Genomic DNA, 144,179 nt, shown 5'->3' with positions numbered 1-144,179 from the left:
CTACATAATTATATTGGGATAAGTTTAAAAACGCAACATGCTTACCTTGAATATCTGCTAACAAAACCGGACAGCATACACTCTTGCTCCCAACCGGAGTTCCCAACAGGACTCTCTCACATCACCAGTTTTGCCCAACTTTTGTCTTATCAGGTATTTGCTGCACGCATTTTTCCCTGAAGATCATCTTGTGAACGACCGACAGTGCTGTCCTGCTCTTCACTTTTCAGATCTGGTTCAAATAGGAAGGGTAGAACTGACGACATGTTGGGAAAGCAAACGATTAACACGCTGGAATTTCGGCAACGGGACCAGTGACGCACTTGTTACGCACTGCGACGTAACAAGAATGGCGACCTATCACTTAAAATAATTTTACAAACTTTATTAAAACAAAAACATTTAAGAGGAGTTTTAATATCAAATTATTATAACTCATACTAACATTTATCTTTTAATAATTACTTGTCTTAAAAATAGAGGATCCCTTTAAAGATTTGCAGGTGGAATTAGTATGTGGTCTGAACTACAGGCAAACCAGTCGTTTATCCACACTCTTTGACTACGAAGCCACACTGTTGTAACATACATCTTTTGCTACAAGACTACAAGAAACACCTGTACCGTACCCGAGAGGCTGAGGAAAGGTGACAGGAAAAAGAAATACATGGAAACCAAACAAGAGCCAGGAACATAACCAAAATACTGACACCTAACATTGGTGCTGGCAGGCGGCTTTTGTCCTGTCTGAAAGGGAGCTTAACTAATGTTTGCCATATTCCCCTCTGGCTTCAATCTCATACAACTCTTGGCAAGGAAGCAAATATTCCTCCAGCTGTTTCTTTGATGATTCCTTTTTGTGTGCTTTAAAAGACCAGTGACACTTGTTGATGAAGTACAGGAGTCTGTAACCTCAGCTTCTAAGAAATACTACGGCATAAGTCTGTCGTAGAAATCAGGCTGTTCCCACCCTTTTCACCAGTGGACGCATGACCTAGAGCACCACACTGTGCTCTCTTGATCTTTATGAAGAATTCCCGGTGGCCGCCATTACGGCAGCATGCTAATGTACAGCAGAGTCGCCGTGTTGTATTCCATCGTCTTGTAATCCCTGCAGGTGAGAGAATGTGGCTTGAGATGGATTCCTAAGTATCTGATTGAGCAGCACACAAGATGAATAATTGATAGCCAGGTTCACTGTTCTATTGAGCACACAGAATACAGACACACAACACGTGCAAGTCACTCAGGCTCGACTAATCCTCCAGGAAATGTAGTACGTGATGCAATTAGCAGCGGAATAGCTAATGCCGTCTTTGTGTCATCCGATTGGGTGTCTCGATATGTTGGGCTGGGGCGTATGTGTGTGATCGTGTGAAGCACTTTAAGATTAATAAATTAACTTAATTCATAAATGTAAGACTATTGATTCATGTACAGGGAGTTCCCACCTCTCATTGACCGCAACCGATGCGTTTTCAGAGAAAGAGAGCTGGCCAAAGGTATCAGACAACCAATTGCTTTTTTTCCATAGCAGCCTTTATGGTATAACAGGAAACAGGAAGGGGCGAAAAGTTATTTCCATAGAGGTTTAGTGGGTGTTGGTAAATAGATGAAGGAAGGACTCCTAAATTCAGGTGAGAATTTTTGATAAATTTTCAATTTCAATTTTTGGATCTCTATGACAGCCCCATCCACATGCTATTAATGGTATAGGACTAGGCCACACTTTACTTTGTACAGTGCAGGCGGGGATCAGACAGTCCAATAATTGTTCATATATACTGTAGGTGGTGGCACGCAATATGGGCAAATGCGCATTGGAGTTGAAAAATGTTTTCCTTCTCTATGAGTTCTGGTGTGGTCAGCATGTGTAGATTGGGGCTTCATGCAAGCAATACACAGCATATAAACAAAGTCCAAAAGTCATTCATAGTTGAAGCGGCTTCATAAATATCCCATGGAGTTGTAAAAAGGTTGTGTTGCTGCCTCAACAACCAAAAGAGGCTATGTTCTTTTCAATAGCGTACCGCACGAATGCTATTTTTAGACTGCAAGACTGCGTGACGTCACCATCGTAAGCCGGAAGATGGGTCAACGTTGAACCACCCTCGCATACAACCCATGTTAGTAGTGCTTGTTTTCTGCTGGTAATCTTTCAAAAAATAACATGCCGAGTAGACACTGCTGCTATGGAACTTGTCGAAAAGACATTCCGACATATGAAGGATGTTTTCTTCATACGTTTCCTGAAGCCAAATCTCAGCGGAAAAAATGTGAACAATGGGTCAACTCGTGCGGACATCCAAAAGACCAGTTCAGCTCCAGCAAGGTGAAGCCATTTACCTTCATATGCAGTAAACATTTTGACAGGGGCCATGGTCCTACAGATGACAGTGCTGATCCATTGCCTGCCCTGAACAGGTAAGCCATTTTGATATTTTTACTTATTTTTTTGCGTGGCATTTTGTTGTGCTGCTTCTGTCTGACAATGAATGACCTGAAAAAAAATTAAGGGAAGGGTAAATAAATCATAGAATTAAGATTTGTTATTAATGAAAAAGTTAAAATTGTTCGTTGGCTATTACTGAGTAGCATTTGTGATGGCAACACAAAAATAACAATATAAATTGCCCCCAAGAATGGTCAGAGACGTAAGACAACCATATAAGAAAGACAGGGCATATGGTGGTAAAGGATAACTTGTTGAAACAGGAGAATGTCATTGTCAGTGGCATAAGGTGATGCACACAAGAAAAAGGTGTCGATAAAAAAGCTACCTCTGGATCAGGTCGGCTCTTTTTCAGCCCTTGACACTTAAGCCATCTTTTAAGTGAACATTTGTATGTTCTTCCAAATCTTTACCAATGAATTTGGCATCAGGGACATAATTTTCAGACAGAATTGGTAGGTTTAGCGCAGTAAACATCTCGTTCGTACACAATTTACATGCTTTATAGCTTGAGGGACAAACGCAAGCTTGACCCTCCCTAGCAAACAGTTGCTAACGTTATGAATCTTAATGAGCAAAGGTGACGTGTTAGGTGCGGTACGCTATTTTGTCAGAGGCAAAAACAAATGAGTCCTTTGAATGCTACAATGGGAGACAACAAAGAGCACATAGCAACATCAAAATGTTTCCATGAAGTGAAAATATGTGGTGTTCAGAAAAAGCTCCAGCAAATAGCATATTTGTTTGGAATTACGTGGGGTCCTGTTTTGTAGACACCTACTCATTAATATACTGGAAATCAGTAAATCGTAAAATTGGTTCTGCTGATAGTGAGTCCGAGAGGTGCCCCTTTGTTTATTTTAAGCAGACCATAAATGACACGAATGTTCTCCTGTGGATAAAAATATCAACACTAACTTAGCGTTGTGTTTCAACCATAAAATGACTCAATATCAATGTTTATTCTATGTTGTGTAACCATTAATGGCTCAATATCAACGTAAATTCAACGTTGTTTTTTCAACCATCTGATTAGGATGCCTCCTGGACACCCCCATGGTTAGGTGTTTGAGGCACATCCCACTGGGAGGAGGCCTTGGGGTCAACCCAAGACATCCTGATGTGAATCCCGGCTGGCTTGGGAAAGCCTTGGGATTCCCCCGGAAGAGCTGAACAAAGTAGCTGGTATGAGGGAAGTCTAGGCTTCCCTGCTAAAGCCAGACCTGACCTTGGACATTCTGGAGATGGATGGATGGATGGATGGGTTGTTCCTCTTTGGTTTTTAGTTTAGCTGTTCTCACAGGTAGCTGATTAGATCACTTTGATCACTTCACCTGTTGTGTGTTGTTGTGAAATTCCTCCATTTAGAAAACACGTCCTTCTTTGCTTTTGTTGTCACCAAGAGAACTTAACCAAAAAGAGAAACAGGTGCTAAATTTTACTAAGTGGATGGGGCATGCATCCAATTATTGTTTGTCATTGTTTTGAGTTTCTATCCTGAATTCAGGCTGCCTAGACTTGTTGTATAAATTGATGAAGCATGCTTGTGGGAACATGCACCTACAGAAACATCTTGTAAGGATTTGAAATAAAACAATCCATATGGTTGCAGAGTAGACTTAGCAATTAACAAGTGTCAAGAGGTTTCAAAAACATATGGTATTTACCATTTTGGGACTATAGCCCCTTTAATGAGTGTACTGCCTTCAAAGAATCTTAAGTATACACATTCATATGAAAAGTACCACTTGCAAAGGATCCAAAGCATACAATACCATATTTTAAATACAGTATAGTTTAGGCAACTTTTTACCAAACATTCCATGTAAAATAGCTTTATTTTCAACACAGTATAGATGCCATATTTATGATAACTCTGTTAAAGCTGAACTTCTCTCCTTACATATCATTGTAATCATTGAAGTAATATTATACTGTCAGAAATTATACAGATAGCGGAAAACACAGACAAGGCTGAAAAAGCAGTTTCTGCTCTTGATAAGACTAAAAGACCTGTTGTGTTTGACAGAACAATGTGTTTATAGCAGTTTCATGGCGCATTAAGCTCCCAACTATTTTTAATTTGTCCATTTTACCCTAGAGACCCCCATTTACAGACACCGCGCAACCACTTTTGTTTCAACCCAGCCATAAAAAGAAGTTAAGTAATTGTATTTATCATTTGAAATGCCTATCATTTTTAGCTTAGAATCATTAATTGATGTCTAATATTTGTTTAAAACAAACAAACAAACAACTTTATAAAGTTATTCACTCCCATATTTTATTCTTTTAAACAAATTACGTCACAATGAAAAAACAGTGTCTGTAAATTGGCCACGGATATCTACCTCATAACTATCGCTTAATTTAATTTTTTTTTGTTTTTTTTTTTTTTTGTTACTGTCACATTTCCCCCGATATTTAGATGATAATCGATCCAAACAAAGAAAAAAACAAAAAAACTAAAACGTTTAAAAGGGTAAATATTTGAAAAAGAAAATCTCGACCATTCCTTGCTATCTGCGATTTCTGCATTGCGACCCTTGTTATATTACCGTGTTTCACCCATAAAATTCCCAAAAAGTCCAGCTGTGGCCATTCACAGCTGTGTCTTGATACTCGGTGAGACGTGTTACATGGAGTCTTTGGATCGAAACAAGGTAAGTACGCGGTAATATCTCGTTGTCTTGCTCTCTCATGCTCTCACCTTGGTTAGGGTTTGTTTTTGTTTTTTTAAATGTGATCCTGTTCAAAAATGTTGTTCCCCAATAAAATTTGTATCACACACGCATATAGGACAATTATGAAATTTGGCCAAATTGGGCATCTCAGAGCGGAACTTCAAGTCACCTTAGTGTTTTCCACCAAATATATATGTTAAAAGATCATACAGGCGGATTTGGTACAAAATTATTTATTAATGCGGCGACCACTCAAAGAACTGAGTAAATGTTAAATGTTATCTGAATGCATCAAAGGCAGTATACTTTTGTTTGCACTTCTTGTTAGCAGAAAAATCTTTGCCTCTGTATTGACCCGCACTCTGTGCAGTTACTGTCTTATCGACTGGCTCATCATTTGTCAACTGTGGATGTTTCTTGTTTAGTTTCAGGAATTAAATCAGCGGAGCTGACAACGGCTTCGCAACGGAATGTTTGTTTTGCAGCACCAACGACAGCAACACACATTTGCCGCCTGGTTGGAGCCCAGCCTGCTTCCATCATCTCTGCTTCGACTCCCAGCTGCGCTCGACTTTATATCATGTGGTCTAATGATGAAGGCCAAGTCAAGTTTCTTTACATCTCTGCCAGTGAAACGGGCTATACATAAAAATATTCAATGACATTTAAATTGCCTCAGAGTATACAAACTATAAAGACAACTCATTAGCAAATAGGAAATTCCTGTCAACAATTCTTTAGAGCTAATGAACAGTACGCACTCCTATCAGTGGTTACATGTTGTTTTTTTTTTACATTGGTAAAAATATTTTACGATCAAATGACAAGTAAATAAGTAGTGTTGAAATGGCTGGCAATGACTTTTATGTATTCAAACACATTCACAATGATTTAAATGTTTTAAATGTGCATGCAGAAGGGGTTAAAAAAAATTATCATTGTACATTACCCTGCTTTACTATGACTTTAGGCAAGTTAGCGGCTCATTGCTTAAATGGTAAGTCAGCACGTCCACTTCACAATTCTGAGATCAACGGTTTAATCCCGAGCTCTGGCTTTCCTATGTTTAGTTTGTATTTTCTCCGTGTGGTTGTGTGAATTAATGATCATGGTTTTACGAGGGTATCAGTCTGACCTTAGGTGAGATGAAATGTTCATGTAGTCCTCCTGCCATCAGCAGTCATGACTAAGTCATTAATACATCATTTTAGAATGACCAATAATGGGTTTGCATGAAGTGGCAGCATGTCAACCCTAATTGGCTGCCTGTCTGTCAGTCAGCAAAACAGTCTGATTGGCCTCTTATTAGTTCTCTTTTCTGAAAAATTGCTCTCTCGTTGCCAGTACTATATTTTCCCCAAGCTTTGTGCTCATCAAAACACAGTTCTGGTCTATCTCATACACTAGTTTTCATTCATCCATCCAGCCATTCCCTATTTATCTTTTTTCTTTGGATTTAGTTTGATTAATTAGCTTTTGTTGACATTTTAAGAACTCAAGTGCAGAAGAAGGGAATGTACTGGAAGGAACAGGGCCAATCAAGAAAAAATGAATACATGGATAAATTTAAGAATACTGTTCTTTGCTGTGGCAAAACTCCCTGGAATTCTGCATCTCTCTCATCTGGCAAAATGTTGGAGCCCAAATGGATGTCACTTTGAGCTCCACTCTGATCTGTAGTGAGGGAAATACATGCACGCAGCCAACAGAAGTAATGGATGTGAACACTGACAGGAATTTAAGGGAAAAAAATTAGGAAAGCCAGCTGCTACTGAACAACTCATGATGACAGTCGACAATATTTTCTAAGCAGAATTTAAAGAGAAGGCCTAGATTGAACATAGTGTATACAATTTTTCTAAGCAGAATTTAAAGAGAAGGCCTGGATTGAACGTAGTGTATCTTGAAGGGCCTGTCCACGTGTAGCAGGATTTTTGTAAAACTGAATATCCTGCATCATCGGTCTAGAAATAAAAAACATGTACACATTACCTTTGGGAGTAGAAAAAAGAAAATCCACACCTAACCACATACCGTATTTTTCGGACAATAATTCACACCTGAGCATTAAGTCGCACCAGCCATAAAATGCCCAACGAAGAGGAAAAAACATATATTAGTATAACACCATTTACCATAACACCATAAGTTGCACCAGAGTATAATTCGCATTATGGGGGGAAATTTACTTGATAAAATCCAACACATAGAACAGATATGACATCTTGAAAGGCAATCTAATATAAAAATACAATGGAGAACAACATGCTGAATAAGTGTACAGTATGATGTTACATGATGCATGAAAAACGAAATGCGAATATACTGTCTTCATCAGGACGCTATGGCTCGGTCCTGGCTATACAGTGAGCTAAATTCCCAAATGACGATGCTGGACGTCTGTGTAATTTGCTGAATCAATTTCGTCCTCAATACCAAACAGGTTCGCATCAACATAAATAAATGATAATGAGGTGCTATTACAGCAATGACACAACGGTTAGCATGCGTTCGCTAGCATTAGCACATTGTTCAAACAACCACACAAGTCTGATCGCGGGTGGAAAACACACAACAACAAGAGAAAAGATGATGCACACAGGCGTTGCCTCTAGAGATATTTTACAAGCATAAACAATGAACGTAGGTTTGCAGCTAGGTTTCTCTCTCTCTCTCTCTCTCCCTTTCTGTCGCCCACTCGCTCAGAGACGCTGCATAGCTGTCTGTCTTCTTCTGGCGTGTGAGCACTCTTTTTTGCGTAAACAAGTGCGAGTGCGCCCCGACTTGGGCGTGTAAGCGCCCAAACTAAAAGCATGCATTTCAATATAAAAAAGTCAATAATACAATTGAACACACATTGCCAAAGGCAGAATGCCAACGTGGCCATAGCTATTAAGAGTTATTCAGATAACTAAGCATAAAGAACATGCTAACAACTTTACCAAACCATCAGTGTCACTCCAAAACACCAAAGTAACATGTGAAATGATACATTATGTGTTAATAAGTCGCACCCTATCAGGAAACACGGGCAGGCAGGTGGGGTGGACCTAACTGCAGGGAAACAAAAAACGCAGCAAGGCAGGTGGCGGTGAACTCAAAAAAATGTTTTAATAATTACTAACAAAAACACAAAGTACAACCAAAAGGACTGGGGATCAAAAAGGCAATGTTCAAACAAAACTTGGAACTGATACACGAGGGCTTGGACAGGACTTGAAATTGACATTCACAATGATGCAACAAGGAGTGAAAAGAAACTGGGAGCTTATATACACACAGAGACAAGGGGTAACGAGACAACGAGGAACAGATGGATGACACAGAAGGATGCAGATTGGCGGATACACTAGGAGCAGGCACAACAGGTGAAATCAATGGGCAATCACAGGGACACACTAGGAGGGAACCAACACAAAATCTAACAGCACCTCCAAACAAACTATAAAAAAACATGCGACTTAGTCCGAAAAATACGGTAATCATTTTTAATAAGGGGTCCATAGAATTGTCTAACTACTGGTAGTATTATACAATGAGCTGGTTACACCCAGTAGCCTAGTGGTTAAGTGGCTGCACTAAAGTGGCAGTCATGAGACCCTTTCAGGCTTATATCCCGGTATATTCCCGTGTCAGGTGACGCGGTATTCAGTCGTGTCATGGCTTTAACACATGGGGAAATGTCCCAGGAATAAACCAGGTTGTATGTGTGAAAGTGGCTTGATTTATCCCGGGTTGGCGTCTCGACCCTCTCTGTGCGGGGAGGGGGGCTGGCGCGATTTTATACTGTAACCCAGACATTACGTCCTTTTTGGTCAACATAGACTGTCACATTGTGTTTGTCAGATCGTGTTTTGTTAAAGAGCCGGTAGTGGGAGCGTTACCGACGTCGTACCTGCAACCAATTCAAGCTCATTAAGACTGTATTTAAGCCCAGGCGATCCAAGAGAAGGGTGCCGAGATATTAACTTGCTGGGTGGTGCCATTAAACACCTTGTTCTCTCGGATTTCGTGCATTTGCGCGCTTGTTTGTCTGCTGCTCTCGGTTTGAAATCCTCTATGTTGTGCTGGTATTTGAGTTTATTTATTTTTTTGTCATTTCAACTCTCTGCCTACCGCTGAGGTTAGGATTTTTCGACCTATTGTCACGGACCCATTGTGTTATTCACCCTGATCCGCGATCGCGTGTATTTTTGTTTGGATTTAATAAACCCTTGAACTAATCGCTATGTCTTGATGTACAACCTTGGTTCTGCAATTGTGGACCCAAGCATCGGCAACAAAATAAACCACACATTTCCAAAGATGGACGATGGACTCTCTTCCTCGGCTCTACAATCCAGTAGCAATTTAATTTCAATATGTTTTCAGTTTAATTTAGCCATTTCCAGTTTGCCATGTTGATAATTGTGATGTTTGTTTACCGCTTTTTGTCTTACTGCAAAGAAAGAGTAAAGGAAGGTCGGCCCTCCATGATATTTACGTCATCAGCCTTCGTGCTGTGACCCAGGAATCAAAGGCGTGCTTTCACACAAGCCTCGTCCCGAGAAAGTCCCGGACATAATACTAAGAAGCGACCCGTTAAATGTCCGCGTAACCTCCGCTTCAGTCGACCCGGGAAATTGCTTTCACACACAAGGGCTACACGTTTAATACCTGGGATTTTAACGGTTTTCAGTTATATGTGAAAGGGGCTATGTAGTAGCTTTGCGTCATGGGTTTGTGTTGAAAGAAATGGTGGAGGAAATGTTTTGTATTCATAAATGTGTCCTCAGTTGATGTTGAAATATTGTTCATATTGCTTGTTATTATTGACATATTATCTTTTCGCCACAAGATGGCAGGATGGGACTTAATTGTCTAAAGTGCTACATTTATTACTTCTTTGTGTTTGACTTTGATTTGTGGATTGCCTGTGAAGACAGCAATGAGAGAGGATGTATCCGCATGTCAGTAGAAATTAAACACGCCAAGTTCTGGCTTAAAGACAACTTATTCTCCGTCAATTCTTCCTACGAATGCAACGTTGAGCTGCAACCACCTCAACAGGTTATGGGCCCAGGAGTCATTCGAAGGTAAAGTCAGTTTCCACCGTGTAGAAAGTCGCGAAGGACAGCGTGCTCACGGACTGCTGATTAGCCGAAAAAGCTAACAAGCAACATGGATCCACGAGGAACAAGTAGGTTATCTCGACTGGCATTTGACGGAGATGAAGCTAAATATGAACTCTGGGAAACTAAAATGTTGGGACATTTTCATCTTATCGGGCAAAAGAAGACAGCGCTGGTAGGACCAACCACTGAAGCAGAGAGAGAAAATGATGAAATGAAAAATGCGGACGCGTATGCCGAAATGATACAACTGCTTGATGATAAAAGCCTTCCGTTAATAATGAGAGATGTGCCAAATGACGGAAGAAAAGCTCTGAAAATATTAAGAGAATATTATGCTGGGAAGGGAAAACCCACGATTATAAACTTGTACACCATGCTAACATCTCTTCAAAAGGGAAACGAAGAAAGCATAATGGACTACATAATAAGAGCTGAGACCGCCATCACAGCGTTGCGAAATGCAGGTGAAACAATGGCAGATGGTCTACTTATCGCAATGGTCTTGAAGGGGCTGCAAGAAAGTTACAAGCCATTTACAATTCATGTGTTACATACCGATGAGAACATGACATTTGCAGAATTTAAAACCAAACTCCGAAGTTTTGAAGAAACGGAAAAGTTAAATGCAGCAGAAACAAGCGACAGAGTGATGAAGACTCAAGCAAGCGCTTCAAAGCAAACCACAAAAGCAAACGCTCGTGACCGGATCAAAGACGACGCAGAGTTGGTGTGCTTCAAATATTGGATCAAAGGCCACCGTGCAAAATCATGTCGACAAAAGACATGGTCTAGTCGGTGCAAAACGGACACGCACAAAGACACCACTTGCAGACGCAAGGAAAAACCGGACGGAGCGAGAAAAATTGCTGAAGATGGAGATCCTGACTTCACATTCAAGGTGAGAGATGAACAGCCCGACACCAGGCGGCAGGATACACACAGCATCCGGGAACGAGGCCTGATGGTGGACACGGGAGCGACATCTCATATCATCACTGACGTGACCAAGTTCAAAAGCTTCCAGGAGATCTTCAAACCAGAGAACCACAGCGTCGAGTTGGCAGATGGTACCCGGTGCAGTGAAGTCGCACTCAAAAGAGGAGATGCTGAGTGCTACCTGATTGACAACGGATGACATGATAGCTGATATCATGACAAAACCTGTATCAAAGTTAAAATTGAAGAAGTTTGACAATGTTATTTTTAGGGCCCGAGCACTAAGCGTGCGAAGGCCCTATTGTTTTGCAAAGGATTTTTTTTTTTTTTTTTACCAGGGCAAATGAAAACGGCCAATTTGGAGGCCTGAACATGCACGAAAAGTCACCAAAATTTGCACATACGTCCAGAAAATTGTAAATTTCGATAATTTTGCAACGTTGCAAAAAAATATAACAAAATGGCTCAGTGGCGCTCCCTTGAAATTTTAAAATTGGCCTATAACATTAGGGTCTGTCAGCGTAGAGCAATGAAATTTGGGGGGTCTATACCTTGTCCAAAACCGCTCCAAAAAAGCATTTACACCCATATTCCAAACCCAACAGGAAATCGGTTATTTTGGATCAAATATGAAATTTTTATCGATTTACAGGGTGCACATTTGAGACCTTTTCGCCGAGGGAGTTAGTTGGATCATCTTCAAAATTGGTGAGACTGTTCAGGAGACATATGAAATCTTAAGTTTTGAAAATGGTGCGTTTTCATTCACGGGTCTGACCTGGGCGTGGTGCCAAAGTCGGCCATTTTTTCGGCAAAATGACAAATTCAGTAAATGACTAATAGTTCCTTGACACAACGTTCAATCTTTTTCAAATTTGGCATGTATGTGTGGTATCCCACCCTTAACACGAGTGCATTGAAATATTACTAATTAGGTCTAGCGCCCCCTAGTGAGAACAGGAAATGCCTTTTTTTACGAGACAGGTTCCTCCTCCAAGGGAAAAAAATCTGTTGACCTCAAACCTGCATCAGGGGAGCCTTAAGACCTGTGTTCAGGTGCCTGATGAAAAATATTGAGGTTTCGTTGAGGCGGAGGGGTCCAAACAGGAAAGTGAAAATGAACGTCAACAATTATGTCACGCAAAAAACTTTGAACAGTCATAACTCGGCAGATATACAACATATCTGCGCCAAACCTCCCATGTTTGTTGAGAGTCATACCCTGAAGGTTCTTGTAGGGGTCATTTGCATCAACTCTACAGTGCCAACTAGTGGCGACAGAAAGAAGTTTTAAAAAAGGCCTTTCCTATTGGGTTTTTTCAACATAGAGCAAGGAAATTTGGGGAGTAGATACCTTATGCAAAACTGCTCCAAAAAGTCTCTTGCACCCGTATTCCAAATCCAACAGGAAATCGGGTATTTTGGATAGAATGTGAAATTTTCATGGGTTCACAGTAGGAGTTTACATTTGGAGGCTTGAATATGCACAAAAACTCGTAAAAATTTGCACATACATGCGGCTTTGGATAACGTTCGATAATCTTGCAATGTTACGAAAAAATGTAACAAAATGCCTCAGTGGCGCCCCCTTGAATTTTTCAAAAAGGCGTTTCCTATTAGGTTTTTTTAACATAGAGTGATGAAATTTGGGGAGTCGATACCTTGTGCAAAACTGCTCCAAAAAGTCTCTTGCACACACATTCCAAATCCTACAGGAAATCGGGTATTTTGGATTGAATTCAAAATTTTTATCGATTTTCAGTGTGCACATTTGAGACCTTGGCACGGAGGGAATTAGTTTGATCATCCTCAAAATTGGCGAGACTGTTCATGAGACATATGGAATCTTAATTTATCAAAATGGTGTGTTTTCATTCACGGGCCTGACCTAGGGGAGGTGCCAAAGTTGTCCATTTTTTCGGCTAAACGCCAAATTCGGATAAATACTGATAACTCCCTCATACAACGTTCAATCTCTTTTAAATCTGGCATGTGTGTGAGCTATCCCAGCCTGAACAGGACTGGATTGAAATATTACCAATTGTGCCTGGCGCCTTCTAGTGGGAGCAGGAAATGCACTTTTTTACGGGACACAGTCCTCCTCTTAGGGAAAAAAAAAAATCAATCAACCTCAAACCTGCATAAGGGAAGCCTTAAGACGTGTTGAGATGGCTGATGAAAATTATTGCGGTCTGGGTAAAGCAGAAAGGTCCAAAAGGAAAGTGATTATGACTGTCATCATTTTCTCTCTCCACATATTTTGAACAGTCATAACTTGGGAGATGTAGAGGGGGGCTGTCTGCCACCACCTCGACCTGCATGCCGTCCGAGTTTGCATGGTGTCCGAGTTGCGCCAAACTGCGAGGGCCCGTTCAGTCCTGCTTGCAGGCCTAGTTTTTTTTTTTTTTTTTTTTTTTTTTTTCAGGGCAAATGAAAATGGCCAATTTGGAGGCCTGAACATGCGCGAAAAGTTACCAAAATTTGCACATACGTGCGGAAAATTGTAAATTTCAATAATTTAACAACGTTGCAAAAAAATGTAACAAAATGGCTCAGTGGCGCCCCCTTGAAATTTTAAAATTGGCCTATAACATTAGGGTTTGTCAGTGAAATTTGGGGAGTCTATACCTTGTCTAAAACCGCTTCAAAAAAGCATTGGCACCCATATTCCAAACCCAACAGGAAATCGGTTATTTTGGATCGAATATGAAATTTTTATCGATTTACAGGGTGCACATTTGAGACCTTTTCGCCGAGGGAGTTAGTTGGATCATCTTCAAAATTGGTGAGACTGTTCAGGAGACATATGAGATCTTAAGTTTCTAAAATGGTGTGTTTTCATTCACGGGTCTGACCTGGACGTGGTGCCAAAGTCGGCCATTTTTTCGGCAAAACACCGAATTCAGTAAATGACTAATAATTCCTTGACACAACTTTCAATCTTTTTCATATCTGCCATCTATATGCGGTATCCCAGCCTGAACAGGACTGCATTGAAATATTACCCATTAGGCCTAGCGCCCCCTAGTGAGAACAGGAAATGCCTTTTTTTACGAGACAGGTTCCTCCTCCAAGGGAAAAAAATCTGTTGACCTCAAATCTGCATCAGGGGAGCCTTAAGACCTGTGTTCAGGTGCCTGATGAAAAATATTGAGGTTTCGTTGAAGCGGAGGGGTCCAAACATGAAAGTGAAAATGATCGTCAACAATTTGTCTCACAAAATACTTTGAACAGTCATAACTCAGCAGATATACAACATATCTGCGCCAAACTTCCCATGCTTGTTGAGAGTCATACCCTGAAGGGTCCTGTAGGGGTCATTTGCATCAACTCTACAGTGCCAACTAGTGGCGACAGAAAGGAGTTTTAAAAAAGGCCTTTCCTATTGGGTTTTTTCAACGTAGAGCAATGAAATTTGGGGAGTAGATACCTTATGCCTAACTGCTCAAAAAAGCCTCTTGCACCCATATTCCAAATCCAACAGAAAATCGGGTATTTTGGATCGAATGTGAAATTTCTGTCCATTTCTAGTACAGTTTACATTTGGAGGCCTGGACATGCACAAAAACTCACCAAATTTTGCACATACATGCGGCTTTGTGTGGATTTCGATAATCTTGCAACGTTACAAAAAAATGTAACAAAATGGCTCAGTGGCGCCCCCTTGAATTTTTTAAAAAAGTGTTTCCTATTAGGTTTTTTTAATGTAGAGCAATGAAATTTGGGGAGTCGATACCTTGTGCAAAACTGCTCCAAAAAGTCTCTTGCACCCATATTCCAAACCCAACAGGAAATCGGGTATTTTGGATCGAATGTGAAATTTTTATCAATTAACAGGGTGCACATTTGAGACCTTGTCACAGAGGGAATCAGTTGGATCATCTTCAAAATTGGTTAGACAATTCAGGAGACATATGAAATCTAAACTTTTCAAAATGGTGCGTTTTCATTCATGGGTCTGACCTGGGCGTGGTGCCAAAGTCGGCCATTTTTTCGGCAAAATGACAAATTCAGTAAAGGACTCATAGCTCCTTGAAACAACGTTCAATCTTTTTCATATCTGGCATGTATGTGCAGGATCCCACCCTTAATACGAGTGCATTGAAATATTACTCATTAGGCCTAGCGCCCCCTAGTGGGAACAGGAAATGCCTTTTTTACGAAACAGGCTCCTCCTCCAAGGAAGAAAAATCTGTTCACCTCAAACCTGCATCAGGGGAGCCTTAAGACATGTGTTCAGGTGCCTGATGAAAAATACTGAGGTTTGGTTGAAGCAGAAGGGTCCAACAGGAGAAGTAAAAATGACTGAAGCCATTTCGTCTCACCACAAGTTTTGAACAGTCATAACTTCTACAACATATCTGCGCCAAACATATCGTGCTTGTTGAGTCATAGTCTGAAGGGTCCTGTAGGGGTCATTTGCATCAACCCTACAGCGCCAACTAGTGGCAATAGAAAGTCACTCATTTTTTAAAATATATGTCCAGTTCTTTTCAGGTTAGTCATTGTAGTTTCAAGACCTTTTAAAATATTTATTTTACGGCCCATGTCCACATGTCTCTGTCTGTTGCTGTGATGACCCTTTATTCGCTCCTTTTTTGTAGTCCTCTGTCCAATAGGGGTTTTTATCTCTTAGGTGTGTGAATGTAAAGAGGCAACTTTCGCGCATGTTAGGTTCTAATGAGATGATTAGAGAGGACGATCTGCCACCACACTGACCTGCACACTGTCCGAGTTGCATGACGTCCGAGTTGCGCTAGATTGCGAGGGCTCGTTCAGTCCTGCTTGCAGGCCTAGTTGGAATTTGAAATGTAAAATTTCATTTGGTTGGTAAAAAGGCATCAACATGAGAACAAGTGGGGGTGTTGAAAGAAATGGTGGAGGAAATGTTTTGTAAATGTTTGAAAATGCTGATCAACCAGGGCTTTCACTCTACTGTTTTCAAACACACACAAAAAAGAAATGAAAAATAAAAGACTCACAGATGGTAGTTTTTGCCTTATGACATAAAGAGTAATATACAACAATGATGACCAACCTGCCCCACATTACTCATTAAGTTTTAAGTTACCTATAAATTGGCAACCACAAACTGACTAACTCCTAACCCTAACCCCAATGTGTAACTGTTTTATTCAACAAACACTGCTTGTTTGCAGCGTTATGTCTGGCTGTTTTGTGCATGTGGTTGATCGTCTGTGCAAAGATTATTAATGGGCTGTTGAGTAGCAGCTGAAAAAACTACTTAAAACACTGGTTGACATGGGGTGGAAACTGAGGCAGTTTGAGAAGTGGATATCAAGCGAATAGCCACTCGATTTAATCAGTCCCCAAGAAGTAGTGTTGTCTATTTGTTATGGTAACTTTCAAACTCCATAACTGCCAGCTGACATTACATTCTACACCAGGGGTGGGCAAACTATTGCACAAAGGGCCGCAGTGGTTGCGGGTTTTTGTAGCCTTTCACCAATCTGGTTTCTTACAAGTGCAATCAGTTGATTGCAGTCAGGTGCTTCTTGTTTCCACTGAAACCTCATTGGTTAAACTGTCTGTGCTGAATCAGTTTGAACAAAGACCAGGACCCACTGCGACCCTCGAGGACCGGTTTGCCCACCCTGTTCTATACACGGGGGGGGGGGGGGGGGGTGTAAAGTTTGTCATTCTTGGTGGATGTAGACTTTGAAAAATCCAGATTATGATTTTTTTTTTTCAAGAATGATGCCAGACTACAGACTACTAGCTTGAAAAATTGACAGACTTTAACATATCTGGCTTTATCTACAAGCAAAGCATTTGTACTCCCCATCCATCCATCCATCCATCAATCATCTACATCTCAATCTGGGATCGGGTCGCCGAGGCAGCAGCTTTAGCAGGGAAGCCCAGACTTACCTCTCGCCAGCCACTTCCACCAGCTCCTCCGGCGGGATCCCAAGGCGTCCCTCAGCCATCCGAGAGACCTAGTCTCTCCAGCGTGTCCTGGGTCGTCCCCATGGCCTCCCGTTGGTGGAACATGCCTGAAACACCTCTCCAGGGAGGCGTCCAGGAAGCATCCGAACCAGATGCCCGAGCCACCTCAACTGGCTCCTCTCAACGCAGGAGGGTAGCAGCTCGACGCTGAGTCCCTCCCGGATGACTGAGCTTCTCACCGTATCTCTAAAGGAGAGCCCAGCCACCCTACAGCGGAAACTCATTTCGGCTGCTTGTATCCAGGATCTTGTTCTTTCGATCACGACCCACAGCTTGTGACTATAGCTGAGGGTAGGAACGTAGATCGACTGGTAAATCAAGAGCTTCGCCTTCGGCTCAGCTCCATCTTCACCACTACGGACTGGTGCAGAGTCTGCATCACTGCATCGATCCGTCTGTCGATCTCCCGCTCCGTCCTACCCTCACTTGTGAACAAGACTCCAAGATACTTAAACTCCTCCACTTGGGGCAGAATCTCATTCCGACCCAGAGGGGGCACACCACGCTTTTCTGACTGAGGACCACGGTCTCGAATTTGGAGGAGCTGATCTTTATCTCGACCGCTTCACACTTGGCTTCACACACACGAACCGCTCCAGTGAGAGTTGGAGGTCACGGCTTGATGAAGCCAACAGCACCACATCATCTGCAAAAAGCAGAGATGCAATGTTGAGGCCATCAAACCCAACCCCCTCAATTCTTCGGCTGTGCCTAGAAGTTCTATCCATAAAAATTATGAACAGAATGGATGACAAAAGGCAGCCTTGGCGGAGTCCAACCCTCACTGGGAACGAATTCATTTTACTTTCAACAATGCGGCCCAAACTCTGACACCGGTCGTACACGGACCAAACAGCCCTTACCAAGGGGCTCGGTACCCCGTACTCCAGGAGCACCCCCACAGGACTCCCAGAGGCACACGGTCGAAAGTCTTCTCCAAATCCTTAAAACACATGTAGACTAGTTGGGTGAACTCCCTTGCACCCTCGAGGACCCTGCCGAGGGTGTAGAGCTGGTCCACTGTTCCATGGCCAGGACAAAAACCACACTGCTCCTCCTGAATACGAGCTTCGACTTCCCGACGAGGGTGTAGAGCTGGTCCACTGTTCCATGGCCAGGACGAAAACCACACTGCTCCTCCTGAATACGAGCTTCGACTTCCCGCCGGACCCTCCTCTCCAGCACCCCTGAATAGACTTTAACGGATAGGCTGAGGAGTGTGGTCCCTCTTTTTTTTTTTTTTTTTTTTTTTTTTTTAAACCTGTCCTGTTCAGCTGTTTGACACAGAGAATGGAAGTCTAAGTGCCCGGATTCTGAACAGTTTTAATGTTTCACATGGAGAGTCTGACATACTCCCATTGTGATCATTCAAAATACCTTTTTATTATGACAAAGCAGCGAACAGGAAGGCATTATGGGGGGACAGAAGAAAAGAAATACAAGAGAAGAAAGAAAAGAAACACATACACAAACAACAACATGAAATACATTGAACATCTAAACTAGTTACTAATATGCTGGTGCTATCGTCAGCGAGATGTATTTCCGGTTTACACCATGTGGGGGCCAATTGGCCAGTGAAAGAGGAGAATGGGGGTGGGGGTGTCTATAAGACTATAAGCTAAGTGATTGAAAGGGGTAGAATGTACACAAATCAGTTCTGTGATCTAGAACCCAGTAATCGTGTGAATCTCTTATGAGTGTAAGCCCGTTGGCGACCAACCCTACGCCGCCGCATCACCAATCCCGGCACCGGAACCCCCAACCCGAGCATGCCCTACCACACCCAGCAGCACGCAAGCCCCACCGGGCGCGCGACAGCCACGCAGACGGGCGGAGAAACCGCGCGGGCACCAACCCAGGGCCACGGCCCCCACCCAGCCAGCCCGGGGAGGGAGGGCGGGCGGGGGGGCCATGCGAACCACATCCCTCCTCCCGCCGCCCAGCAAAGGAGCCACCGTCCCCCCCCCGGGACCCAGGGTGGTCCCCCGGGCCACCCGCGCGCCCATCAACCGGCCTTCAGGGATGGCAGGAGGGGACGCATCACCAACCCCACGCCTACACCCACCCCCGCCCGCCCACCCGGGCCACGAGCCACAGCCCCCCAACCGGCACGGCACGCCACGGGACCCCCAGTGGCCCACCAAGCCCCAGGCAAGGCAGGGTCCCCCGCTGGTGCAGGCGACACCCAGCTGATACACCGGCGCCCAGCCAGCGACCCACGACGGAGCGCAGGGCGGATGCCCAGCCAGAGAAGAGAGGGGAAGGCGGAGGCAGGAGAACGCCCAGGAACTGCCACGGGGCGATGCAAGATCGGAGACCCGACCCCCCAACCCACTCCCGCGGCCGGCAGCCGAGGCAGAGGGGAGGCCACACCCCGGGAGCCACGCCATATAGAAAAAGTGTGGGACCCACCTACCACCCTATTACTGTGGCTGCCAGGTTCCCGACTGGCAGCCATCACCCAGCACCGTGATGGGGGTGTGAGGGGAGGGTAGTGCAATGTATGCATTAAAATAGGAGAGCTTGGCTTGGGGCAGTGGGACCGCAGCATGAAGTTTCTGTCCAGCCGCCCGTCCCACCGCCCTTTGCCGGAGCTCTCCTGTGGAGTATGATGTGTGTGGTGCATTTAAAAAAGGTGCAGGGATGGCGGGGCCTGTGGTGAGGAGGCAGCCGTGAGGCCCCCCCCCCCCAACAGGTCCCAACCATCCCACAACCTTGGTGTGTGGTGCATTAAAAACAGGGGGGAGTCGGGCTGGGACTGTAAAGCCCCGTCCCAACTCTCCCCGGAGAAATGTATGAGCATGTAAGTGCCAGGGTGAAAAATATATACAGTGCCGAAGTGAGAAGTGCGTGAGTTAAGAGGCAGGCTCCCGCGGGCGTGGCCCCGTCCACCAGAACCACCGACCCCAGGGCGGAAGAAGCGTCAGGGCCCCGATCAATCCCCGCCCCAGACCACCCACGGCGCCTCCGCGACCGCCCACCCCCCTCCCACCCAGCGAGCACCCACCCCGCACCCCGAGCAGGCGCCACACCAAGCGCCGGCGACCAGGGGGCGTCCACCCCACCGGCAAGGGACAGCAAGCCTCACCCTAGGCCCCGCGGGCCCCAAGAGGCCCCGCCAACGACCCCGCCGGCCGGGGGGCAGCCGCGGCCGCCGCGGCCCCCAGGGAGGCGGACAGGGCCGGAAACAGACCAAGGGGAGGGAAGCGCATCCCCCACAACCCACCCCCGGGCCAAGAGGGGCGCGCGGTATGGCACCAGAGGGCACCTCCCCGGCACCCGGTACAGGGAGACGCGGCTCCGGCCGGGCGGACCTGGGAGGGAACCATGGCTGCCGCATACACCCCCCGGCCCCCACCCCAACTCCACCCCACCCCGGCCGGCCGGGGAAGGGCCGCGGCCCCGGACCGGCACCCGCGCGGCCCCCCCACCCGCCCACGACACCAGCGCGCGCCCGACGGGACCCCCCGCACAGCCAGACGCAACCAGACAAGCCCCGGCCGAAAATCCCGGGGGCCAAGACCGGCGGCGGGACGGCCCAGGGCAGGACCCCAACAAACTCCACCTGTAAAGCTGATAGAAGAAGAGGTTTATCAAACACCATTAGATGTATGCCAAGGACCAGTGAAGTGTATTATTTACGCATAGTTCCTTAATTGTTCCAAGTCTGATAAGTAATATATAGGGTGTTCCAAAAAAAAAGTTGCATATGATCCCCAGAAGCTGGAAACCAAATTGTCTATGAGTATCCTTGTAAAATAAGCCCATTGACCGACTAAACTGTGAAGGAAGAAAAATTATTTATTACATGCTGTTGGGAGTGTATAAAACAGTTCGGATTTAAACATGTCCAGTTTCCAGCTGCAGAAGGATGCATACAACTTCCCTGGACACCCCGCATACATCCATTTATGTATACGTTTTTATTATTTTTGTGGCATTCCTTCGCAGGTGAGAGAGAATCCTTATTCTATGTTCATCATTCTTGCGACCGTTTCCCACTGTTGTTCGTATTTGTCCATTTTATTTGTCTGTTTGGCAGATATTTTCTCTAATGTTATATATTCAATGATTAGATTTAGCCATTGGTTAATGCTAATGTTTTGTTTATTTTTCCAATTCAACAATATTGTTTTTTTGGCTATCGTTAGACTTGCTAGTAGTGGACGGGTTTGATGGATAGAGATATTCACTGTATTCAGATCGCCAAGCAGACAAAGAGTTGGTGTTGGAGTGTGGTCCCTCTAATTGGAACACACCCTCTTATCCTCCTTCTTAAAAAGAGGGACCATGACCCCGGTCTTCCATTCCAGAGGCACTGTCCCTGATGGCCACGCAATGTTGTACTCCCAATCAACTCTTTTAAATACACAGCCTGCACTCTAGACATTTGTGTAAATGTGAAGAAATACGGTACCAAAAAACTTCACATCTTCCTTCTGTGCTTTTCGTGTTTAAAAATGAAATACAGTACAGTACAAAGTTCTTTTATACATAGTGTTGAAAATCTAAATACATTTATGTGGGGTCCGGGAATGATATGAGATGGTTTCCGCATGATAATAAGGTGATAAAATTGTGTGAAAGCAACACAGTGAAACCACTGTGGAAAAGAGCAGAGCAAAGATAGCGAGGGACACAGCGGGAGACTTTTTTTAAACACCAAACAGAGCCTTTATTTAGATGGCAATTATTCACGTTGGTCATTAGAGAGCCGGATCACTTTCGCTCATTTACTGAAAGACGGCGAGGGCAATCATTAGGAGGTATCACGTTCAGCCTAGCCCTGATGAGGGGAAGGCGAGGCAGTCAGATAGCAGTCTGGAAGTCCACATCCTCCTCCAGCCATGAGAACATAACTTGCAATTAATAATTCAAATCACAAAACCATCAACATGTGGGAGTTTATATCATTGCTGCCTCGGTGAAGGCTCGTAAGAAGGGGCTAATTGGTTTTCAGAATCCTGTTGTTGTTGTTGTCTTTGACCGCTTAATCAAGCAAAAGTGTCTGTGAAGTGAATTGACGCGAATGCAGTTGGATTATTGTAAGAAACCAACACATTTTCTATGTAATGGAATGTTTACGAGTTACATTTGTGAACCCGTCAAAGGCTGTGATGAGAGAACAACAGCGAGGCGTTTTAATCACACATAAGCACACACACACACGAACTCTACTGTCTCATTCAGAAGTGATAACACTAAACAAAAACCATTGATGATTAGAAAACGCAGTAGTTGATAGCAGTGGGTTAGATTTAAATTTTTTTTTTTTTTTTAAATCTCTCAGCATTTAATTTGAAGTGCTTAGGAATGCTTGAACATCTCCTAAGGGAACAATTATGTTGCTTTGAGGCTGCCAAATGTCCATCTGATTGCAACCCACAAACACACGAACATAAGCGCGAGAAAATGGAAAACATTCCAAAACATGATGTAAATTATGTAAGATGCAAGGGTTTCAGCTTTAGGAAATGTATCAAATATGACACAACCTTTTCAATACGGGAGATAAATCAGGATTTTTATTTTTTTTTAAATGTCACATATTGCTATAACATAGGTATCATATTGCTATAACATAAGCATCAACTGTGGTTAACATTTAGTAAAAAAAAAATAAAATAATGAAAATAATAATAATAGTAATTATTTAATAGTAATTTTCTAGTCGTAGGTCTCCTGCTAAGCCTTAAGCCTGAGTTATGCTTCTGCATTGTGGTGACTGCGTAGCAACGATGTAGACCAGGGGTGTCCAAACTTTTTGCAAAGGGGGCCAGATTTGGTGTGGATAAAATGTGGGGGGCCGACCTTGGCTGACGTCTTTTACGTAGAACAATATATTTAAGCAAATTTTAGCAAGCCATTTTTGATGTCACATTTGCTGTATTTTTTTTAATTAATAATTTCAACAATCTCGCAACTAGCCTTTGTGGCGTTCTCTTTTATTCTCGGGCTCATGCGAAATACTGCTGCAGTGAAATTAAACTACCTTCGAGTTGCTTCAATTTCTCGCTGCGTATCATTCCTGTAATCTTGTCGTACATGTCAGAATGTCCTGTTTGGTAATATCGCTTCACATTGAACTCTTTAAAAACAGCGACTGTCTCTTTGCAAATGAGACAGACACAGTTGTTGCCTATTTTAGTGAAGAAATAGTCCAATTTCCACCTATCCTCGAATGACGCTTTACACTATCTCAACATCTACCAAGCATCAGTCGTCGCAGTCAACTTTCTTTTTTTTGTTGATAGTCGCCATTTTAGAAAATTGGAAGTAAGGGGTCACATGGGGTAATGTTTCTTAGAGTGCTGCTGCCTTTTAGTTGGTAAATGAGGAGCAGCATTTAGTGTGTAAGCTACTTCATATGCTGGTAGCAGTACAGCTGACCAATTTATTAAGTCTGTGTGCGGGCCAGACGTTACTGATTTTATGACAGAGGCTGGGGGCCGGATGAAATTTGACCACGGGCCGCATTTGGCCCCCGGGCCGGACTTTGGACGTGTCTGATGTAGACCCTTCGATGTCAATTTGCATTCGATAGCTCTGGCGGAAAGGGAACGCGTTGTTCTGTAATCCACCGCCAAGCCACTAAAGCAGTGTGGCTTTGTGTTTGTACGGTTTTGGGTTAGGATTAAGGGACTTTTATCGACTTCCTCTATTTTTCTTCCGGTTACACAACAATGCCAACGGAGATGGAATGCTTGAATGTGGCTCTTCAGCTCATCAACATTAAACAACAAATGTTGATCATACAAATGTTGAGGTGCAGGCGACGCAGAAGACGGTTGCGGAGGTGGTCTATCCGACTGTTGATGACGCACGGAGACTGGCAGTCACATAACAAATTCTACAATTGGATGGAAGTCAGCAAGTTGTGTTGTCCAGCGTTTTGTCCCATTTCTTTGCCGTGTCCTACAACCAGACGGTGGCAAGCCATAGCAGAATTCTGGCGGCTATGGACATTTCCAAACTGCATTGGAAGCCTTGATGGTAAACACGTTATCATAAAAGCACTGAGGTACTCTCAATCAGTGATGATGTACCAAGTGTGTGAACTGTCTGTTGTTGCTGTTGTTGCCGCAGAAGCATAACTCAGCCTTTACTGTCCATATACAATTCATCAGCAATTATTGTTCAATTTCAAGCAAAATTTTTCATGTCCAGTTTTTCACATTTAAATTGTTCCTTACATATACTGATTAATTGACAGATTTTAGTTTCTGTTTTTCCTTTTCCTGTTCAGCTGCATAGACACGGAGAATGGTAAATGTAAGCTGGAACAGTTTGAATGTGCCACATGGGAGTTATTGGTGTATTCCCATTATTGTTATTTATATTGTTTATGTGCATGTATGTACGTATGTATGTACCAGAGGTTGCGCTAGACTTTTTCGTTGTCTGTCATTTTGACTGACAGTGTCATAAAAATCCGGTCATAATCTATTTTTACCCGTCACTTACATTTTTAAAATGATAATAATGACATATTCAATAGTATTTAGTTTTCATTCATTTTTAATTAATATTCTGTCCGAACAAGCTTAACAAGAGGCAAACAGACAGCGGAGTGCACCAATCAGCGACGGGCAGACGTGCCGTTAGCAAAGCGACGAGAGCAGGACGTGGGACTTGCGCGCGGAAGTAAATGGTAAATGGTGTTACACTTATATAGCGCTTTTCCACCTTTCAAGGCGCTCAAAGCGCTTTACACTATCTCACCATCCACCTACTGGTGACGCAGCACCAGGAGCAACGTGGGGTTCAGTATCTTGCTCAAGGACACTTAGGCGTGTTCATCAGGGCGGAGAATTGAACCCACAACCTCTGGGTTTGGGGGACAACTACCCTACCACTGAGCCACGCCACCCCACTAAACATACGAGGAGAGCGGAGTTTATTCAACATGGCTAGCGCGAGACAGACTGTTGTCAATGACTCGTGTCGATGTGTTTTAGCTCATTTAAAACTGAATTTACCGCAGATTGGAACATATTCTCGGCTCTCCCGTTCGCCATCCGTGTTGTTGTAGAGACGACTTTCGGCGAGCAAGAGTGACGTTGCTCGTGAAGAACATGTCACGCAAATAAACAAATCTGATTTGTCGATTGATTTTGAACCTACTCGAAAGGCCGTTAATGGGCTGGGTCCCAGACTTTTCTCTCAGTGTTTGAAAAATACAGGGAAACAGTCTGGCCGTGCCAGGCAAACACTCAGTTGCCTTGACATTTTTCCGAGTAAGGCCAACGACATCATGCATCAAGAGAGACAATAGCTAATTAATATGCTCACTCGCCACCCTGTGGTCTGGGGTATGAATTGCAACCTGTCAAAATGACAGATGGACTTCAATTTTTTCCGTCACCGTTTTAAAAAAACGGTCAACGACAGAAAATATTCGGTTAACGCGACCCCTTGTATGTACATATGTATGTATGTACGGATGGATGGACGGATGGACGGACGGACGGACGGACGGACGGACGGACGGACGGACGGACGGACGGACGGACGAAAGGTGAGTGCACAAGCAAAGTTAATAATGTTTAGTGTGGGATCCCGCATTAGGACAAATCCAACACACCACAGCCTGTATGAGGCGGAGGCCCAGCCCCAACAGCTATGCCATAGGAAAGTGGAATCCACCATCCACCCTATTATTATGGTAGACAGGTTTACGACTGGCAACGATTAACCCAAGACCGTGAAGTCATCATGGCTTGGCCAGGGAGCAGCAAGACAGCAACAGGGAACTGCTTCCCTGCTGTCTGACTCTTCGACCCCTCGCCATTCCTAAAAGAGTATGATGAATGAACCATTTTTTTAGATTTAATTACACCAAATTTAACTTAAGGGTCGTTATATGTTATAGAGTTTGAGCATTTGTGAGGTGTTGCGACGAAAGGGAAGCCTCTGCCTTGCTTTATGAAATTTGCACGTTTCTATGCTAATCTGGCTTCTTCCTGGATTCAGAAAATGTGCGTGTATGGGTTACTGATGACCCTTCTTGAGTGTCTATTTTAAATTAATGGCTGCAATAAGGATAAGTGGCATGAGAAAAAAAGACAAATTATGACAACTTTATCCCTCTTATTGAGACAACTTAAGAAGAAGTAGTTTGTAGTACTAATTTAGTCTGTTCCAGCTTTGAAAAATACTCTCCCTGAAGCAACTTTTATGATAGTTATGAATTGACAATAGAAAAGGATGTAGCTCAAAACCAAGTCATTATTTTTCCCAATTTTTTCATACTGTAGAAAATGTCAGTGATCCAAATATATTATAAGTGGAGCAATGTATGGGAATATTTTTTAACCTATGAAATTCCACTACTGTAAACTGTGTCTGTATCAATTCAACAGCTATATGAAAAAGAAAAAGGTATGCTTTTCTTTTGCATGCACACAGTAATATTTACATGGCTACAGCAATATTGCTCAGGTTTGAAAGAGGTACTATTTAACAGTATGTTTCTTAATGACTATGAAACATACTTTTAATCATGCAACCCACTCTTTGCCCAAATAGGATCTCGTTGTTTCTAAAGCTAATTAAAAGGGTCAACAACTATCAAAATTCACCATATTCATACATTCATTTTAGCAGTGAAAAACAACCTGGGTAACCTTGCTCCCACCTCTCACATAATATCCGTAGATAACTAGTGGAGTCACTGTGCATCTTTCTCTTCCCTCCATTCATTGGCAGCATCTTGTCTGGATCCCTCTGTGTTCTCAGTGTGCTTTGTTTCCCCTTCTCTATCCTCCCTGTGCAAAGTCATTCTAAACACCCCACCCTGAACACCTCAACAATTTATCCTCTTCCCCTCCCTCTTGTCCCCATCTCTGTCCCAGATGGACACTTTGAGATGAACGAGGCGCTGGCTGTGGAATCCTGCCAGCATTGAGTCATTGAAGGTTGTGCCTTGATCTCTATTTACCACAACAACCCATCTCATTCTTGATGCTCTGCAACAAGAAACATAGGCAAACTTTGTACCAAAATTATTTTCAAAACACCCAGGGAGACAGGCGAATAGTTAAACGGTCAACATACCAAAGCAATAGTGCTAGGTTTGAACTCGTCATCAACACAGGAGACCGCCATAGGCTCACCTACAGGTTGCATGACTGAGAGTAAAAAGAAGGTCTCGAAAATTAATCTTTTATCCTCTTTCAGTAGTCATGTGTTTTGTCCCTCCAATTATGTAGTCACATAATTACAGTGGAATAGAAGGCTTGACTTTCTATTACTACATTTGCAAAAAAAAAAAAAAGTGTGCAATCATAATTACATTATCAAAGGTCCTACTACTGTAAAAAAGAAAAAAAAGAAAAAAAAAAAGTTTTAAACAGTTAAAAATTCATTATCAGTTACTTTCCAATCTACTTGTTGTATTAGATTTTATTTATTGGGACGAGGTGAAACAGTTGGAGGAAGTGCAGGTTCCAGTTTCTTATGGTTAGTATTATCATTTCATCAAAATCACTAATTCAGCGTGAAAATTTTGCTGAATAACAGAAATCAGAGGTCTCTTTATTTAGTAGTACAGTATTAAGTAATTTAATTATCATCATTATTAAAGTTTTTAAAACATTCCACTATCTGGCACATAACAATGGTGAGGAGATGATGGCCACGCTCATATGGCGGAAAACACTCAGGGGACTTGAATTTCCACTTTGAGAACCCCAATTTGACCAAACTCAAAATTGTTCTATATGCATGTGTGATACATAATTGGAAAGCTTAAAATCTCAATTTTCTGGGGGAAGAAAAGTTTTGAACAGGATTTTTGGGAAAAAAAAACAACAATTTTTTAAACAGCAAAATCGTAACTGGAGGTGAGAGCATGCGAGAGGAGAATTAAAGACGCCACGATTTTAACGAGATATTATCGCGTACTTTCCTCTTTACGATCCAAAAACTCCATGTAGCATGTATCACTGAGTGTCAAGACACAGCTGTGAATGGCCACAGCCGGATTTTTGAGGGATTTTATGGGTGAAAAATGGTACTATAACAAGGGTCGCGATGCAGAAATCAAAGACATCGAGGAGTGGTCGAGATTTTCTTTTTCATGTATTTACCCTTTTAAACGTTTTGGAGGTTTTTTTTCTCTCAATTTTTCTTTGTTTGGATTGATTATTTATCATCTAAAATATTGTGAAAAATGCGACGGTAACTAAAAAAATACAATCAAGCGACAGCTATGAGGTAGATATCCGTGACTTATTTTACTCCATTTTTTTCATTGTGATGTAATTTGTTTAAAAGTTTAAAATTTGCGAGTGAATAATTTTTTAAAGTCGTTTTTTTGTGCATCATGCAGCTGACTGAGCAAGATTGACGCGGACTACCAAGTGATAGGCAAGACATCTACAAGCCCATGTCTCCACGTCAGTTCTTCCGAACAGTCCAGAACATATGGGGGGACGTCCTGTCTCAACACAAGGAACACCGGAGAATGCCCAATATCCATCTGATAGCACGACCGATAAGACTCCAAGAGCCCCATTGACACTGAGGTGGGCAAAATCTCCCACTGCGATTGCCCCAGTAACGGTGACTCAGCAACTGTGATGCACGAACTAAACTGCCCAACCTGCGATAGAAGGTAATCCTCAACACACCCTTCTTTCTACCCACGGCCTGCCACACGAGAGCCTTCAAAAGACTGACTGTTTAACTAAGCATTGTCATTTTTTTCCTCGGGAACCTTTTGTTGACTTGTGATATGGTGAACCTGAATCCTCGCCTGAGTCTGTTTCTGTTTCGCCTTGCCGTTTGATCGCTGTCGACCTGAATAAATTGCCAACTTGTGCTTCAAAGCCTATTTCCAGCTTTCAAAATGGAGTCTGTACAAGTGGTTAAGACTAAAGATGTCCCAATCGATCGGGATGCCGATCCATCGGGTCCCATCACGTCATTTTCAAAGTATTGGAATCTGCAAAATAATATCGGACATGCCTTTTTTTAACATATATATATAATTTTTATTTAAATCGTTTTCTAATCGTATTTAACGTTACAGACAAAAAGTCTTACACTGATCCAGAGTAGTTTTGGCTTAAAGTAGGCCTATCAAATTTATTGCGTTAACGGCGGTAATTAATTTTTATTAATTAATCACGTTAAGTAATTAACGCATGCGCTGCCCGACCCACTCACGCATTGTCGCGTTCTATCTGTAAAGACGCCGTTTTACCTATAGATAGCGCTAAAAGGCAGCGTATAATGAGTAGAGAGAATTTTGACAGCCTTTGGAGTCATTTATATGTGGCTAAAGCCTTACAATATCTCTCTCAGCAATTAAAAATAACGTGGGAGGCAATTTGGGGAAGAAAGGTAGCAGTTGATCATTTTCTTAACACCCTATGTTCTTTCCCAACGCAGAGAAGATATATCAATTGGTGCCCCTACGCACAGTCATGGTTGCACTTCCTATCATGCATTTGGGCAGAAGTTAAATGGCTGCTGTATCATTTACTGAAAGTTCAACAAATACACTAGATGGCAATATTTAGTCACAATATACAAAGTCACATTTATCCTTTAAGAATTACAAGTCTTTCTATCCGTGGATCCCTCTCACAAAAAGAATGTAAATAATGTAAATGCCATCTTGAGGATTTATTGTCATAATAGACAAATACAGTACTTACGTACTGTATGTTGAATGTATATATTCGTCCGAGTTTTATTCATTTTTTTCTTAATGCATTGCCAAAATGTATATGATCGGGAAAAATTATCGGGAATGATTGGAATTGAATCGGGAGCAAAAAAAAAAAAAAAAAAGCAATCGGATCAGGAAATATCGGAATCGGCAGATACTCAAGCTAAAACGATCGGGATCGGATCGGGAGCAAAAAAAACATGATCAGAACAACCCTAGTTAAGACTATGGTGAACGCGCGGAGTTTGGCCTTTTGGCCGTTTTTCGGAGTCTCGCCGGCCCAGGTTGCTGGAGCTGCGCTGGCGCGGGTCCGGCAATCTGGCTGAAGGGTCAGATTCCTTCAGCAGTAAATAGATCAAATTGTTCAAACCCAGATCAGCACAAATAGCCTTCTTTCAAATGCTATGCCTCATCTAAAATTGAACCTTAATTCTTATTTTATGGGTTATTGCATTGATTTTTTTAAAGAGGTGTTTACATCTTCTACTGTACAAAATATATGGGTTTTGATTTCTGCTAAAAACAATAATTAGAAAAAGAAGTATTGATATTACTTATTATTTGCCTGAATGTTTTTTTTTTTCAGCTTTTGCTGTTGGGAAAACAAAGAAAAGAAAATCATCCAAAGAAAAGAAAATCAAGAAGCACAGTGGCCACTAATCAGCACTGTAGAATAAAAAGAAGAGATGCTCTCATCAGGATAGCATTGCTCTCTCGAATTCAGCTGGGGCCACTTACACAGTCAATAGTAATGGATAGCACACGCTATCGATAAGACGCCTGATTTGGTTGATCCACTTACATGTAGCACTTCTCTGCACTGTCTTGCTTTTAATAGATTAAAAAGGAAAGTTGTCATCAATACAAAAATTAAGGAGGAGGAAAATACAATAAGTAAGAAATAGTAGGCAGTGGGCTCCATAGAGAGAGGCAAGAAAGTGTGCAAAAAGAGCATTGAATAAACACATCGTCATGGCAACCTAGATGTAATTTACCCGGTAAGGAAGGAGGGGAACGATTGAAATTGAGGGAGAATGATGGAGAGAAGGGAATAGAAAGGCATTTACCATCGCTGCTTGAATCTAGAGGTGTAATTACGAGAGAGAGAGAGAGAGAGAGAGAGAGAGAGAGAGAGAGAGAGAGACAGAGAGAAAGAAATGTATTTATTCATTCATTTTACAAAAGGAGTAACTGTCATCAAAGTGCCTGAGTGGTAATTGTCAAAGATAAAAAATGAAACAAAATGATCTACCAAGGACACAAAATGAAGGACTATTATACCAAAAAAATTTTGGTCGAATCAAAAGAAAAGTAAAAAGACAATATTAAGACATTGAAAGGAATAGAGACTGTGTAATTTAAAACATGCACGCATATGGCCCATCAAGGAAGGAATACACCAAAAATAGTATGATTTTTGGGGGAAATGGAGAATGTGTGTAACCGACGCATGGATAGAGTAGTGGTGCGTGTGTGTGCATGTGCATGTGTGAATGTTTGTTGATTAGACTTCCTTGTATTTAATCTGGTGTCAGCCTGTATACTGTAAGTGGAGATAGGAGCATGAAGAGGCTACTAATACAGCTGTACAAGAGCAATGAGGTAAAGGGAATAGAGGCAAGAAGTGTCAAAAGTAGGAAAAAATGAAACAAGAAAAACAGTTTACTTCATCTTGTGAATATCCCTCAGAGTGCAATCAGAGGACAGGAAGTCCACACATGGATTGCAAACTTGAGTAATCAAGTGTTAAACTTGGTAGATGCCAGTGGAGCAATCAAATGTTAGCAGCGAGGAAAATCTGGTCAGCACTAGAACAACAGGGAAATAATTGTGCTGAACAGTTTGAATGTAATCAGTTGAAAATCCTGATTGGCACAGAAGGGACTTCTAATGTTAGACGTTTTGGTTTAATTACTAAAATCGACTGGCTTCTTGTTAGGTTAAATAAAAAGATACCCACCTGAAAAGTGTTAACATGATTGCTTTTCATAACATAACAACTGGATCAATTAAATTCTTGACATGTTTAAAAAATCCAAACTATTAATGAGTATCAATCAAATTAGTACCAATATGTCTGTAACCTTGGATTAGACCTCACTTCGGAGAAATTGAAATACAGCAAGCTTTGAACTCACCAAAAATCTTTGTCAGATAGAGTAAATGTAAAAAGTATGTAAGTCATCAGATCACAGTACGTTTTCCCAAGTGTTTTGGAGATTCTGTTATGGTCTAATAATGCAACCAAGATTCAACCTCTCAGCATAATTCTAAACTTCATGTTGTAGTGGTGTTAGTATCATGCTATGGAAAAGTTGAAAGGCATCTTGAGTTGTTTAGCAGCTAGTGTTAGCATAAACCCTGAAGATTTCATACTTAATTTCCCATTATTCAGAGTCACTTTAATTTGCGTGGAAAAAAAGGGGGGAAAAAACCATGAACATTCAAATTCCCAAAATGCTGTCAACAAAACGTGAACTCTGTTTACCACTAGCAATTTGGATCACATAACTCAACAACATTCTAACTCTTACGTTCTTACATATTAACTTATATAGTCTTTTAGTTATGGATACGAACCTGCTGAGTCGTAAAAATGCATGCCGCAGAGCTGAAATGTCACAAAGCCACAGAGGACACCCTGCACACATAACACAACAGTGAAAACGTGGCGCAGCAGCAGTTAAGAAAAAAAAAAAAAGAAGGAAAATCAATAATAAAAGTTTCCATCCTAATGAGTCACTCAGTCAGAACATGTATGCTGAATGATTCTTCGCCAGTAAGTGATGGAAAACATATTTGACCCCTCAGAAGATCAATGTAAGCCAAAATCAGGATGCATGATGGATGGACGGGATGAAGGATGAAAAGAAATTATTTTGGAAACAGTACAGAGGGATAACAAGTTTTTTTTTTTATTTATGTTTCTTGTACCAGAATGGGAAACCAGCATGAGCGGAAGAAAAAAAACAAAAACAAACAAACAAAAAAAAACTCCTCCTTTGCAATCAAGTCGCTTTTAATTTCATGCATCATAACTGCACATTTCAAAGTTTCCATGAGGTAAATAACACCAGTTTTTGTGGGGTCCATTCGAAGTCAAAGTAACCAGCATTCTTACAAATACCAGGAACAATTAAGAGTACCCATACCAGTCAAACTAAAGTGCATACGCTTACTGTATATGCCGTAAAAACTGTATGACAGCTTAATTATAAGACACAGAACTGCAAAAGTACGACTTGTTATGAAAAGAGAAAACTGAAAAGAGAAGAAAATTCTGCTACTGCTACTCCTACGTGATGTGAGCCATTCATCCCCTGAGTCGGACTCAATCGTCAACAGTTTGTTTTAAAATTATAGCACATTTGGCTTCTTTGTACTCATGTATGACATTTAAAAACGTTTCTATATTTGTTTATTTATGTATTCTAATCTTTAAATATATTCAGTGAATAGTAATTTTTAATGACTGGTTAACTTTATGCACTTAGAAGACAGGGTAAAATAAATCTGCAAGAAATGCAAAATTACTCAATTTTAGCAGCATACAAATGTCAAATCATAAACTTCAGAATGTATTGACGGGACACGGGGCGCGGGGTCGATTCATAGGAGGCCTATCTCCGTCAAAGCTGACCGAGTGGAAATTTTATGTAAAATATTGCGAAGTATGAGGCTAGTCAGTCAGGAAATTAGCGGCAGCCACATGTAAACAAAGAGCTTTTCTGTTGAAAATTCTTGTGAATAAATGCTTATATTCCTGAATTCTTCATAGATACAGTATCTCACGTATAACAGTCTCGATTTTTGGTTAAAAGCAAAAAAATCATGCAGGTAGCGTTTATTTTATGTTAATATTGCGAACAATGAGGCTAGTCAGTAAGGAAATTAGCGGCAGCCATATGTAAACAAAGAGCTTTTTTCCGTTGAAAATTCTTGTGAATAAATGCTTAAATCCCTGAATTCTTCATGTATATGGATGCAAATATAAACGTGCAGGTAGCATTTATTTTACGTAAATATTGCGAACTATGAGGCTAGTCAGTAAGGAAATTAGGAGCTACCATTTGTAAACAAAGAGCTTTTTCAGTTGAAAATTCTTGTGAATAAATGCTTAAATCTCTTAATTCTTTATAGATATAGACCTAAAACAGTCTTGATTCTTGGTTAAAATTTAAAAAACCGTGCAGATATCATTTATTTTACGTATATATTGCGAACTATGAGGCTAGTCAGTAAGGAAGTTAGCGGCCGCCATATGTAAACAAAGAGTTATTTCCGCTGAAAATTCTTGTGAATAAATGCTTATATCCCAAAATGTTTTAAAGATATGGACGTAAAACATTCTCAATTCTTGGTTTAAAGCAAAAAAACTGGGCAGTTAGCAATTATTTTGCATAAATATTGCGAAGTATAATGCCAATGCTGTAGCGGCCAATTTGTCCCATTGATTTTTTTTTTCACAACGTTTCAAAATGCATGCATGGTACAAATAAATATAATAATTACTTTGAATCCTCGAACAAATCACTCCTGAGACAATCCTTCCTGTTTGTATGCACTATAGCTTTCTTACTTTTTCAACCTAAATCTGGTGTTAGATCGCTGCATGTGACCGACTGCTAATAAATGAAGCGGAGTGTTGGACGGCCCCCTTCGGGAAGGCGTGACACAGGAAATGGGGATGTGTCATATCAATACATTATGAAGTCTATGGTCCAATGACCAAAAATTAGGACTCTTTTATTTATACAATTTGCTTATAGTAGTGCTTTACTTGAATGGACTACAGTGGTCTTCGGCACATTCCCGTGAATTTACAGATTCAAAGTTGTTTGTTAGCGGGACATTCCACATCCTGGAACGTATTGTGTTGCACGGGGCTGGGGCCAAGTTTACTACAGTATTAGTATGACAAAATAATTCCATAAAGAACACAAACTAGCATTGGTTGAAACCTTTTTACTGTAATTTTATTTGGTGGTAATATGAACAAGTTATCAACTAAATATATAGTTCACAACCATTGTAAATATATGTAATTGGCTGCTGCTTAAAAAGCAAAGCGCAGCCTTTGTTTCCAAAGGCACAGGTTCTGTCAACAAATGGCCATTTGATCATTACAAAGAGAATCTAAAATTTTCCCCCCTCTCCTATATTGTCATTGTCTATTTGTGGCAATCCACATTTTTTATTACAATAAATAAAAAAGTACTGTGCACTACTCTCTATGTGGCACACCAAACTCCAATATAAGGGTGCAGTTTTTTCACTGCAGATATAAGAAAATGTGCACATCTGCAATGTTCTATTGCTTTGTGTACCTCTATGAAGAGTTGGCAACTGTAATTTCGCAATGATTCACTACAATTGAATTCAGTTGCTGCAGCGCTCTTCAATTTGCCAGTTCAGGGTGTACGTCGTCCGTGGCCTAAAGTCTGTAAGAAACACATTAGAAATGGATGAATGAAAGCATTTTAATTTTTTAATGGTCCACTTTCAAAAAGTAGTAAGTACCTCTGAAACAACATAAAAATTATCCTTTGCACCTAAGCTATTAATATTTAATGCTTTTTTTCGACAGATAATTATCTTGAAGAATGGGCAAAACAACATTAACCTGTGTGAACAAGTGCAGATAGTGCAATTAAAAGTAATGCAATGCAGTGCATGCAAATACTAACCCTTGGCATCCTCCCAAATGCATTGCAACAATGTGGTCCAACAGATCAGTCACAGTAGAAAAAGACCCCTTGTGGAGCCTTTCCTCCTCTATGGTGTTCTCGGTATTTGCTGAGGGAGCGCTTGCACACCAGTGAGGACAAATTAGCCACATAGGACCAGTGAGGCATCATGGGAAATTAATGATCTTCAGGAAGTGAGCTAATGAGTCCACATACACCCCTACACACACGCGCGATAGCATATACAGTAGATAAAGCAACAGGAGAAGGAGGAGTAGGAGGGTGCTAATAAAATGCTAGCAGTGTAACTTAGATGAGGGATAGTAGTGCTATAAAACACACACACACAAGCCCACCCCCACGAACACACAGTGGGAGAATCCAATAATTAGAGAGGACCACCAGTGGCTTTCACAAACGGAGGTGTAGTGATTACTGTCCCTACATGCTCCCATGAGGTGCATGACAAGCAAGGAATTAATACGTATCTCACATACACACACAACAAATGAGGGGAAATGCAGATAACAGACCAAAAGGGATTGGTGTGGCTCAATTGTGTTTGACCAGCTTGTGCAGTGGGTATCTGAAAGCACCATTTGCTAATCTAGGTGTATTTAATTTGAGAGTGCAAGGGTGGGGAGACATTTTCCAATCACTGGTCACTTCACATTTCATAAAGTCCTCAGAGAGCCATATTAAACACATTTATTGGGTTTCTTACAGCTGTTTCTCTGTGGTTTTATTTGATTTTAGAATTGCATACAGGGCTGGGCAATTGCTCTTTTGGGTTGTAAAAGGCCCATGGGCAGTAGGCACCCTGCTCCTGAGTTTTAGAGCAGGTGTTCTTTTTAAAGCCGGTGTTTTGCTTAACAACGAAGCCAATAATAAAACAAACCAAGTGCTGCCAGTAAATAGGGAAAACAAGGAAGTAAATGTAACACTTTGAAAGCACATCCGGAGTTTGTGATATTGCAAGATTTTGGTATAGAGCCGATACCAAGTACCGTTGCATTACTGATATTGACAGAGTAATCATGAAATGGATTAATCTAAATGATTTTTCAAATAATCGAAGTGATGTTCTGATTAGGAATCACTTAAAAATTAAAAATAAATAAAGTCAATATAAAGTACTTGATCATAAGAAAGGATTATGTTAAATTGTAAATATACCAAGGTTACAATTTTTATGTCCAATCAATCATCTGAAGTCAATTAAATTAGTACTTTTTTGTTGTTGCTTTTTTAATTGCAGTACGTCTATTCACATAAAACAATATAACATGAATGCATTTCATCCGGTCAAAGCACAATTTACATTTTAGTTGATCTTATACTGTACATCTTGACTGCAGTGATGTTCCAGTGTGCCCGTTCTACTCTTGGTGGTTGGTCAGGTTGGCTCCACTCCCCTCTCAGGTACCGAGCACGTTCTATCCTTACACAACATTTTCTTCCACAGGAAGAATGACAATCATATATGATGGGGTATACTAATTAATTAGTTCCCTGAGACACTTTGGGATTTAGCTGCCTGGGCGTAACAATGACACAGCGGATATTTCGATATCAGCTTACCAATTTTTACAGGTGGATAATATTATTGAGTTTCACAGAAACCCTGCCTTGCCCTACCCTCTTTTTTCCTGTCTTCCCTTGTCCTGGTGCTGGTAGCCTTTTTCTTATAGGCAGTGTTGCGCTCAAGAACACAACATTCAACCAGAACTCTCCGTGACCAAGATAAAACCGAGACTTTTGGGAATTGAGACTGAAACGTGCCGAGATCAAGAAGAAAACCAGACTACAGTATTTTAAAAATTCAAAACTATTTATGTATTTTGTTTGTTTGTTGTTGTTGTTGTTGTTGCTGCATTGTTAAGTTTGCTGTTATTTACAGAGGCAGTGAAATGTTAGTAACACCGAAACTGAATGTAACAGTTTTTCACCCCAAAAAAATCACATTAATTAAGTTGAACTACCAGTCTTGAAAGAAAATCATAAGTCTGCTGTGCCGGCCAACCCTAGACCTAAAAGAAACCATGACTTTTGAGTGTTAAGACCAAGGTTTGATCAAGATTGGATCCTCAAAAGAATGTCTTAAAACCAAGACTGGTATTGAAAGTTACAGCACTACACACAGGGTGTCCCCTCAGTTAAGTAAAATGGTGATTACTTGGTAACTGTACTTGTAGTCATGTAGAATATATATTCAATTAAGGTGTTTTTTTTTATTTATTTATTTTTTTAAACTCCTATTGCTGTCTTGTCACTTCAGACCATTGTTCACCGTTTCCAATAAACATCAGAATGAAAACATCCACAAAGGGAGTAATTCAATCTCCTCAGTTGGACACCAAAAATATTCCAGAATTAAAAGGCGTTCAGATCTACCATTCTGTTTGACCATGTAGCTGAACAGGATAGGTTAAAAAAAGGAAAGCAATTTATTTACTGCAGGCAGATGGTAGAATACATCCTAGAATTGTTACCTAGCAGTTAATATCAAAGCATAAACAGACAACCATTCACATTTTCACTCGCACAAATCCACTGTTTGTGAGGGGTAATAGAACCCGTGCACTGTCAAAGTCAGGCAAATATACTATTATATACAAGTTTCCTGAACGAAACATGGGCGGCGCTATCTTTGACAATTTCTGCTCCAAACCTCCGGTTTAGACAGAACAACATGAAGTGCGGTTGAATAAGCCGCATGTGGACAAAGTTAAAATTGCCAAATCAAACAAGAGGAACCCACGGAATCTCCAAAAATGGATTCAGCACGACCTAGATGAGACTCCAAGATTTTATGTGCTGTGCGTGAACCCCTGGAGGCACCTATATATATGGTTGAAAGTAGAATATTTTGATCAGCGGCCAGCTAAGAGCTACAATGCGCCATTGTGGATCTACCTCGCCATACGCCTTAAATCGAAACCAGCTGCAGACAATAAGTCAAGGATGTGCTTTAAACCTAAAGATCTACTTAAACGATTCTATGTTTGTTGATATCACTTCGTTGATCATTCGTGGACATCATTATAACCTGTGCTGCCTGTGTTAACGTGAGGTGTAGATTGATACGCTGGCCACTTGAGTGACCAAAATGAGGTGAAATTACAAATAATTTTACAGTTGACGTGTACAGAAGAACTGACATGGATTTTGTTGTTACAAGGAAATACTACAAGGTATGTACATATAAACAAAAATAGTATGTCCTTCTTTTTTATTGCAGATATTGATCACAATAAAACTTGATTCCATTTCTTGTTTTATTTAAAACGATAGGTGCATGTGAAAAACAGCTCAATATATGAATTTATAAAAATTATTTGAAAAATATTAATGAAGGTGGAGCATACGAGAATGTGATATCAGACAGTAGAGCTCCGCACGGCTTAAGGGAGCCTCGCCAAACTTTCACCCGACATTACGGAGACCCTCGGGAGCTTCCAGACGGGTTTTCTCTCACTGTCCTCGGTTTTTCCAGCTCCAATAGCGTATCTTAAAGTTGCTGCAGTTAAAAAGCTCGTAGTTGGATCTCGGGATTGAGCTGACGGTCCGCCGTGATGCGAGCCACCATCTGTCCCAGCCCCTGCCTCTCGGCCGCCCCCAGGAGTCGAGCCTTCCATCATCAAAGTAGAACGCACGTAGTCTCGATATACGTCCATCAACGTACAGTAAGTGTTGTTGTAAGGCACAACAAGTTGTCTTCCCTTGCCTAACAGTGTTTTCCACCTGTAAACAAACAAACAAAAAACTTGTAACACTTGCATTTATGGGTTTACATAATTGTGCCATCCTACACATACTGATTAGCAACAGGCTAGCAGCAGTTAGCATGCGTTGCAGTCACAGCACTACAGTAGCTGTAGTAAATAATATTAAACATCATCGTAATTACAATCTTCATCGTAATAGTCGTTTCATGCATAAGATTTCAGCTTTAGTATTTTTTGAGCAATAGACACATGAAAATGCAGGGATAGAAAAAACATACCGTATCTTCCATTACACCAGTGGCAACATGGCTACATAAACTCCCGATCTTTGAGGTGGCACCGGTTTGGTTCCACATCTGCCTTCATGAACATGTTGTCCTCCCATGTGGTGATGATGGCAGATGGTTGCAGTATTTTCAAATTGTCTTTTTTGGGGGGGATTTTGATGATTGATGCCACTCCAGCTCCACTGTTGTTTTGGATGGAGAAAGTGTAAAACGGAAGTCATGAGCAGAAATGTGGAAGTAAAGCGTAAGTACCTCGGAAACTTGTCCATATAATCAGTGACTAGTGTGAAACATAAATAATTATTAATTCTCATCTGAACACTTAATTTGTATTTTTCATTTTCAATTTGAATCAACAATCAATTTATGAATACAAAATTAAAAAAAAAAAAAAAAAAAAAAACATTTTAAATGTATATGCGTAGTTTGGATTTGTTCATGGATTACTTTCAATCAATATATACAATGGGTGACATTATTGATAATGTTTTTCTTTTTTTTTCTTTTTTTTTTTTAAATATCTTTTTAATTTTAAGCCAACTTTCTTAATTAAAGGACTCCTACAGGTAAGCACTGTGAATAAAGACTTTAAAGTTTTTAAAATCTGAAATATTACCGTTCAATATTTGAAGCCACAGAAACGGAGACGACTACAGTATTTCTTTAAAAAAGCCAATGCCACCATCTTTGTGCTGTTCTTTTAAAAATATATATATGTGTATATATATATATGTATATATATATATATTTATTTAATATTATTATCATTATTATTATTAACAACATAATAAACAGACAGAAGAATAATCAACTATACAAACGAAAAACAGACAGAGGAACAATCAACAATACAAACCAAAAAACAAAAGAAAACACAAATATGCCAGGGGGTATGAACATTCCAAACAATGCACATAAGAAAAAAAAAAAAAAAAAAAGTCGTTTTATACAAATATTAAGTGTTTTTTCCGCTTTCAGATTCTTTGATTTTTTTTTTAACAGATTTATGTAGCACACAGTATCATTCTGAAAGTGAGAAAAAAATGGTAACAGCTTGCTAAATTTACATTTGTGAAGGTAGAATTTCGATAACAAAATGAATAGATTGATAATAAAAACATTTACGTTCTTGAGTTTTTCATAGAAACAAAAAATGACATTTTCCCATTTGAGTTTGAAGTCCACATGTTGGTATTGGCGGGGTTTGGGCTGTTTTGTCTTGTTGTTTTTTCTGTGTTTTTTTCTCTCTTTTTTTTGATATTTAAAAAAGAAAAATCCTCGACTGGTGTTACCTCATTTGCCTGTAGCGCATGGGATTAATAAACAAATTAAAAAAAAAAAAAAAAAGAAGTCCACATGTAGTTTCCTGACGATGAACTTGCTAAATTCTTTCCAAAACTTATTGGAAAAAGAGCAGGTCCAAAAAAAGTGCTAAACTGTCTCTGGCTGATTTCCACAGAAAAAAGAGTTTGTATCAATGTCCTGCTTGAATTTTTTTCATGTAGTGGTTTGCAGGATCGCATCTATGGATGATTTTGAAAGAGACTTCTTTGACCTTGTTAGTCAAAAGAAACATGTTGGGGATAGTCCAGACCCTGGACCAGTGGTTCTTAACCTGGGTTCGATCGAACCTCAAGGGGTTCGGTGAGTCAGTCTAAGAGGTTCGGTGAAAGTTCAGACACGCTGGGCCATATTTTTGGATGCAGACTAAATCTAGGCAAAGTGACGTTTTAGACCAGGTTTTGAACTCGTTAGTGCCCAATTTACATGCTTTATTCCAATTCTTTCGACTAGTAGTCCTAGAGAAACTGGTTTGCTCAGTGGAAGGTTGACTCTCACTCGGTATGAGGAAGTAAACCAGACCTGTGGGTAACGTGCACTGCGTTTATATAAAAAACAACATTTGTGTCACATTTTATGCCATGAAAATAGTATGTGAGGCAAGGATGTGAATGAGAATGTTGACATGAAAACAAAAATAGAAACAGATTTTGGCCTATTTAAAAACATGCTGTCTAAATGAGAAGAAATTTGAATGGAGATTTACTTGGGTTTTAGCTTACTAGTTTAGATACATCGATTTTGAATTTGGGAAAAAATAAATAAATAAATAATAAAGATTTTTTTGTCTAATTTCAAAGAGTTGGGGTAATGCACGTGTGAAAATCATGGGGCTCGGTACCTTTGGCAAGGTTAAGAACCACTGCCCTAGACCAAATGATATCTCTAACAAATTGCTTTAAACATTTTTTACATACGGTGTGGATCTAAGTTCATTCTGAAATAGAGATCAATTCGAATTTTTGTTTTGTAGCAAACACAATTTCCCCACACTTGAATTTAGTATATTTGGATGAGAAAAACTGATTTTCTTCTGCATCCAATATCCAGGAATAAAGATTTATTTTCATAAAGAATTGTTCTATTATTCCAGATTATGTGTGTATGTGGTGAAAAGTTATGTTTTTAGATCATGAACCATGTTAATAAGAATTATTTATGAAACATAGAAACCTTTCCTGCTAATTTGTCAACATGATAGGTGCAACTCAGAATACAATTCAGGCCACCATTCTTTGTGCTGACCGTCAACGTCAACACCAGTCGGCGCACGTCACTAATTATGGGCTTTCTAAAGTGACCACACCTTTAGCTGTTGATTGGCCCAAAGTTTGCTCGATCCCGCCCACCCAACCTTGGCAGCTCCACCCTCCACTGTGACCACTCTTCAGCCAAAGCTCCTTCTGTCACATATCCACGTTCTTCAACTTTGTATTTTATTTTTTTTCATTTTAGAAAAGCGAGTTGGCACAAAATGAAGATTTTTTATAAATTAGCAACAAGTCCTCACTTTGGAGGTGCAAAATTTCTTAGCATTCAGTGACTCCCTCAAGTCACCTTGCACAGAATGACGCGCAACTAGCTGGTGAAGTCAAATCGTCTCACCTGTTTTGTGTTCATTGTTTTGTTTTATTTACACTTCGTAGTACGTGCGCGTGATGGGCTCCCTCATTTGGACGCCGACCACCCTTCCTGCTTGGAAAACCACTTTTTTACTTTTAAACGTGATCTCAGCTGTCGTGAGCAAAAGACACACAATTTACTGGAACTCCACCAACACCAGGTAAATAACACCTTCCTTTAAGAGAAAAAAAACCTGGCTGTGTTGCCTTTAAGTTGCAAATATCGGACTGCGTCACTAGTTTGAGCTTTCATTGTTGCTCAACAATTTACTGATAGCAAAATAAATGAGTCAGAAGAAGGAATCTCTGCCATGCAGCACACCTCTGACTCACCTGTGCTCTACTCATTTTTAATCTGACTGCAAGAATGGATTCTTCCAGAATGCAGTGGCTTTTTCCTCTGAGTGTATTTCCCGCTTTAATGTGTCGTAAATGGAAAGTTGAGGTTGTTTCTGAGTGCATGTGTGTGGGAGTGGTACACTATTAGAGTGCGAAAACTTGGTTCAACTGCTGATCCAGGTGATTCTCGCGAAAATAATAGATGGGTGCAAGTGAGTGACCTGCAGGCATGACTAAGGCTGTTTTTAAATAACAGAGCCCTCAATGCATATGCAGTGCAGCTCAGTTTGACTGTGTTTAGTTGTGAGCATGTGGAAGTGGATGCAAATGTAGCCTCTTCATTTATGCATGGTTCATCATGTGTAGTGGAATCTCTAAAGTGCTTATCCTCATTAGCCTTAGTCAATTTGGAGGTAATTGATGAATTGCAAATATCATATAGTGTTGTTTAAAATAAATATGAATAATCTTGAATAAAAAAAACAAGTCCGAGAAAGCCGACTCGACCAGCTGAACCTCTTTTAGGGTTAATCATACACACTTTAAATGCTGGAAGGCATTTGTGAATTCTCATTTAAAATGGGTTTGAATTGAATTTAGTAGCTCAGATCAAACCACAACTCTCATCATACAACTTAGGTTTTAACTTTTACATGTCAGAAATATTTCAAAGAGCCAAATGATATGTAAATTGTAGTGGAAAAAGGTATTTGAAATGTTTTGTCTTCATTTATTTAACATTACAAAAACGTACATCTACGTTTGCAAATAGTTGTTGTTCTTGTTCTATGGTTATCACCATCCTGTGGGGGCTTATACCCCCCCCCTCCTCCTCTCAATCCCCCTAAAGAAGAAAAGAAAGAGGTGCACTGTGTTGAAGCCTCACATGATGTTTTGGTACAAAGTGTAGAACTTTCAGGGTGTTTGAGTTGTGTGCTGTCATTGCAGTTGAGTTTAGTGTAATTAGTCGAACTGTGGCATTGTGAGGCTTAAGGACCTCTTTGTACCCCTGTGATTCTGACATGAATGGCTGCAGTTTTTTGGCAGGCAGTGCCCACACAAACATGGTGCCATCATCGCCATCATGCAGAAGGCCAACAACCCCCGTTGTGCTTGTTGCACATTTCCAATCACGCTGCTCTCTCCCCTGCTCCCAGAGTTAAAAGCAGGGTTCACCATCCCTCTCGTCTTCCTCTCTTCACTCTTCATTACCGTCCTATTTACACCCCCCTCGCCCCTCTTCACCCACCTCCTATACGCCTATTTTCATCCTTCACAGCTCCCTCCTGGCCACTGATGGATGTATGAGCTGTGATTAGTTGAGCTTCAATCATTTTCCCATTTCCTATTTTCAATAAACTGCCAGCCAAGACCCAGTTGTTCTGAGGCCCCCTGAGGAAGGGTCTGGGTTCTCATCAGCAGGATCAGGGAACCACAGCGGGGACATTAGGTCACTAACCAAGCCTATCGGAGGTGATCATTTCTCCATATTGTATATTTTATTTGTTAAAAAAAACCACACACAGTAATGTTGAAGTACACTATATGATGAGAGGCATTTTTATTGTGGTTGATTAATTAGCAACATGCTAAATATTAGCAGCACTGCTCAGTAAGATGCTACATAAATTGACATTCCCACCACAATTATTAATACATCTTTGTCCATCAGTATTTATTCCTGCATTCTAATGTAATGGCCTTTATTTATTGTTGTTGTGATTACATCAAATGTTATTCAAAGTAGTGTTGTTACAATGCCAAACTTCCCGCGCAACCAAATTAAAAGAATGACACATTAACGATACAGAACAAAACAAAATGATGACCAGCTGAGGTTTGTCTTTTTGCTCCACAGAACATTTGTATGACAAATGTAGATGTGTGAAAACCATCATACGGTTCTCTTTATTTTACATGTCAAATTTACAGAAATTTAAGTTCATTTTGCCCCTTATTTGAGGAATCATCTGTCAAATGTCATACAGCATGATCAGACAGGTCTCTCTTGGAAATGGGGGGAAATTTTTGCCAATGAGTATTGAGTTAGTATTTTTTTACTGGCACACTTTGCAGCTCTCATTCAAAGGATAGTTAAGTATGTAGGCTCACCTTATTAATGGAACATTTTATGGTTCACAAACCTGTAGTAGGAACAAGCAGTCTTGATTGATTTAGGTGAAAATGAAAAATGTATTAATCAATTATTTAAATTGCAGGTTTTATTTCATATTACTGAAATTGATATTGCGTTCTGTTTCAATATCGGTTCCTCATAGATCAGTAGCTCAAGAATACTCTTATAAAACACAGAATTCTTTTTAATAAATTACTGATATGTTGGGCTTTTTAAGACTGCAGACTAGTTCAAAATGAATAAAAAGCACCTCTGCTGTTTGTAGCCAGAAGGTGCACTCCACTCAATTGGTTAATTTAATCAGCAATCATTTTAACAGCTTCCACAGAATTCTTGCCAATCAATCATTGATTTTTTTTTTTTCTTCATGCCCATCGTCAACATATAACATGATTTTTAAACTCCAAAGAGCACTCTTTTAACTCAGTGGCTGCCATTGATGATGCTAGACGTCCAATCTATTTTGACTGGGAGAGGCTGGCGGTGAATGATGGCTCTCAACCTTCCCAGTCAAAATGGATTGGACATCCAGCGCCAACAATTCCACTGAAACATGAGAATTAATAGCCTGTCCTCCCAGTTTAAATGAATTGGACGTCTATCACTGTCAATGGCAGGCCTTGAGCGTAATACAATGAGATATAAAAACAGCTTTAAAGTGTTATTGAGGGCCATGGACGGAGTGTATTTGTTAGTTTTAATTGTTTTGTTTTTAACTAAACTTTGATTAATTAATTGCATTTATTCATAAAAATATATTACAATGAAAATATTTACCGTATTTTTCCGACTATAAGTCGCACCAGAGTATAAGTCGCATCAGCCATAAAATGCCCAACAAAGAGGAAAAAAAACATATATAAGTTGCACCTGAGTATAAGTCGCATTTTGGGGGGAAATTTACTTGATAAACTCCGACACATTGAACATTTTTTAAAATAAAAATACAATAGAGAACAACATGATGAATAAGTGTACAGTATGATAATGTTGCATGATGCATGAACAACAAAATGCGAACGTGGCCGGTATATGAACATAACAGCTATTAAGAGTCATTCAGATAACTGTAGCATAAAGAACATACAACTTTACCAAACCATCAGTATCACTCCAAAACACCAAAATAACATGTGAAATGATAAAATAATGTGTTAATAATTTCACACATAAGTCGCTCTGGAGTATAAGTCGCACCCCTAGCCAAACTATGGGAAAAAAACTGCGACTTATAGTCCCGAAAAATACGGTAATAATACAAAATAATTTTTAAAAGAATTATTGTAATTCAGACTTGGAGCATCACTTGTGGCCTACATGACCCAAAATCTGATGTCCATGTATGTAGGTGGTCTTTTTGTGGTAAAGTTTTTTTAAATAACTAAACTAGTCACATTCCCTATGGGTTAAAATAATTGCCAGATAGATACTGGGATAGTTGGAAGTCAGCTACGACATTATCATGCTTATAATTAGAATAGCCCTAGTTAGTGCGTTTAGTCGGGTTTCATTAATAAAACAATTCAATTGTAAAGTTGCAATGTGTAAGGAGTTCATGAAAAGTAATTAGTTCACCACTGAGAGTATTTTAGTGAGGTCTATGCATTCCATAAAGTATAATACCTCGGTCTTGAAGCAACAATTAAAAAAAGATGCTTTAGAATGCAATATTGCAGCCCAGGAGCCACTGCAGTCTCTTTAAACACGTGATGGAAGACTTTGGCCGTCACCTCTCCGTCACTGTCTGGATTTATAGTTTTAATGAAGCACGAGCAGCCAAGCGGAGACGCTTTAAAGTGACGCAGGTTCCAGCCCCCCTCCTGATTGAAAAATTGGAGCTCGGAAAGACTGAGGCTCACCGTCAGCCTCTTTCTTTTTTACGATTTAATGAACGAGGTTTACGAGCGTTGTCAATTTTATAGCCGCCTTTTCTCTCACGCTGATTGTTCCTTTATTAGAAGAGAGATTATTTTCGGACTTCCTGGAGCAGTTAAAGGTTAATGTAATATTATAAGCACTGTGTTATTGAAGCGCTCCATAGAATTTGTTGGTTCAAATAAGGTAATGAACAAATTTGTGTCCTCCTGACTAACCCTCGTGTCACCTGAACTGCTTCTTGTCTTCAAATCCCCTCCTGTCCAGGCCTTTGCTTTGGATCAGCAGCTTCCTAATTGGAGACAAAAGTGTTTTATCATTTCTTCTGAAGGATCCTGCACAGCCTCATTTTCCCCTCCCTTGTCTCCTCTCTTGACAACAAACTTCCAGCCTATCTGCCGCATAGCAAAGGAGGCTGCTCCTGTTTCTTTATTGAAAGCACACCTCATTAGCCTTTCGGTGTCTAATTTAATGTGTAAATGCATGCATCATTTCCCTTCCTGTGTGAGTGTGCCGCTTTAAATACCAATCCAAATCACATCTGATTCCTGCACGCAGAGCAAACATTGGCTGTGCTTCTGCCACGTATTATCAGAGGAGGTGGTTGACATTTTCTATATAGATTTATGTACTGTACATCAGTTGCACATCCACAGTCTAATGTGATCAATTATGATTGATAGCATTTCACTGTATTCAAGAATTTACAAGTTCAAACCAAAGTGTTTGGAATCATTTTATATGCCACGCTTTTTAGCATTTTAGTGCTCCTACTCAGCTGCATGAGGGTGCAAATTCATTACAAAGACCTTTCAGTATGATGCATTGTAGCTTAGCTAGCCCATATTTAAACAAATCCGTAAATTTGTTGAGGTATATGATTAAAAAAGTAGATTATATATATATATATATATATATATATATATATGTATATTTTTTTTCCCCGCATTAATTTTCCATCCTTTTTGAAAACAGCGCTTGTGTTCGGTACCATTTCATTGAACCGATTAATAGACATGATCCATTAAAATACATTGAATATGTACCTAGTCTTATTTAAATAAAAAATCATTACAAAATAATTCTGAGAGGGGGAAGTTAAAATAAACAGTGGTTGCACAAGTGTGCACACCCTCGTTTTCCTGTATTCTTTGTTTAGAATTAACCGATCACATTAAAACTAATGTTAAATGGGGGTTGGCACACGCCTACCAACATTTTTGTGACATGCTGAAAATGTTCTTTTTTTGCTTTCTAGCATAAGCTTCAAGGTTTGATGCTAATATTAACTATTTGGAACTGTTTAAATATCTTAATGCTGTCTCCATAAAGAAAAGCCACTACTATGGTTCAGTATGCTGTCGTTTTGCTGATAAGAAGTTTTTTAGTTTTTTTGCGTGATACTATTTTGAATTATAACCAAATAGTTCTGCCTTGGTTAAATTCCTAAATGTTCCTTCGTATTGAAACCAATGTGGAATTTTATGTTATTTTGTACATGTATAGACTATGTTAATGGTGAAATATTTTTTTGGGATTATTTTTATTGGTCTTTTTTTTTTTTTTTTTTTTTTTTTTAAAGTTCACCACAACCTGAAATTTGAACAGAAATGTAGAGCCTTCAAATGACTTCATATCAACTGTATATTTTTCATCTCCCAAGGGTCTGCCTGCTTGCTCCTCCTCCAGTAGTGGGTGTGCATGTAAATGAGTCTTTTTCTACTATTGCATCATAGCCCTGCGAGTGTGTGTGTGCAAATCTCTGTATTCCCCTGGCAAATTATTAACACAGAGAACCTGGATGAACTATAATCAAGATACCTACAGTGAGGTAATTACCACTTTACTCCCTGTCCTCCTCACAGACTCCCTTCGTAAAAATACACACTCACACACACTCATTCTCTCTCTCGCTCTCTCTTGGCTTACGTGTCATCTAGTCTCATCAAGTTCTGACTCTCACTACTGTGCATCCATGCCCTATTGTCTTGCTGCTGAGCTACGTCCACAAGATGAGCTTCAGCCTTTGAGATGGTGTGACTTATCTGTCTTTGGTAAATGTGCTTTGTGAATTATCCGGGCTGGCACACTGCAGTACAGTTGCTTTGGTGAAAACAAAAATGAGATGTGATTGTAGCACTTGTGTTTCATTGTGTTATTCTGCAAATAGAGGTAATCTCTGGATTTGACCCACTGGGCTATAGCTGTGAATGTGATTACAGCTTTGAATTAAGGGAGAAACTGTTGTTGTTCATTTGGCATTTATGGTTTAACTTCACCAAGGAAGTTTTTAATGGATTAATTTCCAAATATATTGGTGGGGATAGTGTATTTTTTTTTCCCCTCCACACTTTTATTGACAAAACTAACCCCTTCGCATACAGATTCTCCCTCAATAGATACATAAAATAATGAACGAACACAGTTGTAAAAGGTTCAGCTCATTCACTGCCGTTGAAGACAACGGAAAACCAATCAGGGAGGGCTGGCAGCCATCAATGGCTGCAAAAAAGTTAATATGGAAAAGTTAAAATAAATTCATAACAGACAAAACATGATTACTTGGCAGGTACCTGGCAGGCAGTTCTCCTAACAGTTTTTGTCTCTGCAAAACGAAAATAGGGGTCTTACACATTTAACGCATCACAAAAGAGTAGTAACATCCAATCCTGACAGATTTAATGCATTAAAAAAATTCCCAGGTGTATTCAAAATTTCAAAATCAAGCTATTTTTCCCATACCCATGTGTGTGTTTGCTGAATGCAGAAAACCACGGCCCACTGAAAAATGGATGCTACTTAGTCCGTTATCTTTCTAATGCCTATACACGCCTACCAGTTTGAGTTATGACAATAGTGCATAGTGTCAAAAAGCATCCAATGGCTGAAATATATCCTATTTGCCAATTGTTGCAGGACTTCCCTTGCCGCAATAAGAAGGGCTAGCCACCAATTAGCTCTGGAGCTAACAGGCTTACTGAGCTCCTCGTGCCCGACTTGTCTGTTGTGTCATACCATCACAGTCCAATTTAATTAACAAAACTGATGTATTCGTAAATTGTCGCAGCCATTAACCATGCCCATTTTACCTATGCCCCCACCCCCCAAAAAAAAAAAAAATCAAGAAAGCTGAAATAGTGAAAATGGGTTTTTCTTTACCTCCACAATTCAGTGCAGTACTAAACTGCTAAACCGCTGTGATGACTGACATGTAGACCACCCAATTATGTTATGGAAATCTTTTGAGAAGCCAAGCAAAGACTATACTCACAGAATAGGGCTGCAGCTATCGAATATTTTAGTAATCGAGTAATCGACTGAAAATTCTATCGATTAATCGAGTAATCAGATAAAACAAATATATTTTTAGGTGAAGAGCAATTATACATATACATGAGAAAACAAGACATTTCATCTAATCTTGAACCATTTTCAGTCAATCAATGTCTTTATTTTCGTTGTATATTGTTGAAAACAGCCAACAATTGCATCTCAGGTGTAACTAGAATTAAAAAAAAAAAAGACTAATTCACTGCTTTCACTCAAAAAACTTTTAGATCTTATTAATATATATATATATATCTTACCTAAAAATGCCGTTACGCTTGATAACACACATCACTTAAAAGTTAGGATTTTTTTCCCACGTGTTTCAATTGAATTTCTCTTTGTGTCAAGCTATTTTTAAGTTCTAGTTAAGTTTTAAGTTAGTCTAAAGTGTAAGTCCTGATAGGATTTTGAGTTTTTGCAGTGTTCAAAATAAATGTATGATACAGGCTGTATTGGAGCACATTAGGGACCAGTGCTACTTGGTGTTTTATCCAGCAATGACTACTGAGCTAAAATTGATAGTTAGCATGATTACGTTTTTATTTTACACCCTCATCACTCCACAATGCTATGTTATGTTAAAGCCTGTATGTAAGACACGTTAGCCACGCATCGACAGTGGTCATAATTAATTGAAACCTAGCCCTCCGCAGGGCTAACGTTCCGTGAGCTAGTAGCGACAGTAACGTTAATCTTATTTATTAGCGCTTAGCGCTCTTTATTAGCGCTCTTTATTAGCGCTCTTTATTAGCGCTCTTTATTAGCGCTCTTTATTAGCGCTCTTTATTAGCGCTCTTTATTAGCGCTCTTTATTAGCGCTTAGCGCTGTACTGCTTTAAGATGGCGGCTGTTTACAAACGCTGCCTAGACGCGGCCGAGTCTGTCAATTCACATCTAGTTCAACATACATGTGATCTCTATGAGACGCGCCAGACGCTGCCTGTTACCAATGTAGCATTGTGCGGGCTAGTATTTAGCAACGTCGGCGTCGTTTGTGGCAGCTGTCGGCTGCGGTAAGTTTTTTTTTTTTTTTCCCCTTCTTCCTCTCCGCACGTGACAGCGCGTTGTCCCGCATTAAAAGTAGTCCTAGCAAAACGTGATGCTTAGAGCTGTCAAAATAAACGATTACTCGAGGTGAATAAAATTACTCGGATCAGTTTTTAAACTCGAGTTACTCGAGTTGCTCGAGTACTCGTTTCAGCTCTATCACAGAATGTGCAATAAATCATGACTCAAACATAAATCTGAGTCATCACGCAGTGCAATGATTCATTCAACCTGAGGTATTGAAAACCCTGGATCAAAAAAGTAGGTAGGGAAAAGGGGATGCCTGGTCACCCAGATTGGAGGTGGCAGAGGTTCTTCACTCAATTGAGTGAGGGTGGTGATATTTGAATTGAAATGATGATCCTTTCTGCAAATGTGTAACTGAAGCAATATCTACCAACCGCCATGCCCGCCATTTGCCAAAGTAGGTCATTGTCTTGTTACAGCTCATTAAGGTGTGACTGAAGAATTAAGAGAAGCAATGTCTGGCAGGGTTTTTATGCACTGACCTGCAGACTGTGCAAATCTCATGCTACCTATTTCTTGCTTTTTTTTTTTTTTTTTTCCATCTTTTTCTTTTTTCTTCTTTTGCTTTCCCCTTTACCCGAGCAATTTCTTCCAATTTGCTCATAAGCAACATTGGAATTCATACTGCAAAGAGCAGATATTCAGTGCAATTGAATCAGAAAAAGCAGACGTGTTTAGTAGGGTTTTAAAGGTCTTAGTGAGGTTGTTTATGTTGGAGTAAATCACTGTCTCTGTCCAGCTGTCTTCAGCAAAGCCCATTCCTGGGTAAACTGGGCATAGAAGTATTATTTTAATATTCCAAATTGCTCTGTAAAAGTAAATAATCTTTCAAGTCAAAGGCTGTGAATATTAATTCCCATACTGTGTTTTGTTATTGCTGTCTTTGCCTGTGGGCGTGAAGGAAGGATGAAGAGTACAGATACTTGCATAATACGTCACAGTGTGATGTCAGATTGTGACAAATTTCAAAACCTGTAGAATGATTTAACTTGCTTAGGCGATTGCAATCAAATAATAAAATGTGTAGACACCTCACTTTAACCAGGGGACTCCCCCATTTTGACCTATCCAATGCGTGAAATAGTTTAAAATATTTGAAAATAACTTTGGTGTCTCTTTAGGCAAAATTATTCAGTAAGAACTGAAACCACATTTTCACAGAAGTCGGGCAATTGAACCACTACACCGCAGTGAACCTACAGTGGTATGAAAAAGTATCTGAACGTTTTGGAATTTCTCACATTTCCCCATAAAATCACCATCAACTGTGATCTGATTTTTGTCAAAATCACACAGATGGAAAAAAACAGTGTCTGCTTTAACTAAAACCACCCAAACATTTATAGGTTTTCATATTTTAATGAAGATAGTATGCAAACAATGACAGAAGGGGGAAAAAAATAAATAAGTGAACCATCACATGTTATATTTTGTGGCCCCCCTTTGGCAGCAATAACTTCAACCAGACGTTTCCTGTAGCTGCAGATCAGTCTGGCACATCGTTTAGGACTAATCTTGGCCCATTCTTCTCCCCAAAACTGCTGTAGTATAATCAGATTCCTGGGTTGTCTGGCATGAATCGCTGTCTTTAGGTCATGCCACAGCATCTGAATGGGTTTCAACTCTGGACTTTGACTTGACCACTCCAGACCGTGTATTTTGTTCTTCAGAAACCTTTCTAAAGTTGATTTACTTCTGTGTTTTAGATCATTGTGTTGTTGCAGCATCCATCCTCTTTTTAGCTTCAACTGTCTGACTGACGGCCTTACATTTTCCTGCAAAACATCCTGATAAACTTTTGAATTCATTTTTCCATTAATGATTGTAAGTTGTCCAGGCCTTTAGGAAGCAAAACAGCCCCAAATCATGATGCTCCCTCCACCCTGCTTCACGGTGGGAATGAGGTGTTGATGTTGGTGAGCTGTTCCATTTTCCTCTACACATGATGTTGTATGTTACTCCCAAACAATTTAGCTTTGGTTTCATCAGTCCACAAAATATTCTGCCAAAACTTCTGTGGAGTGTCCAATGTTCCTTTTTGCAAACATTAATGAGCAGCAATGTTTTTGTTAGACAGCAGTGGCTTCCTCTGTGGAGTCCTCTCATGAACACCACTCTTGGCCATAGTTTTACATATAGTTGATGTGTACACAGAGACATTGGATTGTGCCAGTGATTTCTGTAAGTCTTGAGCAGACACTCTAGGGTTCTTTTTTTTTTTTTTTTTTTTTTCTTTACCTCTCTGAGTATTCAGCGTATAGTTTTTGGTGTCATCTTTGGTGGGCGGCCATTCCTTGAGAGAAGCAACAGAGCCAAACTCTCTCCATTTGTTGACAATTTATTGGTCTGTCGATTGATGAAAATCCAGACGCTTAGAGAGGGGTTTATATCCTTTCCCAGCTTTATACAAATCAACGATCCTTAATCGCAGGTCTTCAGACAGCTCTTTTGACCGAGCCATGTTGCACATCAGACAATGCTTCTCATCAAGACATTTTTTTAGCAGGTGTGTTTTAAAGTGGGCAGGGCAGCTTTAAACCACTCATCAGTGATTCGGCACAAATCTGACTTCAAATGTTTGGTAAAAATTGGTTTCAATTGGTCTTTAAGTCTGCTTAGGCAGATCCTATCTAGAGCTGAAACGATACTCGAGCAACTAGAGTAACCCGAGTTTAAAAACTGATCGGAGTAATTTTATTCACCTCGAGGAATCGTTTAATTTTGCCAGCTCTAAGCATCACGTTTTGCCCGGACTACTTTTAATGCGGGACGACGCGCTGACGTCATGTGCGTAGAGGAAGAAGCAATTTTTTTTTTTTTTTTTTTTTTAAACTTACCGCAGCCGGCAGCCGCTACAAAATACGCCGACGTTGCTAAAAACTACACCCGCAGGATGCTAGTGTGGTAGCAGGTAGTGTCCGATGCCTCTCATAGATATCGCATGCATTTAGGACTAGATGCGAAATGACAGACTCAGCCGCGTATGGGCAGCGTTAGTAAACAGCCGCCATCTTTAAGCAGTAGACTTCTCATCGCTAATAAATATAACGTTACTGTCACTCGCTCACGTAACGTTAACCCTTCGGAGGGCTAGGTTTCTATTGATTATGACCACTGCCGATGCGTGGCTAACGTGTCTTACATACAGGCTTTATTTAATCTGTAAAAACGCAGCGCTGTAGAGTGATAAGGGTGTAAAATTAAAACATAATAAAGCTAACTGTCAGTTTTAGCTCAGCAGTCACTGCTGAATAAAACACCAAGTAGCACTGGTCCCTAATGTGCTCCAATACAGCAGGTATCATACATTTATTTTGAACACTGCAAAAACTCAAAATCTTATCAGTACTTAAGTTTTAAGTTAGTCTAAACTGTAACTAGAACTTTAAAATAGCTTGACACACATGGAAATTAAATTGGAACAAGTGGGAAAAACACGTAGCTTTCAAGTGATGTGTGTTATCAAGTGTAATTACATTTTTAGGTAAGAAATGTTTTATCCAATTACTTGATTAGTTGATAGAATTTTCAGATTTTCAGTTGATTACTCGATTACTAAAATATTCGATAGCTGCAGCCCTAATCCTATCCTCATTAATATATGAAAACATATAAATGTTTTGGTGGTTTTACTTAAAGCACACACTGTATTTTCATCTGTGTGATTTTGACAAATATTAGATCACATTTGATGGTGATTTTATATAGAAATGTGAAAAATTCCCAAAGGTTTAGATACTTTATCATGCCACTATATGTAAAAATATGTGACTTTGACTAGGTTTATACTGCAGGTCTTAATGCACAAATCTGATTTTTTCGTGTTTTTCCGACTCGAGTGAGGCATTAACTTGACGGTCTAAACTGGACAAGTCGCATTGAAGTGGACCATTTCAAATCCGATCTGGGTCACTTTCTTATGTGGTTTAAATCCGATCTGGGCCACAATTTTTCCATAATGTCACGGCGGTCTGAACTGTCAAGTCTCCCAAATCGGAATTCATGCAGCAATTATGTCAGCAAAGAGCGAGTGCAGCAGGCAGGAAGGCAGCGATAGCTGTTCATTAGCGGTAGCACCATAGCGCCGAGCTTGGACTCTGCTTCTATGCAGGAGGCAAGCTCGACCACAGTCATAAAAAAAAAATAATAATAAAATGAAGTAAAGGATAAGCCTGATTATACACTGTTTTGTCTATGTGCGCCAAACAAGCAATATTAAGGAATGCTTACATCAGTGTTTTTCAACTGGTGTGCCATGAGAGATCGTCAGGTGTGCCGTGAGAAATTTTCCAATATTACATTTTTTTGTTTGTTTTTTTACGTCGTCGGGCGGAGTTGCAATCGGATGGAAGGAATAGGTAGATGGTTTCAGTTTCTTTCGAGTGCAGATGAGCGAGATATTGTTCGTGTCGTGTTCACGAACTGCTTGGATTTCTAGCCATCAGCCACTTTGCTGTCCGCGACAATGTGGTCGAGGCAAATTTACGCACACACATAAGGCTTTTCTGTGCGTCATGCACGCGCGTGCATGCGTCGTATCAATCCACATAAACTTGAATATAAACGGAGATTATTAATGTCTGTTATTTGTGTCCTCTTTTTGGAAATCAAAATATGATCACCCTGGAATGACGGATGACAGCCAGCATGTGTCATGATTAAGCCTGTCGCAATATGCAATAATTCCATTTATCGGACAATAAATAAAAATGAAGGCGGTAATTTTTCTGCTGCGATTTATCGCCTCGCGTGCACGTGCGTGCGCGCGTGCAGCAGACATGCTGTTAAAAGTTCGGATTCCTTGTTAGCAACTGCGCAAAATGCATCTTCGTTCCAGGTCCGGCAAAAAATAGCGCCGGAGCGAATCGTTCCCATTATATCCTATTGTTCAACGTATGCTGGCCGCGTCAGTGCTCTGGATTGCCTGCGAACCATCTCCGGCGTGCCGGTGTTGTTGACGTGTGGGGGCTCCTGTCATGGGTGACATTTCACGCAAGGCGGCTATTTTTCGGCACAACACCGGATATTTGAGTGGCAAATTAAGAGCGCTGTGCATCAAACTCGACCTGTTTATGAAAGTCGATTGTCATATGCTGGTGTTGTGCAGTAATGAGCAGACGTGACTTCTGTGGCGTTTGCTAACTTTTTTAATGCGCGCACACACTAGATATCATGAAATAGCAAACTAGATGTGCTCAGTCCCATGCCATTGGCTACGTGAGCCCAGAGTGATTATGGGACACGTAGTCCATATACTACATTGATGAATTAAAAACCACCATGACTGAATGGAAGTTAAGCAGGCCAAATCAATCAATACCAGTGACTAAAGAAATAAACTGCAAATATTGTTAATTCAGTACGTGACACAGATGGATTCGGACCACAAATAGGATGTCTTGCTCATGTGGTAAACCTAGCTGCTAAGAGAGCTGTAGCAATCAACAGCGTGCCCCACCTCACTTTACAAACAGTAAAGATTGTTCTCAGCACTTTTATGCTAAATTTCTTCAGCTCAGTAAGAAGTAAGCACATAGATATTATGCACTAAAATGCATGTTTCTGTGATGACAATTTAATTTTTGCTCGTTTGCAAAAAAAAAAAAAAAAAAACGAAACAAAAAAGTTATTTTATTTTTCAGAGTATTAAATGTATTGAATCAGATCGAGAATCGTGCCCCCCTATCGAAAATCGTACCGAACCGTGACTGAACTGTATCGTTGCATCCCTATGCAACACCATTGCAGAAGCTATGAGGGGGAAAGTTTTTATTTGCCTAAATGCTCAAGTTATTAACTGCAATTGTATTTATTTTTTATTTTGAAAAACACATTTTATTATTTATTATTTAATTTTATTTATTCTGTGTTTCTGTGCGGTATTAATATTGTTGTCTTTTACTTAAGAGGCATAGTCTATTGTTTTTAGTTTTGATTTCTTATTGCGTTTAAATGGGTGTACTTGATGTATTAATATATACTGTAATGTATTCTCACTGTGTCATTGTAAATTGGTTTTAAAAAAAAAAAAAATTGGGGGGGGCGCAATAATGTCGCATATCGCAATAATTTATGAGATAAATTATCGCACACTAAAATTTGTTATCGCGACAGGCGATGTCATGATGTGTGTTGTTTTGATGCTTCTGCGCATGCGGGTTGGTTTGCTCAACGCGTGTCAGATTGCGAATTAGTGCGTATGCGTAATACTTGGACGGGCTCAATGGACAAAAGCAGTCTGAACGGGCATGCCAAAAAACAGATATGACAAAAAATCGGAATTGTGCATTAAAACCTGTAGTATGAACGTAGCCTAACTTATAAAGAAAAAACAAAGTGATATGCAAAACTGAGCTACATTTATCCTATTAAAAGTCCTCTAGGAAGAATTAACCAACTCAATATGACATTGGTGAGGTAACAGTTCAAAACACTCAAGGATCACAACGGTTGAATAAAAGTAGCATTGACATCGTAATGGAATGATTCTTAATTTTCACGGAAGGCCTAGTGTAAATCACGGACATTGTTGTCAAATTCATTTCAATAAGTACTTATCTACTTGCGTCATTTCTGTTTGCATATCGGGGGGGTGTGTATTCAAATTGTTTGTTTTTCAGTAAATGTAAGCACACTCTTAAGTGTGAGTCACAGAAAATATCTTAAAAACATGAAGACACACAAAGCTGAAGTATAACTTGTTTGCACAAAATGGCCGCGGAGCTGTTTATGTGCAATGGGGTGGCTGATAGCTCCGGTTGTGATTAAGGTCCGTTTGTGAGCATTCATTCGTTGAGCACACAATGAGCCACTATTATTAGATGTGTCGCACTGGCTGTGTATTCCTTTCCAACAAACACGAGCGCAATTAGGATTTGGCACGAGAATACGTAAACCCAATCAAGTGCAACTTGGAAGCAGCACTGCACTCAGTTGTGTTGAGCCACTGTGTGTATGTGTATATGTTTATATGTGTGTGTGGTTATATTTGTGGGTTATTTTATTTATTTATTTTTTGAGGGGAATTTCAGTCCGTCACGCTTGCGCCTCATTGGCCAGGCTAAGAGGTCCTGTCGAGGGGCGACCTGGGAGTTTCCGAGACAGAAATTAAATTAGTATCGACCCAGTGCGGCACAAAAGTGCACCAGGAACTAAAAGGATTGAAACAGGCTGAGACTTGCTTGCCATCACGTCTGTGTAAATTGGAATTACAAAAATTGTTTTCAATTATACTCTACTGTATATTGTACCTTCTGTAGATTTAATTGATACTTAAGAGTCATGCTTGATCATCACATTATCCTATTCAGTTGTGGCATTGTGCCATAAGGAGTCAAAATCTTGCATAATAATGTTACGTTTAGGGTATTAGGAAATTTGTTTCATTTCCATGCTATTACCTCAGTTTATTTTATCATTCAACATGTAAGCAATCTTAATATATGGATATTTGTGCAATTATACATTTAATGGCCATTATATAATTGGCACACAATCTACTGATATCCAATACATTAGTATCAAAAGTAGAAGCTTTTGCGAAATAAATCATTCTCATTTATGACTGATTGACATATTAGATTCTTTACGTATTGAATTTAATCTCCAGATTTGTGTAAAGCAAAATTGATGCAATGTGAACTGCCAGTATTGTGCTGTTGTCTCTGGAGACTGTACAATTTTCTTTAGTGTACTGCTACATATATATCTATTAATGTTGAGCTACCATCTACAAGAAATGCATTCATGTTTGCGACACAGCAAACGTATTACTTCCTTAAGGAGTGCCTAAAAGTATGATATTTAAAATGATGCGTTTCATTATAATTATACACCAATGTTATCAGTATCTTCAGATAACCAAATCTCCATGATTTTATAATACAAACTTAAGTCGTGATGTAATCAGGAGGGAACAAAGGTTTATCTAGTAAGAGCAGTGGTACTCTACACTTACGTACGTACGTACGAATGCACGCAAACACACACCGGGCTCACTCACGCACGTACGAGTACGCACACTTGGGGGCTCCGCGAGCAAGTAAAACATCCGTGCAGCAGCAAGGGATGGCGAATGCGTTAAGGGCAGGACGGTAGGGAAGGAGTCAACAGATTTCATGTCCCCAAACGGCTCGAGAGGGCCCCTGGGGGGACACGGGGGTGAGGTGAGAGCGAAAGAGGCAAGAAAGGATGTCAGCCGCCATTATTATTACTGTCAGCAGCAGGGGAGAGCCCCTCGACCTCACCCCACTCCTACAACACACACACACTGCTACTTTAAAGGTGTGGCACTGAGATGCACATAGCCAATGGTATCATTGTCCTGCCTACCCGCACAAATGGCGGGCATTCAGGGTTTATGTGACATTAGCTTTTGTATGGCAACATTTTTCCAAGAGAATTTAGTAGAACATGTTGCTGCTACATGTGGTCAAACAGCTTTGTCTCTAAATATGTAGCTCCTTACCCTTCCTCTTTACAGTTATATACTGTATGCCCTCACAGTTGGTAGCGCAATATGTACCTGTAAGCATTTGTTTGTGAGAAGTCATGTTGATCAGAAATACTGTATATAGTATTTCCTGCAAACATAGGGTAATCTTCTCTATCCAACTTCTATCTGGCACGGATAAAACAGAAAAGACAATTATTGATGTTTGCACTCACAGATTATCAAAATATTATTACCTGTTCTGTGAATTAGGGGGATGGAGATGTATTTATTTCAAGCTTACCTGGCAGAAATCAATATTAAGAATATAACTGGTGGCATTATTTATGGTGCAGCATCATGGAGAAAAAAAATAAATAAATGAATTTTTTTTTTAAAAACGTGTTTACTGCGTCGTGCTATGATTAGTCCATCTTCATACTTTACTAAATTTGGACTTAACCCCTTATTAGGCAATTGACTATTTTGGTAAATGTAAATATAAACAAAATACAACTTCATTAAAAACAGAAATATACTCTGGTTATGGCCCTCCAATGACTCTCTAAAATTGATTTTTATTTTCATTTTTTAATCAGTATTTAATGCATTGCCTACCATTATTCGCTGCAATCCTCTCTGTCAAAATGGATTGGACGTCTATCGCCGTCCATGGTAGCCAATGAGGTACAGTAAATGAGTGCCCTGTAAAGTCTCTGTGGGAAATTACATGGGAATGTGACATACTGTAAGTATCTGGATATCTCTATATGGAGGGTTATTTTCAAGAAATTGGTTGAGTAAAAGTTAATTTCCTCTGACACTGAAACACCACCAGGCAATGCCTTCTCAAAAATAAAGGACTAGTAAAACTCATTTTCTAAAGTCTCTAAAGTTTGTGTGTACACAAATTTTAGAGTTATGTTTTTCTTTGCCTTTGCTTCTTTATTTTACAAATAAATTACCATTAAACTAGATAGTTGTATAATCAAACTGCTTGTAATTGACAGTGTTGATAAGATTTGGAGCAGTTGGTGGTATTTTTAAAATAGAACTAGCCTTGTCCCAACTCTGCAGCAAGGAACTCATGAATCTCATTGCTCCTCTATTCAACTGGAAATGGACTTCTTGTATGCCGTACGCTTCTAAAAGTAGAAACGCAGACAGTTTGTGTGAATTCAGAGTGTACTGCATGTTGTCTGATGTCTATGTCTTTTAAAAAGCTTTTCGATTTTCAATTCTGTAGATTTTTTTTGTCCTCTCAAAGTGAATTTCCACTGGCAAAAACACACAGAGACACACATCTGAGTTTTCTGTGTGTTAATCTTGTAATTTTGGGTCATCATGGTTCATTACTTAAAGAAGCAGCCAGTCAGTCATCTTTAATCCCAAATTAATCACATAATCCTGCTCCAGCACTACGTGAAGCGGGTGTCTGCACGTCTGCCCTTGACCCTTGCCGCTTCCTTCCTCCATGCTCCAAGACCCCCACCCCAGACCCCCTCCTGTCGTCTGTTATGTCTCGAGCCTTCATCAGTGTTCTGGAACCTCAATGGCCTTTTATATATGCTCAGGGGCAGAGAATGGCATTACGTGAGTGCCAAAATTTAAGAATTTGACCTCATTGTATGAGCTTCAAGATCACTTTTGCTGCTTTCTGAATTGTAATGAACTTAATGTAATGTATGTTGTTACCATGATGACCCTGGATCACCTATTTTAAAAGTCCAACAGATCAGGACCTCTAATGTTGACAGACCCTTCACCATAGGAGGCCATGTCGCCTCATAAAAGGCTTGGTGAAACTAGTGTAACTTAATGCGAAAACTTTTCGCTATCGTGTTTCGTGCTGATGGCATGTTCGCTTTCCATGTTTGACTTTGACATGAATTTCAAACATCTATTTTTCATCCACATACAAAATAAGTATAGATGTTAATGTTGCACTTAAACTTAAGTTACTGTAAATAAATTAAATTACTGCCATACCAAACACATACTTTTGGACCGAGCGCGGTTGATTGGCAACATACAGTATACTGAATGAAAGTACAACATTTGGAAGAATATTTGATTATACTTTAACATCCAAGTATGTAAGATGTACCAGTACATTGTAAAACAATTATCTAAATTGCTTCTCAGTGGGCTGGACAAGGTTTTACAAAGAAAATGTATGTCTTTAATGGCTAAATTTCAGAGCCATTTTGCGCCTATGTAGCCTTTCCTAAACCCCAAATGGGGGTTTATTAAGTTTCTAATCATCCGTAAAATGCTGTTATCAGTTATATTGATTGTCCATCAAAGTGTCGTTTAGAATTACTGTGGGTTTGTTGTACTCATTTCTCCTTTCTGTTAACTATTTATATAGACATTGAAATGGAAAAAGTTTAGGTGGCAAGAACATATCTATTTATTTAGGTATAGAAATGTAAAAACAGTTTAAGGGGCAAAAAAAAAATTTATAATTTCCTTTTTTTTTTTCCTTAAAACAATCTATCAGGAATAGCACTTTGATTTAAAGGAAGATGAAGCATGTTCATGTAAGGCATGTTGTGATAGGTCTTGGATCACGTTTTATAAGATTTTATTAAGTCCCAATAGAAATGTCTAATGTCTTTTGTACCAAATCTTTCTACATTAAATGTTCAAGAGAGGTCTGTTACCTTTCAGGCAATTAACTATCATTTATTTTAACTTGGGTCATGAAGGCATGTGATTTCTCCCATCAAATCGCCAAATGAAGACCATGGAAATCATGAAAAACCATGAAGTAGTGTAAAAAAAGGAAAAAATATTTTATGTTGATTCAGCGGTATTACAAACAGCATACTTATCATTGAAATGACTAATAATATTTAAAGAAAAGTTTAAAATTTTATAGAATAGGTACAGTACATATAAAAAAATACATATATTTATATATGTAAAGATTAAGGATACATTTTTCTTTTTTAAACAGTTAATGCAAGTTTTGACTAAAAAATATAGCAAAGTTTACTACTATGAATTAAAACAACTTTAGGTGGGTAGTGGGGTGTGGGGGGCAGCTGTGCGTGACTAGAACAGGACAAAGCCGAGTGCCTCGAGGTGGCAACCCAGACGACCTTCCACACCCGGAATGCATGGTTCTCTATGTAAGAGTTATGACTGAGAAAGATGGAGACACAGAAAGAAGCGTGCAACGGCTGCGATGGATGGAGGGAATGAAGGGCAGAGGGCCAGTTTAGGCTCTTGGGATTCCAAAGCAGTGACCGTGAAAGTGCTTAGATAAACACAGAGATGGAGGGGGGGCGGGGTTGCTAGTAAAGTGGAAGAGGCAGTGGAGGGAAACAAGAAGGTGAAGGAACATCGCTGGAATTGAAGGTTGAGAGAACTGGGTTGCGAGTTTGAAAAGTAGCAACATAACATATACATTTGGGCTTTATCATAACAGTTGCAATACATTTTAACGTTGTGGTTACCAGGTGCCCACTTGAAAATTGTTCTCTTTAACTTTGGTTTATGTTTAAGAGGCCTTCCCTAAAAAAATCTGACCATTTTGCTTGCTAGCTCCCCACAAATGTGTCCAGGATAATCAGGAAAGGTAAATGAATGACATGAATGAAGATTTTAAAACAAAATGGTGGACCAACGCGTAGACATGCGAAATCAGCAAGTTTTTTTTCCCTATTATTCAATATGATTATTCATTTGAGCCAAAAGCTGATGTATTAACATTTTAAACAGTAACTCAAAGTACTATTATTGTGGACAGGTGTTGCACGTCGTACTTGGGAATTCCATGAAATAAAAGTAATATGGAGGCAGAAAAAAATGTATCATGACTAGACATGTGCCGATATGAGCCAAAACCCACAGCCACAGCTCAACAATATTTACCATCATAGTAAAAATAATCATTTTTCCATAATTTTCCATTTCTTTCTCAACACAGACAGTTGCCAGAGAAAAAAAAAACATGTTTTACCACCGTTAGACACACTAAACACCCTGGAGTTAACTCTTGTTGCTGGTGAGAAACGTTGATGACAATGTTGACTGGACTTGATTACTTTTTTTTTCTTTTAACCAGCCATGCGAGGTGTAGAACCCAGTATTTGTGTGAATCCCTTGTGAGTCTCAGTGTGCTGGTATCCTCTTCTTTGCTATCTAATCGCTAATCCAGTCACCGAGTTTTACTACTTGAGTGTGTCTTATTACACCTAGTCATGCGTAAATCTCGTCAGAAACGCAGACGAGTCGAAATGCCGGCGGGAGCTGCCCCAGGGTCGCAGCCCTTCCCAAACCAATCGGGGGGGGTCGAACCAGCGCAGCCTATCTCTCCTCCCGCAACCCGGCAAAGGGGCCGCCGTTATCCCCCCGGGATCCAGGGTGGTCCCCCAGGCCAGCCATGCCCCCATCAACCGCCCTTCAGGGATGGGACGAGGGGACGCACCACCACATCCCCACCGCCCTCCCGGCTCACGAGACACCGCCGCACCCCCCCAACTGGCACAGCACACCACGGGACCCCAACAGCCCACCAAGCACAACGCAGGGCAGGATCCCCACCTGGAGCAGGCAATACCCAGCTGACGAACCGGCACCCAGCCAGCGACCGGAGCGCGGGGAGGATGCCCCCCCCCACCGGCCAGCAGCCGAGGCAGAGAGGAGGGCACACCCCGGGAGCCATGCCATAGAAAAAAATTAAGGGACCCACCTATCCACCCTATTGCTGTGGCTGCCAGGTCCCTCACTGGCAGCCATTACCCAGCACCGTGAAGGGATTGTGTGAGGAGGATAGTGCTGTGTATGCATTAAAATAGGAGAGCCCAGCTTAGGGCAGCGGGACCGCCGCATGTGGAGGTTCTAACCAGCTGCCCATCCCACAGCCCCCTGGCGAAGCTCCCCCGTGGAGTATAATGTACTGTAAGTCGTGCGTTAAAAGACGTGCGAGAATGACGGGACCCGCCATGAGGATGCAACCGTGATGCCCACCCATCCCACAACCTCTGTGTGTGATGCATTAAAATCAAGAGGGAGCCAACACGGCACTGTACAGCCCAGTTCTGACTGGAGGTATGAATGCGTATGTAGGTGCTAGGGTGAAAGATACTTATAGTGCAAAGTGAAGAGTGCATGAGTTAAGATGACTACTAACCTTTAATTTTGTTTCAATGCAAAATCGTTCTGGAGGTATTGCCTCCTCGGTAACTACCCTCCGCAAACATGTTTTACATGTCGGCCCTCCTCCTCTAAGCCGCGTCCGTTTCGAGCTTTTCTGCAAATGAAGTCTTCCCATACCAGCGATTTCGTTTTCTTCTATGTGGGGAAAAATTGAGTGGTTTCGCCTCCTTCAGCCACCATGTAGCACAGCTGACTCGCTGACACTGAGCATCAATCGGTGGGGGAGGGTTGAGCCTTGCAGCTGCAAGCGAGTGATTCCTCCATGCATTTTTTGGACATAAAAAATAGCTAATACCATAGAGACGTATGATGTATTGACATTTTCATACCACGGTACACCTTGAAACCGGTAATCGGCAAATGTCTATTCATAACTAATTACTATCACATGGGAGTAACTCGTAATGTAATCCAAATATGATCTTTTGATGTTCAGTGATTTCATAGCGAAATTCATTTAACACAAGTACGAGCAACTGTAAAGTGTCCAAGTTTACAGTATGTGCCCAGTGGTCCTTCCTTCTTCTCCTTGCCTCTAAATAATTCAGAGTGGTTGTTGTTATTGGAGCACATTTCCATGACATGTCTGGGCTGGCTGCAGGCCTTCCAATGAATTGGAATCGCTCTACTCTGGTAAAACAACCATTTTTATTTTTCTCATACTTTATTGATTCCCGACAAGGCTCTAATATTATTACAGAAATAGTATTGAACAAAAGTCTGAACATGCCAATGACACATTTTTCCCTCAGTGATGGATGTGTTGCTCAGCTGGAGAGCAACGCTGCTTTTGCCAGACTACTTGGAATTCTTGGAATTTGAACCCATGTTGCGTGAAAACATGTTTCAGCGTATTGCTACCATTTCACCACTTGTCTTGCACTGTGGGGATCAAGCCACACTTATCCTATATTGATTTCCCAGTGTTGACTTTTTTAAAATCATCCGCCTGTGTGTGTGTATGGGTAGGTGTGGGTGTGTATGTATGTATGTATGTATGTATGAATGTGTGTATATATAATATTAAAGATGCATGATAATATCGGTTACCGCTAATTATCGGCCGATACTGGCAATTATGAAGTCACACAGATAATCCAGGTAAAAAAAAGATTAAACCGATAATGCAATGTAATAATTATATACTTGATTTAGCCTCTAAATGTGCGCAACCGAAGCAGTTTTGTCCACTTCTCCACCGCTGCCTCCTCAACTCCTCTTCTCTCTGAAGCCCCTGAGGGAGGAGGGGTTGAGGAGTATGGCATCATAGAGGAGGCGGCGTTACACAACAGGGTTGAGGCGATATCATGGCGGCTCCCACTAGCATGGGTTGATTTTTCCATGTGTTTAACAAATGACGCTCTCGCCATCTGCAAAACATGCGCTGCAGAAGTTCCACGAGGCGGAAGGCGTCCTCATTCAACACCACTAACCCAGCAGCCATTTAAAACTGCATCACAGAGTTTTTTGAAACGAATACTAGGCTGCTGCTAGCGCGAGTGCTAATTCTGAACACATCTAAACTACGGGGCTTGTGACGATAGAGAGACACTGCAGCCTTCCCGGAGTCGGGTTGTTTGGGAATGCAGCCCAAAGCGGGTGGTGAAGTCCATTTATGGCTAAACACCGGCACGAGACCGATAGTCGACAAGTAGCCGTCTTCTGACGGAGCCGAGCTCGGTTCCCCGGCGGCGGGACCTCTGGCAAACACCCCGGTTTCTCGAGCGTTCCACCACAGCGTGCGGGACGCGAGGCGCGCACCTCTGTCCGGAGCAGAGCCATGCCCCAAATATGCCGCGTGGCGTGCAGATATCCATTACGAATGTAGATGCTGCCGCCACTCATCTCTGGTTCAACTCATCGAGCACTACGGCGGCCGGACGGACTGACGGGCACAGGCGGGAGGGTATGCCGGACGAGAGACGTTTTTTTTACCGAAGTGACCGGAGAGTCCAAGCCCCAGATAAGAAAATAATGCCGTTTATACGAACACCATTCTTTGTGAAAAACATGCCGATCACATCAGTTTCACCACGGACATTTGGACAAGTAATGTCAAGTAAGCATGCTTATCATGACGGCACAGTGGTTAGATGATAATTGTAACATGCACCAAACCACACAAAGAAGTCAGAAAGTCAGTAATGCATTCAGTACACTGTAAATTTTTGACGTCTTAATCAGATCATTCTTCTTAAATATAATCAAATAATTTTCCCTATCTTGTTTTGATTGTTAAAGACTAGTTAACAGATGAATGCGCCAGATTATTCCACTTAATTGAAGTAAATATTGCCATTTGTTCTTATTAAGCCCATACATCTAAAAATAAATGGTCATTTTTCACCAAAATCAAGAAAAAATTGCTTTCAAAAATGTTTTGAACCATACCTATTATTGAATAAAGAAAATTTCTGACGTTTTTTTTTTTTTTTTTAATGAGTATAATAATTTATTGCCTAAAATAAGGCTGTTAAGCTCATTTTCAGCCATGTATTTTTTTCTTCAAGAAATCTGAGTGAAATATACTTGAAGCGCTGGCAGATAATTTCACTTATTTCCAATAGATTTACACTGAAAACAAGGGAATTTAACTAGCTTTAAGAAGGTGTGTATTTGCAGTGGAGTAATGTTATATGTTTGGAATGGCTTACTTATAAAGGTATTTTTGTGCAACTTGGGTATTTACTCTGTAAGTAATTGTTGCCAAAAGTTTACCATTACACAATGTCAGACAATCTGTCTTTATTTAGATGTATGAATTTACTACTTATTCACATTTGATTTTGGAAAAAAAAAGAGCCATAAATTATATTTTTGCACAGTAATATTGTTTATTTCTGCCTATGGTAAGGCAGGAATGTGTTTAATGTTTCCGGTTTGGACCTTCAAGTCTTTCATAACAAAACCAAAAATATAGGATAAGAATTTTGAAAGGCGTCTGTTATAAGACGTGACCTACTTTAGGGACAATCCAAATACAAATCAGATATTTTGTCCATTGGGTGCATTATTGTATTTATAATGACTGTGTCATGTTTCTGCTGTCATGCTTTTAACATGCTTGAAAAAAAAGGGTCCTGTTGAAAGACTAAATAAGAACATCACAAAGCTGTGACAGAACTGTTTTACCTTTTGTGAGAAGTGCATAATTTTTTGAAAGCCATTCATTCATTATCTGTACTGCTTACTCTCACAAGTGTTGAGTGGTGATGGCGCTTATCCCAACTATGAGCAGTGGGCGTGATACACCCTGAACTGATTGCCAACAAATTGCTGGGTATACATAGAAAATAACCTTGGGAGAATTTGGATACCTTATGTAATATTTGTAAATCTTTAGATTTAAACTGTTGTGGGTCAACAGTACATGTGCCAGTTGCAGCCAAGTAGCGCACTCAGTTTGAGCACTATAGATTCACAATGCTGTTAATCAAGGCACAATCAACAACACTCTTAACTTAAATGTTTAAACTTAAATTGGCTATGCCCCTACCTAGAACTGTAGACTAATTCTGTGATGACTACTAGGCAAATCCTGAACTGAGTTGAGTTGGCTTACTTTAGCCAATGTTGATTCCTGAGGCCTCACAAAACATGTAATTTTATATTCGCCTATGATGTATCCGACTGTCCTGTCAATTGACTAATCAATGGCTTAGAGCTGAAAACAAGGTTTTGATCAAGTTTTTCCCCAGCAAGGTTTTGATCAAGTTTTTCCCAGCGAAAGGAATCGTTAACTCTTTGGGGGGATTTTTTTTTTTCTTCAATGTACAATCTACTTTTTACCTGTTTCGAGTGTATCAACTTGTCCATATTAAATTCGTTGAGCAACCATGTTTTTCATGGACATTCATACCATCTATGCTAAACCTTGTCCTTTCCTTTAAAACTGTATATTACATTGTTTATGTCATTTGCTTCTTGTCTGTTCTTTCATTTTGGATGAATAGGCCTGTGTTTACTCTCAGTTCAATTTGTCATGACTTGCCTGCTCTGATAGCATGTGCACACATGAAATCTTTTGGGCAAACGTGCATGTACTTATTACTTTGAGTTTTGGGCTTTTTACGGCAATAGGTAGCGGGCAGGAGGGAAAAAAACATTGATGCTGGAGAAGCAGATGGTCAGAGCTTATTTTTGGCCTTGATCACTGCTCTGGATTGCTTGTTAGTCCTGGTAACAGCACCCCTTACCTCATGAATCAACTCCACATCTGCCTAAATCTGGTCCATGCACAACTTTGTAACTTTGTTTGTTTGTTTGTCTCTTGTGTTGGATGTGAAATAGCAGTTAATGCAGACGTAGGTCACGCAGGCAGCACATCTCACAATTTTATGGTCAAACTGTGAAAATAGAAACAATTGAAAGACTGCCAACCTTGTCTCCAGCCCATTTACATCATGGCGTGGGTAAAATCTTCTGCGAAAAAAACAGACCCTGGAAAACTGAGATTAGGCCAAACCCTACTAACACACATACACACTTGTACACACACACAGAGCAAAGTGTGATTCTTTTGGTTTGTGGACACCTGTAGCCGTATCAAAATGCTCCTGATGGGCTGGTTTTGATACTGTTGGTGAGCCGGAATATGACATTTTCCTCACTTCAATGTGCTGCTGAGTCACACAGAATGGACAACAAGCAGAAAATAAGATCTTTTGGCTTGAAATGGGTATTGTGAGTGAAATGTGCCATACTTGCACTACAAAGCCATACGATAAATGACAATTTGGTTAATATTTTGGGTGGCAAGTCCATTATCACCCAGTATTCTCACACTGTTTAGCATATGATAATAAGAGTATCACAACTATGTTGGACAGGTGAATTGAATTCAATTTTAAAACATAAGGGTGATTATTAGTGGCTTCCATCGTTCAAAGTACAGTGGGGCAAATAAATATTTAGTCTACTACTAATTGTGCAAGTTCACCCACTTGAAAATATTAGAGAGGCCTGTAATTGTCAACATGGGTAAACCTCAACCATGAGAGACAGAATGTGGGAAAAAAAACAGAAAATCACATTGTTTGATTTTTAAAGAATTTATTTGCAAATCATGGTGGAAAATAAGTATTTGGTCAATACCAAAAGTTCATCTCAATACTTTGTTATGTACCCTTTGTTAGCAATATTGGAGGCCAGACGTTTTCTGTAACTCTTCACAAGCTTTTCACACACTGTTGCTGGTATTTTGGCCCATTCCTCCATGCAGATCTCCTCTAGAGCTGTGATGTTTTGGGGCTGTCGTTGGGCAACACGGACTTTCAATTTCCTCCACAGATTTTCTATGGGTTTGAGATCTGGAGACTAGCTAGACCACTCCAGGAGCTTTAGATGCTTCTTACGAAGCCACTCCTTTGTTGCCCTGGCTGTGTGTTTGGGATCATTGTCATGCTGAAAGACCCATCCACGTCTCATCTTCAATGCCCTTGCTGATAGGAGATTTTCACTCAAAATCTCTCGACACATGGCCCCATTCATTCTTTCCTTTACACAGATCAGTCATCCTGGTCCCTTTGCAGAAAAACAGCCCCAAAGCATGACGTTTCCACCCCCATGCTTCACAGTGGGTGTGGTGGTCTTCGGATGCAATTAAGTATTCTTTCTCCTCCAAACACGAGAACCTGTGTTTCTCCCAAAAAGTTTTATTTTGGTTTCATCTGACCATAACACATTCTCCCAGTCCTCTTCTGGATCATCCAAATGCTCTCTAGCGAACCGCAGATGGGCCTGGACATGTGCTTTCTTCAGCAGGGGGACACGTCTGGCAGTGCAAGATTTAAGTCCCTGGCGGCGCATTGTGTTACTGATAGTAGCCTTTGTTATTGTGGTCCCAGCTCTCTGTAGGTCATTCACTAGGTCCCCCGTGAGGTTCTGGGATTTTTGCTCACCGTTCTTGTTATCATTTTGACGCCACGGGATGAGATCTTGCATGGAGCCCCAGATCGAGGGAGATTATCAGTGGTCTTGTATGTCTTCCATTTTCTAATAATTGCTCCCACAGTTCATTTCTTTATACCAAGTGTTTTACCTCAGGGGTTTTCAACCCAGTCCTCAAGGCACACTGTGGGTCCTGGTTTTTGTTCCAGCCGATCCAGCAGAGACAGTTGAACCAATGAGGCTTCTGCTAAAACAAGCCACACCTGACTGCAATCAACTGATTGCACTTGTAAAACACCAGATTGGGGAAAAAGTGTTGTCATCTTGTTTGGTAAGAATGAAATCCTGCACCCACAGTGTGCCTTAGTGGAATAGGTTGGGAACCCCTGTTTTACCTATTGTAGATTCAGTCTTCCCAGCCTGGTGCAGGTCTACAATTTTGTCTTTGATGTCCTTCGACAGCTCTTTTACCTATTGTAGATTCAGTCTTCCCAGCCTGGTGCAGGTCTACAATTTTGTCTTGGGTGTCCTTCGACAGTTCTTTGGTCTTGGCCATAGTGTTTGGAGTGTGACTGACTTAGGTTGTGGACAGGTGTCTTTTATTCCGATAATGAGTTAAAACAGGTGCCATTAATACACAGGTGTGTGTGAGTGGAGCCTCATTAGACCTCGTTTGAAGAAGTTAGACCTCTTTGACAGCCAGAAATCTTGCCTGTTAGTAGGTGACCAAATAATTATTTTCCACTGTAATTTGGAAATAAATTCCTAAAAAAATCAAACAATGTGACTTTGGTTTTTTTTCACATTCTGTTTCACATGGCTGAGGTTTACCCATGTTGACAATTACAGGCCTCTCTAACCTTTTCAAGTAGGAGAACTTGTACAATTGGTGGTTGACTAAATACTTATTTGCCCCACTGTACATCCCATATGATGTGCAGTGCTTCCTTGAACAACAGAGTGAAGGTACCTTACAAAGGCATCGTCAGAATTGCCAAAATTACCCCTATTTATAACAACTAATTAGGAAAAAATTAAGCTGCAGTGGATGAGTGGTTAGCACAGGGGTGCCTAAATCCGGCTCTCGAGAGCCCCGATCCAGCTTGTTTTCAGTGTCTCGCTCCTTTCAAACACCTGAATCAAATGATCAGCTCATCAGTAAACTCTGCAGAAGCCTGATAATGATCCTGATTTTTTTATTTAGGTGTGTTGTAGGAGGGAGACATGGAAAACCACCTGGATAGAGGCTCTCGAGGACTGGACTTAGGCTGGTTTAGCAGATCTGCCTCAAAGTTGTAAAATCAGGGGTTCAATCTCGGCCTCAGGCCTTATTGTAAGGAGTTTGCATATTCTCTATATGCCTGCTTGGGTTTTCTCCAAGTACTCAGACATCCTCCCGCACCCCAAAAACCTGCGTCTCTGACTGAACACTACATTCTCCATAGGTTTGATTGTGAGTGTTAAAGGGGGTGTCTGTATGTGTCCTGCGATTGTCTGGTAACCAATTCAAGGTGTACACAGTCTCCTGCCCATAGTTAGTTGGGATTGGCTCCAGGACCTCTGCGACCCTCATGAGAAGAAGTGGTACAGAAGATGAATGAATGAATTAATTAATTAAATCACATGAATAAATGCATTTAAAAAAGAAAAAAAACTTGTGAAATCCCTGCTAAGATATTTTTAAAATAAGTTGTCAACTTACTGTATATGGTTTGATTAAAGAGCTAATTGCGCCATACAGTATGTGGCTCATCGGCATTATTACTTTAGTAGGGGCTCTAATACAAGTTCCCTGGCCATTGTTTGTTACTTCTTTTCAAATGTTGACCTTCAACTTCAGGTGGCCCGCTTGTTGCACTTTCCCAGTCAGATGATTGGTATTTCCATCTTTCTGGATTCCAGGAATGTCGCATAAATTCACTTCCTGATAACCTTTGTGGAAATGATCACAAAGAGTATTGTAGAGATTAAAAAAAAAAAAAAATGAAAGGCCGAAAACACAGAAATGGCTTATTCTTTCCTGCACATCCTGGTCATGTCTTTGCCTCAGTTGGTAAATCTAAGAATCTTATGGTACAGTGGGTGGGTTGGGGGGTTTACCAAGAGATTTTTCATTCAGCTTTGCAGGCGGTTGGACAACGGGGGGTCCACAGATGGTCCGAGGTGGGGGGTGAGTTTCTTGTTTGTGCGCAATGAGCGGCATAAGCACCAGGTTAGACACAACACTGGTGTTTGGGTTCGGCAAAAGCTCAGTGTAGGGGTGCACAGCTGATAAGATGGGTGGGAGGTGCCATGGGGTTGACCTGATTCTACTCAGTGTTGTTTGTACAGAAACACTACAAAGGAAATAGAGCGGGATACTTTTCATATTCTGCAACAGTTGTTGTTCCATGAAGGAAATCCTGTTCGACAAACTGGTCATTGAGTTTGCAAGCAAAGTGTTACGCTGCAAGATTCCCAATTTTTGCCTTTCCAGAAGTCTCTACTTATTTCCCAACAGCCAAAAGACCCAAGATGGCCAAGTGATAGCCTTAAATTAGTGTAAAACGGACATTTTTGGGGTTGCTTGAAAAACACAACCTAAATTGTTCTGACTTTATGTAAAAGAAGAAAAAAAACATTTTTTGTGGCTGAAGTTTTTCCGCCTTGTATGGGGGAAGCGAGTCATTGTTTTTGGTTTGTGTCACTGTGGCAGTATGCCAGAAAACGAGCCTGGTTATAGACTTTCTTGTTACTTTTTTGTGTTCTGAGCAACACCCTATCCAGTCACCGTTATGCAAGAAAATAGTAGCTTGGTTTTAGGCTCGCCACCTGCTTAATCCCTTCACCTTATTTGTTGTGAGTCTACTGCGGATGAGTGGGGAAAAAATCGCTTCAGGGTTACAGTTCCTGAAATGATATGATCAGCTTTGACAGACTTGAATTAGACCTAGACTTTGACATCTTCTTAAATATCCAGAGAGAATTCCTGATATAATTGATCTTTAGTTTGATTATTCAAAAGATGCTAGCTTTGTTCATGTTCTACTCGAAATTTGAGTTCAAATTGTATATTGTTCAAACTTCCTATTGTTATTTTAAAATCTCCCTAAAGAAGCATGATTTGGACATTTGCTGGTTGTAAACATTGAACACTGTTAAAAATTGTCACCCCTGACATACCCCAAACAGTATTATCAGACAAATTCCAACTTTGATCACGTCAAACCACGGTAATAGTTTGTAAAACTTCAAAGTATGAAGGGGCAAAAGGGAGACAAAAACAACCCAATTATTACTGTGTACCAGTCCTAACTAATAAAGAAAATGCAATCAAATTAGAACCATTTTATTTGTCTTTGTTACTCCAATATAAATAAGAAATAATTGGGGGAATAGTTAATTAAAATGGGGAAATTGGATAAATTGATGATTAAAATTTAGCTAATGAATTAGATGACTATTGGAAAAGACAATTTTTCTACATTTTGTGTACTATAATTTCGAAGTTCCATTTTTCAACATTATCACTGAAAAACATATGCATCCTGTTTTTAAAGATCACTAGTTGTGTATCTATACTGTACTTTGACAATAATGCAATAGTTCAATTATTTCTCCCGCACTGACTGTTCTGCCTTGATCCCTACCATCATACCAATTGATTTTATTGATACTACTACTGTGTAGTTATTTTCCAATATAATAGAGTAAATCCTGTACAGTGGTACCTCGACATACGATAGCTTCGACGCACGATCCTTTCGACACCTGATGTAAAATTTGACTCGCCATTTGTTTCTACATCCGACGACATGCTCAAAATACGACGATTTATGACAGCGGTCAGTTTGTTTTCCCACAAGAGGGACACACGGCTGTTTTTCTTGTGAGAGAAATCAACACTGGTTCCAAGAATGTTAGTGCAGGTGGTGAAAAAAGGAAAAGGTGACAGTTACCATTGAAATGAAGATGGAAATGATTACAGCTAGGAATCTTGGGGCACCTAACGATTCGATTACGATTCAGAGGCTACGATTAAATTATTAATCAATTATTGATGCCCCCGCGCTTTTAATGTTTCATACTTTAGTTCCAAAATTGTTCAAAAATCCTCTCAGGCTATCCCAAACTACCATTTCAGTATCAAATTAACAGTTCAAAACGGTAAATAAAATACTCGAGTCCCCATTCTGCAGCTTTAAACTACATTCAGTTAATTTAATGTTGTGAATCAAACGTTAAAGTTGTTAAATTGCTCCCGTTATTCGATAAGTTTATAATTATTATAATGATAATTATATTTTTGATAATATTTCCATAATCCCATATGTGAAACTTTTGAAACTGTTTCATCATTTAAAGATAGATTCAAATCAAGATTTTGCCGATTTAGGAGTATTTTAGATAAAAGGTTAATTAGGTTCACTACAACTGAGAAGTCTACTGCTTTAAGATGGCGGCTGTTTACTAACGCCGGCAAGTCTGTCATTTCGTATCTAGTTCTCTATAAATGTTCTAACGCTGCCGTCGTCTGTCATTTCACATCTAGTTCCATATATATGTGGTATGTATTGTAGCAATATGTGGACGTATGTTTGTAGCAAATAGCATCTGGGCGTTGTTTATCGCGGCTGTCGGCCGCAGTCAAGTATTTTATTTATTTTTTTATCTAGTGCAGCGGTCTCAAACAGACTCCACAAAGGGCCGCAGTGGGTCCTGGTTTTTGTTCCAACAGATCCAGCACAAACAGTTCAACCAATGAGGTTTCTACTAACATAAGCAGCACCTGATTGCAATCAACTGATTACACTTGTAAGAAACCAGATTGGTGAAAAGGTATTTGTCTCGTTTGGTTGGAATGAAATCCAGTACCCCCTGCGGCCCTTTGAGGACCGGTTTGAGACCACTGATCTAGTGGAATGAGTTGAACATGATATTTACTCTCGGTCCTTTCCTCATTGCGTCCCGAAGACTGCGCTGACTGTGTTTTAGTTCCGCTTTACCTGGTATAAATAAATATTCGGAATTTGGATGTTTGTGAATCATTCTCGAATCTTCCACGGCCGAATCGCGAATAATCTAAGAATCGGAAAATTTGCACGCCTCTAGAAATGATGAAAAAATATGAGCGTGGTGTGTGCGTCCGTGAACCGGCTCGACAATACGGTCGTAGAATGTCCATGATCTCGGTGGTCTTCCTCTGACCTCCATTTGCCAGTCTTTATAAGTGAACGTGACAATTATTATGATTGTAATATCACCAAAGAAATCGACAGCTTCGTCAGGTTTTTAATAATTTCAGAAATTGTGCAACACAACACGCCTACTGTCCACCACAGCTAATGCCAAAAACAGAACATGAAAAGTGAAAGTAAAAACTCTAATGCACCTCTCTCACTCTGTCAAGTCAGTCACGTAGTGTGTTCAAGTACACCACAGAAAACACATCTGCCACATTAGAACCCGATTCGTTGTATTAATATTACTACGATTATTATAATTCCGATTTTTACTTTAATTCATTTTTTTGCCCTGTGTAATTGCTATTTTCAATCGTACCAGTAGTATTTATTAAGGATTTAGTGTTGTTTTTCGGGCTATGGATCGAATTAATGGAATTATAATGTATTCTTATGGGGAAAAACCTGCTCGACATACGACCATTTCAACTTACAAAGAAGGTGCTAGAACGAATTAACTTTGCATGTACACCATATCAACGCCTAATGAAAGTTTAGCATTGCCTTAGAAAAGGCGTAATGACCACTGTGAGGCCAGTTTGCAAATATAAAGCTGGAGTTAGTCACTCCCTCCCCCCTCCCACTGGGTTTGACCACGACACAACTGTCGGCGCCATCAAGTCGTCTGCGCCTCCCACCGTCCCCACAGAGGCTTTAACTTTAGCACATATGCACGAAAAGCAGTCTTTGCATGAGGATTTGTTTTTTTACTGTGGAATTCTTTTAGTCTGTGTGTTTATGGCATTCGACTGGTATTCTGAGTGCGTGATAGGGATGATGCTTTTGACTATCTGCTTTGTATTCCTGACACCATGTTGTGGGATTGTTGCTCCTTTAATTATTCTCTCATATTAAAGGATCAAAGGTCTCTGCCATGGTGGAAACCTCTGCACATCATTAGAATGGTGCACGCATGCTCTGCATTACTGCCGCTGTGTGTACGCATAGTAAAATTGGCACATATTCAGAGGGCACCTACAGTATGATAGTCCTACGTTTTTCACGGAGAACTATGTCTGAGAGTAACTGAATTTTGGTTTTCATAGTACATTTTAGAATTGCAATTAAATAATTTCTCGCTGGACTCCTGATGATCGCCCGGCTAATGCTCACTAATGTGTCATATTGTTTTCTTGAAAATGGTTTATCTACAACAAATGATGTATCTTTATTCATACAGTTCATCAATCTCATTGATATATATTGACAAGCAGAACAATTAATTGCTCTTTCATAAGAGAAATTAATCTGTGTCCTCCTGTTGCAGTTTATGCAAGAGAAGGATAGCTTTGTATTAATCTAAATAGCCACAAATAGCACACGGACATACTTTTGTACATACATTCAAGTAGAGCTGAAACGAATACTCGAGTAACTCGAGTTTAAAAACTGATCCGAGTAATATAATTCGCCTCGAGGAATCGTTTAATTTTGCAAGCTCTAGCATCACGTTTTGCTCAGACTACTTTTAATGCAGGACAACGCGCTGACGTCACGTGCGTATAAAGTTGCTAAAAACTACGCCCACATGATGTTACGGTGGTAGCAGGTAGCGTCTGATGCCTCTCATAGATATCACATTTAGATCGAACTAGATGCGAAATGACAGACTTGGCGGCATTAGTAAACAGCCGCCATCTTAAATCAGTAGACTTCTCAGCGCTAATAAATACTCTCCAAACGTTACTGTCCCTTGCTCACGTAGCCTTAGCCCTGCGAAGGGCTAAGTTTCTATTAATTATGACTACTGTCGATGCGTGGCTAACGTGTTTTACATACAGGCTTTATTTAATCTGTAAAAACATAGCACTGTACAGTGATGAGAGTGTAAAATAAAATAAAATAAAGCTAACTGTGAATTTTAGCCCGGTAGTCATTGCTGGATAAAACACCAAGTAGCACTGTTCCCCAATGTGCTCCAATACAGCTGGTGTCATACATTTATATTGAACACTGCAAAAACTCGAAATCCTATCAGGACTTACAGTTTAGATGAATTTAAAATTTAACCAGAACTTAAAAATAGCTTGACACAAATGGAAATTAAATTGAAACACATGGGAAAAACAACTTTTAAGTGATATGTGTTATCAAGCGTAATGACATTTTTAGGTAAGAAATAAGACTTTTTTTTTTTTTTTTTTAAGATCTAGAAGTTTTTTAAGTGAAAGCAGTGAATTAGTTTGTTTTTTCTAGTTACATCTGAGATATAATTGTTGGCTGTTTTCAACAATGTACATCGAAAATGAAGACATTGCTTGGCTGAAAATGGTTATATATTAGATGAAATGTCTTGTTTTCTCATGTATGTTTATAATTGCTCTTTACCTTGAAAAAAAAAGTTTTATCCGATTACTCGATTAATCGATAGAAAGTTCAGTCTAATACTCGATTACTTAAATATTCGATAGCTGCAGCCCTACATTCAAGTATCCACACACATTCAACTAGACCGTCGTTAAGGGAAGTACCTGTGACAGCATTAAAAAAACAAAAATAGCATTATTATATGAAATAGAATCATATTTTGAGACGATTTTACTAAAACAATTTGGCAAAGCGCAGATTAAAAAATATTTGTCTTTGTCTTTTCATCTGCCGTTTAGACCCGCCTGTCATTATAGCGCTCTAGCGTCCCAAGCTGTATGATGACGTCGACAGGGTCAAGATTTCATCTGATTTAGAATTCAGCCTATTGAGGGGGGAAGATTCAGAACGAGGAAAATTAGAGAGGAGCAAAGTGTCATGTTTCAGTTTCTCCAATATTTTTACAGGATATTCTTTTTATCTAAATATTTTTTTATGGCATGTCATGACAAATAATTCTTGTGCCAAATGGAATATAAAATATTAAAAATGCATTTATTCAGTACAACAGGGCAAAATTTTACTGTATAATGGTCAAAATTGGCGATTTCTATCTCTCCCGAATGGTACTTTATGCTACCGGAGTTAGTCCGACTTTTGTCATTTCCCTGCCCCGGCTTCGAAAACTGAGGAAAGAGCGTCGTTGTGTTTCGGCCACGGCAGTGCTCGTCGCCGGGAATGAATGCTGAAAATAGCCCATTGTCCGTGGACAAACTGGCCAACATCGGAGCGGGGTTCTGCTCGTGGCAAAGCCAAGGAAAGCACATTCTCAGCAGGCACGCGAATAGGACCGAGCGGGCTGGATTGCCCAGCCAAACCAGCCGCTGTCAGAGCGGGGTGCTGCTTATGGCCAAGCCGAGAAAAGTGCATTCTTGGCGGGCACGCCTTTATCGGCCGTCGAATATGGTGTGAGACAAGCCGTTGGTCATCGGCCGTGTGGCCTTCTCGGTGGACAGGGAGTATTTTCAATTCACCCACAATATGCAAGCCACCTCTTTATTAAAACGTGTGCCATGATCCCAGTATTTGACATAATATAAAACCAGTAGCTTACTCACCTCACAATGGTCCCACAGTTTCCAGACTTGTTTTGGCCATTATCAGAGGTGAACGGGAACTACTGGAAACCCAAAAAGGCTCAAACCCTGGTGCAGCAACAAAAACCTGCATCACACTGGGCTGGCGAAACGAAATAATCCGCAGAATCAGCTGAATCCGCAGTTGTTCTGCATACTGTAGTATACTAAAGATTCATCCCACTGACGTCACATTTGCATTCTTCGTAAATCCAGGAAGTCACTCATTTTCACGGCGCGGGATTCAAAACCGCGTGAAATATGAAATAAACATGCTTTTTGCTGTCATAGGCACTTTAAGGGAGAAAAGAAATCTTCGAACACAAAAAAGGACACCGCTTATACCAACGCACATAAACACTATTAGACACAAACACAAGCAGTGTTGTTAATAACGGCGTTTGAACATAACGGTGTTACTAACGGCGTTATTTTTTTCGGTAATGAGTAATCTAATTAATTACTTTTCTCATCTTGGCAACGCCGTTACCGTTACTGAGGCGGGAAAGGCGTGCGTTACTATGCGTTACTAAGTTGGTTGGAGAAAAAAAAGTCTGAGAGAGACGGACTCAATACCTGACTGTAGCCGTAGCCTACAAACTACGCCCACATGATACGGTAGATATCCCATATTATAGAACTAGATGCAAATGACAGACACGGCTGCATTGGCAACATGTTTTAAGGACTACATGCGTTAGTAAACAGCCGCCATCTTAAAGCAGTAGACCTCTCAGGAAGGCTCTGATGTAGAGATCCTTCCTAGCGAACCTAAGTAATTTTTTTTTTTTTTTTTAAATCTAAAATGCTCCTAAATCGGCAAAATCTTGAATTAAATCTATCTTTAAATGATGAAACAGTTTTAAAACTTACACATGTTGAAAGTAGAAGGGAACTAATGCAATAACGGGAGCAATTTTAACTTTAACGGTTGATTCACAACTTTAAATGACTTCCACACATAGCATAGGTTACTATCTAGTTATCGCAATACCCTTGTGTCTAGTTAACTGGAGGGTAAAGATTTGGGCTAGAGCCAATTTGTCCCCAAAACCCTTTAAACTTCACATTGTGTGACCTGTTTTTTTTTGTTTTGAGAACAAAAAACATGAAAATTATCACTAGTTACTTTGCCAAGTAACTAATTACTCTTACATTCAGGTAACTGAGTTACTAACGCAATTACTTTTTGGGAGAAGTAATTTGTAACTGTAATTATTTTCTTAAAGTAAAATTAACAACACTGAACACAAGTGCATGAGGCAGTGGGTATTATTGATGACATGAGGAAGGGAGGGTAATCTGAGTTACCCCCATCAGATGGGCTACATTAGTATCATGCCTGCGTGGGTTTCCTCTGGGAACTCCGGTTTTCTCCCACATCCCAGAAACATGTATGGTAGGCTGATTGAGCACTCTAAATTGTCCTTAGGTTTGGGTGTGTGAGTGAATGGTTGTATGTCTCCTTGTGCCCTGTGATTGGCTGGCAACCAGTTCAGGGTGTCCCCTGCCTACTGCCCGTAGTTAGCTAGGATAGGCTCCAGCACCTCCGCGACCCTCGTGAGGATATAGCGGCATGGAAAATGAATGAATGAATGAAAAAATGAAACTTTTTTTTTTTCCATAGGTTGCACATGATAAAGATGTTGTCTGTCTCTTTCAAGTTAATACAGAATATTTCGGAGGCAAAAAATGTATAGCATACCGGTATATCAAAAAGAAGCACCTCTCGGCAACTATTTCTGGTGCTGATTTGAGAACCAAGACAAAATTGTTACGTGCATCCTCTTTATAAACCCTGTAGAACCAGTTCTGTTATCCTGCTTATGGCATTTTGTATTGTTATTTAGCATTAAGCTAGTGGAAAACTCTAATGCAAGGTTGTGTGCTTCTTTTTTTATGTAATGTGTAATTCTCTTTGTTTTATCTTAAATTTGTCCGTGAGCTCCGACTTGGGGTGTAAACAAACAACTTTAGGCTTTATTTTGAAAAGGTTGTTTTGAATGTGCTGAACTGCAGTTTCTTGTGTACAGAGTTTCATTTACTACCACCAATCAGCACTCATAATATACATTTTTGCATTTCAAAGTGAAAAGTCGGATGAATAAAGTCAAATGTCAAAACTTGAAAGTTGGGTCAGTGGTTTCTTAAGGTACCAGTGTATATATATATATATATATTTTTTTTTTTTTTTTTGGGGGGGGGGGGGGGGGGGTTTGTGAGTTTTCTTTTTTAAATATGAAAAAAAACGCCTTGTTTCAGTAAATATTGGAAAACACTGCACTGTACCACCTTGCTGCCAGAGCAAAAGTTTATTTTTTTAAACCCTTAAACCATACTGCACTTTCACATGTTTATTTCACTTATCTGAAATCTACATTAGTATTTAACCATTATTTTAGACGTTAATGCAGAAGATGTGTTCCAGGTGACGCATTATCACCAAAACACAAATGGTTCCACCCATAATGGTGCTGTGCCGTCTCAAAGCTGTTGCACAGGCTGCCTGGCAAGCCAAAATGGAGTGTAATTAGGGTGGGCACAAATCTAGCAAGCCCCGGTGAGGGCCTGTGGACTGGGGGTATGGTGGGAGGAGAGAATCAAGGCTGACAGGTTGACACCGGTGGAGCACGTTGTCTCCATAATTGCTGGCATACATATGGCGCAGGTCAAAGAAGAAGAGGGAAGTTTACAATCCCCTCTAGTGGTACACCACAGAATCACTGCCAAAGTATAGTTATTGTATTGAACATTTTAGTAAATTAAAAGTACAATAATCTTGAAATGTTGTAAGACTTATTTAGGTCAGTATTTTAACTTAAGGTCAATACATTCTCACTGAATCATGAGTGAGGATGGTTCAGACTGTAGACATATTTTATTCCAATTTGTTTTGTGCTCAAATCCGATTTTTCTGGCTGTTTACATTTTTTAGCAAGTTTCCACATCGGAATTGGGCCTGTTCGTTCTAGACCACATCACTGACCCATCTGACGGGTTGCCGTGGCAACGAAGATGTCATCCAGTACACGTAGTGTTTGACGTCATAACAATTGCGACAGCGGCAACAAACGTATAGCATGGGAGAAAGTACTGTATCTGCAAACGTACCTTCACCATTATATTAGCCAGTATACAGCAGCTTATTGGGGTGTAACGGTACACAAAAATCTCTGTTCGGTACGTACCTCGGTTTTGAGGTCACGGTTCGGTTCATTTTCGGTACAGTAAGAAAACAAAATGCTAAATATAAATGTGCAAGTTGTTTATTACACACTTTTGTGCTTTCAACAATAGGAACATTGGCCAATACAAAGCTAGAATTCTGCTCCTAAAGTAGCGGGTATTTAAAGATAATAATCCAACAACAATATGCCTTTCAGACACCGCGTATTGGTCAGCTTTCTTTCTGAAAGAAAGAAGAAAAAAAGAAGTCCTGTGCTAAAGAGAAAAGCAATCCCAATGACAAAGATTTTAACATGTATTTTACAAATGAAATGCCTCAATGAATCATTTTTTTTTCTTATGAACTGTTTTCAAAAGCTTTATTGGTGGATTTTCTCAAGTTAAAGCGCCACACAGAAATTAATAAATTTAATTGTGTACTTGTTTTGTTGTGGTAGGAGGGTTTTGTATTGAACACAGGGCCGTATTGGTTATTATTATAGCAGAGAAGACAGCAGTAAATCAACAAAGACAAGTCAACTGTGCCCCAATCTACCCCTCAAGAGATCTGATGGACTCAAAAAGTGGGATACGATTTTATATTAGTTTGAAAATCGACCAGAACCACCGTATTTTTACACGACTGACTTCCGGTCTGCCCGATCCTAGCTAGTAGTATTGACGCAGGAGGGCCGCATCTCGCGTCAAATAATAAACTGCCATTCTTTTCGTGTGCGTCTCGTTGAGCCGCTTCTAGGACGCGTCCAACACGCGGCCGCACTGCGACTGGTGTGCATTGGCTGATTGACTTTAACGCCCGCGTTTCACTGCGTTCTCGCGGCGGCCTTGTTGTCGTGCCGTTGACGTTTCTGGGTTATACTGTCCTACCGTGTTAGTCCTCATTATAGTAGAGAAGATGGAGTAAATATAATCTACACAAAGAAACTGTAACCAGATCGACTCACAGCCTCGAAAAGTAAGGGTTACATTACATCAGAAACTCGTTCGGTACGCCTCCGTTCTGAACAGAGCACCCCGTACCGAAACGGTTCAATATAAATACATGTACAGTTACACCCTTAGCAGCTTATCTAGCTAACAAACATTGACATTACTTACCTACTTTGCAATTATTTATTTATTTATTTAGATGCCCCTACTCGCAGTCTTCAGGATGTGTAGCGCTGTCGACCACTGGGCTTGTCCCCAAGAATGCCCACTAGTAATTCATAAAAGGGGCACTTGTTTCGCCCTGCCCCACTTTTGTTGTTGTATATGCAGTATATACTGCTGTTTTCCTCAGCTTGCACTTCGATTGGCGGTCTCTGCCACATTGAATTTTCTCTTGCGTAGAGTGACATCACGGACAGTCAAATCACATTTGAACTGTTCAGACTGAGAAGCATGTTGTCCATATGGGATATGAAACGACCTCGCGTAGGTGGTTTCAATCGGTCTCACAAAAATCTTTGATATCTGTGCTATGTGACTGCTCAGACGAGAAAAGAGCCATCCAGTTTTAATTGGGATGGGTTTAAATCTGATTTTGGCTGCTTGTCTGAACAAGGCCTTAGTACAGTCATTATGATCCAGAAAAAAATCTTAAATATACTGTTTAGAATCAAAACTCAGTCTCCTTTCTTTGAACTCTTCAATATTTTACTGTCATGCATAATGCTGTTACTAGTGGTACTTTGGGTAAAATGTTTGAGACACTCAAAGGATGCAGCCTCCCTTTCGAAGCATTGCATGAGAGATGAGCATGTGTTATGCAAAGCAGTGAAGTTCTGTTTCCACCTACTCTGCCTTCCATTCCACATTTTCGTTCCCCCTCGCTGACTTCCTTCACCCTTTTCCCTCTCTCCTCCGCTCTGTCACCCCTCTATAAAGACTCCCACAGACAGACCTGACCCTTCCTGAGCCGCATCCGGATCCTTTCTGTTTTATTTTATTTTTTTCACCCTCATGTACCCTGCGCAAAGAGAAGACTAATTAAAGTCTTCCACTTGGCTGTTCCGCCTTCGATCTTACAGTCTGCTCTCTCCTACTCTCTGGGGTCACTAATCAAAACACTTAACTGTCTTTTTATTTTTTTTTATTTTTTTTTTACCTGTTGGTCGATGCTGACTTGTATTATGCCTTCCTAATTAGAGATACTTGCATTCATTTAGATATTTTTGCATGTGGTGAACACGTCTACCTCAAAGTAGTGAAGTCCAGTCTGAATTGCCCTGAGGTGTGAATGGTTGCCTGTCACTATGTGCGCTTTGATTGACATGTGAATGAGTCCAAGGTCGGTTCAGTTTTCCTGTGATCCACAAACACTATAGAAAATAGATTGATGGGTGTTTTTTTACCCTTAGCAATGGTGGTAATCACATGCAAATCAATTGATTTACAGTCAATGCTTCATTCAGGATATGAGTGAAGAAAGTCTGTGCTTGCTGGACTAGGCATTGAACGAACTGATCACAGTTGAACTGCTCTGGTTGTCTAAGAAACGTTTTGCCGTCAAGCAGGCTTCATCAGTGCTCAAGACCACAGTATCCGAGATCTAAACTTGCTTGCGAGCAAAACACACGGAGACCAAGACAAGACCAAGTCTCTTGAGAATTGAGGCCAAGACTAGTACAACACTAGAACTAAACTAGAACATAAAAATCCGTTTGAAAATGCATATGTCATTTACAGTGGTGGTGGAAGCGTAGTAACATAGGAATTGCATGTGATTGTTCTTTTACCTAGTACCTGTCCTCATCGTCAGTTTAGTGAAAGTAGGAGAATAGGAGACAAATGCTTGCCTGGCACGACCAGACTTTTCTCCCTGTATTTTTCAAACACCGGGAGAACAGTCTGGGACCCAACTCCTCGTTGGCCTCTCGAGCCAGAACGAACGTATCCGTGCAATCAGATTCGTTTATTTGCGTGACGTGTTCTTATGAGCAACGTCACTGTTGCGTGTCGGAAGTCATCTCCGCAACAACACAGATGGCGAACGGGAGAGCCGAGAGTATGTTCCAATCTGCGTTAAATTCAGTTTCAAATGACCAAAAACGCATCGACATAAGTCATTGACAACAGTCTGTCAGGCGCTAGCCATGTTGAGCAAACTACTCTGTTCTCCTCTCTCCTCGTATGTTTACTTCCTCACGCTAGAGTTTCTTGTCGCTTTGCCAACGTCACGTCCGCCCACCGCGGATTGGTCCACGCCGCTGTCTGTTTGCTGTGGCTTGCTCAGCCCTGGGAATTTGATCCGCGAAAAGGTCGCCAGACTCTATCGCTAGAACAGCGGTGACTCTGGAGTTCCAGGCAAGACAAGTGCTGGTCATGACCAGTCTCAAATTCAAAAATCCCGAGTCCAGCCCACTGGACAGTCTGACACAAGACCAATTTTAGGAAACGGGGACCGAGACGAGACCTTGACCTTCAAAATGTGCTTACACATTGCTAAATCTGTAAATCATAGTCCAGAATGACAAGTTGGACACATACAAATACAGATACATACAGACTGGGCTGAAATTCATCATGCAAATGCTTGTTTGCCATGCTGAGGGACTTTCAAGCTCCAATTTCAGATGTCCATTGTAAATGTTAATGATGAGAATATACAATTATTCAGGCTAAATTTGCCTTATTGTATGTACAGTATGTAAATCAAAGCTGCCACCACACAAAATTCTATCTTCTGCATACACCCATTGCGTGTATTCTCTTAAAGATGAGTGTTGTTAATAACGGCATTTCTAACGGCGTAATTTTTTTCAGGAGTGAGTAATCTAATTTATTTTCCCATCTTTGCAATGTCGTTAGCGTTACTGAGGATGTAAAGGGGCGCGTTACTACAATTTGGTTGAATGAAGTGCGAGCTGTCTCATTTTGTCACACATCAACTGCCTGCCTGGAAAGAGCAGAGTGGGAAGAGCGTGTGGTGACGCCGTTGCAAACGCAATGATTGGCTAGGTTGGTGGATCATACCCTCCTTTACTGCTCGCTCTAGCAAACACAACAAGACAGCGATAATGGCGACAGGCCAGTGAATTTCAGAAGTAGCGTTCAAAAACATGAACTACATTTAATATTGTTTCCTTACAGAATATTTAAGGATAGTGTTCTGCTTATTGTTATTATTGTGTATATGTAACTGGATGTTATTGCCTAACATACAATTTTAGAGCTTTGCATTGGTAATGGTCAGATGACATTTGTGTCTTCTTAACTGACTGTCATATATATGATCCAAATAAATACCAAATGTTCTCAAATACTGCATAAAGTGTTTTTATTCTTCAATCATTTAATACAAACATCTTTGATGCGAATTATGTTATAGAATGTATAATGTAATAACGTGTAGAAGATGAAAAGTAACATCAGTTATCTTGCTGAATAACAAAGTACCGTATTTTTCTGACTATAAGTCGCACCTGAGTAGACATGTGCCGGTTACCGGTTTCACGGTTTACCGTGGTGTGAAAACGTTGCGGTTTCAAAACCACTAAAATTTTCCGTCATACCTTAGTACGGTATTCGCTATTTTTCATGTGCCAAAATGCAGCCGAAGTGGCTTGGTGCGGCAGCGCTCACCCCTTCCCGTTTGTTGCCGTGAGTGCCAGTGACGCTATTCTGCTAAATAGCCAGCAAACCCAAATACAAATCCTCCAAACACAAGGCGTACTTTTCTTCAATTTATTGAGCTCTCAAATCGTGGTGAAATATACAAATGAATACATTTAAAACGTTGTACAATTGTATTTTTCCACGTGTGATTAGGTTCAACAGGATAGCAGTAGCACCATTAAAAAGTTCGCCAAAAACAAAACACACATTTTCATTTCAAATTCAATATACAAACTAACTAAAACTTACAAAGACGAATGTTAGCCTAGGCTAAGCTGGGAGAGCAGCTTCGTTGTGGTTTTATGTCTCACATCCGCTGAGAGAGAGAGACAAGCTTGAATGAAGGGGGAAAGAAAAAGAATTGCGTCAAAGATCGCTAATTGAGAAAGGAGGTCTCACTCCTCACTTTTTTTTTTTTTTTTTTAATTAGATGAAACCTTTCCTCAACAATATTTACATTTTAACATTTATAAAACTAACGTATACATTTTTAACTAACTTATTAACTTATGAATTCTTTGTTCTTTTTAACACAAAGGCATGGCATCATGTAGACTAGAGTTGCAAAAGGTGGCTGAAAATGGCAAAACTTCACTTGAGCTTCCCCCCTCAAAAAAAATCATACAGTATATATTTTTAATTTTATTTAGAAGTCTTTTTACTTTTTATAGCAATTATTTTGTTCTTACTCTAATATTGAGCAACTTGAGCTGTGGCTGTGGGTATAGTTCTATTTATTTTAATTTTATATAAAATATTTGTTATTTTGTGTTAATTTATTTATTTTCACATTATATTCATGTTCCAATTTACAAATATGTTTTGAAAAAAAATCCTGTTCAATGGAATTTTTTTTTTTTTTTTAAACCCATACGTCTCAAAATTTTGGAGCCATAATTGCAATACCGTGATACCGTGAAACCGCGGTATTTTTGCTCACGGTTATCGTACCGTGAAAATATCATACCGGCACATGCCTACACCTGAGTATAAGTCGCACCAGCCCAAAAATGCGCAATGAAGAGGAACAACAAACATATAAGTCACACCGGAGTATAAGTTGTATTTCTGGGGGAAATTTACTTGATAAAATCCAACACATAGAACAGAAATGTCATCTGAAAAGGCAATTTAAAATAAAAATACAATAGAGAACAACATGCTGAATAAGTGTACAGTATGGATCATGTTACATGATGCATGAACAACGAAATGCGAACATGAGGTGATTCACAGTGACAAGGACAGACGGATGCTCGCTTACACCCACCGTTTGTATCCATGTAAGATAGCATGTGATTTTTATGGGATTTTTAAAATACTGATTCTCATGTATTTCAAGACACTGATGACATGCGCTCAGCTAGCCGCATCGGGGGCCATACCTGCTGTTTTAACACCTGCATGGCCAGCTATATTAGGGGTGTGCCATCTTAGGCACCCAACGATTCGATTCCGATTCAGGGTGCTACGATTCGATTATTGGCGATGATCACGATTATCACTATTATCGATGCATCGTACATTACGAATCAATAGAGTAGCCAAGCAAATTTATGTCCATTATTTATTTAAATTATCCTATTGATTCAACAGGAACTATGGAAGCATGCCCATACAAACAAAAGCTGCCCTGAAGCTGCTTTTTTATTTATTTATTTTTACAAGAAAGTGCAAAAACATTAACCATTTTAAAGGCAGTACTCATTTATCTCAACAATACAATAAAATTTACACAGGTGGAATGAATTCCACATTCTCTGGAAACAAAGTGTCTAGAAATAAGACTTCTTTTAACCAATGTACTTTGTTTTCACAGATTTCTGAACTATTTCGAATGTTTGTAGTGTTCGGCTGTACTTCATCATGGTTTTACACGTTATGCATATGAAATAGACGTTAGCGCCGATCGCTAAGCTAATTAGCTAACTGTTAACATCTCAAAAACAACAACAATAAAGGCTAAACACTACAAGAGGGTTCCTGTACTCACCTCTTATAGACGGACACGGGTCTTAGCAACACACTCAGGACCTTTTTCAATTGACATAACTTGAAACTACTGCTGGACATCTGAAAGACAAGGAGCAACGAACTATCTCTCTTCCCCTCTTGCTCTAAAAAATAACTAGCGCACAGAAGCGCGACCACCGTCCCTGCCTGTCTCATACAAATGTATTTTCCAGTCTTTTGAAAAGGAGTAAATCTCTCCCTCAGTAACCGGCAGCATCCATCATAACATTGTGCGTGCGTCCATTAAAGGTGTCCGGGCGGCAGAAGTGTTTGGAATTTCGTTCCGCCACGAGCGTCTCTAACGATTTTTAATAGGGTAAAATCATCGTTTTTGAACCTTTATAAATCATAATCGAATCGTCACGTGTCAAATCGCGATGCATGTAGTAATCAATTTTTTTTTTTTTTTTTTTTTTTAAATCCTTAAGCTATATTGTTAGGTGTGAAATGCCTTGTATAATAATGTCCATCTTAGTGTAGATGTAGCCTTAGATTTTCCTTTTTTATTTACATAGGTGGACTGTATGTATGCTCCACTATTTATGACCATTGCTTTCCATGATCGTCAAGCAAATAGTCTGATCCCTCGCATTCTCACCCTAGCTCCGTCCATTCCTGTTGTTTTAATGCTCACTCTTCATCCACTATACTTCCCTGTTCTTCCTTGAGCTTGCATCTGTCTTGCTTCATGTTAAATTTTACACGTGCATGTCTTTAATATACAGTAGCTGAAGGGAAGGCAGAAATCCGAGTTGTATATTACGCGCCTCTTCTCTTATAATGATGCCGTCTTGTCCACTGGTTGTTATTGTGCCAAAAGCCAGTCAACCTCAACCGAAGGTGAGCTTGAGCATGCCAATCATGTCTGCATTTGCTCTCCTGTCGGGGCTTATCTTCACTGAGTGGGAGGAAGAAAGCAGTACAGATAGGTTTATTGTACTTGAAGTCCTCTCAGTGGTCTTAATTAGCATTGATGTATGTTTTAGCGTCGCTTCCCCGACACTCTGTTAGGCCTAATTCTAAAATACTGCCTTCTGATATGTGTAGGGAGGAAAAAAATCCATCCCTGAGGTAGCAACATTCCATGAGGCATTTAGGAATCCCGGACTGCCCTTTATCTGCTTAATTGCTTTCTCTTTTCATTCGGTCTCATATTACGTTAAGTGTCTCAGCAAAGCTTCAGTCAATTGTGCCAGTTCTTAACCGACCTTCTGCAGACTTTAGGGATCATCCCTTCGTGTCAAAGCCAAAACCCCCTATTGATTATAAGTGATATGCGCCACACGAACAAGGAGGAGCTCAGGCGATGATTCAAATTACTAAATGTTTCTTTCCAGTGCTTTACCGCTCACAAAATTAAATATTGTCTCCCATCGGGCTTTTAAGAATAATAGATCTGTTCTATAGAAAGTTTACTTTTGATTATAGATTGCATTGCCCTTAATATTTAGAATTTGAAAACAAGATTCAAATGGGTGTGCAGTGTGCACTGGGTGAATATTGACTTGATCTTAAAAGGTATAGCATTATTTATCTTGTCAAAGCAAGAACCTTGTTGTTAAAATTTAAAAAAAAAAAAAAAAAAAAAAAAAGACATTATTACTCATTACTTTTTTTTTTTTTTTACATGTAAGCAGGCAGGCACCAAAAGGGAGAGGAGACAGCAGCTTGAGAAAAATTGAGAAAAACGATTTTTTTAATATTGCTAAGCTACCTTCATCCATGCTAGTTAATGTATTTAGAACATATTTGGCTCTTTGTGCACCGCAACTTGAGGAAAATGAATAAAAATATAATTTATTAACTCTAACCCTCTCTAGTTATTTTTGTGTTGTTTAACTTTCAGCAATTAGTCTTGGCAATAATCCTTTTGGATGTTAATTTAAGAATTCCAAGATGTTCAGGAAAGCAGCCGACTAAATTTCTTTGACTTTGTGAGGTGAATTTAGTGAAGTCATTCAAAATCAAAATTATTTTAAGACAGTTTTCAAAGGAATGAAAGAATCTGTTCTGAACTCGTTTCGAAAATAAAGTTGGCAAAATAAGGCTGCATTTTTTGCTGCTGTGTGAAAAGTTCACATCAGTTTGACAGTAGCTGACCTCATGTTGAACTTTAGATAGTACATAAACTGGGACTAAAAACAACAGCCCAGCCAAACTTTTATCATTTAATCAATTCTACTCATAACCCTCAAAAATTATTAAATCTAGTTATTCATAGTCTTGTTTTTGTTCTTCTTTCTTCTAGGTTAACAGCAGGTGGACTGTCTATCCAAGTAAATCTGAACGACTACCTGGACTTCTATTGCCCTTACTACCCCAGCAAGCAAATGCTGGGCCCCAGGCAGCCGGAGACATTGGCCCTCTACCTGACCGAGGAGGCTGCCTTCCAGGGCTGTGTGGAGACAACGGCGGCCATCAAGAGGTGGGAATGCAACACCCCCTTTGCTCGGTTCGGCTCGGTGCGCTTCTCTGAGAAGATCCAAAGATTCACCCCCTTCTCGTTGGGATTTGAGTTCCTGCCAGGGCGGCACTACTATTATAGCTGTGAGTATGATGCATGTGTGCGACTGTGTGTGGGCGCTGGTCCAAGAGACATGAAGGCTTGCCATTGTTTAGTGTCTGAGTCTTGCTGATCCATTCAAAAAAATATGCCATGCTTGAATAAACTTTTTTGCTATTAACAGCCTATTGTTTCTCAATTATGAGCAAGTATTTAAAGAACTAAATTCAAGGTAATTAATTTTACATTTGACAAAAGACAATATTGTCACAATTATGTCTTTTTTGTTTTTATTTTATTTTCTTAATATCATAAGTAATATCTAAAGTACAGTGCAAGACCACGTGACTGTAGTAGGTCGATTTTACAGTGTTAACCAGAGAACTCGCATCAAATTGCTCAAATATAATAATGTTGGGACACTGTTTGCTAGATTTGATTTAAATTTTAAAAATTACTTCATCCGTTTGCCTGTTTTTATTGCTCCCTCACCAGGGTTTCCCCTAGAATTTTTTTTGAAGCTGTGGTGGTGGGCTGCACCCGAGTCAGACAGCCTCACCATGTCGTGCCACGGCGAATTTTTTTTTTTTTTCCATGTTTTTTTTCCCCGAGAAGAACCATAACAAAGATATATTTGAAATATTTCTTTAACCAGGCTAATGTCATAGTTCTCAGCTACGGTACATGTACGTAAAATGTGTAGCTGATTACAGCTACGTTACACTACATAATAATACAACTTTTTTTCTCATAGCAATAGTACAACTTACATCTCGTAGTGATGTGGTCCTTCTTTTTCCTTTTATTTGGCCCTAATACGTACTACATTACCACAACAATAATGGTCCTTCGTTCAACGGACCCATTTCAAGGAATAGGGGGAAAATTCTAATAGCCGTGTTAAGAGTTTTACTAGTTCCGGTGAGGTGAATAGTTTATTTTTGTTGTTCGTGAACTACATTTCCACACAAACGCACATCGAGGAACCATTAACTTAGCAAGGAGAGGTATGAGAGTCATTTTTCGAGTGTCCCAGAGCTCGCGAAACTTGTAAAAATAAGCGCATTTATCAAGTTTCGTCAGCCGTGATTGTGTACTAGTACAGGGGTTCTTAACCTTTCTGACCCTGAGGCCCATTTTTTTCAGTACAGAGTGGCCCAGGGCCCATTAAATATAATTTTAATATATATTATTTATTATTAGTAATTATATTATGTTATTATTATTATAATATAATATATTATTATATCATTATACCATCACCCCGTGGAACTCTGGTGACATATTTTTTGCTGCAAGGCTTTCATGGTGGAGAAAACAGTGTGTCCATTTAGCTTCTGGTGCACGATCGAGTATCTGTCTGATGACACCGTGATGCTTGCCAGTCATTGACGCTGCACCGTCATTGCACACCCAGACCAGTTCTGCCAGTCCAGGGCATTCTCACTGAAGTAGTTATCAATGCAGCAGAAACATTCCTGAGCCGTAGTTCGTGTTGGTAGCTCTCCACAAAACAGCATGTCTTCGTGCAAACTACTGTCCCAGCGATAGCGAACAAAAACCAACAGCAGCACAGCATTCGTGACATCAGTGGACTCGTCAAGTTGCAAAGAGAAAAATGGGCTACTTTTTACTCTTTCAATGAGTTGTTGCTGTATGTCTGAGGCCATGTCCGCGATACGGTGACTCACAGTGTCGTTTGAGAGTGGGATGGTCAGCAGCTTCTTTGCAGCGGCCTCTCCGATCATCTCACGGCACATATCAACAGCAGCAGGCAGAACCAACTCCTCCGCTATGGTGAATGGTTTCTTACTTTGTGCCACACGTCTTGCTACGAGGTAGCTAGCCTTCAGTGCACTTTTAGAGTTGCCAGTCAGTGACACGATCGATCTTTTCTGCATCTGCAGCCCATCTTCTTTTCTCTTGAAAAATTCCACCGGCTTTCCCACAAGCGTCGGATGCTTGGTCTCTAGGTGCCGCTGTAGTTTTGACGGCTTAAGTGCTTCGTTAGACAGCTTTAACCCACACTCCACACACTGGGCTCTCGGCACTGCCTCGCTACCTCAGTTTACGAAGCCGTACTTAATGAAGTCGGGATTGTACTTGCGCAAAAATTACTTTTTGGCGGGGGGGTCGTCTTCATTTTTTCGTTTTAAATATTTCTCCATCTTGTTTGTTTACAGCTAGCTGAGTGACTTCTTCTCCTTATCTATGGAGCTGGTTAAAGTAATAACTGACTGATGCATTAGCGTCACTACATGGTCGGGAGTTGTTATTGCGTCCCGCGGCCCTCGCGGCCCACACGTACAAAACAGATTTTTTTTTTTGCGGCCCACTAGGTGGCGCTCGGGGCCCAAGTTTGGGCCGCGGCCCTATGGTTAAGAATCACTGTACTAGTATATCAGTCTTCCAAAACAGCCTGATAGCACAGATATAAGTACGCCTGACTCTCGTTGTCGAAGTTAGCGCGGTGGCGCTGTGGAAATAGAGCAAGGCTCTATTTTGGGCCCCACCTCTCGGCGCAAATTCGTTCAAACTTGGCCTTCCATCAAAGACAGCCGTCCACCGCTCAGTTTCGCCAAAATGTCCGATCCAAACTACTGTAATGCCCCGAATATGGGGAAGAAGGAGAGGAGTCGGTATTGGCTTACCCACTTTATTGTGGTTACAATAATAAAGAAAAACAATAACAAAATAACAGCAAGTTGCTGCGACATGCACCGCTATCTCACCCGTTCTCCCATTCTTCCTACTCTCTTCCCCCTGCGTCACAACTCCCTTGTTTCTAAAGGGGACTGTGCATAGTTACGGACATTACAACACACAATGAATAGGTTGTCGCTGAACTCTCCAGACTCGGCCGTTGCTAGTTTGAAACGGCCTTAAAAATAAATTTTTTTAAAAACTCATTTGCAAGGCATGGCAGCTTTTATTTTGGTGTGGCGGTGCGCCACAATCTCTTGTATGTACGAGAAACCATGCTCACTATACAGCTGGTGGTAGAAATCTTGTGGTTTTAACTTCTGTCCACTCCCAGTGACTTTGTTGTGATGATTTCCCCACTGCATTTTCTTCATGCTCTGACCGATTACCGTGATCAATAGTGAAATAGTCTCCCATCCCATGGGAGTCCTAAAAAAAAAAAAAAGTCAGCCTCCACTGTGTTCCATCCACCTGCATGCCTCCACCATTCTTTAACAGAAAATAATGCCAAACAGAGGGCATCTTAGTGGCTTCGAGCCCACTTCCCTTATTCTTTTAAAGACAACTTATGTCAGAGCAAGTAAAGAGGGGGGATGTGACACAAGTCAGGGAATGAAAGGAGTGAAGTGAATACATGGTTTCCAACAGTAACAATACACACAGACAGACTGCGGGGCTGAAAAGTGTCTGGGGAACAATTTAGAAATTGTGAAGGACTGTGTAGGAGCCATGGAGTGGGGGGTTAAAGTCAAGTTCTAATGCCCCAATGCAGAAAGTTTAGCATCAAGCACTATTACTATTGTTTAAAGGTTTCTACTTTTTCTACCTCTTATTCTTACCGTCAAATATTCAATTTACTATAGTACTCAACACTGATTGGCCAGTGTTTAACATCAAATTTTGCATCGACTTTTAATTTGTGTGCCCCCTGTCTTTACAATGCTTACAATCGACAATAACTAGTTTAAAGTGTAACTATGGCCAAACTCTGGTCCTATAGCAGTTAAATGTCAATCAATAACTAATTTTACAACATCATTGAGCAAAATAAATAGTACAGTACTATTAACCTATTAATTACTGCTTTGTCAAGTCAACTTCATTGATAAATAGTAAAACGTAAGTAGATATTTGAAATTAAAAAGCAATTCATGCAACAAATTAAACCCTCTCAGTGAGCTAGGAAATACAGTGGTACCTCTACAGTACATACGAAGTTAATTTGTTCCAGGACCTTGTTTGTGAGTCGAAATGGCTGTATGTCGAGCAGGATTTTCCCATAGGAATACATTATAATTCCATTAATTCATTTCACAGCCTGTTAACCTACACAAAATCCTTAATAAATGCTGCTGGTACTATTGCAAATAGCAATTACACAGACCAAAACAAATAAATTATGAATAAAAATCAGAATAATAATACCTGTAATAATGTAAGAATCAGGTTCTAATGTGATGAATGCATTGCGTGGTGTAACTAAACGCACCGCGGGGCTGACTCGACAGAGTGAGGAAGGACTTTTTACTTTCACTTTGTTCAGCTGCGGAGGACAGTCGGCATGTTGTTTTGCACAAGTTCTGAAATAAATGATTAAAAACCTGACGAAGCTGGCGATTTTAATGGCTATGTTACCACAACAATAATTGTCACCTTGACATATAAAGACTGGCGAACGGAGGTCAGAGGAGGACCGTCAAGATCATAGAGATCATTCTATGGCCGTATTGTCGAGCCAGTTCACGGATGTGCACACCACGCTTATATTTTTCTAGCATTTCCATCTTCATTTCAGTAGTAAGCCTCACCTTTTTCACTTGCCACACTAACATTCTTGGAACCCATGTTGATTTCTCTCACATGAAAATCCGCCGTGCGCCCGTCTTTCAGGAAAATAAAGAACTGCGGTGCTGTCCTGAATCGTCGTCTTTCGAACAGGTCGTCGGATGTAGAAACAAATGGCGAGTAAAATTTTACATCGGATATCGAAAAGAACATGTGTCAAAGCGATCGTATGTCGAGGTACCACAGTACTACCAAAAAAAAAAAAAAAATGAACGAGTGTGCTCCAGCAGGCTGAAGGCTGTTACTGGCTAAGTCGAGCCTACAGCAACAATAAATCCACAATTAATTGATCAGCCCTGATACAAAAAAAAAAAAGACTGAGAATCGATAGATACTGGCCCATAGAGGCAGTCAGACATCTGGGCACAGCCACAACAAAGCGTCGCCATATTGACGATGGGGTAAAAGACAAGTCACTTATAATAGAAACGCATTGAACTTTCGTCTTATTTGCAGTCTTTTCCATCGGAATGGCTAAAAGTTGCTGTGTTGCGGGTTGTCACACAAGGAAGAGTTCGGAGCCGCATTTGAAGTTCTTCATTCTTCCACGTGAGAAAAAAAGGAGAAACAAATGGCTGAGCGCAATTAATCGAGGAACAGTAAAAGACGGTTCCGTGGACTATTTTCGCCTGTGGGAACCTAAATCCAAGCACATTTACGTTTGCAGCCGACATTTTATTACTGGTGAGTTTAATCGATTATTTTTTGCCCCAATTAGCTGCTACGAGTCAATAGAGTAGGCAGTGGTTTTTACCTTAACCGGCAACTCGCAATGCGTTTTTTTTCTTTTGCCGTAACTGCTCTGATTAGTCAATCGGTATATTATTGGCCTGGTGGGAATTGTTTGTTTTTTTTGCTGTGACGTGTTGACGGCTAAATAAAGCTCGGAGGCGAATTACCGGTAACGGCAGAAATAATCACTTCGTATAGACTACCAATTTTCTCAGTTCCACACAGTACATATTCCACATAAATGATAAAAGTCAACTTACTGGGTGACTTTATGAAGTAGTTGTAGATGTTTCCGAACTCCACTGCAGGTCATTCCTTTGTTTATCCAGCTATCAGCTGCGACTTTGTATCGGCAGCTTTGTACGCCAATAAACGCTAATTTTAAATTGTATCGCCTCCTCGCGTCTGTCGGCAGTGACTCGTGATAATGGTAAGCCACGTTTAAGACGTTTTTAGGAAAAAAGACTCAAAACACACCTGAAATATATGAATTTCAGACATCTGTCTATGGAATGTTTAGCTGTGCGTACCCCCTTCACAAAATGGCGACACGTTGCTAAGCGAGGTGACGTCATCGTGACATCACGCCGACTTTCTCCATGCTCCATAGTCAAAGCAGTAGGACTTCAGATTTAGAAGAACAACAACAACAACTACTCTTTGAGTGGCGACCTAATAGGACTTCAGCCATTTAAAAAAATGTAAAAAAAATAAATAAATAAACATTAGGGGGAAAAAATGAGAAAACCTGAGGAGAGACCACAGAAAGGAGGGACCCCCCTTCCAGGAATGACCTGGCCAAAATGGAATATGCTTGTCACTTGTAATCAAAAGACAGTCTTAAGTTTTTATAATTTACTTGAAATTAATGGCTGATTTCTTCTGTGACAGTTAATGTAAAAGCACACTGTACAATGAAGGAGTGCGAACAAAAGCAAAGGAGGAAAGAAGAAAGGGAAAGCACCTTTACATAAATTACTTGTGTAAAATCCGAACAATAGAGCTTTGTTGGCGTATGAAAGAGAGGATCCGCATCCATGTATATTATGTACACACACACACAATCTGTATGCTATTGTGCTTGCTGCCACTTCAGAGAAAAGCAACAATAGAAAGTAGCCCTCCCTAAACCCACCACCCCCTCAACCCCGTCGGACCACTTTGGGCTCCGAGTATTTGTGTTTGGTCAACATGAGTGATAAAGTTGATCCAAATGTGCATCCCTTGTGTTTAGTGTGTGCCACTGGACAGACTATAAAGGAATTAGACAACAATAGAGTCGCATACACTAATTCCATTAGTTGCTTCGGTCTGAGCCTGGCTCAATTCGTCTGCTCCCACACACTGTTGCACTCGCATGCCACCAACTTTTGGCTCTGCCCTCAGTCAGTGCCTCTTTCACCTACACGGTGTCATTGTAAAGCAACAATATGCTAAATGTAAAATAACATAGTTTACATGATAACTGTACAACTATTTCCCTTTTCGTGGAATAGTGCAAAGAAATGAGTATAACTAGGAAATGAAGGCACTGTGCTGAAGAAAACTAAAAGAAATCAAACTTGGTGGGAGTGTGCGTGCTGAGCTAAATATTGTGCTGCTACGGCAGAAGATGGTTATCCACATATTGTCGTACCTTATATTTGAAATACGTCTTGCTGTTTGTTGAGCCCTTCACACACAACTTGCGCTATGCTTCAGAACACACAACGATTCAAGGAAAAGAATGACTGAATTTCTTTGCTTTTTTTTTTTTTTTTTTTAAATGAAAATTTAGCTGACAGGGGAGGGACAAAAAACGTGTTCAAACAGGGGCATTCTGAAATCCGGATTCTTCTACTGTATTAGAAAGAAAAAGCATAAGTTTAAAGCTTTCAAAATAATACATTGCAATGCTAGCTACATTGGAATGTTGCCGAATGATTTTCTCCCATTACCAGGGCATGCTTGGTTTATGTAGGTGAACCAGCGATGACACCTTAGCTTAATTACAGGGTTACCAGGGGTCCTTAAAAAGTATTGAATTAAAAATCTGTGTAATGTACTGTATGTCGTAAATTATCCTAAATTTAATGTAAAATCGTTGTTGGAATTAAATTTCCGGACAGTACATTTAATGCCGGTGGGAATGAACTTTACCCGCCCTAAACGCACTCACATTTGCCACATACTGGTGATTTGAAACGAAATGTGGCCTGTGGGAATGTTTCCCACACTGGCTAGAACCAATTTGCCTGACCAAAGTCGCCTGGGGGAAGTCGAAATGTCACTATGGTATGCATATTGAATAATCTCACCATTCTCTATGCGCCCAGTGGATTGGCTACAGTCAGAGGTCATTAGAGTAGCCCAAAATTTTACTCAAGTAAGAGTAGCGTTACTTCAAAATAATATTACTCAAGTAAAGGTAGTCAAAATATGTACTCAAATACAAGTAAAAAAATTATCTGATGAAAAAAATACTCAAGTAATGAGTAACATTGTAACTGCTTACGCTGTTTGATTTTCAAACAATAGTATTTTTTTTCTCAGCGCAGTCATTTATATGAACTCTTATTATTATAGTAATTTATGTATTGTGTAACCTATTGCATTACCACATGAAGCCAACTAAATATAAAAAAAATGTTTTAATTCTGTCGAGAGGAAAATAATCTACAAAAAAGAAGCACCATTTATCCAAAGAACATGAGTGCCCTCTTGTGGAGAAAATAGTTCCTAGTTTGAATAGTTGAATAGTAAATAGTTCCATCACCGTTCCTATTATGGAATTAAAAGAATCATATTTCCATTTTTCCGCAGTCAATCAGTGCCAAATAAAAACTCGGAGAGAAGTTAAAATCTGCGCTTTTAAGTCATGTCGAGGGCAGCGCTTTATATCAAATACTTAATTGTTTATGTTTATTTTAAGACGCCATGTGATTGAACAGGCCAGCGTGATGATAAAACAGCAAGCTTGAGTCTGATTGGTATAATGGAGTCATGTGATTATTGAGGAAAAATAAGAGTAGTAGGGGTAGCATTTCTTTTTCACAAATCTACTCACGTAAAAATTCAAAGTATGGCGTGTTAAACTACTCTTAGAAGTACATTTTTCTCAAAAACTTAAGTAAATGTAATGACTTCTACCCATCTCTGGCTACAGTATAATGGAAACATGGCTTTGATCCAATCGCATTGTTTATGTATGCTGGTGAAAGTTAGCACATTGCGGCATCCATCAGTGGTCAGCTGAAAAAATATATATACGTTCTCGCCTGATAACCGAGCACGGCAGATTGATTGTTCCAAAATACTGGACTGTCTCAGAAAATTAGAATACACAATATTCTAATTTTTTGAGACAGTCCTGTACAAGTAGAACAAGTCCTGGCATCCCTCCTACGACAGAAAGACGCATGCATTGCAAACTGAATAATTCACAATAGAAATAAGGAGAGAAGCAGTCTGCATGAGCAACAGTCTATTTTTATATCGGTCATACATTAAATGACAGGGTACGGTGCATAATAATATTACTTGTTTTCTTTTTTCTAAACACCAACCAGAGCGATCAGAGAGTAGACTTGTGCGATAATTCAACGATAAAAAAGTACAAAAAAATAATTTAAAAAAAAAATCTAATAAAAAATATGTGAAATTGTTATTGTAGCAAAGTTTGTAAAGCACCCCATCAAGACTGTCAAATCAAGGTTCTTGCAGAATTTAATGCCGGGCCAAATTTCATGGCCGACATCCCCCCAAAAATCCTATAATTCCTAAAAATTTTCCAATTTCACGCAATGCAGCGCAATATAGATTTAAAGCAATTCAAAGCATACTTCCTCTGGTCAGCTGGAAAAATATGTTGTTCTTAGAACAATATTGTACAGTTTGATAAATGTCATAATATTCGTGTCAAGTCTTGTATTTGCAAAAATGATCCCCTTGGTTAATGTTCATGTGCACAGCATATCCGGAACTAATGTGACGCCAAGTCGTTAAGAGGGTTTCCCTTACCCACTAGTTGCTATTGAGTGATGCACCGGATCATTAATGTCATATCTTTTAACACCAAACTGTACAATATTGCTTCGGGAAGTGGCCTTGCAAGCAAGACCATACTTCCTGATTCATCATGCAGTACATAATGCAAACCTCAACTGTCCAACCACTTCCCCGGTCATCTGATGTTCGAGCCAATCAGGAGAAAGAGGTGGGAGCTGCAGACCTGACCAGGACGTAACTACTGGTATTTTGTTGAATACAATATCAGAGTCCTGGTAGATAATTTAATTTCTCAAATTTGGTCGTGAATACACTTAATTTCCTCGTTAAAAAAACGTCGAAAGAATGTCACGAAAAGCTTTTCTTGACGGGAAACGATGTTTTTGCTCTTATGTAAAAAAATACTGCTGGGCCCAATGTGGATTGGTTTCCTTCTGATGGCGAGCCAATCAAGGGCAAGCGGCGAGAGTTGTAGACGTGACCAAGAAGTGACTATCTGCTTGAATTCTATGGTGGAATGCAAAGCTGTTTTTTTAGATAGGTAAAATTTCCCAAGTTTGGCCTTAAATACACTAAATTTCCTCATTAAAAGACGAGCAAAGAACGTCACTAATAGCTTTTTTTTGACAGGTAACAATGCTTCCAAAAGTGTAAAGAGAAGATCCATTGTCCAATAAGCAGTTGTATATTTTTTGAAGGCTCCTCCTATGAAACAGGTCTCAATTAGATCTTTCCCAGATTGTTATGTGGAATATTTTTCGTAGCATGTAACGCGAGGCAGAGCAGGATGTATGCATCAAAAGTAAAAAGGGAGCACACTTCCACTTACGCACTTTTATTACACAAATAAATCCAGCTCATCCACTTGTCACTCGGGAGTACAATGGGCCACGCACACGCAGTCACAATTGACTCCCACAAAAGTTGAGTAGCAACAGAAGAAGAAAACGTACATAAATAAAAGAGGTGCCACCGTGTGGTGGAGGTTGTAAGGAACACAGAGGTGACCGTTACAAGCAGGTACTGTACTGGACTGTCTCAGAAAATTAGAATACACAATATTCTAATTTTTTGAGACAGTCCTGTATACCTCACTTGTAGAGATAACTATTAACTCTTGGGAAAGTCATTCATTGTATTTTGTTGTAAAAACATAATTGCTTCCAAAATTATGTAAACAAAATGCAGATGACTATTGGTCGCAATCCAAAAACATGGATTGTACCACAGTCTTGTGTGATGTGCTTTCTGGTCCGGGGAAGGGGGGGTGTTCATTAGCACCCTGCACTGAAGTCCTTTTCTCCCTTCTTGTTGTGGCTCAGCTCTGCCTGCAGATGAAGGCCCACCGCTGCCGTGTATGACGCTGCGCGTGACCGTGTGCTGCGAGACCGGTGAGTGTGCGTCTCTTTTCATCAGCTACTGCCTTTCATCGTTCTTTCGCTGCATCTAACCCCACCCCCTTCCCTTCAGTCTTTTACCTCCTCTGCTTTTCATATTTTCTACTATCAAGGCTCTTTTTCATGTCACTGTTGTCCTCATTTCCCCATTAACAGTTGTAATGTTTTATGTCTCTCATTCCATATTTTATCAATGAAATACGGGGTACCTGGACGCATGAGTGACCTAATTTATGAGATAAAAATTGCTGGCTAATCATCTTGAGTCACGAGCAAAAACTGTTGGGAACATACTTTACAACAAGCAGCAGATAGTGAGTTATTTTTAAAAACAAGCTTGCTTTAAGCTGTTTGTCACTTCTAGCTGTAACTTAAAAGATACGAAAACATGTTATGTTTCACATAGCACAAATTACTCACAGGTGTACAGTATATTGTCTCTGCTCTGTGGTCGCAATAACTATTGCTTCATCCTGGTGTAGTTTTGGACCTTCTCCACCTTTCTTGCTTCAAATTATGCTGCATCCCTGCCATTAGACATCAGCGCTGCTCAGCATTATGTGGCATAATGCAGCATCTCACTGAAATGTCTGCATATCGAAATTGGAATTTTCCTGTTTATTATTTAAACCCACAAATTAATATTGAAAAAATTGAGGTGGGAATGATGAATCAAGAGAATGAGAAAACCCTGTAAATGGATTTTTTTTTTTTTCTTTTAATTGACTGTCACCATGCTTCCCATGCTTTCCATCTCCCAGTGTGAAATTCATAGACTCGATCTAATCCAGAGCCCGCCTGGAGAAATGTTAGTCTTCCAGTCCAGTGAGCTGCCCCTTCAGGTTGGGAATGTCGCCTGAGTCTCGCTGTGGGAATCCCTGTGCCACTTGTGCGTGTGTGGGATTCTTACACGGACCTCTTTGCGTGTCGTTTGGTGATCTAATTTGGATGTGTGTGAGTGTGTGTCCGAGACGTCTGTCCCAGTTCGCATCCCTGTGATATCAGCAGGGGGCTACTTTTTCCGGGCTGGACAGGGGACATTGGGGCCAAAGTTCACTAAATCTGTATTAATCTGTGTTAAATGAGGAAAAATGGAAGTTGAATGAAGGAGGCCTGGAGTTGGTTCTTGATCTTAATCATGGGTGTTAGTGGGAAAGTGAATGTTTTTGTCTCATCAATGAACCTGATGCTTACTCATCACTGTTTGTCCTATGAGCCTGCCAAGCAGAAATGAACCAAACACACTCACTGCCGGGCTCATTAGGTAGACCTGCAGTGTCTGTGATCTAATACAAGAGCACGAATGGTCAGCCTTATTCTGTGGTTGTCATTTAAATTTAGAGCTCTTTCTATAATGAATACTGTACATCATTGACTTTTCACTACAATGTAAGTAAATTTTAAATTTTAATTTAAAAGAATATTTAACATCTGTAACAGAAATTCAGCTTTTTTTTTACATTTTTGAATACCTTTTTAATCTTCAATTTTTTATTGATTTGATTGATTTATAGTAGTGTCTTGAGATACCATTTTGTCTAAAAACACTGAAGTTATTTTCTCTAATGAATTAATGATAATGCTGAGAATAGTATTACAACCAGAGGTGGGCAGAGTAGCCAAATATTTTACTCAAGTTAGAGTACCGTTACTTCAAAATAATATTTCTCAAGTAAAAGTAAAAGTAGTCGTCCAAAAAATTTACTCAAGTACAAGTAGAAAACTTTTTGGTGAAAACAATACTCAAGTGATAAGTAACATTGTGAGTACCTGCTTATATTTTTATTTGAATTTTATATTTTTCTGAGCACAAAAGTTATCTATACAAACTGTTTTAACGGTTGTTATAATGGTACTGTACAACAACCCATTAAGACAAAGAAATACAAAAAAAAAAAAAAAACATTCAATTCCGACGAGATGAGAAATTAAATAAATGAAGCATTATTCGTCCAGAAAGCGTGAGTGCCCTCTGGTGGAGAAAATGGTTGCTAGTTTGAATACTGAAGAGTTCCTTCATAATTACTACAGTGGTACCTTCTCGACATCCGACGTAAAATTTGACTCTTCATTTGTTTCTACATCCGACGACATGCTCAAAATAAGACTATTTTTGACAGCGCTGCAGTGTCTTTGTTTTGCTGGAAGACGGACGCACGGCTGATTTTCTTGTGAGAATAATCAACACTGGATCCAAAAAGGTTAGTGCAGATGGACAAAAAAAGAAATGGTGAGCCTTACCATTGAAATGAAGATGTAAATGATAGCAAAATATAAGCATGGTGTGTGCGTCCATGAACTGGGTCGACAATAGGGCCGTAGAATGTCGATCTCGACCAGTGGTCCTCCTCCATTCGCCAGTCTTTATAAGTTAAGGTGACAATACTTATTGTGGTAACATCGCCAAAGAGATAGCCAGCTTCGTCAGGTTTCTAATTATTTATTCCATCAACTTGTGCAACGCTGATGCCAGCAACAAAACAGGTAAAATAAAATAAATAATAAAATAGAACCGCGCTTTCTTGCTCACCGTCACGTCAGCCCCGTGGTGCGTTCAGGTACAGCAAAAAAAAAAAAAAAAAAAAACGTCACATTAGGACCCGATTTGTTACATTATTACAGGTATTGTTATTATTTTTACTATTATATTGTTATTGTGATTTTTTTATTAATAATTTATCTGTTTTTCTCTTTGTAATTGCTATTTGCGATCGTAACCGGACCCCCTATAGGAACCACATTACCCCCGCCCTCCACAAACTGCACTGGCTTCCTATTTCATACAGAATTCAGTTCAAAATCATCCTTCTCACTTACAAAGCACTCAATAACTTGGCCCCGCCCTACCTCACAGACCTTCTCTGTCCCCACACCCCTTCCCGTCACCTCCGCTCTTCTAATGGAAACATCCTCGCACCGCCCAAACAAAGAACACACCGAACTAGGGGGGACAGAGCCTTCTCCGCTGCCGCCCCCTCCCTTTGGAACTCACTCCCAAAACCCATTCGTTCATGTTCAGACCTTCCCACATTCAAAAAACTGTTAAAAACTCACCTTTTTAAACTAGCTTTTAACTTATAATTATTTTCTTATTTTGTTCTGTCCACGTTGTTTGCTGTTTCTGTTCCTACTGTAAAGCGTCTTTGAGCATTGGTAAAAGCGCTCTACAAATAAAATGTATTATTATTATTATTATTATTAACAGGAGTATTTTTTTAAGGATTTAGTGTAGGTTTTTGAGCCGTGGAATGAATTAATGGAATTATAATGTATTCTTATGGGAAAATTCTGCACAACATACAACAATTTTGACTCACAAACCTCCTGGAACGAATTAACTTCGTATGTAGAGGTACCACTGTATTTTGAAATTAAAAGGATCGTATCTCCGGTTTTCTGTGGTCAATCTGTGCCAAATAAAAACTGGGGGAGAGGTTAAAATTTGCGCTTTCAAGTCATGTTGAGGGCTGCGCTCTATATCAAATACATAATTTTTTATGGTGCTTTAAAGATTGAACAGGTTGGCGTGAAGATAGAACGGCAAGCTTGCATCTTATTGGTATAATGGAGTCATGTGATTATTGTTGCAACGTCTCATTGGTGAAAACAGCACTGCTACTTTAGCATCGCTGGCTAAAAAATAATATATCTAATATGTAAAATAAAGAGGAAAAATGTAACGACTAGCCCTAAGTTTCGACGTAAGAGTAGCATTTTTTTCTTCACAAATCTACTCAAGTAAAAGTAAAAAGTAAAGCTTAGTAAAACTACACTTAAAAGTACATTTTTCTCAAAAAGTTACTCAAGTAAATGTAACGGCGTACATGTAATGCGTTACTACCCACCTCTGATCACAACCAAACTGTTGCCTCCTCATCACGTTTGTTAACCGTCAACATAAAAAGTGCACCTTTCTCATGTTTTTGATCACGAGTCAAAGCAAAAATAAAAACATCAGGAAAACATCTTATTCTGAGAAACTGACAAATCAGGTCACCTCTATCTCAAGTGATTCATATGATGAATAAAATAAAATGAAAATGCAATGTATTAAAATTCAATCCAAAAACAGTAGAAAACAATGTGGGGAACTACCCGAAATGTCTGAGGTTAAAGTGCCATATTAAAACCTTTTAATTTTTAGCCAGTCCAATGTTTTAATGGTCAAAAAAAGATTTTTAAAAAACTGTGTTTGTTTTTATGGTAGAAGAACCAGAAAAATAAATGGTTATTTGAGAGGCCTAAAACCCCTGGTAACCGTAGCAAAAAATTATGTGGGTGAATTGTGTCAGGAATCAGACATTATTTATATTTGCACAAACCCACATTTTTTAATCAAGGTATGGTTTGGGATGAAATGTGCCTAATTATTTGGATTTCTGTATTTCAGTAGCCATTAGCTGAGCTAATGTATGTCAGTTTAGTCAGTGTAAAAGAAAATGATGCACTGACAAAGGTTCCGAGTTTGGAATGTAACCCGCGATTAAATGTTTTTTTTTTTTTTTTTTTTTTTTTTTTTTTTTTTTTTTTTTTTTAACTCATTCAACCAAGTTATTTCTATCTAGTTATATTATGTAATATTCTGTTTTTATTTTATTTGCGTGAAATATTTCAATTTTAATCTCGATTCATCGAACTTGTTTTTATTTGTTTGCACTGTGACGAGGGATAGTGTTGTGATTGTGGCACTGAGTTGGATTGTGCAAGAGTACCTCATGAAATGTCCATTTTGATAGTGTGCGTTCCATTGCACAAACTTGAATCGATTCTCCCGCTTTTTTCTTTTTTCCCCCCATTTCGTTCTCATCCTGTCCCTTAACCAAAACTAATCCTGACTAAATTTACCGCTTCCCATCTCCTCTTCTTTCTGTCTCCTATGCTCGTCTGTCATTCCTCAAGTGGCACTAATCCTCTGCTTCTCTATGTCTCTTGCGCTCTTTCCCCCTCTCCTCCCTCACGCCTCTTTTTATGATCTTTCACTATCCAAGCAAAACTAATCTCGCCGTGTCCGTCCGTGCGGGAGTTCCTGCAGACTCCGCTCTGGCGCTCCCTGAGCCACTTCGCTCATCGTTGGGCCGCCATGCTTGGTCTGTCGTGCTGTGAGGCAATGGCGAGAATTCGCCAAGTGGTGGAGACGGGATGAGAGGGATAGGAATGCAAAAAGATAGATGAGCGAAGGGAGGATTGAGAGTTGGAAGGTCTCTGGATGTTCATTAGGTGCTGTGGCGATGTTCCCTGCTTAAACTTTGTGTGTATGTGTGTCCCACAGTAACAGCACTTGTCCTCCATCTCCCCTGAAATGCATTTTTCCCATGATTAACAGACAATTCCATGCAGGGATGCTCTGTTGTGGGCAATCATCTCTCTCTCACACATACACACACGCTGGTTTGAAGGGCAGCTGCAGTGACATTGTTTCAAGGTCACATAGCAAGCCCTCTTTACTCTCTCCAGTGGGCACATGTGTGTATTTACGGGCTTAATTTAACACAAAAACACACAACACAGTGGACAGGAGTGAGGCAAGAGGTTCGTAATGGCATTGCATGCATTTGTGGGAGCGTGATGCTAATTGTCTACAGCCACTAGTGATGTGTAATTAAAGACATCTAAGGCTGGTGGTCAAAATAATTGTAGTGCTGCCCTGACAGTAAAAGGTTTGAACACAACTTATTATTCAGTGGACTGCTCTTTACCAGGCATGTGGCTAAGGATAGGTTCATAACGCACAAATCCGATTTTTTCGTGTTTTTCCGACTCAAGTCAGGCATTAACTTGACAGTCTGAGTGGGACAGGTCGAGAAAAGTAGACCATTTCAAATCCCATCGAGGTTACTTTCGTATGTGGTTAAAATCCGATCTGGACCACATTTTTCCAGAATGTGGCTGCAGTCTGAACTGTCAAGTCCCCCAAATTGGAATTCATGCAGCAATTATGTCAGCAAAGCGCGAGAGAGACGGGGCGCTACGTTAGAAATTTTATAGAAATAAAATGGGAGGGGATAAGCCTGAGAATGCTCGATTTTCCAAATGAGCAATATTTCAAGGTTGCTTACACGGCCGATACTCGGGGCAAAGTCTTCGTATATGTGTGCGTCATGCATGCACAGTGTGTGCATGCTATTAATCCATATTAACTTTCAATTAGGGCTGTCAAACAATTAAAATTTTTAATCGAGTTAATTACAGCTTAAAAAATAATCGCAATTGCAATTCAAACCATCTAAAAATATGCCATATGTTTCTGTGAATTATTGTTGGAATGGGAAGATAAGACACAAGACGGATATATACATTCAACATACGGTACATAAGTACTGTTTTTGTTTATTATAACAATAAATCAACAAGATGGCATTAACATTAACATTCTCTTAAAGTGATCCATGGATAGAAATACTTGTAGTTCTTAATAGATAAATGTTAGTACAAGTTATAGAAATTGTATATTAAAACACCACTTAATGTTTTCGTTTTATTAAAATGTGTAAAATTTTCATTTAAAAAAATAAACTAGTAGCTCGCCATTGTTGATGTCAATAATTACACCATGCTCACTCATGGTACTAACCCATAAAATCAGTTGGACCCAAGCGCCAGCAAGTAAGAAGCGGATATTACACTGTACTGTCATTTTAATCTGTTTGAGCGGGACATGTGCGTTAATTGCGTCAAATATTTTAACGTGATTAATTTAAAAAATTAATTACCGCCCGTTGACGCGATAATTTTAACAGCCCTACTTTCAATAGAAGACTTAACGAGATTATTAATGTCTGTTATTTGTGTCCTCTTTTTGGAAATCAAAATATGATCACCCTGGAATGACGTTTAGCCAGCATTTGTTTTACTGTTCCTGTGCATTCGGTTGAGTTTGCACAGTGCATCTCGGACTGCGAATTAGTGCACATGCATGATACTTGAACAGGCTCAAAGGACAAAGGCAGTCTGAATGGGCATGCCAAAAAAAGCAGATAAGACAAAAAACCTAGCCTTAGTTTGCCGCTTTATTCACAAAAATAAGAAAATGGACAGAAAAATGTATACTGTACCTGAGTCTCACCTGAGTATAAGTCGCACCATCCCAAAAATGCGCAATGAAGAGGAAAAAAAAAAACATATACTCCGGTGCGACTTATAAGTCGCATTTTGGGGGGAAATTTACTTGATAAAATCCAACACATAGAAACGATATGTCATCTTGAAAGGCAATTTTAAATAAAAATACAATAGAGAACGGCATGCTGAGTAAGTGTACAGTATGATAGTGCATAATTACATGATGCATAAACAATGAAATGCGAACGCGGCCGGTATGTTAACGTAACATAGCAATTAAGAGTTATTCAGATAACTATAGTATAAAGAAAATGCTAACAAGTTTACCAAACCATCAGTGTCACTCCAAAACACCAAAATAACATGTGAAATTATATAATAATGTGTTAATAATTTCACACATAAGTCGCTCCAGAGTATAAGTCGCACCCCCAGCCAAACTATGGAGAAAAGGAAAAAAAAAAAAAACTGCGACTTATAGTTTGAAAAATAAGGTAATTGTAAGAAATAAAAGGGAAAAGTGTAGAACTTTGCACCAGACTAAATCCCAATTCTAGCAAAATTCTAAGAAAAGGGTTTTTTGTTTTACTACATACTAGGGCTGCTCCAAACGACTAATTTCCTACCGATTAGTCAGCCGACTATTTTACGATTAGTCGACTAATCTAATTTTTTTTTTTTTTTTTTTACTAATTTAATAATGAAATTTTTGTTAAAGCTTATTAATTCAAAAAAACATTTTGGAACACCTAAATTCTTTATTAACGTATAAATAAATAACATAAATATCAATAATAAATCACAAACAATGAGGTCAAATGCTGCTGGCATAAACTGGTGCAAAAAAAATGTAAACGGAAACACTGTGACTTCACCTTTTTAACAGGAGTCAAAACAATTCTTACTCTTTTTGCGGTATGTCATTGTCTATATTGTTCTCAATGTTAAAATGAATTGCAATGTCCCGGACAATCATTTTCAGAATACTTTGTGTGAGTTCAGATGCTCTTTCCGTTGTGCATTCCGCATTTTTTGGGGAGGGGAAAAACTGTTCAACTTTTGTTTGCTTTAACTTGAAGATAACGAAGAGGGCACACTGAAGTATTACCACAATTATTTTGAATGAAAGGCACACATACCCACAGTAACAAAAATTAAGTATATAGTATTAATTTTATAGTATACTACTATATGTAAAACTTTATAATATTAAATAACTAACATTAGTGCAGTCATGGATTACAGTAAGCAGGCCAGTGGTGTTTCCATATATATTTTTTATATTATGTATATACAGGATATATGTATATATTTTCCCAAAGTGGGAGCTTCTATGATCCTAATAAATTTAATAATAATTTAAAAATATATATACAGTAATTATATTAATTATTTTATTAAATAAAAATGCGCGTTGATACGACGCACATGAAGGCAACTTCCATTTAAAATATCGTTAGAGAGCTGTATGGACTTACAATCAGCTAGCTTGTTGTTTCTTGTTGTCTTCGAAAATTATACTTGGTGACGGCGCTTCAGCTTTTCGTTTAAAGCCGACGTGCTACCGTGGTATGCTTATGCGAGCTCATCTTAGCAAAGAGTACACACAGTGGCACCCTCCATATTTTCCTTGAAATAATTCCAGGCTCTGGTTATTCTGCTCCGCTTTTTTGGCTTTATGCCGCTTTCACATGTTACCATCTCTGCCCTTTTTGGAAATTGGCGGTGTTTTCAACTCCTCACCGGCGATTCACTTGGCTCTTTGTTGTCGGTTCGTCTGGGTTCGTCCGATTTCCTCCTCGGGAAGGCGGCGGCGTGCATAAAAACACCGAGAGGCGTCGGATGGCTCTTTAAGGATACTTTTATTGACTAAAACAAAAACGTGGGGGATGAAGCCACTCAACTCGGCGCGACCCGCGCACTTTTCCAACTTGCCGATCTCGCTCCCTCTCTCTCCCTCGCTCGCTCGCCCACTTTCTTCCTCTTTGCTCAATCTGACAACGCCGGTCACATTGAACTAACAGTGGCCCCCTTGGGGGTGCCAGTAACAACCGCTTGTATCGCGAACGCCTGCCATGCTAAACTTTACCCGCATGTATTTTTTTTTTTTTTTTTAACCCGTCATTCCCCTTCGACGGTATGTTTTGCCCGTCGACGCATTTACATCATCGATGACGTCAACAACGTCGACTAGTCGGGACAGCTCTACTACATACGATGGCCAGGAGCAGACATTTTGGCATTAATCCGATTTGCCGCACTCGAGAAGTAGCCAAGTGCTTATTCACAAAAACAGTTCAGTCTTTGTCCGAGTCAACATTTTTTTAACGTCATAGCTTAACGTGCAGCATCAAGATATCCTTATCCACCACAGCTTTTTCGCATCTACAATGCTACCTCTACATACGAATTTAATTCATTCCAGAACCTGGGTTGTCGAAAGTCGAAATGGTCGTATGTCGTGCAGGATTTTCCCATAAGAATACATTACAATTCGATTAATTCGTTCCAAAGTGGTTGTGTTTAGCATGCTGTTCCTGAAAAGATTGACGAGAGAGTGACAGATGTGTGGAAGACTTTTTACTTTCGTTTTTCATGTTATGTTGTTGTTGGCATCGGTTACAGTGGACGGGAGCCGTGTTGTGTTGCAGAAGTTCTGAAATAAATGATTAAAAACCTGACAAAATAATAATTGTCATCTTACCTTATAAAGACTGCCAAACTGAGGTCAAAGGAGGACCGTTGAGATCATAAACATATTCCATTATATCCGTATTAATTTCAGTGGAAAGTGTCACAATTTCCCTTTTTTCACCACCTGCACTAACCTTCTTGGGACCCATGTTGAATTCCGCTACCGTCTTGGGGTAAATAATATAAATGCGAAGTTGTTGTAAATTGTCGTGTTCGAGCGTGTCATCAAATTTTACTTCAGATGTCGAAAGGATCGTATGTAGAGGTGTCCGTATGTTGTGGTACCATGGTACTTTGTTTTGTCGAACAGTGGTGACTTGTCGATGTTGATGACTTATGGGTCACATTCTTGCAGATAAGCTTTCATACTTGTGAGGTGTCTGTTAGATATCCGATTCTTAGTCTCATACAGATGAATCCAGGTCAGATATGCTAAAATCTGAATTACACTGTTCATATTCCAGCTCAAAAATCAGATATGTGTCCCATACGGGCAAGGGAATTGTCCTCAGTGTGATTGTAGCCATAGTTCATCAATTTTATCATAAGTAGTTGTCACTGATCCTGTTTTTTGTGTGTGTGTGTTTTTTTTTTAATTTGTCGAAACTGTTGCGAGTCATTTTCTGCCCCTGACTAATATTGCCGTAACCTGGATAACTGGGAACCTACTATCCCCCCTCCAAAACAAAATCTCTCAACTCTCCCAAACACATAATTCGACAATATTGAGAGACGCTTGTTTAATTTCACACTTCTTTGTATACATACATACAGATACGAATTTCCAATAATACAATACGTCTCCTTTGATGCAATTACCTGTGACTGCAGCTCTGATTTACCACAAATGCGGTGTTTGGGTAGATTACACGCATTTGCATATTTTGATGTCGTCCGACTCACATTCACAGGACTTATTAAGATCTGAGGACATCCACTTGCATGCCTTTTTTTTTGCCATTACTTGTCAGAATTATGTCACTCGTGGAGATAATGCAGCCTTTTGGTAGTTTCTAGTGAGTTTTTTTTCCCTTCACCACTGGCACGAATGAAGCCAAAGAAGGTGCTTGAGCCTGGGTTGCATCAGACAACCTTCCCAATAGACACACATTGTGTCCTCCTCACTCATCGTCTTTTTCAGCATCAACTTCTCCCCTCCAATACTCTTCCTGTTTTGTTTAGTCGCCATCCTACTGTGAGCAGCCATTAAGCAACAACTTTCCTTTCGCTCTAATTGATTCCTTTTCTCTTTCCTCCCTTCTTTTCCTGTCATTCTCCTGCTGTGAGCCCAGTCTTTTTCACTTTGCACAGCTTTTTTCGGGGTGGAAATGTCTTACATCGCTGTCTGCCTTACAACCCTCCCCCCCCGAACCCACCACCCCCGAAAAATAAATCCTCCTTCCTCCAATCGTGCGCGAATACCTTTGGACGCTCTGAACTGGAAACTTACCCACACATACCGGCCCAGCTTTGCCAAATCTCCAAAGCCAACTACCAAATTGAACTTTTCTGAATTTATCGTTTTCTGTAAAGCCATTTTTTTTTTATTTTTTTTTTAACAATGCGCAGAGCGTCATCGGTTAGCATTAGCTGCTGTCTTTTTTAAAATGGCGGCAACGAGATGGTGGAACAGTGAGGCAGAGGTCTTTTATACACACACACACACACACACGCGCGTGCGCGCGTTTAGCCACGGTGCTGCCGCACGTTCCAGACTGCAGTGCGGAAAAAGAAACAGACGCCACCGTCGCCATTTTGTGGCAAGGCTGTCCGCCAACACTATTGTGAGCGAGCGCTTGTTTTTTTTTTTTTGCACAATTAAAGTCGGGTCACAACACACGTGTCGCACACACGAATAAATGCAAGGCATTGTAAGCAATCGTTTGCAAAAAGCACGCCATGTGGTGAAACACTTTTGCAAAAATGGTATTATTGTTGGAAAGTTTAATGCGATTTATAAACATTGAAATATCTATGATTTAAAATGTGTAACTTTGACCTAATTTTTTAATTGCCTATTCTTATAAACTTATAAACTATATTTACAATGTCTATCATTACATTTTTTTTTCATCATTTACTATTCTTAATGTTTCCCTCGTAAGCAACATTTTTATTGCAATTTTTTTTTTCCACATTTAATGTACTGGTGTTATTTATTATTATTTTTTCCCTTTGATTGGACAGAAGAAATCACATGGTTCTACCGCCTTTATAATGAGATATGCTGTAATAATCTTGACATTTAAACTTAACCAATAAATTTGCATTTTAAATACATTTTAATACATAATTAAAAAGTGCCTATAGTGCCGCATCTAATTATGATATACTTAGGAAAGGCCTACTCAGTACTGTTTTTATTTATTTATTTTTTTTGTTACTATCGCTCCTTGCTACTATCCTTTTTTCACTGACTGGCCATTTTGTCTGTTTTAAATCAAGTTTTAAGTTATCACATATCCTACTTTGTTTATTATGTATATGGCCCTTTGTTTTTCTTTATACGTATATGTTAGCTTTTTTCCATTTTTTTTTCTTATTTTGCACTAAAATAGATATAATCAAGGGGGGGAAAATCCAAGATATTTCAGTAAGTGTGCAAGAAAAATAAAAGGTCTGAATAAAATGCTATAGTAATTGTTCTGTTTTAAAAATCTGATTTATCTGAAACACACACACACACACACACACTGTGCAGCAGGCCAAGTCCCAGCATGCTATTTAATGCCTCGTTAACCCCAAGATGGCCGTTAGTTGTAGACAATCACGAGGTAATTTTGAGCGACAGACGACGCTCGCAGGTGTCACACACATCCATAATACAGACGTTGTACATTTAATGAAGGAGCAGAACACGTGACTATGCTTCATCAGCTCAGTTGCCGTGGGGGGGGCATGGACAGGTGGCGCTCTTCTTATGGAAAGGGAGTGCGCCGTACTCTGCACACTTCTCGGGTGTGTTCAAGGATTGCTTTCTTTATGCGGCACCACCCTTGTCATACTATCGCGCGTGTGTGTTGTTGCCTTTGTGTAATACAAATCTTGATTTCATGTGTGTGTGTATGTGTTCTTGTCTCGCTGTTTTTATGCAGCACAGCTCTTTGTGTATGCTTGCATGTTCTTGTTTTCACTATTCTTTATATGTGTGGGTCTGTGTGTGTCGTTATCATTCTGAATTTATGTGGCACCCACCTGAGAGAGAGAGAGAGAGAGAGACAGAGAGAGAGACAACCTTTATCATGTGCTTCCCAGTGGAAAGAATCTTATTTGATAAAAATGAAAAAACAGATTTTCATTTTTCTGTATAATAGTGAAGAAAAATGTAAATAAAAGCCAGTCATTTTAGGCTGTCAGACATGGGGTCAGATATTTTATTAGTGCTTGTACTATTTTAGCCAATAATATTTGACTACTTCATGTGGATTCCCGGTCCTTCCTCATGGCATCATTAACACATTCACTTCCACTGACAATAATATACATCTAATCCATTTGAATTGGGATAGCTGGCAGTGAATGATCATATTTCAGTGCCATTGACAGAGCTAGACGTCCAAACCATTTGGACTGGGTGGACAGTGATCGGACAATAGTTGCCAGCGCCTCCCAGTCCTAATGGAATGGACGTCTATTGCCGTTGTAGGTGCACTATCCGCTCGGGGGCCTTGCGCTTGACAATGACTCTCGGTTATATTCGCGATATGATTGTCCTAGGAGTCGAAATGCACGCCCAGAGCTTTGCTAACCTGTAAAATACATGTTTAATAGTGTGACTGTTGTTCTTGAGTCATAGTAATGCGTTGCTTAAAAGTGCCAGTTTAAAAATGCATATGTAAAGCGATTGATGATATCCCACACTGAGATGATGATTATTAACACTTAAATGGGGGGGGGGGGGGGGGGGGACTTGTGCGCACACCTGTCGCTCAGACATTAAATATCAGGGTCCATCACTGTCCATCTCTAAAACTAGTTTTGTAAAACCATTAGTTTTATTCCCTGCGTCAGACCCTTTTAATGTTTTATGGTTTATTTTATATTTTTTTGTTTTGCTTGCTTGCTTTTGGCATCAGTACTGATGTTGTCTGTTCCTTTCTTTAAATAATGAAAATTTTCTTCATATAAATTGTCCATTATTGATACAATGCAAAAACCAACCCGAACACTTTTGCTTTTGAGGAAGGTGGGAAGTCGCACTTATCCTGTGGGATGGTCCCACTTGCAACCTTAAAGCGTTTCAAGCGAATGTAAACAACAAAGATGGTTGATAGCGACAATTAGCTGTTTTTTTCTTTTTTTTATTTTTTATTTTGGCCATATAAAGACATTTTGACCAGCAAACCTCCCTTTTCATATGTGATCAAAAAGTAAAGGAAAAATGACGGTTGAGATAAATTGCACACACACTAACTGCCTTCTTTAGTTATATCCTTGCTGAAAGGCAATATAAAATATATCAATTCATTAAGCTAATTTACTATATGGGGAAAAATATACATGGCGCTTCAAACAAACTTAATTTTACTTATTATTGTGTCATCAATTCGTTGTTTTGAGCGCCATTTTGTCAAGTGACGTCAGATTAAAGCAACTAGCATCTCCCAGTTTGAGTGGCCTTCTAATTGTATTTTTCCTGGTTGGAGTTTGGAAAAGTCCGACTTCCCACATTCCCCGAATGCTACACAAGCGTTGTTGGGACGTCATCAACAGGCGCATGCGCCCCAAGCAGATTGTGCACCCCTAACGGATAGTACACCTACACCGTCAACGGCAGTTAATGTTAATTTAGCAAATAATATTACAGCCGTTACAACAGTAAGAAGGTTTCTTAGTTTCAGGGTTGTAATTGATGAGAGCTTTGCAAGGCAAAGTGCCCATCTAATAATTACAGGAGTAATATGGCAAAGTTTTGTGTTTACATGTTAGTTTCTTCGTAATCAGAGGTGTAAGTATTTCGCCATTTGCATATGGTATTTAAATAATTTCCAGCTTTCACATAAAGGGCATGTTGTCTTTCCCTTGTGTGGAACATGAAATTTCTCAGTATTTTTAAGAATCAATTTTATAAATAATGCATTTTCTTGCAAAAAAAAAAAAATAACACACTTTCTTTAAGTAGTTCAAATCAACTCCCTTAACCAATCGGCCACACAAACACACAGACCAGTCTTTGGATGTGTATTTTTTAGTAGTGTTAGACCGATACCATTTTTTGGGCCCAATACCGATACAGATACCTGGCTGTGCAGTATCGGCCGATACCGATAACATTCCGATACCACTCTGTTAGCAAAAAAAAAAAAAAAAAAAAAAAAACATACATAAATAAATATATATATATATATATATATATATATATATATGTGTGTGTGTGTGTACGTACAGTATAAGGGATGCAACAATACAGTTAAGTCACGGTTCGGTATGATTTTCGATACAATTCAATAAATTTCATGCTCTGAAACAGAAAATATAACTTTTTTTATTATTTGCTAACAAGCAAAAATAACAGTGCCATCATATAAACAAGCATTTTAGTGCATAATATTTATGTGCCAACTTCTTACTGATCTGAAGAAATTTTGTATATAAGTGCTGAGAACAATCTTTACTGTTTGTAAAGTGGGGCACACTGTTGATTGCTGCAGCTCTCTTAGCAGCTATATTTACCATATAAGTAAAACATCCTATTTGTGGTCCGGGTCCATCTGTAACATGTACTGAATTAACAGTATATGCAGCATTATCTATAGTCACTTGTATGGATTGATTTGGCCTGCTTAACTTCCATTCAGTCATGGCGGTTTCTATTTCATCAATGTCGGCGGCGGCGGCTTTTATATGGACTACGCGTCGCTCTGGGCTCACGCAGCTAATGGCATGGGATCTAATGTAGCACATCTAGGATGCTATTTGATGATATCTAGTGTGTGCGCGCGAGAGTTAGCATGGGATCTAACATAGGACATCTAGGTTGCTATTTGATGATATCTAGTGTGCGCGCTGCGCCGCTTGAGTGTTTTCTGGCCACAGAAGTCACTTCTGCTCAATACTGCACAACATATGACAATCGACTTTCATAAACAGGACGAGTTTGAAGTACGGCGCTCTTAATTTGCCACTCATTGTTCATCATGAAATCATGAGTTTGCTTAGTCTCCCACGGTCTTAATCTTTCTGATCCCATCAGCGCTACAATAGCAAGCGTTGGCTTACGCATGCTAATTGTTTGTGAATGCTATGTTTTATAAGCAGTGAAACATCGCGGATATGCGTTGTAGTGTACATCCGTAATATTGAAGACAAAGGTGTAAATTTCGTTTGGCAGTGTCGAGACAAAGACATACAGATGTAATGATTTGGGAAGTTAGCTCACATTGGGAGGACAGTATATTTGCGTTCAAGTGATGCCAGTAGATGGTATCGGCGCCCTAAATGTTGGTACTCGTCGATACCGATACCACCAATTCGGGCCGGATCGGCACCCCCTGCCGATACTGGTATCGGGATCCGTGCAACTTTATTTTTTAGTGCTGTCAAAATTATCGCGTTAACGGGCGGTAATTAATTTTTCTAATCAATCACGTTAAAATATTTGACGCATTTAACGCATGCGCAGAATGACCCGCTCATGCATTGCCTCAAACAGATTACAATGAAGCCGTTTTTTTGCACATTGAGAGCTAAGAGGCAGAGAAAGGCAAGTGGACTCAAGTGTTCATTGGACCGCGCCGTTTATTGGGATGAGCTTCGGCAACTCCTTCACAAAAAACATAAGTATCATTTAGTGAAAGCACACCAAAAATAATATTCCTATTTCTCAAAAAAAAAAAAAAAAAAAATGTTCACAAAAAGAAAAGCTGGCATTCGCAATCAAAATAGCTATACAAAATACACATAAAACTTAGACTTTGGTCAAACTCTATTCAATAATTTCGTTTACCTCAACAAATACACTGCATGGCAATATTTAGTCACAATATACAAAATATCAGAGGTCTCGTACGTTGTGAAGCCAGCACTCAAATGACCGTGAAGTACCAGTAAATGGATTGGGCGTCGAGCACCATCAATGCAGCCTTAGTGTTAACTGAGACACTATTATGGTGGAAGACTTTGGTAGCAACTGGTTTGTTCCTTTTTATTCTTTTAGACATTGACACCTTTTGAAAACAATATCTCGATTCTTGGCAGGAGCCTATCGATAACGTTTTGGGATGCAAAGTATCACGATATATCACCATTTCTATATATTGTCACACCCCTACTATAGAGTACCGTATTTTTCGGACTATAAGTCGCAGTTTTTTTCATAGTTTGGCTGGGGGGTGCGACTTATACTCAGGAGCGACTTATATGTGAAATTATTAACACATTATGGTATCATTTCACATGTTGTTTTGGAGTGACACTGATGGTTTGGTAAACTTGTTAGCATGTTCTTTATGCTATAGTTATCTTAATAACTTAATAGCTATGGCCAGATTCGCGTTCTGCCTTTGGCAATGTGTGTTCAATTGTATTATTGACTTTTTTCATATTGAAATGCATGCTTTTAGTTTGTGGCGCTTTCACGCCCACGTGGGGGCGCACTTGCACTTGTTTACGTGAAGAAGAGCACTCACACGCGAGAAGAAGACCGACAGCTACGTAGCTCTGACTGAGTGGGCGAGTTAGCGGGAGAGAAACACTGCGGCGAACCTACGTTCATTGTTTATGCTTGTAAAAATATCTCTACAGAGGCAACATCTGTGTGTATCATCTTTTCTGTTGTTGTTGTTGTGTTTTCCACCCGCGATCGGACACTTAGAGCCAGTTGTGTGGTTGTTTGAACGATGTGCTAATGCTAGCAAACGCATGCTAACTGTTTGTGTCATGTCATTGCTGTAAAAGCACCTAACTATCATTTATTTACGTCGATGCGAACCTGTTTGGTATCGAGGATGAAATTGATTCAGCAAATTATACGGACATCCAGCATCGTCATTTGGGAGTTTAGCCCGCTGAATAGCCAGGACCGAGCCGTAGCGTCCTGGTGAGGACAGTATATTCGCATTTCGTTGTTCATGCACTGTACACTGTACACTTATTCAGAATGTTGTTCTCTATTGTATTTTTATATTAAATTGCCTTTCAAGATGACATGTCTGTTCTATGAGTTGGATTTTATCAAGTAAATTTGCCCCAAAAATGCGACTTGTACTCCGGTGCGATTTGTATATGTTTTTTCTCTCTTCGTTGGGCATTTTATGGCTGTTGCGACTTATACTCAGGTGCGACTTGTAGTCCGAAAAATATGATATACAGTACTTGCGAAACTATGCTTGGTAAGTGCATGTCTATCTGTCTGTTCTTGTCCTTCTCTTGCCCTTGACATTCTCTTTTAAAACGTGTGTTTTGTATCTTACTTGTGCACACCTGTTTGTAGGGAGAATTGTAACCCGGTTCACAAAACATTTTCTGTTTACGTGGCACACGCACAAACTCTCCTATCCGAATTTATAGTATCCAATTTTTGGGAGGTTTTAGTATTTCATGTACGCATGCGTGTTTCTTCTCAGGCCCACACCAAAGCGTTTTAACCGTTTCCGCCGTCTCCTTCCAACCCGCAGCATCCTTCCATTATTTCCTTTTAGCTTACCCCCCGCTGACAAAGTGTCGGCCAGACTCTTAACGTTCCTTCTGCCACTCTCCTTCCTGGGTTGCGTCCCCCTTTCTCTCCGTCTGACCTTCGTAAACCTCTTTTCTTCCACCCTCGCTGGAGCTTTTAAGCTCTGTCCACTTCTTGGTCTCGCTCTGTCATTTCGAATGTTCTCCTATTTTTTCCCCCCCGCCGCTCTGTTCATTTCCTGTATCCTCTCTGTCCAGTTATAATCCTCATCACTGTAACGCTCGCTAATTTCCATAACACCTCTCCTTTCCCTGTTGTTTATCACTCCTTTCTTCCCGACCTTTAGGAGAATTTGCTGAGAATGGCTTAAGGTTTTAACAAAAGATAAATGTGTCTTCTTGCTCATTTGTCTACCGCTTGCTGTTTTACTTCGACCAACTACACTACTTTTTGGTGGGAGAGTTAAGCATGCAAACGTGATGAATCAGCAACTTCTTTCTAAAGTTTTTCTCTTTGTCTTTCCGCTTCCACTCTCACAGCGTCCAAGGGCTCCAAACAAACTCAAGGTGAGATTCTACAATAAAAAGTTGATATGTCATAATAAAAAAAAGTCCAGTTATAAGGGAAAAAGTAATTACTTTTTTCAAGAATCGTGTCATAGTACAAGAAAAAAACAAAACGGTTGAAGAAAATACATTCATACATTTTTAAGATAGTCATAAAAAATGCATGTTTATTAATTCATGTATGACAATTTGTTTACAAGAATCAATTTGTTAAATTAAAAGGAAAGTCCTCAAATGATTTATTATTCATTCAGACATTTTGTAGGGGGATAACTAATTCTGAATTAATGAGAAAGAATGAATTAAAGTTATTACAAAATAGCATGCATGATTTTATCAGTTGCCAGATGATAAAGCATAAAAACTTCAAGGGATTAAGTGGAATTTTCAAAGCAAAAACGCATGAATTACGTCAGACTTCAGCAAAGAAATGTAAAATTATATAAAATAGACCCTATACAAAAAAAATCAATATGACAAGCGCTTTTTGAATACAAAAGATAAAATCTATGGGGGAGAAATACATTCATATATGAATAATTAAATAATTAAACAAGAATAGACATGATTTTTTTTTTTTTTTGCAAGGTTTTTGCAATTCAATTTTGCAAGGAATTAGAAAAAATTCTAATAACCTTGACTTTTTTCCTCAGACACAATTAAAGTTAAACATTTTAAATAATAATAAACATAAGTTTATTCTTGTTACATAACAAAAACATTTAAAAAAGGAGGAAAAAAAAAAAAAAAAAACATGCAAAATCCAAGTCCTGATACTTTTTTTTTGCTTACGATTCAGCTTTTCTAATAATTTTCCAACTTTGTTCTTTCTTCTTGTAACCATATGATATGTTCTAAAATAAAAATCCTCTTGGTTTTTGTAAAACAGTTTCCTGACATTTTGCACACAAAAAAACATTTCAAATGTTCTCAAATAAAATAAATGTCATTGCACTATGTTTGAACAAATTCACACCTTTCCACTGAGTTGATGTTTTTATGTGTGCGTCCCTACAGCGACTTCCCCTCTTAGTCGGGCTCCCCCGTCGAGGACACCTTCGCTTCCTCTCCTCTTCATTCTCCTCATCCTCCTGGCCCTCCTGCTGACGACCTGACCTACTGGCACCTGTTGCCAGGGAGATTGTGACACTCGGGCACATCCTGTGACCCCTCGCCATCCGTGCAAAAAGACCGTGGGGGACGCGTCTGTCATTGCGCACACACAAATAACCAGGTGCACCACACAGACACACACACACTCAGGAACTTGCAAGCCACAATCCCACTCATGCAATCACTTTCCAACATCAACTCATTCACTCCCAGCCCAGGAGTATGTAATGTATTCATAGAGTATGTGTTGTGGTAGTTATTAAAAGAAGGAAAATGGCAGCGTTAAATACTGACCGATTTAGGTTAAATATCCCAAAAGTGCTTACTTACTTTTAATTGTTCTGCCCTTTCACGAAATGTCGTTGGCAGACATACATGATCAAAAAATAAGTCTTACAATTTTCAGACCCGTTAAGTGAAATTTACAATTAGCCGCTTGTCACGATATGTTGTAGTAGTACATTTGTAGTCAATTATTTGATCACAATAAGGTGAAATTAGATCATTTCCATACACTTTCTGTTATCATACAGTACATCGATGGCAAAGATGGGATTTTTGTCTGTTTGTTTTCCGTAAATTGTTCAACCAATTCAGTGAAATTGGATCATTTAACCATATACACTGTACACTGCCAGACATTAAATGTCACAGGCATCTATAGACGAATAAAACTAAATAATGTTATATTGGATCATTTCCATTGGCTCACAGAACACCTATCATGGGCATAGATCATAGTAGATAAACAAAAATATTGTTTTGTTTTTGTTATTGAAATTGAAATCGTGTTTCTCGGCACTGCTTACCTTACGTCCTACGCAAACATAACTGAACAAAAATGTATTGATTGTTGTTTAAGTAAAAGAAATAATCATCTGTAATTGTATTATTTTTATTTATAAAGAAAATATTGAGGTTTAATTGATAACATCTGAGAGGTATTGTATAAATAACAGTGTGGAACTGTTTATTTTTGGTTTGTTTAGATCTGACAGCTGTTTTGAACAAATTTTTGGGTGCAGAATCACCACTGATCTAGATTTTTCTCTGAGGTCTTTTTTTTTTAACCGTAGGAATACTGTACTTAACATAATATATGTGCTTGCTTTATTTAAATATATACTGTATGGCAGAAAACACTCAGGTGACTTGATGTTCCACTCTGAGACCCCCAATTAGGCCAAATTTCAAATTTGTCCTATATGCATGTGTGATACATCATTGGAAAGCTTAATACCTCAATTTTCTGGGGCAAGAAAATATTTGAATAGAAAAGCATAAAAAAAAAAATTAAAAAAAAACAGCAAAACCCTAACTGTAGGTGAGAGCATGAGACAGCATAATTAAAGACGCCATGATTTTAAGAAGATATTATCGCATACTTGTTCCAATCCAAAAACTCCTTGTAACATATATCCGGATTTGGGGGGGATTTTACGGGTGAAACACGGTAATATAACAAGGGTCACGATGCAGAAATCGCAGACATCAAGGAGTCGTCGAGATTTTCTTTTTCAAATATTTATCCTTTTGAACTTTTGTTTTTTGTTTTTTTTTTTCTTTGTCTGGATCAATTATTGTCTAACATATCGGGGAAAATGCGACAGTAACAAAAAAAAAAAACAAAAAAAAATACAATTAAGCGATAGTTATGAGGTAGATATCCGTGCCCTATTTACAGACACTATTTTTTACATTGTGACATAATTTGTTTAAAAGTTTAAAATATGCGAGTGAAAAATTTTATAAAGTATTTTCTTTAAACTAAATATTAGACATCAATTAATTATTCTAGGCTAAAAATGATAGCCATTTTGAATAATAAATATAATTACTAGAGCTGGGAATCTTTGGGCACCTAACGATTCAATTACGATTACGATTCAGAGGCTCCGATTCGATTATAAAACGATTATTGATTCCCCCCCTCCTTTTTTTGTTTTATTTTTTTTTTTTTTAATGTTTTGTATATTAGTTCCAAAATTGTTCAAAAATACTCTCAGGCTAAACCAAACTACTATTTCAGTATCAAGTTAACATATAGCAGTAAACAAATATACAAAAATAACAGTAAATAAAAAAAACTCCAGTCCCCATTCTGTATCAGCAGCTTTAAACTACATTCAATTAATTTAATGTTGTGAATCAACAATTAAAGTTGTTAAAATTGCTCCCATTATTCCATAATTTCCCTTTTGTCTACTTTCGACATGTGAAACTATTTTAAAGATAGATTCAAGTCAATATTTTACCGATTTAGGAGTATTTTAGATAAAAAGTTAATTAGGTTTGCTTGGAAGGTTCTCTACAACAGCCTTGCAGGGAAGTGTACTGCTTTAAGATGGCGGCCGTTTACTAACGCCCGCATCTAGCTTTTTGTAGGTGTGCTGCTAACGCTAACGAATCTCTAATGCATCTAGTCCTATATAAATGATATGTACCGTAACATTATGTGAATGTACTTTGTAGCAGCTTTTCGGCAGCAGTCAGGTATGTTGTTGGTTTTTTATCTCGTGGCATGAGTTGAGCTAGAGCCGTGAGTTGAGCATTGGCATTACACGAGGGGCCGGGAAATGAGAAGCACGATGTTTAGCTACTCTCGCTCCGTTCCTCAATGTCCGCGCGGCGCGCTGAGTGTGTTGTACTTCCGCTTTACTTGACATATTTCAATAATTGGAACTCGGATGTTTGTGAATCGTTCTCGAATCTTCCACGGCCGAATCACGAATAATCTAAAAATCGGAAATTTTGCATACCTCTAATAATTACATACCTTGTTTTTATGGCTGAGTTAAAACAAAAGCGGTTGCGCGGTGTCTGTAAACGGGGGTATCCAGGGTAAAACGGGCAAATTAAAAATTGTTCGGGGGCTTAATGCGCATAAAACTTCTATAGCAGCATATAGACATATTGTGCTATCAAGCACAACGGTTCTTTTGGCTTAAAATACATCAGTTTATTTTAAAAAGGGGGTGCAAGAGTAGAAACTGCTTTTTCAGCCTTGTCTGTGTTTTCCGCCATATATGTTGACATAAAATTAAATATGAAAGAAACAGGCTTGAGTCTAATCATTCATAATTTTTTTGTTAGATTTTTTTTTTGTTTAGTTTCATTTAAAAAATATATGGCTAGTTGTACAGTACTGTATATATATGTACTAATAGCATAGTAAGTTGGTTAGCGGTGGAGAAATAACTGGATGTGATAGAGTAAAAATGTCAAGTTTGGGATTCTGCAACCAAAAATTTGTTAAAAACAACTGTCAGTCCTTAAATTTCAGATAATTTTTCCAAAATTTTGGCCCAGTCTTGTGTTGTGGTTGGAGGTTGCGTCCCATGAGAAATTCCACATTTCCATATATTCACGAGTAAAGACATTTACACATTAAACTGGTTAAACAACAAGTTTTCTTTCAAGTTTGACCAAGTGCCACGTTTTTCTTTTCCATACTACAGTGTGTTTGTTTACTTGAATTTGATCAATAAATGCATTGAAGAGAGGTGTAGGGCTATTAGGGCGTAATGAGATAAGGTTGCTGCGCCCCCTACTGGGATCCTACTGGTTGTACTGGAATTGGACTGGGTTGGCCAAACAGCCAATTATACTGGTGATGTTTAACAATGATAATAAAAGGTGGACCTCAGGCTGCTCTGTCCTGTTTGATCGGGCGTCCTGCCGCGCTCTCTCTTTGGATCACAGGACAAATGCCTGCCAGAGGGAATTGTGGGTAAACACTACACAGGGCCCGACTCGCTCCACTGAAGCACAACGCTGCACATGATATGCGCACATGCTCCTTTTCATCCTTGACTTTTTTTCTTTTAACATCAACTCTTAACTCATTTTCACTGACATGGTTAATAAACCTTGCCAAAATACATCTGTTTTGTTGTTTTAGTTAGTTTTCTGTTATTTAATATGGGAAAGTTTACGCACATGAAATGTATTATAATGTAAATAACTACTAAACCCAGTTTTTTCCCCCTTTTGGTGTACTTTGCCCTGCTGCATTTTTGTTTTGCAAGCCAAATGTATTTTGATTGGTAGTTAATTGCCTGATCATTTTTAATCTAAACGTAAAAATGTTAAAACTTACATTTTTGTGATACCTTGTCACTCAAAGTGCCATTGTTTAAAAAATGTGTTGAGCATGCAATTCTGAAATAAACTGTGTTTGTTTTAATTTAGGGAATTTTGATTGCCTTTGGCTTTAAATCATTTTTATGAAACTTCATTGTTGGCACTTATATGATTTTGTTTGTTTTTGTTTTAAAACAACGTAAATAACCATTAATGTAACATTTTTTTTCTTTGGGGGTTTACTTTTGTTTTTTTTAATCATTTGTTATAGAGAACGTAATCATCATGTGTAGCGTAGTTGTCTTTTTGTTTTTTTTTGTTTGTACCGCATGTGTGTCCATGTGTTTAATGTTCCCTCAGCGTTCACATTTTAGTGAAGAATGTAGCTTCTTCTGTGAAGAGAAAACCGCAATCTGAGCCTATTTTTTTGTACTTTTTTTTCTTTTTTTTTTTCATTCAGCCGTGGCAACAAAATAAAATTCCTGAACTGTTGGCCTCATTAATGTGTCGTTAATCCAATCTCAGACATGTAACTTGGAAGTAGGACGCACAAGAGGCTCGAATGAGAATTGAGGCCCCGAGGTGACCTTGCAGTGTAAAAGGCACTTGTAATGCGAGTAAGCTGCTAAGGTATTGAGCCGAGGGTCTTTTATCCACGGGCCGGCCTTGGCCTGATAAGCCATGGCTAGCCAATAGACTCCCTTTATTAATGGACCCACTGGCTTTATTGCCAATAAACAAGTTACTGTATTTATCAGGGGACTCCACTCTGCCGATGTTGTGTTGTAAATATAGAAGTGAGCCTTCAAATAAGCCATAAATGCATTTCCATTTATATGGCCTGTAATGTAGCCGCTCCTCGCGAAAAGGCAGAGAGGCAATTTCCTGGCTAACGGGGCTAATGCTGCTATTTCATGCTTGATGATAGCTCGTGATGACAAGTTTGTCAGTGCCGCGTCGTCAGCCGCTTCAGATCCTTGACCTTGATGTCCAAAGCAGATGTTTCTATTTGACTTGACAATAGTAATGGCGTTATTGGGTGGAAAACAGAAGGTAAGTGTGTCCCTTCATCAAAATCTTAAGTGGCTTTTAAAGTGATGTACATTACAGTAGCCAAAGCCACTGATGATGCTACATTCAATCATAAGACTTCACAATGTATTGACGGAGCGTGGTGCCAATTAATAGGGGGCCTATTTTTCAAAATAACTTAAAATTCATATTTATTTTAAAAACCAAAGCTGCTACCGACCTAAAACCAAAACAGGCACCTACCTAAGACATATGAGTCTCGATGAGCAACGGCATCAAAAAATTCGAAGTTGTTCCCTAATAAAATCCTGATTATTTTTTATATAAGTATAACAAAACTTAAAATGGCTATAAATTTCTCAAATTTGACACTAGATGAACAAAAATCACCAAATGCAGATATAATCACCTATAGTTTCAGGATCAATTTACTGCCAGTTTTCAACAGCTAATAAATCACTCAATTTTCACATCAGAAACTTAATACTTGAGGAAAACAGGCAGAATCAATTATAAATAATATATATACAGTGTTGTTAATAACGGCGTTACAATATAACGGCGTTACTAACGGCGTTATTTTTTTCAGTAGTGGGTAATCTAATTAATTACTTTTCTCATCTTGGCAACGCCGTTACCGTTACTGAGGACGGAAAGGCATGCGTTACTATGCGTTACTATATTGGTCGAAAAGTCTGAGGGAGACGAAAGAGCAGAGCAGGAGCGGGGAGGAGGCAAGAAAGTTGTGACGCCGAGCAAACGCGATGCTAGGTAGCTCCAATAATTCATGTTGTAGCTGATAGCCGACAAACTACGCCCGCATGTTATGGTAGATATGGTAGACATGGTAGATATCACATGTACTGTATATAGATATAACTAGATGCAAAATGACAGCCGCCATCTTAAAGCAGTAGGCTTTTTAGGACGGCTCTGTTGTAGAGAACCTTCCTCGCGAACCTAAGTAACTTTTTATCTAAAATACTTCTAAATCGGCAAAATCTTGATTTGAATCTATCTTTAAATGATGAAACAGTTTTAAAACTTTCATATGTCGAAAGTAGAGAGAAGGGAACTAATGCAATATTGGGAGCAATTTTAACAACTTTTAACAGTTGATTCAGGGTAAAGGGTAAATTAGGGTAAAGAATTGGGCTCGGGCCAATTGTACCAAAAACCTCCACAAAAAAACTTCACATAGTATGGCAAATGTTTTTTGTTTTTTTTTTTGAGGAAAAAAAAAAAAAAAGTAATTATCACCAATTACTTTGCCAAGTAACTAATTACTCTTACATTCAGGTAATTGAGTTAGTAACGCAATTACTTTTTGGGAGAAGTAATTTGTAACTATAATTAATTACTTTTTTTCAGTAAGATTAACAACACTGTATATATATATATATATATAATATATCAGGGGTCGCGTTAACCGAATATTTTCCGTCGTTGACCGGTTTTTTAAAACAGTGACGGAAAAAACAAGTCCATCCGTGATTTTGACAGGTTGCAATTCACACCCACAGGGTGGCAAGTGAGCATATTAATTAGCTATTGTCTCTCTTGATGCATGACGTCGTTGGCCTTACTCAGAAAAATGTTAAGGCAACTGAGTGTTTGCCTTGCACGGCCAGACTGTTCTCCCTGTATTTTTCAAACACTGAGCGAAAAGTCTGGGACACAGCCTCTCGAGAAGGTACAAAATCAATCGACAAATCAGATTTGTTTATTTGCGTGACGTGTTCTTCACGAGCAACGTCACTCTTGCGCGCCGAAAGTCGTCTCTAGAACAACACGGATGGCGAACGGGAGGGCCGAGTATATGTTCCAATCCGCGGTAAATTCAGTTTTAAATAAGCTAAAACACAACGAGTCATTGACAAGTCTGTCTCTCGCTAGCCATGTTGAATAAACTCCGTTCTCCTCGTATGTTTACTTCCACGCGCAAGTCCCTCGTCCTGCCCTTGTCGCTTTGCTAGCGGCACGTCTGCCCGTCGCTGATTGGTGAACTCCGCTGTCTGTTTGCCTCTTGTTAAGTGTAGAAAAGGCTACAAAGTTATGTGATTGTTTGCTTAAGATGTTCACAGTTGCTCGTTCAATGCCTTCAGCATCATTTGATTCCCACATTTGGCTGACGTAAATAGGTGAAAAGTTGGATTGCGCATGCACCGTACCAGAATGCGGATGTCAATAGTAAGAAAGTCACGGGTGGATGCACGACATGAGCGTGCGTCTAATTGTGTGTTTGTTCATTGCTGTGCGTAAATGCAAATTGAGAATCACAAGCAGCATTCATATTTACGTAGACAATTTGTTATGATTACCTTTTGCTGTTGTTATGATAGTTCGTCCGATTGTTTTGCGTGGTAGTCCGTTAGCGTGTTGCTATGCTGCGATTCTAAAATAGCGACAAGTTGCGGCATAGCACACCGGACGTAGAGTGAATCCGCCTTCACAATAAGTGCCCGAAACCGGAAGTGCTTAGCTGGAGCGTAGAAAATAGTTCATGCTTAACTTCGAATATATCATCTACATGTTTAAATTTTATTAAGTTGAATTTAAGCAATGTATATTTATTTATTGTTTCTTTTCATGTCTTTTGTACAGATAAACCACACACACATATATACCCACAAACACCTACTCAAGAATATAACCATTTCCACATCTACATGGACAGTTGGGATGAATGGACTGTATAAAGTTGCTTTAAGAGGATTTGCATTAAAGAAAAAGAAATCCAGCCACCTGTCCAAGTGCCGTGATTGCCTCTACTTTGAATGGGCCTTAAGTGGTGTTTGGCCAACACACTGACGTGAACACAGCTAAAATCAACCTGAATCAGCGAGAATCCAGTTTTCTCCACTACATTAAGCTTATTCGGACAGAATATTAATTAAAAATGAATGAAAACTAAATACTATAGAATATGTCATTATTATCATTTTAAAAATGTAAGTGACTGGTAAAAATAAATTATGACCGGATTTTTATGACACTGTCAGTCAAAATGACAGACAACGAAAAAGTCTAGCGCAACCTCTGATATATATATATATATATACAATCACAACTTATGGACTAGAATAGCCCTTTTATTGTCATTATACAGTTGTATAAAATTATTGTGAATAAATGCTTAAATCACTGAATTCGTTATAAATATGAATGTAAAGCAGTCTCAATTCTTTGTTAAAAGAGCAAAAAAATGGGCAGTTGGCATTTATTTTACATAATAATGTCGAGGAATGATGCTAGTCTCTTAGCCAACGTGGCGGCAGCCTTACAAAAAAAAGCTTTTTACGTTGAGAATTCTTGTGCATAAATGCTTAAATACCTGAATTCTTTATAGATATGAACGTAAAACAGTCTCGATTCTTGGTTAAAAGCAAAAAATGGGCAGTTAGCATTTATTTTACTTAAATATTGCGAATTATGACGCCAATGCCGTAGCGGTTAATTTCCTTCATGTTTGCATGTGGTACAGCTTTCGTACTTTTTCAACCTAAATCCAGCATTGGATCGCTGAATGTGTTTGGGAATAACTGCGAAAATAAATGAAGCGGAGTGTGTGACTGCCCCCTGCTTGAAGGCGTGGTGCAGTGTCTGGGGAATCTGTCCTGTCAATATAATTATGAAGTCTATGATTCAATATTTCTGGGTTGTAATCGAACAGTATCCTTGCACGCAAATTTTGTTGTATCTCAAAGATCTTTTCCATTACAGATTTAATGATCATGTTTTATTGCCATTCATGGCACTAAAACATCCATTTTGACTGGTCAGGGCTGGTCATGATTGATCACTGTCAGCCCTCACAGTCAAACGGACTGGACGTATATCGCCATTATTGATAACTAATGAGTTATTACGTCAATAAAATACTTCATTTTACAACTTTTGTAATGTGTGTTTTTATGACTGCTATTCTGTTTATTACCATAATAAACCAGCCTGTTCATTTCCTTGTAAGTGAGCCACCTTACAAATTCAGCAGGGGATCAACTAATTCCTTCACTGTATGTTACCGTGCACCATAATTTTTTATTTGATCACCCCCGCCCCCCCCCCCCCCACCCACTTCCCCAATTTCTAACTTTCAACTCCTTCCACATTTCTACACCTACTTAAACCTTTCAAACAAGATGTTAACAGTTTGTTTATCACTTTGACCCCCTAAAATGAATTTTCAAAAATGGAATTAAAAACCTTACAATGAATAAATGAAATCACATTCACACATTTGTAGAATTCAACTGTAATTGCAATTTTAACCTTTGCAAACAAAACAAGATTTCAACAGAGGTTTTCTACTTGTGGAGCAGAAATGCTGCTATTGAATCCAACCCTAATTAAAATCTGAACACTTTCAAGCACAAATTATTATTATTTTTATTATTATTATTATTATTACTTTTTTTTTTTTTATCGCATTCATATTTGACATGGGTTCCAAACTTGTGGGCCAGGGCCCAATGCTGCCTGGGGACAATATTTTGCAGCCCCCGTTTGACATCCAATTTTGGTACCAGTGTCGCCCGTTTTTAGTGATGGAGAAATTTAGAAAAAGAAAGAAGAAAAAAAGACTAATTAATATATAAATAGTTAAATAAATGAGAAAATAAAGCGTGATAAAAATATAATTCTAAAGAAAATTTGAAAATTCTGACTTCTAAAAAAATTATACACATGGTAATAAATTGTGGGTGGGGGGTTCAAATAAGGTGGTTCGTGTATAATTTGGTCTGGGAATTTTTTTTTTTTTTTAAATCTCTTGTGGCTTCATATAGGTTAATTCTTTGGCCGCCATTGGCGGCAAGAGAGTGTCACAACACTATGTTGCCCCCCCCCCGCCCCCCGGTGGCCGAAAAGTTTCATTGCATGTACAGTGTATCACAAAAATGAGTACACCCCTCGCATTTCTGCAGATTTCTAAGTATATCTTTTAATGGTACAACACCTCTTCAATCCCTGCAGCAGTGCTGACAGCACTCCTGTAACGAGTCACATGACATTTTGGAGGGAAAATGACAAGCAGTACTCAATTTGGACATTTAGGAATGTATGTAGTTCCCATGCGGTGTACTGGATTAAAAATATGGACCATGAAACACTAGAGACCACTGTCAAAATGGTGAGCGGAGTTTCAATTTGCCCTACTAAAGACGCTAATTGTATAACAGAGCCACCACCGGTGTCTTACCACTGTAGTTACCCCCGTGAAAAAGTGTGTCCCCTGGCCGCGGGAGCACATACACACATTTTAGTTATGAGTTATGTCGACTTAAACAATTAATTGAAGCCCGAAAAGAACCACAGTTATACAGTGGGGAGAACAACTATTTGATACACTGCCAATGGGTTTTCCCATAGGCAGTGTATCAAATACTTGTTCTCCCCACTGTATATTTTGGACCTCAACGTTTATTAAACTGGCAAAACTCCAGGACTTGAATTACAGTAATAACAGTTATAGGTCATCCGATGAGTAAAACAGTGAAACATTGCCTTTTTTTACGTTCAGTATGTATGTTACATTATACAACAGAAAACTACGTTTTTATTGATGGACGGGCCATGTTTGAAAACCCCATAGATGACTACATCACCAAAACATGGAAATCAAGCAAATTAGTGCAGCGCAGTGGCTCCGCCCAGGGGATGCAATTTTTGGCGGGGGTAACTACATTGGCAAGACACCGACGGGCGTACCATATTCAAAGGATGACTATCTTGGGGGAAAGTATAGCTGTCCTAAGCACCCTTATTTAGAATTCCCCTTAAGAGTGATGGTAAACAAAAAAAAAATGCTAATTTTCAACTTATTATTATAAATATTCTTGTAAGTTTATGTTATTGTTCACACTACGTTTCGGGGTCATCAACATGTTGTGCCCCTCCTGCTCCAAAAGTCAAACTCCGCCTATGACAACACATGACCTGCCTGGCAGTGAATGGGCTGAGCTAATGATAACTTGCAAATAGATGTCCACTGTCCCTCATAGGATTAACTAGAAAATGCACGAGACACTCCATTAGGAACACACAACCCTCTTTTATAGAAACAATGCAAAGTAGTTTAGAAGTTTGCACAAAAGTTGAACATTTGATTGTAGATAGTCTTGTGCAGACTTCTCGCTAATTATAGTGCATTAAATTTCCACACAGCGGGTCCTCTCGCTTCTCTTTTAATTGGGCCTCCGTTGAATATTCCAGCTCGCATTGCTGCTGTTAATCACAACTAGAGACTATTAAATGGGAGAAAAACATTTTACTTGCAATATCATTGCTATCGAGACAATTTCTTCCTTTAGAATGTACTTTTGTAATTGTAAAGTTTAGTTAATTAGAAAAGCAAACTTTTGGCATAGAAAGTGGCGGTAGAAGTGTTGCATGTCATGAGCACACGCAGCATCCACTTGACATGGTTTGAAGAAAGGTGAACACAAGTGAGGTGCCATAGGAAGTGACCTTCTGTGAATAAAAGGATTACACACTCCTTTAGAAAATCTTCTAACAGGATTTCTACTCTTTTGTTCAACATTTATCCCAGCTGCCTGTATTATTGTATCTCCTCGACACAGCGGAAACTTTCATGTGATTAGGACTACAACCAAGGTGGAACATATCTAGTTGTATAGTTCCTTAACTTTGCTATTGTTGTCAGCACACAGCAGTTTCTTCATTCATTTGTTTATTTACAAGAAATACTTTCACAATGTGTGAAGCATGTGTGTACTGTACTACAATAGAAGTAACCTTATCAAGGGCGATCTGGGGCTCCATGCAAGATCTCACCCCGTGGCGTCAAAATGATAACAAGAAAGGTGAGCAAAAATCCCAGAACCACACGGGGGGACCAAGTGAATGACCTACAGAGAGCTGGGACCCCAGTAACAAAGGCTACTACTAGTAACACAATGCGCCGCCAGGGACTCAAATCCTGCACTGCAAGACGTGTCCCCCTGCTGAAGAAAATACACGTCCAGGCCTGTCTGCGGTTTGCTAGAGAGCATTTGGATGATCCAGAAGAGGACTGGGAGAATGTGTTATGGTCAGATGAAACCAAAATATAACTTTTTAGTAGAAACACAGGTTCTCGTGTTTGGAGGAGAAAGAATACTGAATTGCATCCTAAGAACACCATACCCACTGTGAAGCATGGGGGTGGAAACATCATGCGTTGGGGCTGTTTTTCTGCAAAGGGACCAGGACGACTGATCTGTGTAAAGGAAAGAATGAATGGGGCCATGTATCGAGAGATTTTGAGTGAAAATGTCCTTCCATCAGCAAGGGCATTGAAGATGAGACGTGGCTGGGTCTTTCAGCATGACAATGTTCCCGGCCAGGGCAACAAAGGAGTGGCTTCGTAAGAAGCATTTCAAGGTCCTGGAGTGGCCTAGCCAGTCTCCAAATCTCAACCCCATAGAAAATCTGTGGAGGGAGTTGAAAGTCCGTGTTGCCCAACGACAGCCCCAAAACGTCACTGCTCTAGAGGAGATCTGCATGGAGGAATGGGCCAAAATAACAGCAACAGTGTGTGAAAAGCTTGTGAAGAGTTGAAGAAAAAGTTTGGCCTCCATTACTGCCAACAAAGGGTACATAACAAAGTATTGAGATGAACTTTTGGTATTGACCACATACCTATTTTGCACCATGATTTGCAAATAAATTCTTTAAAAATCAAGCAATGTGATTTTCTGGGGGGGGTCCACATTCTGTCACTCATGGTTGAGGTTTACCCATGTTGACAATTACAGGCCTCTCAAATATTTTCAAGTGGGATAACTTGCACAATTAGTGGTTGACTAAATGCTTATTTGCCCCACTGTACGTAACAGCACAACCTGTATGTACACTTTTTACTGGGGACAGGACTAAATGCTCATAAAAATCCAAAATAAATGTCTGGATTTTTATGAGCAAATTTAAATTGCAGTACTTGAACACAAATTATATTAACACCACTAAAAATTGTCTGTCTAAAGAAATATCACAAAAAAACTTTTTAGTCAGGGCTATTGTCAGGGGATAAAAATAAATAAAAATGGAGCCTTCCTGCAGGTAAAACACAACTGCTTTTGTCCACAAGCACAGCCAACCTCAACAAAAAGTGAAAACTTCCTTGGGCTGCTTGAAGATCACGTAAATAAAATAAAACTGAAAACTGGGGAGAAGAGGGTAAACCTTGGTTCACTACATGACTTACAGTTTAATTAACGTTAACAGTAGAAAACATACAGGAGGATTTTTCAAAGCAGCTTGCTCCTTGATTTTGAGAAATTCACACAGATTAATGTTATGCTAACTCTGATGCAGGTCGGACTTTCAGTAGCAAAATAGGTGGTGTGTTCGCCACCTCCACAACATTGACAACGTATTTTCCATTACTTAAAGTGGCTGCTGGCGGAATAAAAACTTCTAATATCTCTCGTCTTTGAAAGGGGCGGTGGAGGTGGCATATTGTATTGGGGGAGGGGGGGGGTTGATGTCATCGGCCTATGAAACGAGCATTTGAGGGAAAACAATGGACTGGCACATTCAGCAAGTGAAAAGGGGTCAACGTAAATCTTAACATAACGAAAATAATTCACATATTAAGGGTAGGGTCTATTCTATCCTTACAACATATGGGAAGACAATCTAAATTACCAATATAACTGAAGTCATTATGTAATGCAAATAAGGGTGCGTAAAAGTTGGTGGGGACAATTTGCATCCTGAAAAGTTGCTAGTATTATGTCCAGACCCGGCGGCATAGGCGGGCATTAGAGGGCCGGGCCCGCCCTGAGAGACTACTGTGCCCGCCCTAGCTCGATTAGACTGTTCTGTGTTTTTTTTGTGTGTGTGTGTGTGTTTTTAATCTTCAACAAAAACACGCACACACACACACAAGGAGAGGACGAACCCTCCATTCATCCTATCTTGATCTGTCATCATTCAATTCAATCAATCTAAGCAGCGAATGAAGGCAATTTCTAGCCAATCACAGACAAGGGGAAGCGGGCCGAGTAGCCAACCATTGAGTGCTCATGTTTATCAGTGCATATGTTATATGTTATGTTTACGCTGAAGCACTTTAGTTGAATAAATGTACACAGAAATGTATTATTGTTTTTCGCATACCTGTCAAAATGTACGGTTTTGGCGTAATTTGTACAAGTAAGCACTGATTTTTAAATGCTTACGCCGTACGTTCAAAATCTGTACATTTTTTCGTGCATTTAGGGTTTTTTTCTCCGTTCGGATTTTGTCACTGTTTCGGCAACGAGACAATGTGCGTTACCAGGCGTTACTACATTGGTTGAATGACGCAAAAAAAGTCAGAGACACTAAGAGAGAAGAGTGTTGTGGCCCTGTAGCAAACACAATGCTAGGTGGCTCCAATATTTCCTGACTGTAGCCTACAATATACACCTAGATATCACGTGCTTATAGAACTACATGCGAAATGACAGACGGCGCCGTTAATAAACAGCTGCCATTTTGAAGCAGTCGACTTCTCAGAAAGGCTCTGTTGTCGTGAGCCTTCCTAGCAAACTTAAGTAACTTTTTATCTAAAATACTCCTAAATCGGCAAAATCTTGACTTGAATCTTTAAATGATGAAAAAGTTTTAAAACTTTAACATGTCGAAAGTAGACAGAAGGGAACTAATGCAAAAACGGTACCAATTTTAACAACTTTAACAGTTGATTCACAACATTAAATGATTTCCACGTTTTTTTCTTTTTTTTTTTTAATTGAAAAAAAAAAACATGAAAGGTAACACCAGTTACTTTGCCAAGTAACTAATTACTCTTACCTTCAGGTAACTCAGTTACTAACTCAATTACTTTTTGGGAGAAGTAATTTGTAACTAATTATTACTTTTTAAAAGTAAGATTAACAACACTGGTCATAAAGATGAAGTCTGCAGAATGAAAAGTGACGAAAGAGGAAATTTCATTCTGCCAATTTGTTGCCGAACACAATTTGCCTGCAACTATTGCTGCTCACTTCTCAGAATTAGCTAAAGAAATGTTCCCTGACTCAAAGATTGCATCGGTAAGTTAATTTTATCAATTGACTTTTTTAATTTATAATTGGACACACTAACGAACTACCTTCAAGTCAAACTGAATTGCGAGCTGAAGTGCCATGAATTGCAGCCATCAAGACATGAGAAAAATTGCCAAAAGTGCGACATACAATTAAAACAAAAATCACTGTTAAATTTTAGTAATCATGATGTAGCTGAATATATTGATTGTTCTTTGATTGCAGCAAGTTATATGTTACAATATTACCAATAAATGTATATTATTTTTAAAATTGAGTTTTATTTTTTGTTTCATATTGCACGCTATATACAACGTTGTAAGATTAGTCACCAATTTGTAAGAACATACGTCACTATTTGTAAAATTGCCAACAGCCTCAGGTTGACAGGTATGTTTTCGTTTGTCTTACAGATTTTACGATGAACTACCACTTGTGACTTCAGTGACAGAAAATATTTCAGTACACTGATGTAGTAATGTACGGGTAATAACGCCACTGTTCAGCTAAATTTACGATGAAGAAGTCCCCCCCCCCCAAAAAAAAAAAAAAACTGTAATGCCCCCCATGTAATTTCTTTCTGCAGCTGGGTCTGATTATGTCCCTATGCAAACCTATGCCCTTGAACCTTATTATTACTTTTCTACTACTTGCTAGCTGAATAGCAAAGTCTGGTAGTTTTACTTTACTTATTAGTTCTGCTTACTTACCATAGGTTTTGTTTACTTAAAATTTTGAGTTTTTGGCATTTACTTTCATTTTCAAGTTTTCCACAAAAACTTGCAAAGGAAACAGGTTGACTTGAGATTTCAAGTTCTGCCAACATTTTTTATCATGTATTTTTCTAATAAGAGTGGTGGTGATTCACATAAGAGAGTTGATATTTTTTTGCAGTTATTGCATGCAATGTGTCACTGTGAGATGCAGGCTGAATATGTGACCCTTCGGGCAGTCAAGAGTAAAAGACTAAAGCTGTGTGGGCGTTTAACACTATACAGACACCATCCACAGGCCTGTAGATTGTTAAAAATTCAGGATTAACTTCTTTTGATTCTGAGCTGTTTCACCGCATTTGAATTCTAAAAGACTAACTTTTTAAGAGTAGTAGTAGCACTTTGACTTAAAATATTAAAATTGGACTTTTGAGGCATAGTTACTGTATCGAATAAAAAGTGTTAATTTTTCATGGTGTATATTAATTGTACCTAGATTATGAAAATGCAGTTCAAATTTAAAATAATCACATTGTGTTAACAAAAAATGTGTCAGAGAGGACTTCTTCTGCCAGCCAAGGACAAAATGTGCTTGAACTGCATCGGTACAAACAGAGCCTGAGTATTTTATGCATAATAATAATTGTCGATTCAACTCACTATTATATAAATGTGGCATTTTCAAAATGCTTAATTTTAATTAAAACCTTCAGCTCAAATCTGCTTTTACCTGATGAGATCTGATATATTAGACTGGGTTCTTTACCCATAGAAGTCCATTGATCTTTACCCACTTGATCTGTTTTTAGACTCATTAACTCACAATATATCAGATACACAACAAACAACACTACCTACTTCATTAATTGTGTAGATCTTGAAAATTAAAGGTGTGAGAACATCATTTTGTCAACTCATGTGTATACTAGTGGCTTTGTAAAATAGTTTGGGGGAAATGATTGCTAAATTCCAGCGGTGATACAGTTTGTAACGACCCAATTTTTCTTTTTTAAAACTTTTTTTTTTTTTTTTTTAACAACCAATAGAATTTACTCAATAAAATGGCGTACCGCAACCAACACGTCACTTCCGTTCATTAATATTCATGACGTTAGCTACTGTTGCCAAAGAGGGATACGCTGCCGTTTCTCCCCAATAGGAAATGAATGGAAATCGTGTACGAAGGAGATGGTTACAGAGCTAAACCTACCAATTCTGTCCGAAAATGATGTCCCTGGTGCCAAATTCACTGGTAAAGATGTAGAAGAACATAAAAATGTTCAGTTAAAGTGGTGGCTTGAGTGTCGAGGGCTGAAAAAAACAAGCCGACCTAAGCATAGCCTTAGCTTTTTATATCGACATCTTACGCGACTGACAATGACATTCTCCTGTTTCAACAATCTATCCTTTACCACCATAAGCCCCGTTTTTCTTATATATTATATCCTTTGGTTGTCCTACATCTTTGACCGTTCTTGGCGGTAATTTATATTGTTAGTTTTGTGTAGCGATCGCAAATGCTACTCAGTGACAGCCAATGAAAACTTTAAATTTTTTCATTAATAACCAATCTTAATTTTATCATTTATTTACACTTCCCCCTTACTAAAGTTGTTGTTTTTTTTGTTTTTTTTTTCACAACAGAAAAGGTGACCGTGGCCGTCGGATACCATTTTAATTCTTTTCAGGTCATTCACTGTCAGACAGAAGCAGCACGGCACAACGTCACGCTATGAAAATAAGTTAAAAATACCAAAATGGCTTACCTCTTTGTCCTCTGAAAGACCATGCCAACCCAACAAAATGTTTACTGCATATGAAATGTGAATGGATTCACCGAGCTGGCGTTAGAAGTCCACGCAAGTTAATTTAGTCTTCACGTTTTTTCCTCAGAGTTTTTGGTTTCGGGAAACGTATGAAGAAAACATCCTTCATATGTCGTAATGTCTAGAGTCGTTTCTACAGGTTCCAAAAAAGCAATGTGTGATCGGCATGTTCGTTTTTAAAAGATTACCAGAGAAAAGTAGCCGAAATAACATTGTTTCTATGCGAGGGCGGGTCTATAACATCCCACTTCCGCTTTACGATGCGACGTCACGGTCTAAAAATAGCATTCGTGTGGTACGCTATTGAGGTACCAATTTACACTCAGTTTGATAGTATAAAGTTTACCCAATTTACTTAGTAAATATTACCTACATGCATCAACAATGATATACTCAAATAATTTGGATAAGGTTTACTTAACCTTTTGACACCGATTATATCACTTAATGCCTATTAAAATTGAGTATTATTTACTCATGGTTGTATTGTATATTTTACTCAATGTTTTTACATATAAATATTAATTTAAATATCAACTTAATTATTACTATTGTAGATTAGGTTTATTTTACATTGAAGTCATTGTGCACAAGAGAAACATTTGATTGTCAACTGTTTTTTATTGACAATTTGCTGATTAAACATTTAACAAATTTTCTGACATTTTTTCCTCATAGTATGAGTTCAAGTACAGTATTAACTGAGGAGTGAAGAACACGACGGCATCAGTTCATAAGTAATATGCAAACGACATGAGTTTAAGAACAGTTTTAAGTGAACAACACGAGTGCATCAAGTATCAGTTTGAGAAACAAATGTGGCAAAAATGCTGTACTATTGATGTTTGAACCCCTCATGTTATGCAAAATACTTTCATGAAATTAATGTGCAAATAAATGCAAGGAATAAATAAATGAAAAACATTATTAACGGAAAAGACTTCCTAGAGCAGGGGTCACCAACTCCAATCCTCAAGGGGACCGATCCAGTCTGTTTTCCACATCTCTGTCCTCCACCACACCTGAATCAAATAATCAGGATCATTATCAGGCAATTGGATAGCTTGCTGATGAGTTGTTCCTTAATACATATTGACTAATCCGAGTTGTGGTGGCCACTAGTGGTTGCCGACATTGCTGCCATTTACATGCTTCAGTAGCAGCCCAGCGTCACTCAATTGTACTGAAAGGCGAAACATTAGAGAATACTGTACGCCGTAACTGAAAAGTTAATTAGAAAATAAGGTTATTGTTTCAAATTAAGACAGATTATTACCAGCAACTCATGTTGCTATGCTCTGAAAAACAGCTAACTTTTAGCAAGCTATGAGGCATGATTGTCGAAAGCCAGGAATAAAATATTAAAATATTTTTTACTACAGTACGGAGGCTTCTTAGGGGACGTTTACATGGTGAGAATACGAAAAATTTCAAATTTGCATTTATAAGGGCCCATCTCCATTCGAACAATGTCGTAATTCCGCATGAAAACGATAAAATATTCATGCCAAGCCCCAGGGGCAGTGCAGATTTACAAGGCGACAGCGAATGATGCACTTTGACCCCACCAAGCTCCTCAACCCGGAAAAAAATATGACCGCCCACTCGAAGCAATGGCATTTTTTTTTTGTTCAAAAAGGCACAAAAATGGAAAAATTCATCATATTTTATTTTATGTTTAGTAGCACCGCTGCGCACGCCCAACGTGACGTGTACGAGTGCTGACGTTATCGCACCGCGGGAGCCTTTGATATGCATTCGGAGCAAGCCCCCCCCTCAATCCCACGCAATCGAATTCTTCCACTTTGGAGGCGGGATTCAGGATTTTTCGTCTTCGCCGTGCGTTTTCGCTGACACCATATGCACGCGAGGCCATTCCGCTACTCAGTCATTGCGTCTTTGTGTCGCAGAGTCGCCATGTAAACTGCCCCTTAATTTAACACGCAGCATACCACGCTTGTTAATGTTTTCGCATTGTCAGTTTTAAAAGAAACAGTAAGTTCAAAGTTACCTGTTACTGTACGATGCCATCCAAGTTTGAGTGTCTCGCCAAATGAAACGGTCCTACTTTCAGTTTCAAGGAAGACGCGTTGGCGCATGCGCAACCTTGAGCACACCCCTAATATTTCTGGGTAGATATTATCTTGTTTGTTCAAGTTGAAGTTTATACTGATTAAAATTGGGTAAAGAGAGTTAATTTTAACCAATTTAATACCGTTCACTTGCCTACCTAAATACATTTAGTATCATTTATACAATTTACATGGAACATAATTACTACCCACAAAAATCGTTTTTTATAGTGTATAGTTATTCTCGTCAATCAAGATCCAGTGACCAAGATCCAGCAGTTCCTCGATTACCCCCAGTTTGTATTCCATACAAAGAAGACGGGCAAAACGTCAGGTGGCCAACAAGGTGTGTAACTTCTCGATGTCTTCACTCAGCAGCGGTGTACCTCCCCATGTCACTCTGGGGAGTCTGGAGCATTGAGACAAAGCAAGAAACAACACTCTTGTGAGCTTGTCAGTGCATCAGTTACCATGGCAACAGTCATTAGATGATGACCCAGTGGTACACTGGCATTTATGATATCCACGAAGAGGGATCGTTTTCATCCTTGTTGGTGGTGCAGCCTTAAAATTTACATTCCGTAACACGAGGATAGGGGGAAACCCATTAGATTTTCGAACAAGGCCTACAGGAATAGACTTTAGTAATGAACCATGTTGCTTCACCAAATTTTAATTCATGCACGTCAACCATGAATCGAGGATGTCAGTTTTTCTTTCATCTTGTCAACAACTATCAGTGCACCCATCAAGCGCCCCATTTAAAGGGAATGAGAGGACCTACTTTAGGTGGTGGTGAATTGATGTTGCTGAAAAATAAAGGAGAAATTTGTAATGTTGAGTGTTCATATTATATTTTTCAGTCATTTACCTATATATTAAAAAAAGAACATGAGTTTGCAAATTCAATGTAGTAAGATAAACTCCTTGCTAGCCCTTTTCCTTCTACTTCTTTGTATTTTCAGGCAGTCTGAATATTTCGTAGGGGTCTCTGGTCTTTTGTGATGTTAAAAACCTGTACTTTCGTACTGGGTTATAGAAGTGATCAGAAGGACATTTCTGAAGGAGTGCGACCAAACACACTGAGGGGCCTTGGTCATGAGCTGCATAAGTCACACATCCCCTGACTCCCACATTCTCGTCCTGCTTTTCCCTTCTTTCCTCCACTTTCAGCAAGTGACACTTTGATAGCAAGCATCCCATTGTGTCTGTGTTCTGGTCTGATGGTTCTACATGTAGCCAGGCTAGCAATTTGCATCGCCTCAAAGAACCCCCGTCCCCCTCATCAAGGATCCGTCGCCCGTATCGCTGTGTCATGCACCTTCAAGTGTCGTTTTACACTGCGGGAGATGCCGGGCAATTGGATCAGGGATGTGTATCCTTTATAGCGAAAAGCACATTTGAGCGTCTGATATGCTAAGTTGGCTCCATTATCAAAGCTCGCCACGTATTTCCAGACCATTTCTTACACACATGCACTCATGCACAACTTTACTATTATCCAAGGACATGCTGAGTCATACCCAAGTCCCCATCACAATTTTTCACATTGCATTCTGATCAGATTTGAAGCCAACAATAATATGGAGTAAGAGATCAGGAAGAATTTATGGGTTCACTTAGACTGCTGGCCAAAAGTATTTGAACCTTTGCAATTCTGTCAGATAAAGCTCACTTTCTCCCAGAAAATGATTGCAATCACAAATACTTTGGTAGTATTGTCTATTATCATTTATTTTAGATCTCTCCACAGGTGTTCTATGGGATTCAGGTCCGAACTCTTTAGAAGTCTCCAGTGCTTTCTCTCAAACCAGTGCTTTTTGAAGTGTGTTTGGGCCATTGCCCAGCTGGAAGATGCATGACCTCTAAGGGAGGACCTAGCTTTCTCACACTGGGCCCTAAATAATGCTAAAAAATTTGTTGGTAGTCTTCAGACTTCATAATGCCATGCACACGGTCAAGCAGTCCAGTGCCACAGGAAGCAAAGCAACCC

At 39.6% G+C, this 144,179-nt stretch overlaps 1 protein-coding gene across 2 annotated transcripts; it reads left to right on the top strand.

The window, feature by feature from the left end:
• The first annotated feature begins 42,272 nt into the window (after nucleotides 1-42,272).
• Nucleotides 42,273-127,005, top strand: si:dkey-246i14.3 (ephrin A4). Of its 2 annotated transcripts, XM_057834930.1 has the most exons (5): nucleotides 42,273-42,664; nucleotides 91,459-91,757; nucleotides 102,303-102,371; nucleotides 121,284-121,310; nucleotides 122,328-127,005. In XM_057834930.1, exons 1-5 carry the CDS (start codon nucleotides 42,540-42,542, stop codon nucleotides 122,423-122,425), a joined length of 618 nt encoding a protein of 205 aa, XP_057690913.1. In that variant the 5' UTR covers nucleotides 42,273-42,539; the 3' UTR covers nucleotides 122,426-127,005. The 2 variants fall into 2 exon arrangements, with proteins under 2 accessions (XP_057690913.1, XP_057690914.1); XM_057834931.1 differs by lacking the exon at nucleotides 121,284-121,310.
• The last annotated feature ends 17,174 nt before the right edge of the window (nucleotides 127,006-144,179 follow it).

This window comes from Corythoichthys intestinalis, chromosome 4 (genome assembly GCF_030265065.1).
Source record: "Corythoichthys intestinalis isolate RoL2023-P3 chromosome 4, ASM3026506v1, whole genome shotgun sequence".
NCBI classification, from domain to species: domain Eukaryota; kingdom Metazoa; phylum Chordata; class Actinopteri; order Syngnathiformes; family Syngnathidae; genus Corythoichthys; species Corythoichthys intestinalis.
Note: the sequence above shows the minus strand (reverse complement) of the source record. Positions and strands in the feature narration are given on the sequence as shown.

What these genes read in the sequence shown, in the direction of transcription:
- si:dkey-246i14.3 (XM_057834930.1), top strand. Translation starts at nt 42,540, where the DNA reads ATGGGCTCCCTCATTTGGACGCCGACCACCCTTCCTGCTTGGAAAACC. An exon ending in GCGGCACTACTATTATAGCT is followed by an intron (nt 91,758 to 102,302) that starts GTGAGTATGATG and finishes GTTGTGGCTCAG; the next exon opens with CTCTGCCTGCAGATGAAGGC. An exon ending in GGGCTCCAAACAAACTCAAG is followed by an intron (nt 121,311 to 122,327) that starts GTGAGATTCTAC and finishes GCGTCCCTACAG; the next exon opens with CGACTTCCCCTCTTAGTCGG.